Here is a 119,362-nt window from a genome sequence, read left to right as displayed (position 1 = left end):
CTGCATAATTAGTGGTGTGTGCGTGTGTGTGTGTGTGTGTGGGCGGGGTGTCTATAAGTTAGAAGTAGCAGAACTTTGACAAGAAGGTTGCTAAATGCATCAAAGAAAGTTAAAAATGTTGGCTTCAGTATGTAAATAAAAATAAGAGCAATGTCACAACATGTAATCACATTGGGAAGATAATGGGAAGTCTCCTTAATATAGTTAATACTTCGGCTTGTTTTTTTCTCATTTGGATAGAAGAATGAAAAAATGGCTGCTAAATAAATAAATGTAAATAAATGAGATCTTTTTAATATCATAACTGTGTCTCTAGACAGCCATAAGATTAAATGTAGAGCAAATGGAGCTTATGCTGAAGTATTTTGATCAAGTTCAATGGCTGGTTCATTCAAAAATGTACAACTTTTACTTCCATAAAGAAAAATAAATTAAACAACAAACAATGTAATTTGTTCTAAGTTTAACCCCTAACCCAAACCTAAACCTTTCCATAAAGTTTAACCCCTTAACTTTAAACCAAACTACAATTTTAATATGAAAAAAGGACTATGGAAAAAATAAAAATGTGTGGATTGGAACGAGATGAGGGGAGTGTGTAACAGGTTGATGACATTATTCAAGGTCAATTATTCATATAGAGTCTAGATGTCTGGAATTTTGTCTCAGCGGGATTTTCCTGATTGCCAAAAGAGTATTCAAATAGACATTTTCAAACACACTTAACAACGTTTGCAGACACACACAGCCGCAAAAACACAACTACAGCACATCTCAGTTAATGTAGTTTCTAATTTAATAAAGTTACCAATGATTAAAACATGCTAGTAATTTACTTTTGACCTGACAAAATGGTAGCATATTAGCCTTTGTGCGGGCAGATTGGGAGAGCACCGGCCCGTGACCTGCGTAATGCATGGGGTCAGAGGGCAGGCTGTTTGACAGCAATATGACTTGAGATCTGTATGCCCCGTCTGAGCCCGTGAAATAAATCTCTCAGGGCAGAAACAGGGCAGCAGACGTAACAGGAAAAAGCCCCACACATTGGACCGGCCCGCGACCCGTCTCTGTCTGTCTGGAACCAGGGAGGGACTGAAACCTGAAAAGAGAAATTATGGGAGTAATCACAGACTGAACAGAGAAGAAATGGTTTGTATTGAAGATTATTTTGGTGGAATGCAATCAAATATGGTTGAATCTCATGAAAGCTGTCAAAAACACGTACGTGACATATTTAACTTTAAAAAAATAAAAATTAAATAAGAAATTACATTCTGTATAAAGAAAATTCTTTATTTAGATTAAGATAAAGAATAAGATCACATTAAGATTTTTTACATTGTGACTTATTATCATACAATCATATTGCAAAAACAAACAAAAAAAATTATTCTCAATCTCATTACCGTAATGCAAAGAAAATGTATTCTCAATACTGTATTTTCATTACTTATTTGTCTGTGTATTTGTTGTACTGCCTTTAATTTATGCTGATTTAAATACAAAATAAATAATAGGCTTTCAGTAATGAGATTCAAATGATCAATATTCATTATAATATTGAAAATGCTATTTTAATTTTTAAATGTTATTTGCATTACTTAATTTTGTAAAGGAAATGTAGAGGAAATGGGAAACGAGGACCCCCCCCCCCCCCATTTGTAGAGGAAATGGGAAACGAGGCCCCCCCCCCCGCAGCCATTTTTAGGTTTCTTTTGGTAGACCATTGCGGGCCCCCTCTTACACACCCTATATGGTAAATAACAGTGTTATAAGTGGGAGTCAGTCACTCCTTAAAAATAAACCCGAGAGGGTGATCATTTTTCGATAAAGACCAGTTGTCCGTACATTATAGGCCTACTTATTTGATTTTGGTGTAAAATGTGACATGGACATGTTTTGTAATTGTAATGTAATTGGACAGGTGCTGTCAATACAGTCTATGCTTTCTCCAGATACACCCTTCAAAACACACACACACACACACACACACACTCAAGGCCGCTTATTTAACAGTGCAAGTGTTTAACCTGATGTGTTTCAGTGCTGTGGAGCTGTGAGCTTGATCACTGACAGCAGCTGCATCACACTTGCCTCATAAACATCATGGGGCTGTCAGCGATCAGAGACTAAGTGCTAGACATCTCAGATGCTCTGCGGTTTACCGTGCAGGGATCACAAGTAATGCAATCCTGTCTTTCTGATTGTGGTCTAGTTCAGCGTTATAGTAGAGTCTGAAGAGGTGGGCATACTGTGAATTTATGAAAGGAAAAAACATGCACCCGGTCTCTAAAATGTATATATGTATTTACATTTATATACAGTACATGTGTATAAGAAATATAATTTTTCCATTAAAAAATGTGTTTTAATTATAGTTCATCATGAACTTACAAAATGTTTATCAGGGTAAGTTGCTTGCTGGGATGGTGAACAGTACTACTATGGTATGGTAACTTGATGTTAAATATGTATTTAAATTAATAGGTCTCATTAATGTCACTTTCATTAGGCTTCTATGGAAATACTTTAAAATTACTCTAATTAATAAACTAATACATAATTTGCAATAAACTTTTAAGCATTGTATAGATAATATGAGTGTAGTAATGTTCACGTTAACACGTCATCTTATTTATAGTGTGAATAATTTACATGTGGGGGGAGGGGTTGTCATTACCTCATGATCCGTTATGTTAAAATTTTTTGTCATTGGAAAAAAGTTATCTGATACGTTCTATTATGTTGATATTAAAAGTTTTTATGTCTGTTTTTATGGGGGATCTGTGGACACTGTAAAGTATAATTTTTTTTAAGTGACAATATAAAGTTACAACCTTGGGGTAAGATGACCCCCGTCTGTACACAGAACTGCTGCTGGATGTTTTTTGTTTTTGGCACCGTTCGGAGTAAATTGTAGAGCAGGAGTCACCAACCTTTTTGACATGGAGTGCTATTTTTTATTTTCCTGGTCAATGGCTATGCGCAAGTTTTTATTTTAATCATTTATTTTTCATTGCAACTGATATTATCAGCATAGCAGTTTGAGTGAAACTTTTGTGCAAAACCCGATGATTATGATATAATCATTATCCTGCATTTGAATTTTCAAAGAGCATCTTAAGTGCTTTAATGAAAGAAAACCTGTCCTTTTGTACAAAATGAGTTAACAGTTAATGTCACAAATTTGCTTATTTGATTACTGAGTAAACATTTCCTCTATTGTGTCATTGTAATCATGTAATAACTATGTCAATGTCAATGTCACCTTTATTTATATAGCACTATTAAAACAACACAAGTTGACCAATGTGCTTCACATTCTCACTGAAAAATAGAAAGAGAAACATACTACAATAGTAATAGAATAAAAAATAAAAATATAAACATTTAAGACGAATAAGCCATGGAAAACAGATATGTCTTAAGTTGTACTTTAAAAACATGTACAGAGTCAGCATCCCTAACATATGATGGCAAACTATTCCAAAGTCTTGGCGCTACTACTGCAAAAACCCGATCACCTTTCTGGCTTAACTTAGTCCGTGGCATTTTCAGCAACTTTTGAGTTGATGATCTCAAGGTTCTTCCTGATTGATACTCTATTAACAGAGCTGATAAATAAGTTGGTGTAAGGTCATGGAGTGATTTATACACCAATAAAAGAAGTTTAAAATCAATTCTATATTGTACAGGAAGCCAATGTAGAGCGATCAAAGATGGAGTGATATGTTCTCGTTTTTTAATATTCAATAATAATCTCGCTGCCGCATTTTGGACCTTTTGCAGCCGTAGAATAGAAGCTTGACTAATACCCTTATATAAAGAGTTACAATAATCAAGTCTTGACGATATAAGCGCATGGATAGCAATTTCAAGGCTCTTATACGTCAAACACGATTTCATCTTAGCAAAGTTTCTTAAGTGAAAGAAACTTGTCTTCACCACATGATTTATCTGTGCATTTAGCTTCAGAGAGCAATCGATGTAAACACCCAAGTTTTTAACACGTTCTTTAACGTATTGAGAGTGGGCCGAAATTTAACTCCGCTGAGGTCCTTGTTCTTCTGGACCCGCATACTACAATCTCAGTCTTATTTTCATTAAGATATAGAAAGTTAGAGGCCAACCATGATTTAAGTTCAGACAGGCAGGACATTAGAGGCTCCAGGCTACTTCCGTTTCTTAATGGTAAGTATTTTTGCAAGTCGTCTGCATAGCAATGAAATGCAATGTCATACCTCCTAAAAATATCTCCCAACGGCAGCATGTAGAGTGAAAAAAGTGTTGGGGCCAGGATAGAGCCTTGTGGCACACCGCATATCAGTGGTGTAGAACTTGATGTATACTGGCCGAATTTCACTGCCATGCTTCTTTCAATCAGGTATGACCTAAACCAATTTAGGGCCTTCCCCTGAATCCCTACATATTCCTCTAGCCGCGACAGCAACACAGCGTGATCTATTGTATCAAAGGCTGCGGTTAAATCTAATAAAACTAACACTGCTGAATCACCAGAATCCACTGTCATCAATAAATCATTGTACACTTTTACAAGGGCAGTCTCTGTAGAATGAAGCCTCTTAAAACCAGACTGGTAAACTTCACCAATCTTATTCTGTTCTAAATAAACCTGTAATTGATTGAGCACCACTTTTTCTAAAATTTTTGACATAAATGAGAGATGCGAGACCGGTCTAAAATGATTCAAGTCAGTTGGATCTAAATTTGTTTTTTTTAGCACTGGTTGCACAAAAGCCTGTTTCAGCATGTTAGGAAAAATACCTGTATCTAAACTTTTATTCACAATCTGAATAATACTTGGTCCAACAGCCTCAATGTTTTCTTTCAGGAACCAAGGAGGAACCATGTCTATAGCTGACCCGGTAGGTTTCAGGTTACTTACAATTTCCCGTAGCCGCTGAAAAGTAATGAGTTCAAATTGATTAAAAACTGTAGTCTGTGTGAAAAGGTTTAAAACATCATTGTTCATTTGTGGGATAATTCCTCTAAGATTCTCAATCTTTCTTTTAAATGAACTAAGAAAATTCTCACATATCAATGGGGTCGGATTGAGATTTAATATGGGAGGGTTTAAAACTGTATTTATAATATTAAATAATGTCCTCGGATTGTTACCATTTTTTTCTATTATCTTAACAAAATATTTTGATTTGGCTAATTTTACAGTCCTCTGAAAAAATTTTAACGCTTCTTTAAAGATATCATAGTAAACTTGTAACTTATTTTTCTTCCATTTTCTCTCTGCTTGCCTACAATTTTGTCTAAGGCCTCTTATTTCATCATTTAACCACGGATCGGACCTAATTTTATGCTTTTTAATATTTTGAGGAGCCACTGCATCTAACACATCTTTACAGGTAGAATGCAGCCAATACAGGTGTTCATCGACACCCATATCCTGAAAACCAGAATCAGACACCTTGCAAACCTCATTGAACTTAGCAATGAATTCTGTACCAGTCTTTGATGAAAACCTGCGAAAACATTGCAGAGATTCCACAGGACTGACAAAACAGCATGCGATAGGAATATTAAACAAAATTGGTTTGTGGTCTGAAATAGCATGTTCATTTAATTCTAAGCCTTCAGTAGAGAGACCATGTGTTAATACCAGATCTAAAGTATGGCCGTACATATGAGTCGGACCATTAACTATTTGGGTTAGATCAAAAGAATCAATCAAGTTTAAAAAGTCCTTTGTCATCACATTTTCTGGGCAGCAGACATGTATATTAAAATCACCTAAAATAAGTAATCTATCAAATTTTGAAAACAAACCTCCAAGGAAGTCCCCAAATTCATTAATAAAATCTTTCTGTGCTTTTGGAGGCCTATAAATAATAGCAATAGCAACTGGATTTCCAATGTCCAGTATCAACAGTTGTCGTTCAAATGATCCGCATTCTTCCGTTGCTATTAATCTGCAATTAAATTTCTCTTTGAATATAGAGACCAGTCCTCCTCGACCCCATGAACGAGGGGTGTTGAAAAACTTACAGTCCCGTGGTATTAGTTCAGAGAAAGGACTCATGTCCCCGCTTGCAATCCACGTCTCCTTAATAAACATAAAATCTAGGCCATGCACAATAAGAAAGTCATTTAAAATAAATGTCTTGTTCATCACTGACCTCGCATTGATCAAGCCGATTTTCAGTTTTATGTTCTCCTCATCTGGTTGCGTTTTCCGACGTAGTGGTTTAATATTACACAATCTCACCCCGCCAAGTCGTAGACGCGGAGAACAACACCGTTGAAGCACTCCAGAAGAATCCAGTTGTATAGTGGTTCCAGGGAGCGCCATCTCACAAAATGAGAACAATCTATTCCGTCAACAACCAGATCACGATGAACACATCTCCTCTGGTTTCTTCCAAGGGCAAGTTTGAGCTTAACCGTGAAACCACTTCTCTTCCCTCTGCGCTTTCGTCGTTTCTTTCCCGGCGGCAAAAATTGTCCCCGACGGAGATACGGTGGTACAGACGCCAACAGTGGCGGGGGAATTCCATAGGGAGCCAACAAAGACTGGACTGTTTGTTCATCTACCAGAAGGCCAATATTCAGCAAAGTTTGCCGATCATAAAATAACACAGGTAATGCACTTTGACTTAAGACAACACTTGAATAAAAAATGCCATGATTTAAAAGGCTATTAAAAAGCCACAATATAACCAAACATAAAACTCTCAAAGAGTGACGGCCTGCCATAAACACCGGCGCCATCTTTACTCAAAAAGCTAGCATGCAAGCAACAGCGAGAGAGGAGCAGGTTATTTCTACATCTTGATGTAATCCTTCCTCATGATCACACAGTGTTCAACTGAATGGGAGGCTAAACACTATTAAAATGTGATGAGACTCACTCTGCACGTGCAAGACATTTGCGCATCACAAGCCAGTCAACTATTTAGCCCTTTTCGATGAACTGCACTAAAATCCTAAAACTTTATTTCCAGTTATAATTTATAATTTGAACAAACTTCAAATCATTTTGAACTACACAATGTGGGTTTATGTTTCCTCTTTTAATCGTATAATGTTATTTTGAGTGTGACTATGGTTTAAGGAGGGTGTACTGGGCTGGGTTGGAAATCTCAAGGATTAATAGTGGTGTTGTCCTTATTACATCACGTGTTCTGAAAACAAAAAGAAACACATGAAACATGGAATGTAAGCTGTCATCTCTGCAGACTGACTGAAGCAAAGTGGGCGAGTTTACTCCCGAGTGTTTAGCCTCCCATTCAGCTCATGAATACACGCTGCGTGATCATGAGGAAGGATTACATCAAGATGTAGATTGGAATGCTGGTGTGGAATTTATATAAATAAAATAGTCTACTACTCTCTGACTGTTGCTGGCATGCCAGTGATTACCCCTTCACATGCCAATACTGTCACGCATGCCATAGGTTGCCGACCCCTGTTCTAGACTGTTGTGTGAAAATCCCAGGATATCAGCAGTTACAGAAATACTGAAACCAGCCCATCTGGCACCAACAATCATGCCATGCTCCAAATCATTGAGATCACATTTTTCCCCATTCTGATGGTTGATGTGAACATTAACTGTAGCTCATGACCCATATCTGCATGATTTTTTGCACTGCTGACACATGATTAGATAATCACATGGATGATTATTGGTGCCAGACGGGCTGGTTTGAGTATTTCTGTAACTGCTGATCTCCTGGGATTTTCACACACAACAGTCTCTAGAATTTACTCAGAATGGTGCCAAAAACAAAAAACATCCAGTTAGCGGCAGTTCTGTGGACGTACTTCTGTGGAAATAACCGCTCTATACAATTGTGGTGAGAAGAATATCATGTCATAATGCTATTTTGAGATGTGGATTGGCGCTGTTTTGGCGGCACGAGGGGGACCTACACAATATTAGGCAGGTGGTTTTAATATTGTGGCTGATCGGTGTACCTAATAGACTAATTGAGTGACATCCAAACTAAATTCATAGTATTGCTATTATGCTTTCAATTAAAAATATGGGTGTCTTTTTATGTAGATATTCATAGGCCTGTACAATATATGATACATAGAATATGTTTACCTTTCAGATGAATCTCTTTGACTGGGATTTTGTTGTTTGGTTAGCCTGTTATTGTTCAGTTATTCAATTATTCATCAAAATTGTGAAAGTAAACAATTACATAAAACATTAATATTTTACTTTAAATTTCAAAAATACATGACTAAGAATGATATCAGATGGGTTTTATATATTCTGTAAAAATTGGATGACACCTGGGACAAGTTTACCCTGGGGGGCTTCTTGCCCTAGGTGGCAGGTCACCTTGCCCCAATAGTAGGGTAAGTCAAAATTCATAATATTTTATTTTGTGCTATGACAACAAAATTATCAAATAATTCTATATATTTCCCTTGATAATATGTTTGGATGATGCATCATCATCCTGCACATGCTATGTAAAAGTAAGTGAATATTGTTCTTAAAGGGGGGTGTCTTACCCCATTTTACCCTATATTTATGTTTAGTAGGGAAATAAATTTACAGTGCAAATTATGGTTACTCCAGGGCTGCTTGTGCATAAGCATTAGACGGAAATGTTCTGGCCCTTACTAAAATTGAAAATATAATTGGTTAGAAAAGTTCCAGTCACATCTGGAATGAAAGTTCTTATGGGTGGATCAGTTTAGTCAGATTGTCGTGCGAGCTACATTGAAAAACAGAGTTGCGACATTCTGAATGTGACTCGTTTCAAAGACTGCGTCCTCCAGAGGTCGCATTTGTCGGCCGCATATGTCATTTTCATTTCAGAAAAGCGAGTAGGACACTTCGAATGTAGCCTTCAAATGCTTATGTTATTTGGCTCCGTCCTTCAGCACATTGGATTTGAAATTAAACAATGATTAGGAATTTAAAATGTAGACATTCAGCTTTAATATGAGAGTATTGTTTGGTTATCAAATTCCAGAGTAAGTACTTTTAACTTTGGTACTTTAACCTGTTGATACTTTAACCGGTTGTGTTTTGAGCACAAGCCATGAAAATGACATACCTGAACTTAAATGGTTGTATTTACTGGACCCTTTGGAGTAAGGACACAGTTGTATCTTTTGAAAGAAGACACTTTGGGCTTTATTCCCAAGATTCAGACTTAATATATGTTGTTATTTTTTAAAGTTAAAGAAGCTGAAGTTTATAGTAATGGAAATATTTTGTGCGGAACATGTTTTTATAATCTAAAAAATCTATAATAAAAGTGCCAAGACAACCCAGAAATACAATATCTCAAAGCCACAAGTCTATTAGAAGTTATGTTTAAAATTTGAAGATGATCTAACAAAAAATGAGGTTCCTGCAAGCTTTTTTCTCTCTGTAAAATCGCTGGAAGCGTACAGAGTAAAATTAAGGCTCCACCTTTCAAGACGGCACAAAATCTGACTGCACTGCTTGGCTATTATGAATAAACCTACGCCACATTTTTAAAAATAGACTTTGGAGACAGGCTCATTTTGTTTACAGGACTCTAATATATAAGATAATATACAGCTTTATAACATGAATGCTGATCAGATTGCATAGTTTGTTGAAGAATGATAACGAAAGATAATTCTTTCAGGCAAGATCTCATGTAAACAATGGAGAATATATCAATATTTCTCATATTTATCACTTTTATGGACAAAATGTGCTATTGGATGTTTTTCAATGAACGCTTGCCATGATATTGCATGTTTTCATTTGTAATCCTGGCACAAATAACTAAATTGCTGTTTCTGGAGCATTGCTATCATGAAACAGAGGTCGGATATCAATGTTGAACCTTTAAACCTTTGAAAAGATGCATAATTTGTTAACATTAATTACATTTATAGACGGTAAATTATATATTAAACGTAAGCAGAGTGACGGCACCACCGTGTGTGGGGAATTGCATATCAACAAGTTAAGTATATTTAGCCTATAATACTTACATACTTTTACTTAAATAAGGTTTTGACTGTGGGACTTTTACTTGTAGTGGAGTATTTTCACAGTGTGGTATTAGTACTTTAGTGTTTAAGTAAAAGATCTGAATACATCTTAGTAACTGAAGCATTACTTGTTGCGTTGAGTTTGAATGTTTTTGCAATTTGGTTTGAAAATTTGTATGCCTTTCCTGACCTGCTTTCTGCCATCTTTCCCTGTAGGAGGTCAAATTAGTTTCTATGAAGACTGCCCATTCAAGGAAAAACATATCTACTTTCTCCCTGGATATATTATATAATAAAATGTTTTGTTGAATGCAATTGGTTGCCTTGTTTATTTTGCACTATTGACCAAACTTCTTCTTGGGTTAAATTGAACAGTTGCTTGCATTCATTGATTTTCACTTGTTGTGCATAATTATGTGAATGTCTTAACATAAAATAATATTAGGATTTAAGAAATTATGACCATAGAAGCATGAGAAAAATATTAATACATACTGTAAATATATTCTACATTATGGGAGCCCCTCCAAAATGATATGCAGAAAATCTGATTAATGCTGTCTCTCCATCACTCCCCAGAAAAATGCTACAATAAATGTAGTCAACGTAGTATCAATGCATATTATGTGTTAATATTTATCGAACATTGCTACAACATTTACATTTACATTTATTCATTTGGCAGACGCTTTTATCCAAAGCAACTTACAAAAGAGGAAAACATACGCGAATCATCTTAAGGAGACAGTGATACAAAAGTGCCATATTACAAAGTTTCACTAGCATCAGAATAGTATTCAAAACATATACAAGTGCATTTTTCTTTTTTGTTAGTGACTAGTTAAGTGTTCTTGGAAAATATGCGTTTTGAGTAGTTTTTTGAAGACAGAGAGTGAGTTTGCTTCACGGATGGAGTTGGGAAGGTCATTTCACCAACGTGGTATGATGAAGCTGGAAGTCAGAGAAAGTGTTTTGGTGCCTCTTTGTGTTGGTACAACAAGGCGACGTTCCTTAGAGGAACGTAGGCTTCTAGTGGGTGTGTAGCTCAGCAGAAATGATTTTAGGTATGTTGGCACAGACCCAGTGACTGTTCTGTATGCCAGCATCAGAGCCTTGAATTTGATACATGCATCAACCAGCAGCCAGTGGAGAGAGAGACAAGGAGTGGTGTAACATGTGCTCTCTTTGGTTCATTAAAGACTACAAAAAGCTACAAATATAGTCGCTGATGCTGTCTGTCCTGCTTCAACCCATTCAAACAGGTTGACAGCATGGATATGTTTGGAACTATTGAGAGCTACATGAATCACGTGACCACATGGCGGTGAGTTCAAAAAGTGTTGCAACTCTCTTTTTCAACAGCGCTTGCTCATGCCATCAGTTGTGCTCTTTCCTACCACAGCTCTGTGCACGTTTACAGAGAATCACTGTACACTTTTTTAAATAATAATAAAAAAACACAGTTCACGCCATGTCAAAAGACTACTCATTGTTCTGGCGGCCATACGTATCATCAATTATTTTAGGTGGGCATACGCAAAATCCTAAGAAAGATAGTTGGGCATCTGGCGTATGCCTGCATATGCTCTAAATACAGTAATGGCCTAGTAGTAACTGACAGGTATAGACACCATAGTCTCTTAGTTTGCAATTCAATACACTTCACTTGGCCACTGGTAATATTACGGATGAGTCAACTGGTTCAAATAACACCATTGAGTGTGGTTGTATTATAAGATCCAGTCCCAGAGGACAAATTTATTGCTCAGAGTTGCTCCTTCATAGCTCATGCAGAAAACTTTGAAAATAAATTACGTGAAGAGCAAAGCTACAGTACTTATATTAGTCAAAAACATAAAAATGCTATAAGACTGCAACAAAAATAGACTATTATAGTGACATTAAAAGAAGGGATTATTTAATTTTGCTATATTCATTACTGTAATATCTTGACTCACTCGTATTGTCACTCTCCTTGTCACATTGATGTTAAATAATGGTTTTACCTGGTCCTAGTTAGACCTGAGACCTCCACCTGAAGAGAGAGAGGCCTCAGCAAAAACATTTGGTAGGTGTAACATTCTTGGCCAAAATCAAGTAGTTTTTAACCAGCTCATGAGATGCTGGCTTCTTAAGACCCGTGTGAATGTGGCTGCCTTCAGCCTCCTCTATGTTTCAGTTTGATTTCCACTGGGCATAGAAATGCATCAATCCTTCAACTACAAACTCTTTTGTTCTCTGGTTTGCGTGCAGCTGTACTATGTTCTGTTGTCACTTACGCTGTGGTGGACCTGTTTTTAGATAAACAAAACAAGTTTTGTTTGAGTGGTGAAGGTGCTGCATGAACTGTTGCTCTCTTGCATTCTCATGAATGCACACATGAGATCAACGATTGGCCAACATTTTTACTAAATAATACATTTGATTTTGTTTTGTTTCACACCAAACCATATTGTATGCTTTCATAACAATCATGAGTCTCATGGAATAATTTATTAGACATCTGAATTATAATTTTGCATCGCAAGAGGTGGTCACCATAAACTGCCATTGTGTGACATCACTGAGCACGATTTTTTTTTTTTTTCACAATTTCTCCCTTTGTGTTAAGAAAAAGTAAGAAAGTCATATGGTGTTATAACAACACAGGGGTGAGTAAACAATGAATTAATTAACATTTTTGGGTGAACTATCCCTTTACATTTACGTAAAGTGTTACTAAGATTTGATTTGTGTTTTTTCATCCCTATGAAGTTTGAGAGCTTAGTTTATCTTGTGCTAAAACTCACACTTCTTTGTTATGGTAATCTGGAGTGAATGAGGAGTTTTGAATGACATGTGAGCTGATAGAGGTCATCAAGGTAATATTTGGATAGGCTGATTAGTGTTTATGCAGTCATTAACATGACAGCCCACGTTACTGCCACTGCTCAGCACTGACACACTGTTTTCTAAAGCTCCCACTCTTTTGTAATACAAACACTGGGCTTCACTCTGCCACAGACCAGGCCCCAAAACCTCAGCACAGAAGTTCCTGTAACACTGTATGCAATACGAAAACATTGTCCACTGTCTGCCCTTGTTATGACTGAAAGTAGAGTTGTGTGAACTCTGCAAATGTGTTATTTTTTATCTTATAAAGTTTTCACATGACTCAGGGTACAGATCTGTGTCATGGACTGAAATGTTTCAGTTTAAAGGGTTAGTTCACCCAAAAATATAAATTTAGTTAGAATTTTTTCATCCTCATGTCAATCCAAATGTGTTTTACTTCTTTTTCTTCTATGGCAGAATGTTCACACTTCTCTTTTCCATATACTTTACATATTGAGTAACACTTAAGTCATGTCGACTTTGTTTATAGTACTTTTTAATAGTAGTTTTGCACCCATGCCACCCCTACCAGGTTTTCCTTGTTCCCCCCAGAAACTTCTGATGCCCCCCACCCCAGTCAGATGGTGAAACAACCAAGCCCCACCCTTTCCTTGTCAGGGATGTTACATGAAAGCTTGACGTCTGCATACAGTCGAACATGAACCTGTCCAATAAATTATATTGGACCATTTCGCTTCAAGATAAAATTGATTTTTGACATTCAGTTACACAGTCGCACAAACACACCCACAGTGCTAGAGAAAGCAGTGTAGTCTGGGCCCCTCCTCCATGGCCCCCAGGACCCATGCCTGTCAGACAGCTTGCTTGAGTGGATCAGGTTGAGATTGGCCATAGACAGGCTGCAGTAACGGCTGCTTACCGCCAGCCCCGCAGCTGTCTGTGCACGATGACCCCATGTGTGAGACCCCCCTTCCGCTGCTTCCCAGGCCAGGAGATGAACAGAGGGAGGGGGTCAGGGATCACAACCGAGGACGTGTAGCCCCCACACTCCCATGCAAAACACATATACACAGCCCACCCCCAACGCCTGCCTTGAGTCAGCTCTGGTCAGAGCAGTATGTGATTGGAGTCTGTGTGTCATCAGTGTAAGTGACTGTGGTATGTGTGTGTGTGTGTGTGTGTGTGTGTGTGTGTGTGTGTGTGTGTGTCTTACAAGTGTGCATAAATGTGCTTACATGTGCATACAAGCTGTGTGTGTGAATATACTGCTTACATGCCCAATTAATTTGTGATATGTGCATTCAAATTTTTTTTTTGCAAGCACCATTATTGTTATTGTTGATACTTTAGGTAATGGATATTGACATAACCCTTACACTAAGCATTAAACTTTGGCACACAACTCATCCTGCATTTTTGTGCTATGGACATGAATTCACTCTTTGTGAATTCCTTTTGAAATCGGTCTATGCTTATCAAAATTCTAATTGCTGCCCCCAGTGGCCGCAGCTAGAAGTGTTGTTGAACGTATGGGTTGAGTAAGCTTCAGTTTCCGAGTTAGGTGTCTAGAGTTGTGAGTTTGTAGCTGCAAGCAGAAGTGCTAAGTTGCCTGAACAGGAAGTGGGCAATTGGTTCTGTGGTGCCTTCAATAAGCCTGAGAAACAGGGCAAAATATGAGCTGACTGGGCATTGGGACTGATAGAACTTCACCTTTTTTCTCTCCAAGGGATGTAAGCGCAAGTAAAAAAATGGGAAAGCAAACATATTTCTTTGGGAGATGTTATTTTCATGCCATTGTGTTGCTTATTTATGGAAGCTGGCTGCTGCTTAATGCCATGCGAAAACAGCTTACACAGTTCCTGAACATTCCCTGACTTTGTTTAACCTTTTTATTTATTTTCTTGAGCTGAAGAAAGGACAAGGAAGCACAGTTGTCTTTGCAGACTGAAACCTATGTTAACAGTGGTATGAAACCACTCAAATTCATTCATTGTTCGTTATAATTATTACAATAATTATAGTAATGATAAAACAATAAAATAACACAAATGGAACTATTGGGATTGTGGTCAAATATTTCAAAATAATCACCATACATTTAGAAATATTAATATTTTGCCAGTCATCCAGTTATTGCAAGTCATCCTTCCTACTTCTCATATCATCCTGCAATCTTTCCAAGTAAGCTAATAAAATAATTTGTAACTTAATTATTTCAATAAAATTAATATTTCATGTCCATTTATTCATTTATTTGGCAAGTACTTGTGTAATTATCGGGATAATGAGCAGTCAGATGGTAAGCATGTGATGGTATTTGGCAAAACGGTATATCATGTTAATTAGCATGCAAAAACATTGTTTTCGTGGGCCCTTGAAAATACCGTAAATTATTCTAGATAACCTTTTTGCTAAAATTTTGGGATTTTTCTAGCAACTAGCTTGGTACTTAGAAAAACATGCATACTATTGGTGTATTCTAGTATCTGGCTCGATCAAATTAGTCTACCCTTCCTTACTAAAATTAGCTTCAACAAAACAAGTTGTAGGTCTGTACTACTAAGTGGCCCTGTGGCATAATGACCATTTAAATATTAAGACATCAACTTAATGGCAATATATTTGGCAATGTAGCTGTTGTTGATGGTAGTTTTAAACATTCAGGGTTCTTTTCAAAGTTCTTTTTTATATGTTAATTTAAAAGGTCAGTATGTTGTTGAAAAACTTGTCATTAAGAGAACAACAATAAAGTTTATTGATCGATGCATTTTTGTTATGTAATTCAATACAGTGATAATACCGTACAGCATGATTATAAAAGCTTCAGCAATTATCTTGATGTGAAAATGTGATATCATCACATGCCAGATGGTTATTTTTGCTGTATAACCATCTCCAGAGGTGGAATTCACTGTTTCTGGAGACACTATGGTCTCTTTCTTGTCACATATTTACGTAATTTCAACTTAAATCTGTATTTAATATCCATTTAATTATTTATTTGGTGAATAGCCATGTAATACAGAGAAATGTACAGATAATCTACAACTGGCCATTAATGCTAAATAAACCACTTCAGGGTGATACTGAAAAATCTGAAGAGCTGACCAAAGGTTTTTAAGATCATGAGAAACGTTCTTTTACCATGGTATTTCCATAGTACTGCAAGGTGCCTCAAAGAATACCATGGATGTAGTATGGTACATGTCCAAAAACCTTGGTAATACCATACTTTAAAAAAACAAAAAACATAGTAGTAACATGGTACAGTTTAGTACTTTTTATTTGTGAAGCACAAGCTCATGAACCACACATGAAGGGACCATTCTCAACATTGACCAGTACTGAGAAGTCACACCAAAAAGAATTAACAATTGTAAAGCAGTGTGTTTGCCTTACAAATATACATTCAATACAAATTCTTTCTCCCACTCTCTGTCTCACACAAACACACACAGATAAACACATTTAGAGAAACACACACACTTCCTTTGTCCCTTGAGGAGCTAATTCCCAGGCAGTTTTGGGGCGGACTGGTTTCTGTCTCACCCAGCCGTACTGCACTGTAGGTAACGACGCATTGTTCTCCAGCTGGGTCCTGACTGGGGAAGGGTTACAGGAAAGAGGGTGGTGAGAGAGAGAGAAGCTGGCTTGGTAAGGAGCTGAATGGATTTTTGTCTAGGCTGTGTGCTGCAGCAATCCGATCTGGTGGGAAAACTTTGAGACGACCACAGAGTCACAAATAGAACAACAGGAACTAAGGACAATAACAGACTGCCCCATAAAAGAGGCACTATCTCCTTGTGAGACAGTCAGCTAGTTTCTGCCTTCCCCTCACACATCTACTTATCCTCGGACAAGTCCACTATAACATTATATATCCACAAGTAGTCCCAAAACTACTTGAACACTTAAGCCACATTTTAAAATATATGAATATTATTGCATTAGATAACAAGATATCAAACCAAGTGCCATTTATTTTAAATAAAGGTAGTTCAACAAACATTTTAGGCTAAATATTTCATAAATATTTAAGTTTCTTTGTTTTAAAATGATAAAAAAAAAAAAAAAATATATATATATATATATATATATATATATATATATATATATATATATATATATATATATATATATATATATATATATATCCTTTTTCAAAATTAAGATAAAAAGTATTTAGACACGCTTTGCAAATGTACTTAGAATGTGTAACACCCAATCGGATCATTTATTATGATTCAAATTTTTTAAATGTACTGAATTTATATTTATACATAAATCTAACAGTAAATTAGGTACATAATGAAAGTGGCATTTTAACTTTTTTGTCTGTGTAGTATTATTCTCAGTTACTTAAAAGCTGATGCTTCTTTGCTTTATTTTAGGGAAGTAAAACAAAATATAGCCGCAAGAGACTATTGTCGGGGCAAAAATGGCATGTGATGAGGAGGATGGCGGGGCCAGTGCGTGACTACGGAATGCCATGTGTGCATTTATGTTTTTGTGTATTTTTGATTATGTTAAATTATTAAATGTAATTATTTACCTATTAAAATATTACTTTGATTGTTCAGTCGGTTCCCGCCTCCTTTCCCATGTCAACTTTGTTACATTGGTGCCGAAGCCTGGGAAGGAGGAGGGATGCGCTGTCGTGGAGTCCTCGCCACTACCAGCCAACCAAGGAGCAGCCGCGACCATCCGCGGAGGATCTGAGGCACACTGCCATTTTCCCTACAGAAAAAAAGAAGAGGGAAAAGAGGGGGAGGAGTGTGACCATCTGCTCGGGGCTGTAGGACCCACTAACGTCCACCGGGGGAGGTGCGAGCTGTCGTCTGCCAGAGGATGGGGAATGGATAAGGGCCGGGTGACAGTGTATCTAGGCGCCTGTGAACTAGGTTATTCCTCTCTCTCTCGCTCTGCTTTGCCCTTTCCCTCTCCTCTTTTTTTTAATTGTTTTTCCCTCTCCTCGTCCACCTCCCCAGTCCAAAAGAGGCGGGGAAATACTTGCCGGCAGGCGGGGCCAGAAGAGTGGCTTTGGTGCACTGGTGGATTCAGAGAAGCTACAAATGTTTATTGTAGTCTATACGGTTCTGGAGATATAGCAAAAACACAAATTAGCTAATTACAGCCCCACTGTGTGGCCGATTTTTGCAAAATGTAATATGCTGCTTCGTGTAGATACCCTGCTTGTGTATAGTAATTTCCATGGCTATTCCCAACACGAGTTATAAGGTGCTGAAATTTAATTGGCCATTGGCAGCCATTTTTATTTATTTGGCAATTAAATTGGTTCACAAATATGTTAGCATTTTAACCAAAGAACATGCATATTTAATTTGAACTATGTCACTCAAACGGCTGCAAAGTTATCACAGTTTTTTTGTGTAGTGCCCCCTAATGGTGGAATTGCATGAAACTTTGCTGACATCTTCTAAACATACTGTTGACTATGTGTTTGGTTACATTTGGAGTTTGCGTTGAGTAGATATTGATTAATTACTAAAATCAAGTTAAACTGAAGGACTTGTATCATTAATATCTTTGGAACGATTTCATGTATCGAAATTCTTTTGAAAAATGTTTGTCAGGGTTTTTTTTAGATGATGTATACCAAATTATGTGCTGATCGGTCAAACAGTCTATGAGGAGCTCGAAAAAGTAGGTTTTTCAAAAAATTCTAAATGAAAAGAAATTATAGACACAAATTAAATCAGATATATACATTTTGTAGTGCTTTACTCAAGGAAACAAAGGAAATAGAATTTGGATTCTATCCCTTACAGCTGCAGAGATATGAGCTGAAACATAAAAGTGTTTAAGTGTTTATTATAGCACCACCTAGGGTCAGATGGGTGTGCATTTGTGCACATGAGTAGAGAGATTTGGGATTATCCTGCCAAGTTTTGTGTCTCCACGATTTAGTCTCTGATGCCCAGACACTTTTAAGGCAAAAAAAAATCATTACTATTACAATAGGCTTCGCTGCTTGGCCCCCTAAAAATCATAAGCATGTCTACTAACGTCATTCACAAATATTACACCAATCATATTTTCCAAATGCATACGTTCTTGGATTAATGACATCCTCTGAAGCTGCAAGTGCTGGGTGTGTTTGCAGTTCAGTCGAAAATTCCCTGCACTGATGTGTCCCACAAGTCGACTGCTGTGATTTTGGCTCCTTTATTATTGCCTTGGGCCGCTGATGTCACTTCCCCTGGCGTAATAAAGCAGAGCAGCTGTTGGCAACAGCAGCATCCAGCTGTCCCAGCACATGTCCGAGCTGAGTGATAATACTCAGAAGACATGCGCTCACCAACAGGAAAATCAAGCAAGAGATCTTTGGGTACACACACCCTGTCACTGTGTCAATGCTAAGGGTGTTTTACATCATGATAATCATGTTTCAGGTTCGGTTCAAGTTACTGGGATTGGGTAGGTTGTTTGAGAACCTTTAAAAAAGCAGTAGGCTAGTTTAAACTAAATCAGCTGACTTACACAATGTGATATGTCATAATAGTGCATTGCTATACGGTTGCTGAGGTGTTCTGTGTAGTTTTAGCGTATTGCTATGAAGTGGCTAAGGCATGCTGGCGGGGTTGCTATGGCATTGCTATATGGTTGAGTGTTTTTAGCACTTTGCAAGGCAGTTTGCTTGGTGCATTTGCCAGGATTTGCTGTAACATGAACACACAGGATGCTGTCGGCATGCTGATTCCGAAAGTTCCAGTACCCTAGGATCGGCGTCAGTATGGCGACCAGACATTTTTGCATCTGTTTCAGTGTGTTTACCTTCCCACGTGGCTCTCCTGGCAGTGCATTGTGTCAGCAGCTTGAGAGCCTCAGGTTCTTGTCCAAGTTTAAACCAGGAGGTAATCGTATTCACTTTATTGGTGACAAGCTGGCAGTGATGAGGGCAGGGAATTATGGGAAGTGTAGTCCGGGACAGATGACAAGGGAGAAACACAGGGCAGACAACAGGGAATCGTGACAGTGACAAGCATGATTCTGAGGTTTCATTTTCCCCCTACCATTTAATCTTTACTCCACTAATGGTTAGGTTTAGATTTGGGTTGGGTTGGGGGTCCATAAAATATGCATTCCTCTTCACTGTTTTACATCCTGTACAGCTGAAAAGAACTCACTTTACAAATAGCTTTTGGCGATCTCTCCTGGAAATAAATGGAGCTCATACATGCCTATATGCCCTAGAGCACTTATCGCTTTTCCAACTGAGGGCAGTGTTTTAAATTTCGTTAAGCATATACCGAATTTTGCTAAAAAAAAGTCAGCCTTATCTTTCCAATTTCACTGTGAGATCAGGCTGGTTGTTGATAGGTGACAAAATAATAGCACACCTCTCCTCAACAAGCCACAAGACTTGAGGTATCAAGTATGTTTGTAGCAAAATGGTTCCACATAAGATAAACAAAAAAATGTAATACTTAGGTTCAGGGGTTTGCATAAACTCCTAACCTGCATTAGGCACATTTACAACGAATATCAATGTTAAATTAAAGATCTTGAACGATTTCACCGTGACGCCATCTGACCAGCTGACCATTTGCTGACCAGGCAAATCTTTTCATCTTTAAAAACAGGATGATCCCGTACTTTAGAGAATGGGTGGCAACCTACTCACAGTTCACAATTGATTTCAGCAGAAATTGGCATTAGCATTTTTCTATATGTAGCATTTTTCTAATCTGCCATATTGGCCAAAAGTAGGTCTCAAAAAGCAGCTTGGTTATGCTGCGCATGGGAGCACCTATGATTCCTTAAAATAATGCCGACCTAGGCAGCTCACTAGGTATTAGGGCAGAGCTTGTGTCTCTAAGCAGTAATTCCACTGGTACTGTATGTGATGTCATTATATGATCTCAGTAACTCCACATGATGTGAATAAAGAGTATAGACAGAGAATGGGTAGAGGAGAGAAAGCGGCACTGAGGATAACTATGAAGCACTTCTATTTTAAATGAATGTTTTCCTGCCTTTCAATTTCAGATTGAAATTGTTGCATTGTTAAAACACTAGACAGATATTCCCTTGATACAGCACATGTTGCATATAGAACTCGGTAAAATCCAGAGAAGCTGCATTCATATTCATTTCAAATAACAGATCAGTTGTGCATCTACTGTTGCAAATAATTTCCATTCAGCATAGTCAGAGCTTTAGAATTGCATACCGCTTTATCGCCTCTCTTTTAGTTACAGAATTTTAAAGCCAGCCCAGGAATAACTATAATGTTATTGTTACGTTCCTGTGTTGTCTGCACTCTGTTCTCTGTTTCACTATCACGTTGATTTCACGTTTCCTTGTTGTCCGCTCCGTGTTTTCCTTTTCACCCGTCACCGATCCCGCTCCATGTTACGTTTTCCCTGTTGTCCGCCCTGAGTCTCACTGTCCGTGTGTTAAACTACATTTCCCACAATTCCCGGCCTCCCCCACTGCCTGCACTCATCATTGCTTTCACCTGTGTCTCGTTCAGTCGCCACTTTGGTTCTTTGTTTAGTCTCTGTCGATCGTTTTCGTTTCTTGCATGTAGTCCAGCCTGGTCCGTGTTCCCTACCCGAGTTCAGAGTTTGTTTCTTCGTGTTTATATCTGTTTCGTTGTGTATCAGTTTCCTGTTTTCCCCTCGTGGACTTTTCTTTGTGTTTACCCCTTTTATTTCTTATGTGTTAAATCCTAGTGTTGTTAGTACTTTGCTTCCTCGTGTTTATCTGTTCCATTGTGTTTCCGCTGCCTGTTTTCCCATCGTGGACTTTTCTTTGTGTTTACCCTTTTCTTTATTATGCATTGAATAAAACCGCGTTTGGATCCGCACCTCTTGTCCGTCTTGTCCTGTGTCAGCACTAGACGTAACAGTTATATCATAACATTAGGCCCCAAACATAGTCTATGCCAATGCTTGACCAACACATTGCAAGTGTGGTGTCCATTGTACATTCTTAACATTTGCTGCAAACTTGATGTGTAATTATTCAGGTAGCAAAGATAAAAACATGTTGACAGTCTAACTAACTTGCTTTGCAAGATTCTCTTCAAACTTTTGCTCCACCATAATTAATTAATTAGAAACATTACAATAATACAAATTATAAGATGCATCGCATTTGGCTCTATAAATTATTTGCATTGATGTGTTTGCATGGAGTAGCTTTTAGCATTTACATTTCTCAGCAATTAACAAGTTATAAAGGAGATCAATGCGGAGACCACTGTGTTTTTAATTGGGGCCCGTCTTTTACTGTTTCCCTGTGTGTGTGTGTGTGTGTGTGTGTGCGCGGTGTGGTTAAGGCCTGAGCACAACCAGAGAACAACAAAAATGTCCATGTTCTCTCTAATCAGCTTTTAATTATTTTTATTTAAAAATAAACACTGTTTTTTTTCCTCATTCTTGCTGGTGGATTGGATGTGGTCAGGAGGATTCTCAGAGCCCCGCTTTTCTGTCGCCTACCAGCACATCTGTGCCAGTGAGAAGAAGCATGGTTATCCTTTTTGTGACTTTGTCGTTTGGCCACAATTTCAAACCACTTTCAAATGGATAACTTTATTTGTTATCCGTTTTAACAGGAATGTTTTTAAAAACCTCAACCACATCAAACAGAACTGTACAGAAATCCACTTTTTGCTCAGCATGCCATTAATACAGCTGTAAGAGGGTTATTGTAGTCTTTAAACAAAGCCTGAATTCCTTTTAATAAGCAGAACTCTAATACTTTAATTCTTAAAGCAGTTATGTTAAAATGTTTTCTTCATTTGTTTGAGCATCCCAATCAGCCTGACATAGCAAAATCGGCACAAAAAGTGGTGTGAATTTAGGGCAGGGCTATCTGTTTGACCAAGAAGATGGGGAAGTGTTCAAAAAACACCAGTGAAGACACTAGTGGTGCAGAAGTTGCATGCTTCTCCTTTAAATTCCATTTTAAATTGTGAGGTATCAAGAAGGAATCAGTTACCAGGGTGACTGGAAGTTCTAGAGAAATACAGGTTGCCTTGACATTAATGTACCGTCCTTGGAGGAACTTTTGGTCATGCATTCTTCTCATTCAGAACTGCTTTACTGCACCAATGACTCAGAGGTTTATGTGTCAGGCATTACAGCCATTGTATAGAGTGAATGAGTCTGTTCCTAGTCTGGCGATCATGGAGCCTTATGCAATGGGAGAGGCAGGTTTTGTCAGGCAGGTCTGGTCCTCCCGGCGCCTGGCCTGTCAGACAGCCCAGGGGAACAGGGACAACTTGGCTTTGACCAAAAAAATGTGCTCCAAGGAGAAGGGAATCACAGTTTTGGATGCTATTGGCTTTTCTACTTTTCTGTTCAATTTGAACCCCAACCACAACTAAGGTGTTAGCTAAACCAAGCATCACTATTACTATTGCTCATACTGCGGGTAAGGGACAGTCTAAAAAGTCCATAGATTGTGCTAAAACATCCTAATACTGTCCTGGATGTGATAAGGGACCATCTGAAAAGTCCACACAAGTGACAACTGATCGTAACAACCCACCTGAATATATTATGTTACACCAACATAACAATTTTAAGCATTAGATTCTAATTGTACGGGTTAGATCAGCTAGAAATTTCTCCTTAAGGTAACAATTGCAGTTTCTACATTTTATAGTGTGGTAGACAGCAAGGCAGCTCACACAAAGCCACAGCATCATCCTTGAATCTCATTAATAATGCCTTCTTATGCGCCCTTTATCACATAAGTGTAACCGGTCCTGCTCGACCTGCTCCTATTGGGATTTGAACCGGCATCAGCCAGCATGGAAGGCGGGTGCACTAACGAGGAGGCTAAAGGCTACAGCCCCTAGCGTCAGTCGCTAGTGCACCTCTTGAGTCCTGGGGAGTAAGGTTTACACACACTGCACAGCTATCACGTACCAGCTGGCTCCCATTACATAAGCACAGTCAAGTGTTTATGACTGGGAGTCTCCACCGTGGAGCTGCACGAGTCGAAACATAGGCTTGCTTGCATGGCTTATTAACCTGCACTTGGTGACCAACCTTCCTTACATGACAAGGCCTGTCTCAGTGATAGGAAATTAACTTAGGATATGGGTGAGGGTATGAAGGTGAGAGTTTGATAAGAACCTGAGCTTTCTTACTGTAGGTGGTGAAGCGTATTATTAGACGAATGACAGATTGGGCTAATGTTGCATTCTGAAAATATGAACAAAAGAAGTACTCCTTGAGTCTGGGTTTATCTTTAATAAGCTTTGAACTAGCTTGCCAGAAGTGATGTCAGCTCAGGTATCAAAACCCTGGAGAAGAGTGGAGTTGATTCAGGTTGGAGCTAAATACTTTAGGAATATAATTGAATAGCCCTGCAATACACTTACACTAAAAAAAACAAATATAAATTCCAACAACCAGTCTGATAATGTAAACCAAAGGTGTAATTTTATAGAATCAAGGATCTCCCACCAGCCAGAACAGCTGGACAATATGGTGATCGCCAGGGCATAGTTCCCAATTTACCAGGCTTTGAGCATGTATACAGAATGGGAAAGTCTCTCTATACATAAGCAGCCTCCATCATTCTCTTTCTCTCTTTCGTTCTCTGTTTCTCACTCCCTCAGCATAGTTTGGCAGCCACAAACAGGCCTTGCTTGTGTGGACAAAGCAACTGCCGCACGGCCTGCGGGCCGATCCCATGACCCCTGACGACATGGGAAAATGTTGCTCTCAGCTGTCAGCCACCGCTTATCCCAGCCGCGAGACTCTCCTGAGAAACACGCTCTTCAGATCAACAACAAATCAGCTCCACTGTAAGTCACTAGCTATGTTCTGATTCACAGGGTCCCTACACAGTGTTCACATGTCCCTATACACTGAGTAGGTGATATCTGTAGAAGTTAACATCACTTGACACATTTTTTGTTTGTTTAAAAATGCCTTGCAGTATCATCAAACACAATACTTGAGTCGAGTCGTGCAGAATCAAAGTTTTGGGTATGAAGACATAACGTACTTTCATATACAGTATATATATATATATATATATATATATATATATATATGTATGCATATGTGTGTGTGTGTGTGTGTGTGTGTACTTCATCATACCCCTATATTTAGCGTAACCCATTTATTTTCTGGTAATTGGAATTTTTTACAAATATTTATATATATATATATATTCGTAATTTTAACTGATATGGAAAAAAAAATTATTTGGTTAATTTCTATATATATTTATACCGTAAACATGTACAATAAATGATATGTGACCCATGGTAATTATAATGTCATTAATCATATGCACTTTATATCTCATTTACTCATACTCATGTTGTTCTAAATCCACTTTCTGTCCTCCTTAGAACACAAATCAAGAGTGTGAAACCGGTGTTACATACCCTAGGGTTAGGACACAACAAAGTAAAGGGAGGTGTGTTCCCCGTACAACCGTCAGACCAAAAACCCAAGACAACAAGATCCAATATTCTCTAGATGTTGGTCTGCTGACCGGACTGAAGTCGCTACAGCTCGCATCTGAATGCCAGCACAGAGATTTTGTTAGCATTGCAATCAGGAACAGCCAATCGCCATCACACAGGTGGAACAAAGAATTGACAAATCAGCTGCTCCTGACACAGCCGCGGCCCGTGCATTTTAAGTCTAGGCCTTCAGTGCGATTCACGTCAATGAGAAAACACAGTTTCACAATGAATAAGATGCCATGTGCCGATCATACATTACGTAGCAGTCAACTAACAATAACAATTGACATTTTAAAAACACATGCATGAAAGCCAGAACCAAGGAGGTCTAATATGAAGAAAAGATCTCTAATCTCTAATAAGATTTACGAAAATCAGTCCTCCTTTCCTGTTTAATTAATCAATCGCACGATCATGCAAAATCTATTAGGTTTTTAAATCCATAAGGATCTCTTTCTCAACGACAATACCAGCAGTGATGACAGCCGACTCGTCAGCAAGATCTCGCGCTCTTCGCTTTCAAATTATGTACATCACTTAAAGTGTGATTGCGTCACTCAAGGCCAACTAGAAGGCCTCCACTGGGACATATCCTAAAGATCACACCCACCAAGAACAAATAAATCTGATTGACGGATGAATCTGACAATATGATTTTAGATGCCTATTCACTTACACTGTTGGGGATTCTGTGGAAATTCTGAAGTTCTGACGGGGTGGAGCTCAGACTCACGTGCCGCTTTGGTTAGGGATGGCTTCGGGCATGGAATAGATTCTGATTGGATAAATTTTACATGTTTTTTGCGATTACTTAGTAGTGGAAAGAGATTGAAAATGCAAAAAGGTCAATGAGAATGAAAGGATGAAAAAAAATGTATTTATTAGGCATGTTATGCCAGCAGAGAAGGCTTTGCTGGCCCTGAGAAATAGCCACTGCTCACACACACAGACAGAGAAGGAGCAAAGCAGAACAGCAACAATGCAAACATGGGACGTAACAACCAGTTCCACACTAGCAGACTGCAACGAACGTGATTTTGGTCGAGGGTGTCACACATACAGACTGTTTTGCTGCTCTTCAGTCGGAGGAATGACACACTTGTCATGGAAGGGCAGAGCCCCACCTAAATAGTTTTTGAAGCCATTAACTCAGCAGGGAGTCCCGACGGTCAAGTGATTAATGACATCCCGCTGGCAGATGCCAATGCGCTCTTCGTCTCCATCCACCTGACCAGTGATTATGTAAATTAAGCTCACACCTGAAAAATCCTGGAAAAACTGGTTAATGTGGCGTCGGCCTCAGCCTCATCCACTGTTCACTTTCTTTGGAGAAAAAATATGCAATGAAATGGTGACTGAGCATAACATTCTGCCTAACTTCTGTGTTCCACAGAAGAAAAAAAGTTGTACATGTTTGCAACAACATGGTTGTGAGTAAATGATGACAGAATTTTCATTTTGAGTACTTCGTAGGCCACTATAGGCCGATTAAAACACACCCATTATCTCTGTGATCGTGCATGAGAGCGACCACAATGATGCCACACAGAGGGTCATGCCGAAATGTCAGCACTATTGTGAGAACTCATTAGTAACTGATAAGTGTGTATGGGCCCTCTGTATGCCTGTGAAGGACTGACTGGACTGTATTCAGATGCCTGTATCATTGCGTCCTGTGCAATACTGGCTATTCTGGTCCTACTTTTTTTTTCATGTGGTTCTCACAGTGGCTGGGGATCAGGGATGGATTATAACTTGTAAAGGCCATGGGGATAAATATCTCCAAGGGCCCCCCTCCACCCAAAATTTGTTGAGTCGTTGTGCATGCCCAAAAGGGTTTTAGGCATGCATTAGTCACCATTATAGATTGTGTAGCCTTAAGCCCAGGTCACCCTCGGGCAGTCAAGGGCCCCCTGGTAGTCAAGGGCACTGGCCCCATTGGCCGGTCGGTAATCCGTCCCTGCTGGGGATGGTGGAATTCATGGTATCTGGGACCTCCGCAAGCAAAGGCAGTTTGAGACATGACTGAGCGCAGGCCTGGTGGATCCCATGTCACCAGGCTGACAGCAGTATGGGGAGTTTGTTACCGGCTGTGTGCCCTCTGCACCGTCTTGAGACCCGCTGTGGCACTGCACTCACAGATGAGGAGAAAGACTGGACTCTCAGCTGCTAGCTGAGACATACACACTTCTCACCTCACACACATGTACACAACACACATATATTTAAACACACGTGTAAAGTAATAGAAACCATCAGAACTATAATTCATGCATTATGTCTCATATTACTCTTTGGCCACTAACACTTTTTACAATTGCAGATACAATTTTTATTTGCAGTTTACACACACACACACACACACACACACACACACACACACACACACACACACACACACACACACACACACACACATGTTGTGTTTCCATGTTTTATGGGGACTTTCCATAGACATAATGGTTTTTATACTGTACAAACTTTATATTCTATCCCCTAAACCTAACCCTACCCCTAAACCTAACCCTCACAGAAAACTTTCTGCATTTTTACCTTTTCAAAAAACATAATTTAGTATGATTTATAAGCTGTTTTCCTCATGGGGACTGACAAAATGTCCCCACAAGGTCAAAAATTTCGGTTTTACTATCCTTATGGGGACATTTGGTCCCCACAAAGTGATAAATACACGCTCACACATACACACACACACACACACACACACACACACACACACACACACACACACACACATTTATATATATATGTACGTATGTGTGTATGTACAGGTCAGACCTGTTTTGTGCATTTGTATTGTTTGTATATATATATATATATATATATATATATATATATATATATATATATATGTTAAGAGATTAATGGAAAGGAGGAGGCGAGAACCAGCTTGAAGATATAAATAATTGTTTAATGAAGAACTAAACAAAAAGACAAACACACAAAGGTGTCGGACAGCTGCCCATAAATCTCTCTCTCTCCCACACACACACACACACACACACACACACTGCAGCTTCCAGTAGGCCTTTATACCTCTCTGAGGCTTGATTAGCCAGATTAGAGCCGGGTGTACAGAATCACGGCCCGGCCCCTCCCTCCGCCCTGTTACAATATAGATTTATATTAGATTATTAATATAACAATAATTGTGAATTATATGACAATGTTATCACAGATGTCCAGATCTTATTTCTCCATAAAATTACAAGAAAAAATTATAGATTATAATAATTATTTATAGTAAATAATTATTTAAAAAAAATATTATTTCAGATTTATACTTATTATTTCTAATAATATAATAATAATTAATTAATTAATAATACTACTAATAATAATTATATATATATATATATATATATATATATATATATATATATATATATATATATATATATATATATATTTTTTTTTATTTTATTATTTTGTTTTAATTTATTATTATTATTTTTTTATTAAGCCTATTTTAAGGTCATTGAGATAATTTTTTTTACATAAATTGTTTTGTTCCTGGTTGGTTGTAAATAAACACACAGGATACAAAAATAACTTTTGGGATTTTTTTTCTAACGGCTGTTTGAAAAAAGAGAAAAAACAGCAGTCGATGTATTGTAGTGTATATTTTTTTTTAAAAAAGAGAGAGAGTGCTTGCTTAAATCACTCAAAACATTCTATGCATTTAACCCACTTAAACACTATTTTATGCACTTTTAACCAGGCTTTAAGGACATGAATAACAGTTTAAAACCATAGAATTCTCAAATTTCCACATATTACACTTATTTGGAAAACACTCTGGGCTATAAACCATTAAATAAGATATGATTAATATTACATTTACATACCCAGTTCCTTGCATGTGCAGCAAATTGGTCAAACTCCACATTTGCAATCCATATGCATCTTTCAAAAATGATCCAAAACAAACACTCAATTTCAAAATACGACTCTTGTGAACACACATTTAATGCAATTTAACAACATTTTGTGTAGAATTTTAAATTTTTCTTGAGAATTATTAATCTATGAACAAAATCTGGAGCTCTCTCTGGAGCACAACCTTTGTTTACACATCTCTAACAGGAGAGAGCAGATGGTCTTGCAAAACTCTTAAAGGGCCACGTCCAATTTATGTCTAGAGTTAAATACATGAAATTTCTCCACTTGGCTACATTTAAGACATTGTTTTAAGGATAGTTATGCATATCCACTCCAAAAGATTACTGTAATGTAAACAATTTACAATAATGAAATACAATAACTATAAATTAAAATCTATTTCTCTTTGCTGTAAAATAGGTTACTGAAAATCTTCATGAAATTAATGTCCTAGTGCAAAAGATACTGTAGTAATGGTTCTAAAAATAGGCTGCATTTTTTGTTAACAAAATATTTAAAAAAAAATCATTTGATTTATGAATTCATGAATGATGTGCACAGCTGGACAAACAAATAAACAAACTATACCTAAATTCACAGTAAAATGTATAGAAACACCTTTAAAATGTTTCTGAAAAAGTGAACATTCTTAAAACCATTTGAGGCTGTTATGCACAAATTAGTCAAATTGAACGAGCATGGCAAGTGTTCAGGACAGGAATTAGCTGCTACCCCTTGACCCCTTCATCTCCCTCCTTCCTTACACTGCTCATTTGCTCTCCATTGATCAGACAGACACAGATGCACAAGCAGTGAGCTAGACATGAAGGAGCAGCAGAGAGACAGGAGACCTACTATTGTGCCCTAATTGGTAAAGGCAGGGACGTACCTTTCATCAGACATGTGGCATGGGAGTGCCGGGGCCCAGGAGGGGCCACCATCTCTCATGTGTGCAGCTGACTGCAGTTAATATTTCATAGCAAACAAATGGGGGCACATTCAAGCCTGATGTGGGGGAAGTGGTGCACATGGTTTAAATGGGTGTAATTACCCCAATTACACTGCTGTCAGCACTGGGTCAAACACACAGGCCTCGTTACAGATAAGAGCTCTCGCCTCCACTCCTTTCCTTTTCCTGAGTGAGACAGTGTGACCATAATCCTATCTATGTCTAAAGTTGGCTCGTGTAGATTTTAGTTTCAGAATACAGAATTGATTCAAAATGCAAATAATAAAATGCAACTTATCATATATTCATGCAAAATAAATAGGCTTTGCAACTTTTAAAAGGGATCCCATATCTATTGTAACTGACGTCAAAGGCCACGTATCACACTCAAACTCCACTGTATTTTGACACAAAGTCACTTGGTAGAAAATAGCCCAATTAGACAGGTGACAACATGGATGGGTTGTGTGAGTTTTGCTGCTGAAATCGGTTTGTGCTTACGGAAATTGTTTGCCACTGCCCCTAATGGCCGAAGCTGGAAGTGTGGTTGAACGTATGGGCACGTATGAGCTCCAGTTTCTGGGTGCAATGTCCACAGAGTGTGGTGTTGGTGGAATGTTGGTGTGACGTGCCCTCATCCTCAAAGACCATGAACAAAACTCTATAAGGTAAAAGAAAATATGACCCAGATCATAGTAAATACAAATTCACTTGCAACAAGGATAATCATATTTGTGACCACAATTTGTTTTGTGTTGTAAAATATTTTCTACGAAAAGCATGAAAGCACTTAAATTCAAAAGACATTATAAAACCTAAGTCATAAACTTTCTTAGTTCATGGTCATTTGAATACATTTCAGTTAAAGGATATTTTTGGTTTATGTTTGTGCAAAAAGTAAAATGGTTCTGTTTGCTTTTCATTGTAATGGCATTGCAATAGTTATCACACTTAGAGATGAAACTAAAACCGGGTCAGGATTCCCTAAACCGAACTTCACCAACTCCAAGAGCGCCGAGAGGAATGAAAATGTTAGGAATGAAAATAGCAAGCGGAAAGGCAGAAGAAGCAGGAGCATCACTCTTTTATGTAAATGAAATGTCGGAATGAGATGAATCTGGTGCTCTGTGGGGAATGACATCGGGTATACATTGACTGAATGGGAGCCAGACCCAACAGCGCGATTTGTAAGATAGTAAGATGTGGTGAGGAGGCAGATAAGCTTAGTGGGATGTGTGTCTGGGTGTATGTGTGTTTTTAAAGTATAGCTATACTTTGAAAGATGCTACAAAAAAAAAACCTTAGAAGTTAGCTAATTCTGACAAAAAATTTGTGGGGATGTCCTTAATGAGAAAAGTGTCTCATACATTTTCTAGCATTGTAAACATATATATAGTTATATATATATATATATATATATATATATATATATATATATATATATATATATATATAGTTCATAAGTGGTCTATAATATGACCCTATTTAAATTACTGGGCAAATGTACCTGCATATATTTGTTGGTATATCAGCAAGTGTCTAAGGAGGTCACTAGCTAGATATTAATAGTTTATGGCAGTGCAAGAGTGCTGATTGTGTGCACGTGTGTATATTTGATCCAATCCAATCTTGGATTTGAGTGTGCTGGGGACCGCAAGTGTTAACGACCGCGCGCGTGTGCGTGTGCGCGTGTGTGTGTGTGTGTGAGTGCATATACCCAGGGCTAGCATGAGCAGGCCTGCTGCATTTGAATTGGCTGAACATTGACAGTCAGGTGGCCAGGCCTGTAGACAGGTGGTGGTCTGTTTCACACACAGCCACTAATTGTGGTGAAGGTCAACTTTATGAGAGAGAGAGAGAGAGAGAGAGAGAGAGAGAGAGAGAGAGAGAGAGAGAGAGAGAGAGCGAGAGAGAGTCTAAAGAAAATAAGGCAGAAGATAGAGAGAGTTGGGGGGTGAGGGAGGGATAGGGGCTGCTCGCTTGCTCACAGGCTGTCTGTAGATTACTGCCCGCTTGACCGTGTTGTGCGCTAATGGAGCTGGCAGGGCGGAATCAATTATTGGCCAGTGTGGATTTTCCCACAGGCTAGAGCTTGGGAAAACTGGAGAACTCCTGGGCCAAGACAGCTGGCACCGAGCGGACACTGGGAAATGAGCCGGTGCCCCTGAAACAAGGACCATTCTCTTTGATACATTTGTGCCAGACCATTAGTTATGTTTCTTTTCTCCCACACCCAAATTAAACCAGCTAAACCATATCACCTTTGCTCTCTTTGTCTGTATGCCACTTTAAAATATTACATTTTTAATTTAGAGAATTATTGTGACTCATAGATGCATTTATTGTCACAATTCTACCATTTTCCCACATGTTGCCGACAATTTATTGCTGTTTTTGCACTGTGCTATCCTATTCTATTTCTTAAAAAAACCTCATGAAATGTCTTGCCAAGTGCAGTACTCTTTCCTGTCTTGACGTATTTCCAACCTGATCTCATGACAAGATGAAGGCCTAATAAAAGGGCCTTCATAACTTAGACTCAGCCATGCTTAATAATAGTACAAGATGGCAAAATCGCATAAGAAATCATGGGCTTGTAAAAACACATAAAACTTTTACTCCCGTAGAGAAAAATAAATGAACCAACGAACAATGTAAAACATTTTTTTTTTAAGTTTTACTCTAACCAAAACCTAATTATAACCATAAAGTCTAACCCCTTACCCCCAAAAAACAAGGTTTTGAACGAGACAAAGGAAGCATAATACAGGTTATTGACATATATTATCATTCATATTTATTGCATAAATGAATATGGAATTAGTAACCAAATTTGTCCATGGATGTTTCTTTTCTTGAAGTTAAGTGTTGGATAGGAAGCTAGCTATAATTGTAAACCAATTTTGAATTAATTTGAAATTCTGTTTGTTGATTGATTGGTCTCTAAGGGAATAAAAGTCATGCCTTTTTTGCAAGCCAAGTCGTATGATATATATTACGATTTTGCCATCTCTTTTGAATTATTCAAAGTTGTCATGAGAATATATTGCATATTTCCTGTTGAAACAGAAAATTTGGGCAGGAAAACCATCCCTTTAAAAAAACAGCCAAAAGGCTTTCCTTATATTACATGAACCATGATTTGATAGTTGCTAGAGTGTTGCAGGTGGTATTAGGAGATTAACATTCTCAATGTAGAGAGCATTTGATCAGACAAAAACTGTCGTAGAAGATGAGTCATCAATATTTTTTAAAAGCCTAATTTGTCAACTCTAGTACACTAGCATACCGATTCCCTCAAAGCTAACAGACATGAACTAAAAGCCACAAAACTCTTATAATGACAGGCTTATTGTCTCTCCTTATTTCATGGCAACTTACCAAGTAAATAAATGAATAGGCATGAAATATTAATTTGAGTTTAAACTATTTTCTTTTGTATGAAGACCCTTGCCTGAGACAACACGATCATTACAATTTCTTTAATTTAAAATATAATATTTTATCATGCCATGATTTTGTTTTTTTATTATAGAATACATAATGTCACAATTTACAATCATAATAAAGTTTTCCAGAGTGCATTATTATAATGTCACAGAACAAATTTATGAAACTCTCCCATCGACCTTCAAGCAATGAGAGAGGCCAGACGTTTTGATGCCTTTTAGACCTTTCTGCCCATTGAGACGCAATTTCAATGGTCTGGAGTCTGGAGAAAGCTAGTCTGGAGCTTATATGAGTCCCAGCATCAAACTGAGTGCTCTGAATGGCCCTGTGAGGGTTCAGGCCCCTGTGAGTGCTGTCATGTGTCACTCTGCACAAGAGGAGAGGGGACATGGCGAGCGCTGGGGCCATTGTGTGATTGAACCGGACCTTAGGGGAGCTTTCAGAAGCAACAGGCCAGTGACACAACCCCAGTCAAAATGGGTAACCGAGCATGTGTTTGTTTGAGTGGATGTTTGAGTAAACTAGACAGATTCAAAGAAAAGAGCACAAGGTTGGACAGACAGATGAGGAGAGAGATGTATCTGGCAGCGTGTGGAGGGTAAAAGCGGAACTGCGGGTTTGTTTTCACAACTCGTTTCAATTCAGCAAATACTCCCTCAAGACATGTGAATGATGTGACACTCAGCGATCTATCATCACACACACATGGTTCTCGATTCAATGCAAGTTAACTCCGCAGAGCTTCCATGCTTGACTGATTACTACAGAAAATTATTTTGAATTGTTTCTCAGTTTGTTAGAACAGAAAATTCCTGTTTATTGTGATGCACTTATACTGGAAATCTATGAGGCAAGACATTGCACTGGAATAAATGTTAAAGCCGAAACAGAACATTCTGGTTTGTTGGCCTTTTCTGCATATCGCGGCGCCGTTTTGTGGTCCGTTCTGCATAACACGTCAGCTCATTTTAGCATTTCGGCCTATTTCGTTGCCGACCCACCAGCCCACTCGGTTCTCCCGATGGCCAATCCGCCCCTGATTGGCTCCAAAGTGCCTCGGACCACTGGGAAAATGGCCGGTATGCCAGATTACCAGTTCAGCCCTGACGTGAATGCAGACATTCTAGCTACTCAAGCTGCATTTTTGGCTCATTTGCATTCCAAAATGTGACAAGATGAAATTCACAACCCAACGTTAGTACGCGTTGCATTCTCAACATTGCCTCAAGGGGCACTGAAGCAGACATTAATGTGAACTGTCCTATCCTATGATGACTTTTCTTTTTCAGTAGAGTAATACAGTCATCTCAATAGAATAATTACACATCCAGTTTAATTACAAAACTTTTAAAGGCAACTCTATCGCCCCCTTGAATACTGCCACAAGAGCGCAAGACTGCACGTTTAGCATGTTCAGCCGAACCTTGCGTTGGCCAAGCATTTGCATCTGTGTAAGCGTATTTGCGTAAAATGTGTTTCTGGCCTTAAAGGAGACCTATTATGCCCCTTTTTACAAGATGTAATATAAGTCTCAGGTGTACCCAGAATGGGTCTGTGATATTTCAGCTCAAATACCCCACGGATAATTTATTATATCATGTTGTAGATGCCTCTTTTTGGGTGGAATCAAAAACACTCTGAGTTTGTGTGTGTCTCTTTAAATGCAAATGAGCTGCTGCTCCCCTCCCCCTTTCCAGAAGAAAGCTGTGCCTTTACAGCTCATGCTTCAGATACTACAGCAACAACAAATCAGAACAAATATGACTGAAAGCATAAATACCGGAGTTCATATATGTTTGAATATGTATATCTGGTCTCCGTGAATACAATCAGAGACAATGGTACCTTGAGCTTCATTAGCCGTGGTATCAGCAAACAAGCACATTCGGAAAGGCGATTAGCAAACATTTACATAATATAAAGTGCGATACTTATATCTTCAGGATATAAAGCTGGAACATGAAAAGTTGGTACTGATCCATGCTTGAGAAGGATTTTTTTTAAATCCTGCTTTATATTGACACTCATTTTCAAAGCAGTCAGATGTAAAATTATTTGCACAAACATACACATATTTTGGTATGTTTTGGGGCACATTTCCTTCAAAAACAAAACTTGTCCACTGTGTCTTCAGTGGCTCTGATGCCGGAAGTACATGTAGACACATATGTTCACTTTTACAGCCAACAACAGAACATTTATGACGCTTACGAAGCTGAGACATTATTCTTCTCACTGTATCTGCTCCAGTGTGGACTGTGTGTAGATCACTCAGGGGAGGATCTATGATAATAGGGTGGAATCAGTCACCAGTCGTGGGTGAGGCCTGCTCTAATGTGATGTTACTTTAGAGCAGAAACGAAAACCGTTCATTTTGACACACTGTTTCTGATTAATAATAATACAAGAAAGAGGAGTGGGTGGACTTTTAACATTGTAGGGTGGTTGTGTACACACACTGCCGACTCACATTTATGTACAAACAACATGCAAAAGTGAATTTTGCATAATAGGTCCCCTTTAAACAGTTGTGTTTCTAGCCTAAAACTTGACAGTTTCAACGGTTTAAGACTTTATATGTGTTAACATGAGACTAGTGTGACGAAGTTGCATAGTAAAGGCGCAATCACATTTACCTTCCACAGGCGAAATATAGTCATCTCAATAGGAATTTGCGAGATACTGAATTCCTGAAAGGACTTCCTGTGGCGAACAATTTCCCCTCGTGGATTTCGTGTGGAGTTCAAGTTTGTTGAACTTTGACAGGCAAGTTCGCCATGTTGACCAATAAGAAGCTTGGTTTGGGGGGTGCGGGCGGTGCTTCGTGAACAGTGCCACGGAATATTCACAATGGACAAGGATAACATTTTCAACTGAACTCTCACAGTGTATAAAGTGCATTAAAAAGAGGCTGCCTGGCAATTAGTTATTTTTTTTATTTCATACTCGCTCAAGCAACACCTTCTTCGGCAATGGAATTTGTTAAATGTGACCGAGCCTTAACCCTGTTCATGAAAACTGATAAACAATCTTTCAGCTCCTGTCATGACCATGTAAAGCTAACATTTGTGCGATATGCACAAGGAACAGAATGGATAATAATAAAGAAAGCTATTTACTTACAGCATGTCATGTCACATCATTTGAATTTGTGAAAAGTAACTTAGATGTAACTTTTAAAGAGGAATAAATTACTTAAAGGACATTTAAATATTAATGTGCATCCACAAAGTGCAGCCTTTTGAATAGTTCATCTATTAGCTGATGTAGTCCTTACTCACCTGTGCAGAGTACATCAGAGCTCACATCCAGAAATATCAAAAGTGAGTTACACAAGCATGTACACACAAGCACACACTCAGAAGTTGGGAAATGAATTGGTGTTACAGCTTTACTATGCTGTAAATGCTTAACTTAAAAAATCCTTTATTCCCACATATTGTTTATGATTGCAGTCAGACGGCTGTGTAAATGTAAAGATGTTCTTGTACTTGTGTTAAAGACGGGGGTGGGTTGAGGACCGCGAGAGAAGGATATGAGATCTAAAAGTGTTTTGACATGGCTGAAGGTGAATACCTGATGTTTATTTTGAGAGGGCTGTGGGACGGGGGTTGAGGAGGACTGTGTGTGAGAGAATTCGTTTTTTCATGGGGAAGGGGAGCAAACTAGTGAGTTTTTGTGTTCATGTTAAAAGTTTAAGACAGAGTCATAAGACATTTGGCTGACAATAGGAGATGTGTTTGTGTGTGTGTGTGTGTCCTGAGGTAAATTTAAACAGACAAGCCCCGAAAGAAAACAGGATCCACAGATCTCTATGACTGACAGATCTGTGAGCGGTGTAACTGAACCTTTACTCTAGATGAGATGATGGCGATTCACGACAGAGCACTTTTTGTAACAGTTACTGGGCTGCAGCAATATACAATACCATCACTGGAAAGTTTTGAATATGTGCGCCCTAAGGCCATATATTAATGGAACAGTTCAATAATTTATTCAATGTCAGGTTCGCCAAACTCATATAACTTTCTGTCCTCTGTGGAGAATGCAGATTGTCCAGACTGCTCTTTTATAAGCAATGAAAGTGAATGGGGACTGATATTGTTGAGCTCCAAAAATGACCAAAATACAACATTAAAGTAGTCGTTATACAGTACATTGAAACCTTTTCCTCCTCTGAGCTTAAATCTTATTGTATAAATGAACATAAAACAAAAACAAACACAGACACACATGTTGCACAGCCACGTCAGTCTCTCTCTTTCTCTAACTGGCGCCTCCGGCTCCTCTTTATCTTGCTCTCCCGCTGATTCAGCGCCAGCCGGCCGTGCACCAGCAGCGAGCCCTCTGTCCCCAGGCAGATGGCCACGGCTACTCCCCTGGCGGATGGCAGCGGCAGGTACTCCATGACAGCAAATCCCTCCTCCCTCCCGGGTTTCGGCACCACTATAATGAACTTAAAACAACATAGAACATAAACAAACACAGACACACATGCAGCCCGGTCGCGTGTCTCTCTCTCTCGAACTGGCACCTCCGGCTCCCCTCTATCTCGCTTTCCAGCTGATCAGCTGATTCAGCACTGACCATGCACCATCACGGCCCGGCTGTTACACTCATACACAGAAAATATTACATTAATTACATATTCTAATCCAATGCATCATGATCAGTTACAAAACACTCATGAATTAATGACATTCGTCATCATTCTGTACATTTACAGGCACTTGAAATATTTGGTTTCAATTGTACTAAAACCATAATTTGAATTTTTAAAATGTTGTTCAAACTGTCAGCTTGTATGCACTATAATCGGAACACAATTGTCCTTGGCGTTGTGCACATAGTATGAAAGACAGAGGTGATGTGTGAAGTGTATTTAACAGTTCCTCAGCTGACATCCTTCCTTCAAATATTCAATTATGCAATATGTCTTTGTGACTGTAGCTCAACCAGGGGTTGGTAACAATATTGATATTCCAATGAATCGTGACCTTCATTTGAACGATCTTGATTCTTAAATATATGCACAACCCTCTACTACAATAAGAAGAAATCACTCGCATTTGCCACCAAATTTCGCGCTATGGGACTTAAATGTTTACATTTCACTCACCAGTAAATTTGTAGTTTAGTGGTGTAGTATTCAGCAGTGAAATCCTTTCACAGCATGTTGAGAGTAAAAGTTGTTCCGTGTCCAATGACGAGATCCACGCGACCCATTTATAATTGAATAATGTCTCTTTTTAATACCCTTCCTGTTATATACTTTCATTTGTTTTTGTTGGTAAGAAAATAAAACTAAAAATGTAATTCTAATCGTGTATAGCACAGAGGTAATGACATTCGGGTCTCTCGTTAACATGCGCTCATTTACAGTCACTCTTTACAGAAATTATGGTTTTCTTAAAGAGACAGTTCAGATTTTTAGCATGTTTAACAAATCAATGTAAATACTTGTAAATAGTACAAATTATGCATGCAAATGTTAAACATGAAACAAAATATAAAATAGTATCACATTTATTGATGGACCACATGGATTTGTTCATTTGTAAAAAAGCTCAAATGTGACCAAAATTATGAAAAATATATATTTATTAAAAACAATCATAATGTACCTAGTACCTATATCAATGCCCAGCACTAAGCTCAACTATGCAAAACTGCTGTAGCTCGATTACAAATGTGCATATAAAAGTACTTATTGACATAAAAATTCTGTAACGCTTCTTGAAGGGGCCACATTTGAATGATGCGATTGAGATTTGATAGCTACAGTGGACGGCAAGATTTCTGTGGATAAAAACTTACATTTTGGTCTGTTCCTCATAAAATTATGCAATTGTGTGGTATTCAGACAACTTGGAATATAGCGCACAAGTCATATGGACACTTTTACCTGCCCCATTCACTTTCATATTGTGGAAAAGTGTGTTTCACAGAAGAAAGAAAGTCATACAGGTATGTAATAACAGAAATTTTATTAGGGTGAACTCTTCCTTTAATATCAGAATGAATATGTAAAACTTTGTACGTGTTTTGGACTTGGGTTTTCGAGCTGCTGTGATAAAATCCTCAACAAGCAAACCAAAGCCATCCACACCACTAGCATCCACCCAAAGGCCCGGGGGTCCATTATAACCAGCATTCTTTCAAGGACTCCTGTTATTCAACTCAGTCAACTAAGCCTTTGTTCCACTCACACACGCTTGCACTCTATCGTCCCAAACACACACACATAGGAAGTTCTCTCACACTCCTCCACATCTGTTTTTATTTCTTCTCTGTCTGTGAACCCCCACTTCACCAATACACACACACATAAACACACACTCTCGTCTCCTCTCTCTTCCCAATGGTCCCGGCAGGCAAAATGTCATGAAACCTGATACCCCCACCTGCCGCACCTCCCTCCTTCTCTCCTCCCTTCTGCTGTTCCCTCATTCCTGCAGTTGCTGAATGTCAGGTATAAGGTGTCAGAATGGTGTGCACACAGGATGCACCAGGGCATGTGAGTGCGGCTGCTGCCACCCGCTCCCAAAGTTGACATAGTAAACCAATCCGGGCGAGCCGCTGTGCCGAGGGGCCTGGGGGACTGGCAGGGGAAGTGAGTGCCACACACACACAAACATAGTAGTGGTGGGAGGGAGAGCACTAGCCGAGCGGTGCTCACACGGAGATTGGGTTACAGCAGAATTAGATCAGAGCTGTGGGAACCAGCACCTCGTCAGGCACACACACACGTGTGCACACATGGTTAAGCGCTCGCATATGCAGTTGTGCTATGTACACAAACACGCTCTGACAGATCGTCACAAACATACACATATTTGCATGCATGGTTGTAGACATAAATACACCTATATGCAGGGTTGGGAGGGCTACATTTGAAATGTATTCCACTACAGATTACAGATTACATGCTGTAAAATTACATTTGTAACATATTCCATTAGATTACTCAAGGTCAGTTACATATTCTAAATATTTTGGATTACTTCTTCAGCACTGGTAGATTTATTCACTTGTTTCACAGTAAGACAAAATACACATGTTAAAAATGCATTCTCTGAAAAACCTAAATATCTTATGCAGTGTTGTTTCTAAAACAAGATCAGTCAAACTGATCTTGTTTTAAGGAATTTTTGATATTTTTACAGGAAAACAATACAAAAATGTGTTATCAAAAATGTGATTTTTTTCCCCCCCCCCTAATACTATAAAAAAGAAATTATGATCCAACATGAATTTTCTTGATACAAAAATATGCTCGTGTCTGGTAACATGTGCATGTAAAATGGCTAGAAATAGCATTTTAGCTTATTGTAAAGCTGACAATGTACACAAGGTTTATTTCTATTTCTTCTGCTCAAAACTTACTTCAGATTACTTCTCTGTCTGCTCGTATGAATGTAACACATCATAAGAAAGTGTTTCACTTGCACAAAAAAGTGTGTCAAATGCACTTTGGATCACATCATTTATATGTATACATTTGAAAGGACTAAATATTAAATTAAACAAATGACACTAAAATGCAAAGTAATCTCTTCAGTAATCAAAATACTTTTTGAATGTACCTGTATTTTAATTACCTATTTTAAATACGTAATCCCGTTACATGTATTTCGTTACTCCCCAACCCTGCCTGTATGGCATACATCTCCTAACTCCTTACACATTTACTAATATTGTGTACGTGTGTATACACAATCTAAATTCATGCACACTCTTACAACTTAGAGTCTCTTAAATTCTCACAAGTACTTCTTGCTTTCTCAGCACTGTGAGGGGGTGCTGGACTTGTTAACATAATTTGTGTTTACAGCACCAGTCAAAAAAAATTGGACACACCTACATATTCTTTATAATAATACATTTTTGTGCAATTTTGAATAATAGGGAGTTTCTTCAACTTCGGGCACTTTTAGCGCTATTCATTTCTAAAAAGTTAAAATATCTCAAATAAAACATTTTTCACATTCTCAATAGTTGAATTTGTCTACTATCAATATCCAACAGTGTACATGCATCACAGATTTATGTAATTTTAGGGAAATGAAGATTACATTTTTTTTTTTTAAAGGATGACTCCTATGTCTTGTTCAGGCTAATTTAATACACAACATGTTATGTATCCTGTTTTCACACTTTTGTGTAATTTTAATTACAGCTTGATTGGAAATGACTTTCCAATTGGTGTAGACTAACGCTTAAGAAAAATACAAATTAAGGCCATAATTGTTTGTGTGGTGAAATGACGCTAACAAATGTGGGACAGTCAGTAATAAATAAAAAATAAATTAAAAATAAAACAAAAAAAAGGCTTATGGAAACCATTTTTACACAATAAATATAGAAACGTAATCATTTATATTACACTCATGTTTTAATATTGAAAGCCTAGGAAAAGGCTAAAACAGTCAAATCTATGCATAAAAGGCATTTGAAAAGCTGCAAAAATAAATGAAGGCCTGGTAGAAATGTTCCAATTCAGTTTTAATAAGACCTTCATATAAAAATGTAAACAAAGTGAAAATCTGTTTGTTTTAAATAGAAAATCAACCCCAAAGACATGGAATTGCCTGAAGCTGAAGAAACACCCAATAATAAAATCACCAGAACTATGAATTAGCACAAAAGTGTAATGTTTGCAGGAACAAGACGAGAGAAAGAGGGTCTAAGTGCAGACGTTTAATATAAACTCAGAACAAACCACTACAGCCATGAACGTTTAAGAACTGACAAAGAACACAGGGATTAAATACAAGAAGGACTAATAGGGTTACCAAGACACACCTGGGAGTAATAAACACAAGAACCAATGAACAATAACAAGGAAAAGAACTACAAAACCCACAATCAAACCAAAAGAAAAGAAGTGTACAATAAACATACATAGCGACCCCTGGTGGTCACCAGGGTAATCCTTACAAAAAGGAAATACAGGAATTATGGACTGACCAAAAACTAAAAATAATAATAATAATCTAATGAAATCAAAACTATCTTACATTTTAGATTCTTCAAAGTATCCAAAGTAAATTTCATAAAATATCCACATGTGATGCTTTTAAACACCATTGAGTGAGTACATGGGCACATATCATCCATTTATTTTATTATTATTTTTTTTTATTAACCTTTTAGTTATCTAGAGAAATTCATGCATTAGTCCATCACAATTTTATGAATTAAAGCATAAGCCTTCAGATCAAAAGGTTTTCAAGATCATGAGAAATGCAAATTTTGTCAAGTGCCCAAAGTTTTGACTGGTAACACAAGAGTTTTTAGAAGTGTGTGTTTGAGGTGTTTGGCAACACTCCTTGACTTCATGTTCTGCAGGGAAAACAGAGTTGTAATAAAGAAGAGTAGGGGGAGGTAGATTGAGTGAACTTCACAACTTCATTTCCTCCTTTTTCACATGCTAATGCACCCAGTGTGCCAATGCAGGAGAGCAACAGGCTCTTCAAAAATCACCCTCATGATTCACAACCCAAGCGTGTGAACTGAACCAGCCTTTGTGACCCAGGCCAAGAGATGCCATAACAGACAGATTTCTCACATCTCTCTCTAGAGCAGCAAAGCCCATGATAAAGACATGAAGTCTGCAATGACTCCTCATATATCAAATATGGAAGTCTATATACATCTGTTGACCATAGTGAGATCACATGTTGTCATCAAACTTGGAATTTAACTAGATGCTTTGCAAGGTTGTAGTGCTGTACTATAATTTAATGTTACAACAGTTATACCATTGTTAGTTCAGTTCCTTTTATCTGATCGGACAAGCAACATTCCACGACAGCTGAAATTTAGTACAAAAAGGACATTTTCTTGTTTGTATCATCCAGCTTGTCTGATTTCGCAGCATTTCAGACAGATTGACATTCTGTGCATAACTTGGTGACATATTTGATTACTGTTTGGCTTGTTTGGGACTATTTTCATTAGTGGATCAAAATAGACAAAATAACTGGTCAGATTGTGTCTATAATGTAAGTTCCTCAATATTAACTTCTTGTACATAGAACTGTTATGTTAATGCAACACCACACACTCGCAGTTGTGCTGTTATTCAGACCTCGTTCCTAAAGCCGATTCCCAGCCGTGCTGACATAAACTTTATTAGCTACATGTTACATTAAAGTTCTAGTTAGAGTGTAATTACATAGTAAGTTCTGAGTAATAACCAGTGTTGAGTAAGTTACTCAAAGTAATCCACTACAACTAACTAATTACTTCTATAAATTGTAAAGAGATTACTTTACTGATTACTTAATCAAACAGTAAGCACATTACTAATTACTTTACTTTTACTAGTTACTTTCTAAAACACCAATGAAATGTCTTTGTTTTTTGTTCAATGAATTGAAAATAGTGCCTATTAGTCCTCCTTTTTCATACTGCATGCAAGTCAGGCACTACGTGTTTCTCCCTTACAATGACTTATTAGGGGTTTATTTATTGTACATAAATAATGCTATTTTAAACGTGTCCCACAAGTAATGAATTTATAATATAAATTAACTTCACTAAAGTCAGTAACTGTGATCTGATTACTCGGATTTAAAATGTAATGCACTACAGTACACAAAAGTGATTAGATTACAGTAACTAATTACTTTGTAATCAGAAAACTGGTAATAACATTTACTAAATATGTATATTTGTTCTGTGAATTTGCATGGATGTACACTGTTCTTGATATAACCATGGAATTAAATCATAAAAACATGTAATAAATGTAACACGGACACTTTTTTATAAAGATTTGCCAGTTTCACTATATGTAATTATATCTATAGTGTGAATAACAGAAAAATGTATGTGTTCTTTTTTTTGTTTTGTTTTTGGTAACACACTGAAGCAGTTTATGCATTGTGATGTTATAAGTACTTGTAAAAATAAGGAATAAGAAGTAGTGATGTAATTGTTAGTGAGATGTGTAAAGGATTTATACAATAATTAATCCGTATGCTTGAATCTCATTGCACTGTTGCAAAAACTGTGCAATTGTTACCTTAAAAGGATAGTTCACCCAAAAATTAAGATTTTCTCATGATTTATTCACCATCATGCCATCCCAGATGTGTATGACTTTCTTTCTTCTGCAGAACACAAATAAAGATTTTTTGAAGAATATTTCAGCTCTGTTGGTCCATTAAATGAAAGTGAATGGTGATCAGAACTTTGAAGCTCCAAACAGCACACGAAGGCAGCATAAAAGTAATCCATATGACTCCAGTGATGTAATCCATGTCTTCTGAAGTGATTCAATGTACAGAGTGCTAGATGGTGCTAGTAAGTGTAATTGAGCTTGAAATAATGATCACCAAGGAGACTGCTGATGTCAAGATTCATAGTGAATAAACCAGAAACAAAAACCTGCACACTGCTACCGCTTGAAAATAAACAATTCAATTAAAATGTTTCAGTCATGCAACCTTCATCGGGTATTTCATAGATTCATAGTGATAAAGGAGATATTTTGGTCTGTTCTCACCCAAAACAGATTAGACTGCTTCAGAAGACATGGATTAAACCACTGGAGTCATATGGATTACTTTTATGCTGAATTATGTGCTTTTTGGAGCTTCAGAGTTTTGGTCATCATTCACTTGCAATAGACATACAGAGCTGAGATATTCTTCTAAAACTCTTGGTGGAGTGGTGGTGGCATAGTGGCTAAAGCGCAGGGCTGTTAATCAGAAGGTCACAGGTTCTAACCCCACAGCCACCACCATTGTGTCCTTGAGCAAGGCACTTAACTCCAGGTTGTTCCAGTGGGATTGTCCCTGTAATAATTGCACTGTAAGTCGCTTTGGATAAAAGTGTCTGCCAAATGCATAAATGTAAAATGTAAATGTAACTATACCTTTAAGGATCTAAGTCTACCTTATCTGACTTTTAAAAATGACTTTTGTTTGTGTAACCTAATAAATCTGGCTGATTAATTCATATAAAATAAGATTTTGACTTGTCTAAAAACAGTTCATTTCAAAGTTACCACATTGGACAAATCTAAACAAAATTCTTCATATGTAATTTAAGAGTAACCCTACTAAATTAAGATTACTTTTACTATTTTTATTGATTACATGAAGAGAAAAGCATAGTGCTGAACTACTGAAGTCATAAAAATCACAGCACCAAGGAGTCAAATCAGTGTGATAATGCTGAGATTGTTCCGCAAGTTAACACTCGCAATCCACCCCACCTGCCTGTGACGGTATGGGTGGTCCCGAGCGATAATCTCCCTACATACCTTCAAAACTAACTCAATTTCAGTCCATCCGTCCTCTATCTGACCTCATCAGCTCTTGTGAAACTATGCCATCACAGAGAACATGACCACATGCAACAGGAGACATAAAGGAGAGTGAAACCAACAGCAAGCATTCACTGCTGCCCTCAATAAACGGCCGCCACAGGCCACTGTCAACAACAGCAGCTGTGACCACACCATTACCTGCTGTTCTTTAATTTGCCCAACCACAGTTCAGAATGAAACACGGCAGCAAACAATGACACCAGGACAGAGAGAGAGAGAGATAGAGGGAGTACAACCGGTACACTGCTCAAAGGATCCGGTTTCAGCCTCTGATGGGCCAAGCAAGAGGGTTGGAGCATGGGAACAGGCAAAGAGAAGGTCCTGTGTCAAAAGGGACAGTGGTCGGGTACAATGGGGCCAGCTCCACACAAAAAGAAAGGCAGCCATCCATTCTCACACAGCCAGCAGAATGAGCCAGTGTGTGGCTGCCCGGGGCATGTTTGAACAACACACACACACACACGCACACGCACATGCACGCACACACACACACACACACACACACACACACACACACACACACACACACACACACACACACACACACACACACACACACACATTCATACAGATGAATTAACTTGGCCAAATAAACACACTTACGAACACATACACAAATTTGTACTGTATTTTAATACAACACCAAATAACTGTCAATCATTCACGTGAGGAAAATATACAGGCCTAGTAATATATAGACAAATATATATATTTATTTAATTTTATGAATTTTTGCACGGTGATTATCAAAGTTACCCTGATGAAAATCTCTCTTTTATTTATTCATTTTACAATATGTAAATAAGTATAATTATTATCAAATCAAACCGCTAAGGAACATTTCTGTTTAATTCGTAGAAAAGATTACAAGTCAATGTACAGTAGCATAAACTTACATGAAGGATGAACAACATGTTTTGGGCGAGTTATTTGTCGTCTATCTGTTTTGGATATTTCAGTTCTACATAAAGAAAGTGTTTGGTGTTTACAATGTTTTGGTGTCGACCTTTGCAATAGTGAATAAAAACATGAAATTGCCTGCCATCTAGTGGTCAGAGGTGGGACTGTTTAAAATGAAAAGCACTAGACCTTTTTCCACACTGGGTTTTGGAACGCGGAAATAAACATTTGCAGGGTAAACTTCGACTGTGGTGAATGGGAGATCACAGCAAATATTATTTAAACTAATACGTTTGCTCCAAGAGCAAAAGAAAAAAATTCCAGATGAGTTAAAAAAAATAGATAGCGCTGGGTTGAGTCGGATGGTAGAAGATGCCAAATTTTGTGTCACTCTCTGAGCAGCTGTAATAGAAACCCCTCGCAACTGTGTTCATATTTTTTTTAAACCAGGGTAATATAACACAAAGCATAATGTTATAATTTTACACTGAATATTTAAAACATGTATAATATAAAAATGCAAGATTTACGCTGGTAAATAAGGCGGAAATTCGTAATCAGTGTCTGTGAAAAAAGGTATATTATCTGCCATCTAGTGATCAGAAGTGGAACTGTTTAAAATGAAGAAGAAAATAAAATTGTCTGCCATCTAGTGATCAGAAGTGGATCTGTTTAAAATGAAGAAGAAGAAAAAAATCGTCTGCCATCTAGTGATCAGAAGTGGAACTGTTTAAAATGAAGAAGAAGAAAAAAATCGTCTGCCATCTAGTGATCAGAAGTGGAACTGTTTAAAATGAAGATATGAAGTTGAACTGTTTAAAATAAAGAAAATAAAATTATCTGCCATCTAGTGATCAGAAGTGGAACTGTTTAAAATGAAGAAGAAAATAAAAGTCATACAGTGGTCTGAAGTGGGAGTGTAAATAGTCTCCCAGTATAAATATTTTGCCCCCACTGTGATTATCTTGAAATTTGGTTCCACTGTTAGTTTAGTCATCAGTGAGCGATACTAATATAAAATAAAGCCAATTAAATGATACAAAACAGTTCGGGACTGTATGTAATCAAACGCCTATCCCTTGCAGCCTCATTGTCATTCCCATTGATGCTTTAGAGGTAAAATGTTTAGATCTAAGCAGGCCATCAAATAAATGTTTTTATCGTTTTCAATCGTGAAGACTCAACCAAAATTTCAAGCTAGATTCTCTGTCACTTCTTTTCATATAGACTATTATATGCAAATACTTACTAAGTATTGGACAACTTTCAATATGATAAAGAACGATTTTGTGTGGTGTATTACTTAAAGGGTTAGTTTACCCCAAAATGAAAATTCTCTCATCATTTACTCACCCTCATGACATCCCAGATGTGTATGACTTTCTTTCTTCTGCAGAACACAAATGAAGATTTTTAGAAGAATATCTCAGCTCTGTAGGTCCAAACAATGCAAGTGAATGGTGATCAGACATATACCTCCAAAAATCACATAAAGGAAACATAAAAGTAATCTTTAAGACTCCAGTGGTTAAATCACTTTGTTCAGAAGTGATATGATGGGTGTTGGTGAGAAAAAGATAACAATTTAAGTCTTTCTCCACTTACATCTGAAAGTCACATGTGGTGCCTGTTAGTTTCACTTTCACATCTGAAAGTAAAAGTTAAAGTGGAGAGTTAGAGTACCGGTAAAAACTGACTTAAATATTGTTCTGTTTCTCACCCACATTGAAGTATTTAAAAGCATCATAACTTTAGACATTAAAATATTGCAAAATCAATAGGCATATATCTCAAAATTTCAAGCTTGATTTAAGATCTTTAGAGTTGCAATTGCCCCCATTCTCTCACACATCTGAAAAGCAAATTGGTTCTATTGCAAATACTGACAAAGCATTTCTACTATGTGCACTATAATACATGCATACAATACCAATATACTAGATTTTTGCTGTTTTGAGCTTCCTTCAATTTCACCTCAGGAATCAGTAGTATTTATAAAATCTATCTATAGCAAGGTTTGAGGAAGTAATTGCCAACAAAACAGTATTGAAGTTGCACATATCCACAGGCATGGGCTAACTTTGTAGGTCAACACTGACAAATCTGCATTAAAAGATCAAATAGCATTCAATGATATAATGATATCAGCCCCAGAGCACCCCCACAACTCGCTGGTGTAACAAGACAGTACAATAGAGAGAAATATCAAAGTTTTATTTTAAAAGTTATAATAGAGGAACAGTAGTACAATTGAAAGAGAAGGAAAATTTATTTCATTTAAAACCTTGAAGAAAAAAAAAACAACATTAAAAGAATAACCTGATTTGATTTGTGTTCGAGGTGAGCCCATGGCCCTGTTTGCATCACTGTAAGAGAGTTGAAAAATACATCTTTGAAACAGCTTTTACAAAATACAGCTGGAAAAAAACTTCATCTGTAGTGTTTTAATTTGTGTGTATGTGTGTGTGTGTGTGTGTGTGTGTGTGTTATGTCCATATACAGCATTAAGTCTAAAGAGTACATTGTTGTGAATTGAACAGATACACAGACAAAACAAGAAAAATTATAAACAACATGATGGTGAATGAGCACATGTGAACAGAATGAGAAAACGTCAGTGAAAATGAAAGCCAGGACAAGGTTTGAAACCAGTTAATTGCAGCGGTGTGCTATCATTTAAAACAACTATTTAAATGTCTATATATACAGTACTGTGCAAAAGTTTTAGGCACTTGTGAAAAATGTTGCATATTGAGGATATCTTAAAAATAATGACATAAATAGTTTTAAATTATCAATTAAAATCATACAAATCCAGTAAATATAAAAAAGCTAAATCAATATTTGTTGTGGCCACCTTTGTCTTTGTAACAGCACCAATTCTCCAAGGAACACCCAGATACAGTTTTTCTTGGCTGTTGGCAGATAGGATGTTCCAAACTTGGAGAATTCACAGTTCTTCTTTCTATTTAGGCTGTCTCAAATGCTTCTGTCTCTTTATGTAATCTCAGACTGATATGATGTTCAGTGGGGGATCTGTGGGGTGTCATGACATCTGTTGCAGGGCTCCCTGTTCTTCTATTCTAATCTTTTCTACTTGCAAAAGTAATATTTGGGAGACTAACATTTATATTTCCTATTGACACACTAAAGCTGAAGAAACATCTTATGTGCCTAAGACATTTGCACAGTACTGTACATATATATATATATATATACACGTAGAGTATATAATATCCCTCCCACAGTGATCTGAAGGTAACAAACAGGATCTTCTATACAGCTTTTAAAATACACTTTCATCTCAAGTAAAGGGAAAGATAGACAATTTCTGTATCAGTATAGCACTTCAATATATCCACCGCATAATAACAGCAACTCCTGTTCCTAGGGATTAACCAACAAACAATATTTCTTATAAAATATGTGCTTAAAATAAAATAAACACAACGAATGAACAAAAACAAAATAAAAGCTTAAAAGGAAGGACAATTAAAACAATATATGCATCTATGGGTAAAGTGAATGATTGATTTTAGAATAAAAACATTTAATTCTGACAACATACACAAGCAAGGATCTACACTAAATATTTTACCTGGTTTTCTTATACATTATTTTTTAACAATTAAACAATGATTTTGGTAGGACAAATAGAAATTAACAGTCTTGATTGCATTTTGGAGTCAGTATATTTATAGCATTAAATAATGAAATCTCAAAAAATAAAAAGAGGTTCCGCATGGAATAAAAACACAACAGTTTAAATCGATTTCCATCCAGACCAGCTTTGGGGAAATAAGAAATTATTGAATGCAGAGTAGTAAGTGCCCGTCTATGCGTTACCATAGACCTTCCGCTCTACATTAGCACGAGCAAAGTGTTTTCCACTCAGCAGACACACAAAAAGTCAAAATAATCTCTCAACTAAATAAAAACCGTCACAAATGTTATGGGGGGAATCTACTGCAAACAACCTCGTTCAATCTCGATCTGCATTCTTCAAAAACATTACACAGGTCGTTCAAGTGATTACAAGTACACTCAGTACCACTAACCAACTCAGGAGGGTCAAGGACATCAGGTCGTTCCACCTATACAAGTACTGCCAGTAGTTTTAACATCAAAAATGGTATGTATGTGTTTGTATGTGCATTTAATAGCAAAAGACGTTAAAAACGGAAAAAGCATACCTGATAGGCTCCTTAGCACAACAGTGTAAAGTACAAAGCTGATTAGCATAACTGAGTTGAGTAGGCTTTACAATTATTAACATCATATTCAGCTTGTAGGTCCAGGATTTAAAAATAATTAAAAAATAAAAGCGTTACAGCACCAAACGTTTCCATCATTTGGCAAAATTCAAGCTTTAAGTGAATGTCAAAATGCTTTATAAAGTGTTACTGTGATGCTGTGATTCAAATAAAGCTAGCAATAATATATTCCCCTTACATTTTATAATTTTCTCTTTTATGCAATTTTTTATTTTTATTTCTCTGCTTTATGTTCTCTCAGCATTTTCAGTAGTTTGTGTCCTGCAAAATCTTGGTGTGCGTTCTGCTTGGCACGGTCTAACAGCCCCGTATAACTTAATCATAAATATGGCTGTGGTGAATTAGAGTCACAAAACAGATTTTTGGTTCCAAGATTTGTGCAGGGAAAGGAAAATATATATTTATTTAATAAAATTTCATGACAATATTTAGCTAGAAAGGAAACACACAAAAAAAATCTTCCTGTTGGCTGAAATTTCTATAATGCTCCTTTGTCTAGATACTCCTCTTGAGCAATACATGTTGAAATCTTTCAGGAAGCGCAGTTATAAACTGAAACAAAATAAGCAGACATACAAAACAAATCTATTTCTATCATTTCATAAGACCATAATATCTTTCTTCATAAATTAAATAATTAATATTTTGTTTAATATGATTGGCCTATTGTAACTCAAAAACGCTGTACACCCTCAACCCCTACAAAAGAGAGAGAAAAAACCCCCCACAGAAAAACCTGATTTTTTGTTATATATCATTATACCTTTCTCTGACAGGCACAAGGCCCAGACTCTGACACATAAAACAATCTTTAAATATTGGTTTCCCTCTCTCTAACAAAGCTATTTATCTCTTTGACATAACTTCACGTGCAACAAAGAGGTTTGATAGCACTTTGGAATAGTTGATTGTTTCCCAGCTATTTTTTTCTTTGCATTTTGATTTGTTTTTCTACCAGGTTATGTTTAAATTAGTCCTCCTTGGGGGTGCCACCTGTGTCACCCTCGCAGTTGGATTGGTCAATCTCATTGTGCTCCTCCCCTTCTGCCTCCATGTCCTCGTCTCCATCTCCGGGTTCCTCGAAGTCTTCATCGCGGGCAAACTCCAGGTCCTGCATGCCCTCCAGACCCTCTTGCGTGCCCTGGTGGGAGTCGGCGCAATCCATGCACACGCCGTAGCGCCGAGAGCCGTGCCGTATGCCCACGCTGGCTGCCAGCATGAAGATCTTCTTACACACCATACACTTGTATTTCTTATCCTTTTTGTGCACCTACAAACAGATGACATGAACAGGGATATCAGAGAGTAAAGTCCATTCTGAGTGAAATCACTTCAAGACCATCTCTGAGTCATATTTCATCCTAAAATCAAAAGAAATTATTAAGTAATTATGTATTGCTTACTTTGTTTTTAACAACAATCCACTCCAACTCTCATTACAGTAATACCACACAAAAACTTATTCCTTATTACTGTAATGAAAAAATAGGTCAAAATAGTAACCCAATTCCAAAAAGTTGGGACAGTATGGAAAATGATAATTAAAAAAGAGTGATTCAGTAAACTACTGTTACCTTGTAAATTGAATTGTATTTTTGAAAATATACACTCATTTCAAATCACATGATTGAAACAAGCTCCAAAGTTGAGACAGTCGAGTGTTTACACTGTGAAACATCACAATTTCATCTAATAACACTTGTTAAACGTTTGGACACTGAAGACACAAGTTTGTTAAATTTAGCAAGCAGAATTTCCCCCATTCATCAATTATAAGGGCTTCAGCTGCACAATTGTATGGGGTCTTAGTTGCTGTATTGTGCGCTTCATAATGTACCACACATTCTCAACTGGAGATGGTCAGGACTACAGACAGGCCAATCTAGCACCCGCACTCTCTGCTACAAAAGCAGCCATGCATTTGTAATCCGGGCAGTATGTGGTTTGAAGTTATCCTAAAATATTGAACAAATGTGTTGTTGTAGTGCTTTCAATATTCACTCACCTAAAGGATTATTAGGAACACCATACTAATACTGTGTTTGACCCCCTTTCGCCTTCAGAACTGCCTTAATTCTACGTGGCATTGATTCAACAAGGTGCTGAAAGCATTCTTTAGAAATGGTTGCCCATATTGATAGGATAGCATCTTGCAGTTGATGGAGATTTGTGGGATGCACATCCAGGGCACGAAGCTCCCGTTCCACCACATCCCACAGATGCTCTATTGGGTTGAGATCTGGTGACTGTGGGGGCCATTTTAGTACAGTGAACTCATTGTCATGTTCAAGAAACCAATTTGAAATGATTCGAGCTTTGTGACATGGTGCATTATCCTGCTGGAAGTAGCCATCAGAGGATGGGTACATGGTGGCCATAAAGGGATGGACATGGTCAGAAACAATGCTCAGGTAGGCCGTGGCATTTAAACGATGCCCAATTGGCACTAAGGGGCCTAAAGTGTGCCAAGAAAACATCCCTCACACCATTACACCACCACCACCAGCCTGCACAGTGGTAACAAGGCATGATGGATCCATGTTCTCATTCTGTTTACGCCAAATTCTGACTCTACCATCTGAATGTCTCAACAGAAATCGAGACTCATCAGACCAGGCAACATTTTTCCAGTCTTCAACTGTCCAATTTTGGTGAGCTCTTGCAAATTGTAGCCTCTTTTTCCTATTTGTAGTGGAGATGAGTGGTACCCGGTGGGGTCTTCTGCTGTTGTAGCCCATCCGCCTCAAGGTTGTGTGTGTTGTGGCTTCACAAATGCTTTGCTGCATACCTCGGTTGTAACGAGTGGTTATTTCAGGCAAAGTTGCTCTTCTATCAGCTTGAATCAGTCGGCCCATTCTCCTCTGACCTCTAGCATCAACAAGGCATTTTCGCCCACAGGACTGCCGCGATACTGGATGTTTTTCCTTTTCATACCATTCTTTGTAAACCCTAGAAATGGTTGTGCGTGAAAATCCCAGTAACTGAGCAGATTGTGAAATACTCAGACCGGCCCGTCTGGCACCAACAACCATGCCACGCTCAAAATTGCTTAAATCACCTTTCTTTCCCATTCTGACATTCAGTTTGGAGTTCAGGAGATTGTCTTGACCAGGACCACACCCCTAAATGCATTGAAGCAACTGCCATGTGATTGGTTGATTAGATAATTGCATTAATGAGAAATTGAACAGGTGTTCCTAATAATCCTTTAGGTGTGTGTAGAACATGGTAAATATAATTTACAAATCACTTAGCATTTTTCATACTGTCATGACTTTTTCAGAATTGGGGTTGTAATATTATTACACTGTAAAGTGTCCACCTGTTTGAAAAACAATCATGATTTTGCAATTCCTTTTGGTGACTCTTTTAGTCTTGAAGCTGAATTATTCAATTTCTGCATCACTTCTGCTTTAGAATACGTTCCCCATATGCTGTTAGTCAAACAGAGATAGTCCCGTCCCCAACTCATGGCATTGGTTGAGTAACACTGTTTGGCAGGTCTAAGTGGGTTACTCAAAACAAACAGAGCTGTTTTCATAGCTCCACAGGAAGACTTAATTTACATATGAATGACTAACCAATAGTTGTCTTTGCGATTAAGCTAGGATAGGAGACAGTATTTTAACACAGAAAGTTACATACTTTAGCTTAAAGCTTTAAATTTAAAAAATAAAAAACTACATTATAGTCTTTTTTATTTTTACTGTACAACATATTACATGTAACGAGAATCACAATTGAGAGAAACAGAAATTACAACAAAAAAAAGCTCAATAGTAAAATTCGAAAAGCATCATGGAAATGAGAATAAGGGGGAAAATATGATTAATTCACAGTTCTTCTTTCTATTTAGGCTGTCTCAAATGCTTCTGTCTCTTTATGTAATCTCAGACTGATATGATGTTCATTGGGATCTGTGGGTGTCATGACATCTGTTGCAGGGCTCCCTGTTCTTCTATTCTAATCTTTTCTATTTGCAAAATTAATGTTTGGGAGTCAGACATTTATGTTTCCTATTAACACACTAAAGATGAAGATATAAATGACCACCTTAAGAGAAATACTTTAGTGAAACATCTTATGTGCCTAAGACTTTTGCACGGTACTGAATATATATATATATATACTCACCTAAAGGATTATTAGGAACACCATACTAATACTGTGTTTGACCCCCTTTCGCCTTCAGAACTGCCTTAATTCTACGTGGCATTGATTCAACAAGGTGCTGAAAGCATTCTTTAGAAATGTTGGCCCATATTGATAGGATAGCATCTTGCGGTTGATGGAGATTTGTGGGATGCACATCCAGGGCACAAAGCTCCCGTTCCACCACATCCCAAAGATGCTCTATTGGGTTGAGATCTGGTGACTGTGGGGGCCATTTTAGTACAGTGAACTCATTGTCATGTTCAAGAAAACAATTTGAAATGATTCAAGCTTTGTGACATGGTGCATTATCCTGCTGGAAGTAGCCATCAGAGGATGGGTACATGGTGGCCATAAAGGGATGGACATGGTCAGAAACAATGCTCAGGTAGGCCGTGGCATTTAAACGATGCCCAATTGGCACTAAGGGGCCTAAAGTGTGCCAAGAAAACATCCCCCACACCATTACACCACCACCACCAGCCTGCACAGTGGTAACAAGGCATGATGGATCCATATTCTCATTCTGTTTACGCCAAATTCTGACTCTACCATCTGAATGTCTCAACAGAAATCGAGACTCATCAGACCAGGCAACATTTTTCCAGTCTTCAACTGTCCAATTTTGGTGAGCTCTTGCAAATTGTAGCCTCTTTTTCCTATTTGTAGTGGAGATGAGTGGTACCCGGTGGGGTCTTCTCCTGTTGTAGCCCATCCGCCGCAAGGTTGTGCGTGTTGTGGCTTCACAAATGCTTTGCTGCATACCTCGGTTGTAACGAGTGGTTATTTCAGGCAAAGTTGCTCTTCTATCAGCTTGAATCAGTCGGCCCATTCTCCTCTGACCTCTAGCATCAACAAGGCATTTTCGCCCACAGGATTGCCGCATACTGGATGTTTTTCCCTATTCACACCATTCTTTGTAAACCCTAGAAATGGTTGTGCGTGAAAATCCCAGTAACTGAGCAGATTGTGAATTACTCAGACCGGCCCGTCTGGCACCAACAACCATGCCACGCTCAAAATTGCTTAAATCACCTTTCTTTCCCATTCTGACATTCAGTTTGGAGTTCAGGAGATTGTCTTGACCAGGACCACACCCCTAAATGCATTGAAGCAACTGCCATGTGATTGGTTGATTAGATAATTGCATTAATGAGAAATTGAACAGGTGTTCCTAATAATCCTTTAGGTGAGTGTATATATTAGGGCTGTCGATTTAACACATTAATAACGTGCGATTCATTTTACTAAAAATAATGGGCTAAAAAAATTTACGCATTTAATCGCAACGCTATCCTGAGAAATTCAAGCTTGCAGTACCACCTGTTTACTCCAGAGGGCAGTAAGTGAAATTTCAGCTGTGTGAGCAACACGCAGTTTATTACAGTGAACAAAACATTAACAAGTCTTCAGCGGACACGCACACACAAACGTGCGTTACGTTCTTGCGTTCAAAACACTTGAAGGAGTGCATATGCGAACTAAGGGATCTCAAGATGTGTTTAAAGATTGAGTATTAAACTATATTTAACTTGACACAGTGTCCTAAACATTTTACTTTTATGATGCAACACACCTGAGACGCGACACAAGCATGTCTGACGCAGGTCGTATGGTCTTTACCTCATACATATTTAATTACCAACAAGGTTAAGGAGGTGTCCTTTAAACTGTTACACTTTTTTTACCCAGTCAATCTTTATTTAAGAAACATGCTCCCTGAAATAGATCCACTTTGCTCCTTCTGTAATGCTGTAGATGAATCTGCCCCCTCACATGTTTTGGGAATGTGTCCACGCTGTAGTATTTTGGAGAAAATTTTGTTTGTTTGTATGTACCTCTATTTTAACTAGTTTTTCTTTGCTTTATAAAGACGTTTTATTTGGTTTTCACAGTTTTGATAACTTAAGTTAATATTTTATGATTAATCTGTTTATTTTTCTTGCCAAGTTTTTTATACATAAGTGTAAATTTATGTCAATAAAGACCCTATTTGCACTTTTTTGTAAAGACTTAAAATATTATTTAAATACTCTTTGTACCTCCAATAAATCCAAAGCATTGAAAACCATTACACTATGTAATGAATATAATGTCTTGGCATTATTGTAAAATATATCTGTAGTATTGTGTACTATACCCCTGGCTTGTTTAAAAAAAAATAATAATAATCTGACTGAGGTGTAAATTGGCGGGTCCTTAAACAAGCCCTCATAACAAATCTCCAATTTTTTAATATTTAAAGATAAATATGTATAATTATTTCATCATTATATATTGAATTATTGTTATATGAGGGGCTTTCTCAGCAAATATTTGTATATGCGATTAATTGCGATTAATTAATCGGGACACCATGTAATTATTTAGATTAAAAAATGTTATCGATTGACAGCCCTAATATATATATATATATATATATATATATATATATATATATATATATATATATATATATATATATATACACAGTACATGTATATACTGTATATATGTATATAAATATGTGTGTGTGTGTGTGTGTGTGTGTGTGTGTGTGTGTGTGTGTGTGTGAATATATATGTGAGTTTGTGTATTACCAGGGAATGTCTCTTGACGTGCTCTCTGCGAGTGAACAGCTTCCCGCAGATGTCGCAGCTGAAGGAACGCACGCCTGAGTGGATGATAAGGTGTCTCTTTAGTGTTCGTCGGTGCTTGGCAATGTAGTTACAGTGGGGACACTTGAGCTTATTTAGAGCATTTTCAGATGCTTCACCTGGGAGAAACCACAAAAACAAACAGGTTTTCACCATGCAAACGTTCTAACAGATAAAGCATAGCAAGTTATATTTATGTGCTTATGTATTGTATCTTTAAGAAAAAAGAGATACATTTTATCTCTAGTGGGCAGGTGTTTGTGTTACCAAAAAGTGCATTGGCCCTAAACTCAGTGTTGTTCTCGCAAAAGAAAAACTCCACACACTGTGAAAGTGTTTCAGTTGCCATGGAAACCTCATGCCAGAGGCCATAACTCTATTAGTCTAATGCAGTTTTTTCTACTGATAAACAAGCACTGTATAAAACTCCTGTTACCATTCTACTCATCAAAACTAACATATAAAAACAGCCTACAGTGGCTGATCCTTTATCAGGGAAAGAATACCTGAAACAGAATTCAAATCTCCGCTTTTTGCTTCTGAAAAGATTCATCCCAACCATCCAGTTCCTATGGGAGTAGTGACAATTAGACCAGGAGCTGTCTCTACTACAGCATGTGTGATGGGGTGGGGGTCCGCTTTCTTTGAGCCAAAATGGCCAAAACAAAAGGGTTGTCAAACATGTTGCCAAGGGGGTGATGAGAGCCAGATCACCTGGGATTTTGATTGAGGCTCTAAACACCACCTTGTGGGCTAAAGAAGCCCCGACAGCAGCTATGCTGAGACTTATATTTTGCTTGTGTTGACAGCCTCAAAAGTAAAGTTCAATCAGTTGCTGTAGACTTTTTGGGTACTTAAAATGGTTAGCGATTAACCTGGATTCTTATTGGCCAGGATTAATTCATGAGACTACTCAAGACCATGCAAATGTGATACAAAAAGCAAGATTCTCCTTGCAGGGGATCATACATTAAGCTGAATGTGACCTGCTTGGCCAGATCTGTGATGTCTCACAATTGCAGATGGTGATGGTAAATGGACTCAGGGTTTTAGCTGACCCCACCCTTTAAGTGCTCCCATGGTATACTGACTTCACTATCCCCAAGGAAAAACGTGTTTGAGACTAAATGGGCTCTCTTAGGCCCCTGAAACATACTCAAGGACAAGAACTGCAATACCTTTAGCTCTGCAATCCTTTTCCCAGGATGTATAGATAATGCACATTCTCAAGTTGGTTGACAGCATATGTCTGTATCTAAAAGGTGATTGGCTCTTTTTCCGGTGAGGCGGGAATTTTTTTCAACATCTGTTGACCGTTGGCTCCTGTTGAGCGTTCCAATTTCTCCCATTCATTTTAATAGAAGTGGCACGTCTCTGCTAAATAGTCTCTGGCATGTTTCTGGCCTTACTGCACCTTCTCACTGTAACCCACATGGGATTCTAAAATCCTTGATTTTACAGCACTATTCGTGACCATGTGTACAGAGAACTACTTTGTTTGATGCTGATTGCTTATCTGATCTACGCAAGGCAGCAACAGTAAATGTGTGTATTTATGGGTGTGTGAAGCAATTATGATGTGTAAATAAATGAGTGAGGCCCTAACAGTGGATCATCTTATACACTGTGGATTTACTAGCAGGCGGGCCAAAGCCGTTAGATCCCATTGTAAGTACCTCTGCAGTGGGTCCACTCTGCCTGGGTCAATATTTGGAATGGCAGGGATAGTTGGGCTGCATTAGCAGGATTAGGGTGGGACAGCCCCTGGCAGCACTGCACTTCAGAAGAGTGGCTCGGGGGTAGTTTGCGTATATGAGTGTGTCATTGCTGCAATTCAACTGCCCTGTTTGGAAAAGACTCAAGCATTTACGGAGACCGATCCTGCTGTGATCTTTAGGTTCGTTGACCTAAAGAACTGGCCAACATCAACAAGAATCCATCATGACTGATTTGAATGTCAGATTTGGTTTAACGTGGTAATCTGTAGTCTACACAAAACACACTGAAAGGAACGGTTCATGCAAAAATACAAATTTCATCGTCATTTACTCACTTTCTTCTGTGGAACACGAAAGGAGATGTTTAAAAGTATATACAGTGAGGAAAATAAGTATTTGAACACCCTGCTATTTTGCAAGTTCTCCCACTTGGAAATCATGGAGGGGTCTGAAATTGTCATCGTAGGTGCATGTCCACTGTGAGAGACATAATCTAAAAACAAAAATCCAGAAATCACAATGTATGATTTTTTAACTATTTATTTGTATGATACAGCTGCAAATAAGTATTTGAACACCTGTCTATCAGCTAGAATTCTGACCCTCAAAGACCTGTTAGTCTGCCTTTAAAATGTCCACCTCCACTCCATTTATTATACTAAATTAGATGCACCTGTTTGAGGTCGTTAGCTGCATAAAGACACCTGTCCACCCCATACAATCAGTAAGAATCCAACTACTAACATGGCCAAGACCAAAGAGCTGTCCAAAGACACTAGAGACAAAATTGTACACCCCACAAGGCTGGAAAGGGCTACGTGGAAATTGCCAAGCAGCTTGGTGAAAAAAGGTCCACTGTTGGAGCAATCATTAGAAAATGGAAGAAGCTAAACATGACTGTCAATCTCCCTCGGACTGGGGCTCCATGCAAGATCTCACCTCGTGGGGTCTCAATGATCCTAAGAAAGGTGAGAAATCAGCCCAGAACTACACGGGAGGAGCTGGTCAATGACCTGAAAAGAGCTGGGACCACCGCTTCCAAGGTTACTGTTGGTAATACACTAAGACGCCATGGTTTGAAATCATGCATGGCACGGAAGGTTCCCCTGCTTAAACCAGCACATGTCAAGGCCCGTCTTAAGTTTGCCAATGACCATTTGGATGATCCAGAGGAGTCATGGGAGAAAGTCATGTGGTCAGATGAGACCAAAATAGAACTTTTGGTCATAATTCCACTAACCGTGTTTGGAGGAAGAAGAATGATGAGTACCATCCCAAGAACACCATCCCTACTGTGAAGCATGGGGGTGGTAGCATCATGCTTTGGGGGTGTTTTTCTGCACATGGGACAGGGCGACTGCACTGTATTAAGGAGAGGATGACCGGGGCCATGTATTGCGAGATTTTGGGGAACAACCTCCTTCCCTCAGTTAGAGCATTGAAGATGGGTCGAGGCTGGGTCTTCCAACATGACAATGACCCGAAGCACACAGCCAGGATAACCAAGGAGTGGCTCTGTAAGAAGCATATCAAGGTTCTGGCGTGGCCTAGACAGTCTCCAGACCTAAACCCAATAGAGAATCTTTGGAGGGAGCTCAAACTCCGTGTTTCTCAGTGACAGCCCAGAAACCTCACTGATCTGGAGAAGATCTGGATGGAGGAGTGGGCCAAAATCCCTCCTGCAGTGTGTGCAAACCTGGTGAAAAACTACAGGAAACGTTTGACCTCTGTAATTGCAAACAAAGGCTACTGTACCAAATATTAACATTGATTTTCTCAGGTGTTCAAATACTTATTTGCAGCTGTATCATACAAATAAATAGTTAAAAAATCATACATTGTGATTTCTGGATTTTTTTTTTTTTTAGATTATGTCTCTCACAGTGGACATGCACCTACGATGACAATTTCAGACCCCTCCATGATTTCTAAGTGGGAGAACTTGCAAAATAGCAGGGTGTTCAAATACTTATTTTCCTCACTGTATGGAAAAGATAATCATGATCAATGAAAACAAACAGTTATCAGGGGCTGTCAAGCCCAAAAAAGTATTAAAAGTCCCATACAAAGTTATCGTATGGCTTGGAATATAGTGCACAAAATAGTCATATGGACTTCTTTTATAGTGCTTTATTTGAGCTTGACAGCCCCAGGTCACTGTATGCTTTTACTGTATGTAAAAGAGCAGCATCAACATTGTTAAATTTGCTTTTGTGCTCCATGGAAGTCTTAAGAGTTTAGAATGACATACGGGTGAGTAAACTGTGACAGATTTATTTATTACTGGAAGATATAACGCATTAGGCAACATGCCCTAGAAAAAGCACATATTGAGAAAGAAGGGAGTAGACTGTCAACTTGAACACAAATACACATGAGAAAATAAGCACATGTATGCATGTGCAGGCAAACACAGTCAGACACATGCCTTGCAGGTGTGATCTGGGCAGCTTGGCACATTTAAGTGCCCTCAGGAATATGAGCTAAGTGCATTTGAGAGCATTTAGGAAGCCTGTGGGTAGAATGTTTCCCCCGCTTTACTTCATTATCCTGCATTAGAGGAGCTGGCTACGGCGAGAGAAATCCTCTTCTCAGAACCGCTTCACTTAAGACATGATACTATTCCACGCTCCGCTCTACTTAATGGGGGCAGAGAGTTTGAAGCATGACAGCTCAGCTGGCTGGAGATTATGCAGGTTTTTTGTGGTATGAGGTAGAGGGAGGGCCGACTCCCTTAATAAGGGCAGAAGAGAATGGACTGGCCACTCTAATTAAAAAGGGAAGATGGTCTCGTGGCTCTGAGCAACACAGGAACTGAGGAAAAGCAAACATAAGGCGAGACTGTGGCTGGCTGAGGGCTTCAGCTGAAGGTCGAGGCATGTGTGTGTGTGTGTGTGTGTGTGTGTGTGTGTGTGTAAGAATGTGATTAAACATAACAGGAGATATTTCTGTTTGAAAACTGCCAACATATCAGCTATCATTATTTGATGGTGCATGGAGGCATGCAGCCTAGATTTTCCTAAACAAGCAGACAGTCCGTGATCACGGATTACGCCCGGTTGATCACATTGCCTTTCAAAGTACACTCTTCGGACCATGAACGAAAAAGAGCACATTCGACGCAAACACACTATAACTGCTTTTTGATACTTTATCGATATTGCACCGACAATGGACTGAGAAAATCTGGTCAGCGTTCGGACTGTGCTAATGACAAAATTTGCACCATGCATAATCACCAACACGGACAACCAAAATATAATTTGGCCTCAAGACATAAGCCATTTTTAACAAAGTTATGTCCAAGTTTGGAATCAGATATATGCCATAAGCATACTGGAAATTTGTACTAGTACTAGTAGTATGATATCATGCTATTTTTAACACAGCATGACCTCTTCCTCAAGGCTGTGTATTTGGACTCTGAAAAACACTGATTACACTATTTGTAACCAAGAGCTTATTGAATTCAGGTCTTTGTGTGTGTGCATGAATATGAGGTGTCAAAGACACTGCTGTTATCCATTCTCCTTCATAGATTTCATCAAATACATGTAAAGTTTAAAGACAGTAATGAAGCATGATCATGAGCCAGACTAGGGCATTGACATCATTCAAATATTCACACTACCACAACCTGAATGAGCTCAATCGTTAAAGACACCTTCAACACACATGAAAGCGAAAGCATTTTTCTTGAGTACCTGCTGGGTGTGTTAATGATCCTTAATAACAAATAAATTTGTTGAGACTGATGATCTAAATTGCATCTGGTTTGAAGAGCACCTTCAGGGTGTTTCCAGAGGAACCATTTTGTGTCACGGAAGAAGAGACAAGGGCATAATGGGTAACGTACCAGCATTTTCTGAGAAGTATGAGTAGTCCTCTCTCGTGTATGAAGCAGATGGTTGGATGAACATGCCCTCGTCAAACCCCTCCTCCGGCTCTGGCGGGATGTTGTACACAAAGCGCCTTACAGCCTGCTTTTTACGCCTTCCGCTACCTGGTTCTGGACGCACCTCCATTTTGACATTGGCCCCAGCACCATGATTCGGCTCGTTCCAGACGAACACCGTCCCCGGGCCCTGTGGCTCTGTCTCTGTGGACTCTGAGGAGTTCTCCCCTCCCCAGCCAGAGCTCCCTAACGCGCAGCCTTCTCCTCCAGACACCTCTATATCGCTCGGTTCATCCTTGACTTGCCCACTGGCCTTGAAGGACAGCTTAGACAGGATGCTGGTGGCCCAAAAGTTGCTGGGCTTCTTGTCCGCACCCTGGCAGTCTTTTGCCACTGTCCGCCGTTTGTTGTAGTCTACCACCACAGAGTCAGGGGCCTCCTGCTTGATGCTGATGTTAAGGGCATCTTTGATGAAGGTGCGACAGGACTGGACCACCTCGGTCATCTGGAGGTAACTCGCAACGGACATTACCTCAATAGCATTCTGGCTGGTAAGCAAGAGGTTGCCAGAGTAAAGGAAGTCCAGGATGACAGAGAAGCCCTGCACAGCCGCCACGTCCAGGTGCGTGATTGTAGTTTGGTCACAGCTCTCACTCTTCGTCAGGCAGTAGAGGGTCTTGAAGTAGCCGCTCCCGGCAACCAGGATGTTCTTGTGCGCCCTGAACACCTGGCCACTCACCACGATGTTGACGTCACAGAGTATTCCGCTCTTGCGCTGCTTGTCCAGCTCTTGCAGAAGCTGATAGCAGTAGGAGTTCTCATTGGGCTTGCTCCTGTAGTCCTCCACCTCCAGGCTCTCCACATCCTCTGGCCTTTCCATCTCCTGGTGGAGTGACAAAAAACAAAAATGAGAATCAGCATTAGTCTACAATGTAAACACAAGGTAGAGGGCAGGTGTACGGTGACAACTCTAACAAGAAAACTGGTTAGACAGGATCTAAAGCTGCAATATTGTGGGAACTACAGTGCAGTTAAACCCCACCACTCACAGGACACATGACCTGCACCCTTGTTAATGCTCTTTAAGATGAGAAATATTTGGCCATTATCCCATACCACAATCAGTGTGCATCATCTGCTCTCACAATTAAGAAAAAAGAACCGGCTGGTACCTACTAATGGGAGCAAATGTACACAATATATTTCTGGATTGCAAAGCAGATGTCCTAATCCATGCAGAAATTCATACTGCTCAGGTCCTGCATTTTTTTTCTCCTCCTACCGCACAGCTGTGTTGGAGTAATTCAGATTAAATCTATTTCTCAGGGCGGAGGCCTTCCCAGATCCCCTCCTCCACACTGCTGGCCTTGTCCTGGTAGATCGGGTTATTACTGTAGCCTGATCCAGCTACAGCAAGCCCAACCAGTAGTCAGAGAGAGAACGAGAGAGAGAGCAACCCCATTTCTCCACACAATACCAGCCCTTTACTCCAGGCTCATTGTTCAGTACTGCTTAATGCTACACTGGAGCTTTGTGAAGAAAGCACTTAGCCTACAACTTCCTATCACACTTACTTGTGATGGTTGGAACAGACTTACAAAGACAGTAGGTTTTACAGGACCGGTTCACTGGTTCAAAAATGAAAATTCTGTCATAATTTAATCACTTTCATGTCAATCCAAACCCCTACATTCTTTCTTACAAGAAACAAGAAATTAAAAACTTCAGAATTTTCAGGCCGCTGTTCTTTCCCATAGGAAAGCATACAGTGACAATGGGCTGTCGTGAACCAAAAAAATAATAATTAAAAAAACAAACACCATAAAGATAATCTATACGATTTGTGTGTTGTTTTCCAAGTCCTATGAAGTCCTACTATAATTTAATTTGAGGAAGAGAAAAAAAATAATGCTATTACTTGCTAATAACATTCCCTTAACTACCAAATTTCATTTTTGGACATGCATATTCAAACTTGCTGTGTCAAGATACTACGTAGCACCAGATTTCATTTCACTGATGGCACATCTATTTGGTTCTTGCATGCCTCTTATTAAAGAATCAGAGAATAATGACTTAAATCCTGGTCTATTCCTCACACAAAGTAATGGGTTAACAAGATTTGGAATATAGAACATAAGTCCTATGAATGACTTTTATTTTTTGTCCCGATCTTGGTCACTGCAAACATAATTACACAGGAAATTGACAAGTTGCTACCGAATGTTCATGTACCCAGAAATATACCCCATTCTGTTGAATTACTGACAAACGCAATCCCAATTAGAGATTTTTGCATCAATACAAATGTTTCCTGTGGTGCTACAGAAAGCGCAAGAAATCTCCAAGAAACAGGTTGTGGTCCCATGGAATCCATGAATTAAGCATGTTCACATAAATATAGTTAGCATAATTCAGAGTAGAGCCCGACCGATATGGGATTTTTCAGACCGATAACAATTTTAGAGGGGGATAATTCACAGATTACCAATATGGTGTCTGATATAGTTCATTTTTGAGCTGGAATAAAAACAGACCTTTTCTACGTGGATTGTTCACAGATTTTTCACCAATATGACTATGCAAAGGTACTCAGAAGGCTGCTTTCTTAAACAAATATTTTTATCAAAGAATATTTTACATTATTATTATACATTGTCAACAAATTCTAGAAATGAACTCTGAGAAAACAAAGAATAAATTAAAATACAATAAATAGCTAAATAAACATCAGTATTACTGTTTAGTATCAGTCAAATGTTGACTATTTTAATACAGTCAATTAGGGGCAGGTTGTAAAACAAGAAGCATTTACACCTCCCAAGTCAAGCTATAAACAGCGGCAGCGGTGTTACACCAGATTCTGCTATACAAGTTCAGGGGAAATTTTCATCGGTGAAAAAACAGACTTTTAAATATTACATTTTGTAAATGCAATGACTGGAATTGTTCGGTTGAAGGGGGTACCAAACTGTGAATCCTGAACAAAACAGTTTGGTGAATACATGTTTACTTTACACATTAACTTCCACTCAGCTGAAAAGGTATGGAAGTAGCTACATGATTAGCTAGTTAGCTATAAGCTTGTTGTCACAGAGAGTAAAAGATGGATGTTGTTTATTTAATTTCCAGCATTGCGTCTCACCAACTAGGTAACAACATCATGAAATCAACACTCAACAGACGCAATCCACAACCAGACCGCTGTCTGCTGAGCTGCAAAAAGATGCTCTGATGTTTACCTTTCAATCTGCTACATTACCAACTAGTATTGTCACGGTACCAAAATTTCAATTGTCGGTACCAATACCATTGAAATTTCATAGATCTCCATACCATTTTCGGTACCAAAGCAAAAACAGGTTACTAAACAACAGTCTTTTACTAACAAAGTTAACAAAACATTAGCAGCAGAACTAAGAACAGAAATATGCCATTGAGCAACACTTTAATTTAAATATATTATTTTTGAATTATAACAAAACTGTACAATGTATGCTTAAAGTATTTTTGAACACTTATATAAGATTTGCTTCAACTTTTGCAACTTTTACTTTAAGTTTTTACCAAGTACTAAAAAAAAACTAAATAAACAAGCATACAATAGAATGAACAGAAACTATTTCCAAACTAATGTGCAAAGTGCTCTCGTATTAATAAAGCTGTATATTGTCATTTTTCTTCACGATAAGAAATGTACAGTGACGTATATTATGATTAAATAAGTCGCAAACAATCGCGTTCTAATCTAGCTGCATTAAGCATCCGCGCTCGAGGGATGAGCGTCCCAGAGGCAGAGTCTCTCTCAGCCGGGTGCAGTTTCAATATCTCCCCTTAGATCGGGACATTCGCGCAGCTCATTGAAGAAACACTTACCACATAGAGAAATGCCAGTTTCTGAGTTTAAAGTTATTAACATGACCTGCTTCTGTATTATTTGAACTTTAATAAAGCTATAACTCATTCAATAAAACTGCATTTGTAATGCCGGGATATTTCCTTTAAAGAGCTCCACCTCCACTTATTCCAAAACGAGACTGCTTCTGAATTAACTTCTTTTTTTTTTATAATTCCCTAATACTTTGGAATCTACATAAGAAGTTGTGAAAGTTTAGAGTGCATCCGCACTGTGATCTGTGTAATTCTTCTCCTCCGTCAGGCATGAACTGCAGTGCTGCTCTTGCGAGTCATTAGTTTAATATGATTTCATTTTACGTTAAATGAGATCAAACGACTATTCGACAATGAAAATTTTTCTCGTCTTTTTTTCTTTTCGATGTTGCCGATAATGTCGATTAAACGTTTCAGCCCTAATGCAAATGATAATATGCTTTTAAACTAACCTGCTTTGGTTGCTTGAATTAATCCGGGTGTCTCGTCTTTCAGGTGCTTTATTAAGTTTGATGTCTTTCCTCCTTCTGTCAGAAAATTGCGAAAGCAGCGTTTACAAATAGGTTTTTGCTGATCTATGATGTTTCCCTTTTCATCAGCCTCAAATACAAAGAATTTCCAAACCTGGCTTTTTCCACTTTTCTTTTCGACAAGATTCAGCTGAGACTCCGCAGCAGCTTTGCTTGTCGTCATCTTTTGCTTGTTGTGAGAGTTAAAAAGTTCCCGACTCTGCATGGGTACCGGGTAGACCCAGTACTCGGTAGTCCAGTACCTTCAGAAATTCTGGTATCGTAAACATTTTTTTGTTTCAGTACTGACTTGGTACCGGAGTACCGGTATTTTTGACAACACTATTACCAACTGCACTGACAAACTATAGCTGGCTAACATAGCAAACAGATGTGATAAACTTGAGTGACATTGTTGTCAGGGACAGAGTTAACATTATATTAGTTATATTGAAATGGGAAAATGATGGGGTCATTGTTTATTAACTTTCCAGTATGTATTTCACAAACTAGTTAGCAACTTAACGCTTAACCATCATCAACTCAGCTCTATAAACAATGGAGTCAGAGCACGCTCTGCGGGACAATGTTATGACACCAATTCTAAATCAAACTTTAAGCATTGTTTTCTGCATTATATGTTCTGAAAAAAATATATAATCATTTCGGCTGATTAATTCAGAGGTTGCATTTTTGCTCTAATAACTTTTTTTTTAAGCCACTGACGGTTAGGTTAAGGGTTGGGGTTAGAGTTAATAAAATATGCATTCCTGTTGACTGTATTACATACAACTAAAATCAACTCTTTAAAACAGATTTTTGGTGCCACTCTGTGAACATTTCACCTAGAAACTCGAACTCACATGTTCCTACACTTTCAACAACACTTCCAGCTCCGGACACTGGGGGCAGTGGTTAAAATTTTGGTAAGCACAGACCGATTTCAGCCGCACAATGTTCGACCTACTGTCACCAAATTCACAGTGAGAGCAGTTATTTTATATTTTAGTTATACAGGTTTGAAACAACATGAGGGTGAGTAAATTAAAAATTTTATTTTGTGTAAAGTGTCCCTTTTAACTCAAATAAAACAACAGTCCATCACGGTGGAAACTGCCCCAGTAAATGCTTCCCTCTTTTCAAAATCTGATTCTAAACAGCAGAAATGCTGAGTCTAGAGAGGTCTGGAGGAGAACAGGTTTGAAGGAAAAGATTGAGTTGAAGCAGAGGGGTGTTAGTCCATATGTGGTGTCACAAAGTCTCCACTATTGTTCTATTCTGACTATCCAGAGAGAGCCTGACTATGTGCCAAGCCATGCTCTGGTAAGAGGACAGATGAGGTGGCAGCCAGTGGAGTAGAAAGAGGGTGTCAGGACATACAGTAGTAGTCTGGAAACAAAATTCTTTCTTTCTCTTTCTTTTTTCTTTCAATCAAACTGACATACTGCTCATTCTTTCTCCAGATGTGCCACGTGTAAACTTATTACTACAGAACAGATGCTTTATAAAGCTTCTCCTTGAATAAACTGTCAAAATAAGTCTGTGGAAACAGTTAACTTTAACTTATAAAAAATTGTTTCTGTCAACAGTTTAATTTTATTCTCAATGCATAAAATTAAATCCTGTTCTATTAAAAGTGTAAATAGAAGGAAAATGCAGTAGCTTTACAATGACAAAAAAATCATTAATTACACTAGACATAAAATAAAACAGGAAATAGTTTTTTTTCTTATAAAACGTCACATATGAAACTCGCTGTGGTTTCTCTCTCTGGTTTCCCACCCCAGACTTTCATTTTGATTCGAAACGGGAACATTGTTCAACCACCAATACCACTGGCCTTCTCTTGTGCTTCAGTTAAACAGACAGTGCCTCTAATGCTCTTCAGGCGATGAGTTGCCAACACCCTTCATCCTATTGTATACTTCCAACATGTTCCATTCACTGCAAACCAACAATGGCTCCCCAAAATTTAAACAGATAGCCTTCAGCAACACAGAGCCCTGCCTTTATCACCTATGAAAATACACTACACAAGTGGCATGTTAGGGGGACATTGTGCCTCCAACAACAGGGATGGCGGTTTTGTTTTCCTTGTGCATAGTCTTCCTGAGCCATCCCAGCCCCTGAGGCCAGCGCCTGGTCCCCTCATCCAGATGCATGAACAAAGCAGCAGTGTGCTTGACCCAAGGTGTGGGAGGGGAATGCCAGGATCTGGGCCTCCCAACAAAGACAAGGGCTCATCGATACAGAATTCTGCAGAATTCCCCACCCCCACACCCCCGTACCAACCACACAACAGCACTCCAAAACACACATATTTCACAAGCGGCAGACAGTAGGGGTGGGGACCCTCATCTTCATTGCAGCTCACTAACAAGGGGGTGAAGTCCAGACTTGAGAGTGAGGCAACCCAGATACCCTTCTCTAGGTAATTGAGTTACGGCCACTGAGAGACCAGGTTTGATATGGGCCAGTGAAGAAATGCATTAGCCCATTATGAAGGACAGTTGCAGCACAGAAGAACATAGATCACAATTATGAAATTGGCTGTTGGAGGATGTGCCTATGAGAGAGGCCTTTCTTTACCCAGACAGCAGATATCCCTATGTTTCTCTCAATTAGCTTACTTTAAGTTGACAGATACTGTTCTTCCATGATCTCATGATCTGCTACACTATCATATCCTTTTCCAAAAACACCACTGAAAAAAAAAAACAAGTAAATGACAAATGCCCTATATTTAACACATTAAATAATAAATTTAGCCTACAGGTCACAAATGTACATTTCTCTGACTCTACATATTACGTAGCATTTAATAAAAAACAATTGTGAAAATGTTCACTGACAGAGGTCACTTGATAGAAAGTGAACCAAAATCGTAACAGAGTTGAGAGCTTCTGTATAGCGTCTAAACCCCACTAGAAAGACGGTGGTAATCTCTCCTCCTCCACACCTTCCTAATTAGTGTGGGGTATAAATTGAGTTAATGGAACAATTTATGTCATCCTGATTAGAGTGATGGGACATTAGCATACCACACAATCCTACAGGATTTTACTGCCAAATCATAAATACTGTGGGCCTTCTGAACAGTATAAGATCATATTTAGTATAAAAATCTGTCATTTTGTGACTTGGGACAGGGAATTAAGAGATGATGAATTCTAATCAGTAATACTATGCATCCAGATGGCGACAGATTGCATTTAGCACACAAATTGTTCATTAAATGATTTGACAAGACATACTGAATAGAAATCACTGTAAAGTTTAAAGCATAAGCATTGAGTAAATGTCTGGATATGGGGCTACACCACAATTACAATGGTCTTACGACAGTGCTAATTTTCATTCACAGTAGGAAAAAAACTTCTTGATTCAAAACATTACAACTTTCATATTATTGTGTTAATTGTGGTTGACTGCACATATCAGGCATAGCGGTCACAGGCAGAGGCAACATAATTTACTTCAGCCCAATGTTGCAAGTGACATACTATCTATGGATCTTGGGGAGTCACCTAACACAATGCCTCTAATTTAGGTGCCCTAAAGGGGAGGGTGAGATGTGCCAGAGGTCACTTTTTACAGCGAGGCACCAAAGGAAGTGGGTTGGGAAGGGGTGCGGCTCCCCAAAGGTAGCAGGGTCAAGCCCTTGCCATTGTATGACCTTTGTGGCAATCGAGTTAGTTACCATGACAACCAGGGTTGATAATAACCCTGGCATGGGTTAAAGCACGAATTAAGCCAGTTGGGCAATATTCATTCTCAGATAGATACCTTTTATGCATTATTAAACAGACAGAACTATATAAATGTTTTACTCACTGCCAAAAATATAGAGTTCTTACTGACGAAGACAGCAGGTTGCCAATTTAAAGGACTAGTTCCTATATGTCCAAAATGCGTTAAAATTTGAACTCCTACACATTCTTGTATTAAAATCAATCAAAGCAGTGGTCTTTTAGCTCATCTCACAAACTGACAGGACTGACACAGTTAGCTCACATATGCTAAACTGCTATTCGCGACCTGGGTAGTCAGTAGCTAGCAGACCTGTTAGCTCACTAAACCGCCTCAAAAATGCCATCCTGTTCAAAAAGAGTGGGATAAACAGCACCGTTCGTTAACTAAAGACGAATAAACACACCCCAGCTCGGCTCTGTCGCCGATCAAACTGTCCCCGTCTACCGATGTGGCTGTATAAACGTACCTGTTTGGTCGGGTCATTCCTGCCGTGCTCCGAGGACAGGTGATGTCTCAGCAGCAAGGCCCGCTTGTAATTCCGACTGCCTTTCACAAAATCGTCGCTGTTGCTCGTGGCGATGTTATGGCACCAAGAGCAAGACATCAGCCCCGTCTCCTGGCAAAATTTTAGCCAGGGAAACTCCTGCAACCAGGAGGCTTGGAAGAGCGAGTGTTTCAGCAACTGCGTCTGCGGTCTCATCTCCACCAAGGGCTTCCTGGCACCCGCTTCCTCGTCCACTCCCGTGCTACCATCCTCCCGCTTCACGCCGTTGCCCGTCGCCCACCTACAAGCACCATCGGAGCGCTCGGTTTTAACCATGACGTTCTTTAAAGCGTCTTTATCGTTAAATAAATTGCCCTCTTCCGGGTCCTCGTCCTCCTCCGGCTCCGTGCTGTCGCTCACGGACCCCCCACCCTCGACTATCCCCAACGATGGTCCTTTCGCCCCCAAATCCCTATCGTCCTCTTGATCCGGCTTGTCCCCGTTCAAATGTCGCTCTTGACAGGCCGGGGCCTCCCTGCTGTTCCCGTTGCTGCCACCTCCGACTGCACTAGCACCCGTGACGGCTAATCCACCACCTCGGAAAGCCAGCGACCTGCGGTTTCGCTCTCCGGACATTTTCTTAAAATAAATGACAATCTATATACTTCCTCAACGAAAAAGATCCTAACCGGCTAAGCGTCCTCCGCTCTTTTCAAAAACGTATTCCGCATGAAATGACCTGATTTCCCCCCCCGCTTCGGCCTCCTGGTAAGAGTATGTAGGTTATGCGGAAATAAATAGGGGTTTAGAAGGCATAATGAATTTCAGGGTTCTGTCTGCGTCCGCGCAGGCCCTGCAGAGGTCGAATGGCAACGACTTCCCCCACAATGCATCTCGGTGAGAGTGAGGGGGGCTGCGGGTGGGGGCTCGTGCTAAAGGAAGATGGGGGTGATGCCGAGCAGCCAGGGGGCTTTTGTGTCGATGACTGCACCCATTTTCCGCATGCTTTTTCATCAATAGAGCTACACGTCTCGAGCCAATAAGTCATTGTATTCCTTTCATGCCCTCCCCTGTGCGTGTTAGCGGCGTTGACATTAAACACGTCGCTCCATGTTTGTCGCGCGAGTCGTGATGGGCAGGACAGGTGGGTTGGAGGTATCAGGAAAAGGTTCTCGATGAGCGAGTGCATATGTGTATTGTTCAGGTGATGACAAAGATGGATGCCCAGGGCTCATTTAGCAAATTTATTAGTCTATTTTAAACTTGTTGAAATAAGCAACACGTCTAACGTAATTAAAAAAATCCCAATGGAAAACATTTAGTATATTTTCCACTGTGTATTATGTAAAAAAATTACTCAAATTAAGTTCTAAAATAAATATATATTATCGGAATGGCCTTGAATTAAAGGTAAAATAATTTCACTGATTTACGTTCACTTTAAGTTTTCCTATACTCTAAACAACGCTTGTTTGCGTTGAATTAGTTTTTTCGCCTATGTTACCAATAGCCTACGTATTGAGGTTTAAGAAATGTCTGAAAGCAAACATTAGTGTAAGTATTTAGATTATATAGTCAAAAATATACTGTGTATGATTATTTTTGTATTGTCTCTTCAACACAGTACAGAGAAAAGATCACCATACAATTATCAAGTTTGCTGACGGAATAACATGGTAAATAGAATAAAGAACAAGGAATAACACGTTAAGCCAGAAAAGAAAGGAAAATAATAAAATAAAAGTTAACAAATGAATAAATGAAATGACACAAAAAAAGGTAAGAGGGCATTAAAGGAAACAATTATTTAAACTCAAATTAAGGTAAAGAGTTTAAGGGCAGGGTAAATTGTAAAAAGTGTTTTTTTGTTTTGTTAACAGAGTGATACAGCATTCAAATAATGTTTCATCTCTTAAGAATGAGAGAAAATAGTACACTGGATGATTATGAGATCCCCGTGGGTGGCGTATTGTCCCACAGTACTTAGGTGATTCATCATATAGGCCAGTTAAGAGTCACTGTCGCCTCTGGGGGTGTCTTGTTAACCAGGTCTCAACCTTTTTTTGGTGAACCATGTGACATAATTTGAAAGCAAAGACTTTGTTGTACCAAAAATATAAAGCACAAAACTAAATTTTAGTTTTATTTGCTCAATGCAGATTTGATGCATTGCATAATTTGTAAGTTTTGTTAATAAATTCAGCAGGTTTACACATCATGTATGTAAGATATATCTCACTATATCTGCCTATAAAATGAAAATGTGAAGACAGAAACTAATATTAAAAGTGATATTGTTAATTAAAAAAATAAGTGAAAAGACCAATAATATAGCATATTTTGTCCCAATGAAATGCTCATTCTACATTACAGCATTGATTTTGTGTTGGATGTAGAAGCAAATGTACTCGTATCAACAACACTAAGGTTATTATAAAAGAAAACCAGTTATTTTTTCTTACACAAACAAAATGTTTTAGCCTATTTACACATTTATATTTAATCTAATATATATATATATAAAAAATAAATAATATATATATATATATATATATATATATATATATATATATATATATATATATATATATATATATATATATATATATATATATATATATATATATTGTTTTTATTTTATTTATTTTTTTAACTGGTTGTAACAAGACCATAGTAAACACGAAGCATGGATCTTCTTCACTGGTTAGATGTAACATGATTTTTATCAAATAAAATACATTTTTTAAATGATAAACAGTAGACCTAAACATGTAGAAACAATTAATACAAAATATAAATATTTATAACAAATATTTATTATATTACCTAACTCTCCTAATGTAGCCTGTGGCAAATGTAATAGAGCTGAAGCAGTGATATTACAATATTTATTATCAATCTATGTCTGCCTCAAGTACAGTTAGTGTTACTATAGTAAATTCAAGGGTGGTGATGCAGAATTCTGTGCAGAACTCAAATGGTTTCCGCTTCTCGCACATTGCTTCTCACTGATTCTCGCAAAGCTGCGAGTTTACAAGCTCGAGCTTTAAGATCTTTGCGCTCGTGCTGCTCTGTCCATTGAGCCTTATCGATCTACAGAGCCATAGAGGTGCATTAGCTGAGGCTGCTTAACCAGATATTTAAAAAGTGTCGCTACACTTCAAAATCAGATGAACTTACAGTAAAAAAAAAAAAAAAAAAATGCGTATTTCTCGTATAATTGAGAACCAACGGATGTAGGCTACTCCAAGTCTAAACGTTTTAATGCAAAGAGGAACTTGACAATAGACTTTATTATTATGACTGATAAACGTCCCCCATTTGTAAACTAATGCCCCCTCTCTAAGTGCTCTCTGCGCCCCCTGGCATCCTTTGAACGCCCCCTTTGAGAACTTTCCCCTGACTTCTCCATGGGCGGCGCCATTGCGGCGAGAGACTTCCTCTCGGATGCTCCACACTTCCCCTTAGTTGTTATCAGCAAGACTAATGTTACTGGTCATGGCGAGCAGCTAAGTGTCTGGATGTCTGGATAATTATTCGCGGCGGCTTAAAAACTACTCTAAAATTAATGTCACAACAATAAGCCCCCACATGCCAATGCTAAAATATTTAGAGTCTAACCAGATAAGCAAAGATTGCAATAAACCTTGATGAAACATGATAATACATTTTCTGTCACTTTCCTATTTTTTTTTTAAAACATTGACATAATTCCAAATGATATCCGTCATTTTGTTTTATTAATGATCTTTACCAGGTTCATATCTTATGTTGCGCTGTGAGTGAATGAGGGAGAGACCAATTTGTTCATGGCAGAGTGCAGAAGGTGGAACTAATGCAGAAATTTCGCAAAGGTGTGCCTCAAATCTGTAGAATTTTAAATGGAACCTATTATGACCATATGTCCTCTTTTCACGGATGTTTCCTCTTTTTTTTTAAACCTTAAAAAGCGACTAGTAGCGATTTGGCTGTTTACATACTGAACTGCTCAACAAATAAAGGAATTAAATCTAGCGCATGTATGTGAATTCTCTCTCTCGGCGTGCTGTATGTCTGTTAGACCCTCTTTCACACATACATGTTGGTCTATCATTATGAGGACTTTCCTTAGACATTATACTGTACAAACTATAGATTATGTCCCCTAAACCTAACACAACCCCTAAACCTAACCCTCACAGAAAACGTTCTGCATTTGTACATTTTCAATAATACATCGTTTAATATGTTTTTTAAGCTATTTAAATTAAGGGGACACTAGAAATGTCTTAATAAACCACATTTATAAGCATAATACCCTTGTAATGACCAGTTTGTAACCTAAAAAAATATCCTCGTAAACCACATAAACATGCCCACACACGCACGCGCGCAACACTCATCTATTCGGCATTGTCATCTAATCCGAATCTCCACATGCATGCGGCCTTTATTAAGAAAGGGATTTACGTCAAGTAAATACAGACTGTTCTCTCCTTTTTTTATTACTGCTGTTATTGATGTTTAGTGCTTGGTATTGGGAATAGCCTAATCTGCGAAGCGGAAGTCTTGTAGCATCCGCATCGGGATGCATAATGGGTAATTTCGCTGCCCTGAAAAAGGTGGATAGACTTTATTCACGCTTTATTCATCTTTGATTTTTAACGGGAATCAGTGAGGCAGTGAGGGATGGACTTAACAGTCTCTTCAGTGGCACAGACGGTATAACGCTGCAAAGCTTCTAGTTCACATCTGATTTTTCTTTGTATACTGAATTCTTCTTGGACAGATATTTTATCAATGTTTTGTCCACAGAACGATCCAAAAACACTTTAAACTGCAGTACAGCCCATTGAAGAGACTGTAAGTCTATCCCTCACAGCCTTGTTGTCATTCCTATTAAAATTCAAAGATGGCGCAAGGGTGAATAACGTCTATAGGGACTTTGAGCCCACCGTGTGAACATGAATGATCTGGTCTAATCTCCTGTAATAGCACTGGTGATAATTCTCCTCATCATGCCAAAATTTAAAGAGTGAAAGTAAACGTGTCTCCCTACCCAGAAACACTGCAATATAGTAAAAATGTGTGGCATCCTCCTCAATATATGAATATATAACTTTCTTTTCAAGAAGAAAAGTTAACCAGCATAAGAGCATATTTAAAATCAGTAAAAACAACATAAACCCGACTAGAAATGAACCCACTCAATAAATCTGACTGTGTGAACTGTGGACAAAGTAAAGGTTACTTTTTAATTATAAAATTATATGAATTATTTATAAAAAATATACTCTGAGAACCTAGCAGTTCGATACTGCAGATATTAACAAATTTTGTGTGACAAATTGCTTATGTTCATTTGTAAGTCATTTTGGATAAAAGTGTCTGCTAAATGACTAAGTGTAAAATTAAATGATTTGTGCAGCTAAATTAATTATAATGGGAGCACTCTATAGTCACTTTTAAAAACTGCACATATCCAGCCATTTTGCTTCATTGCTATTCATTTGTGGTTGCTTTTTCAGAGGTCTAAACACATTAAGTAATCCAGCCACCGTACAACATGGTCCACATTTTTATAATGACATTTTATGACAATCCTTTTAACGTTAGTAACGTTAATTGTGGTAAAGTTGCTATGAATGAAGTGCCTCCCACTGTTGTTTTAAATTAGTTTGACAACTAGCCGGAAATGTTCGGAACAAAAATGTCACTTCCTTGAACCGATGAACAGTCCTTGACATTTTATATGTTTTCTTAAGTACAATAGAAATGTTTATTTTGTACTTGCTTGTTTTGATTAATGGGGATTTACCTCCCCCTGGAATCTACACCCTTGGAGGAACTTACAATGGAAGAGAATGGGGCCAATTCGTAAACATTAAAATACTCACTGTTGCAAAAGTTTGGCAACAATAAGTAAACAATATGTGTGTTAAAGGGTAACTAAACCCTAAACCAACTTTTTTTTTGTTAATGATCTGTAAGAATGGGGCTTTATTAGTACTGGTCATTGATTTAAGTAATTTTTTTGACATTTGTGTATAAAGTGTTTTAATTCTACAATATATGGTGTAAAAACGTCTGAGTGCTGCCCTCTTCAGGTTGAACGGTGGCTACTGCAGTTGAATTTTCCTATTGGCTGTTTGCGGTACTTCGTGAGGTAAGCGGTGACAGCTGACGTAAGCAGGTTCCAACTCACCACGCCCTTGGTACGAGCTACCACGCCCATGGCAGTATAAAAACCATCTCGTTTTGTCAAAACCACTGTAGCGAGTCAGCAGTTGGAATTGCGAGTATTGAAAACAATCAGGATAGAGTATTTTAGCATCTATTTAGCATAGCATTTATATAGTTGTTTCGTGTAGCCTAGGTAGTTAATTAGCATATTTGTTAGTGTAGTATTGTTAGAAGCATAGTTAGTTAGTAGCATAGTATTGCGTCAGTTAGGATAGCTTCAAGTTAGCAGATTATCTGTATTTAGTACAGTGGTCAGGATGGTACATAGGTGTAATGTTGCTGGTTGCAACAGCACTGCTGGACTGTATTGCTTTCCAGATAGACTTGGAAATTAGGCGCCAGGGGTTGCACGTCCTTGTTCTGGAAGACCGCGAGTTCCCGCCTAGAGCTGGAGGAGTGTGCAAACTGCATTTTACGCGGGATTGCTTCTCCAACGCAATGGAGGTGGAAATGGGCTTCTCCAAACAGCTCGCGCTGAAAAGCGACGCAGTGCCAAACGCTGCTCCTCCTGCATGGACTCCACCACCTCAGTGGCATCTTGAGGTGAGTGATCATATATATTTGAATCACAATTTATGGTTAGGCTAAAGTTAATCCTCTGGGGTAGACAAACGCACGTTCGCGATGCGGGAGTGTTAAACGTATTGCACCCTTATACATTGTATTACGGTATTGACTACCTGTATAGTTTTATTTGGAGGTATACGGTTTTGTACATGATGACGATAAGCTTTACGTCACATTCTTGTAAGTTGAGAGAACAGCTAACTGATGTTATGTTCAAGTGAAGCTTACTAAATAAAAATCCTGCTAAAAGGATAAACATCACTGAACAGCGTTTCGTTTGTTTTTCCTGTACGCGAGTGAAGGTGAATGCGCACTCGGATGCTCAACAGGGAGTTAAAACCGCAGTTTGAGCCAGCGGCTCGAATTGATATGGCTCCGGCCCTGTGTCCACAGACAATTCACCCTCCTCCACTTCAGGTGAAGGTGGGGAGAAAGGTCCTCGACTTCAAAAGACCGCTCCGTGGCAAAGCTACTTGCGTCACTCCAGTCACTCTCCATTTTAGAGTCTGACAGCAGCTGTCAATTAATCTGTCACTACGGGTCTCAGGTGCATGCCCCCCCCCCGCACAGCCCCGCCCTCGTTTCGTCCCCTCTATCCCCGCTGGGGTCTGCCCACTTTTCGAGCATTTTTCAAATCTTGCTAGTGGGTGGAGTCAGACTCTGAGCAGGGGTTTAGTTACCCTTTAACATGATTTGAATCTGATTAAATCGCTTACTAACATTTTCTGTGTAAAGTTACATTCAATTTCACAACTTTGTTACCATGACGATGTAATGATGCAAACACTAAAAGGACAGTAAAAAAATATGTTTCAAACAATTTTACAGCTCAAATGCTACATGAGTTTAAAAGAACAATTAATGTGAATTAAAGTGCTTTTATAAAATAAACATTTCTGCCATTAAACCCTCCAAAAAACCCTCCAAAAATTGTCCTTATTCACTTTCATTGTTAGTGCCTCACTGTAACCTCGATGTTGCTTTTTTATAAAGAAAAGTAGTAAACAAGTTCAATTTATTTGAATGGCACAAATGCTGTCGATTGGGCTTTACTCGTAGGCCTTTTGAACAGGAAATATTCCTTTAACCAATGTCAATAGAGGCGATTTAGGAAGCATGCACACATTTACATATAATCTATTCATATTTTGTGGCCGCAGTTTCGCCGTACTCGGTGGGCTTCATTCAACAGAACTATCACTCAAGACAAACGAGAGATCGCGTCAGGCGCGACCTCGTGCCAGTCTCTCTCTCTTTCTGTTTACATCTGGACGTGCTGTGCGTCGTGACGTCACAGATGACCCCACCCCACCTCGCGCAGCAGCCCAGTCGCAGTGGCAGCTTCAGCTCAAATTTGCAAGATTCACGCAAGGATCAGAATAACGTACAACAAAAAGAATCCGCAAACACAGGATGGAGGAACCCGATAAAGGTAGCTGAATTATTTTGAGAATTTGAGGTGACATGTCGGCGAGATTAGTAGTGCAACAAAACTCAACTTTCAGAAGTTAGCTAGCTCATTTGTTAGCACCAGCAGCAGCTGGTTACAGAAGAGTGGTTACGAGTTTGGTGGAAATGAATATTGTGCCAGTCGTCAGACTATATATATTTACGATATATGTATAGGTTTTTATTCCGTTCAGAGCAGTTTATCAAATTATGATGTTTTTATTGTCTAATAATTAAGGGTTTCTATAAACACTGAAAAAACTTATCAAGGAAATACCAGATCCTAACCAACATCTCCCAGAATTCAGCTGCAAGACATGTTTTTAAGGGTGTTTTCACGTAACAAGTGTTTTAAATAACTATTTAACATGTGTAGGCTTAGCTTTCTTGTTGAACCATATGCTGGTTTCAAACACCTGCTGCAAATGTGTGTTGTGAACGTGTCACTAATTAAATGACACTGTATCACTTTTTTTAAAACATACTGTAGGCTACATGTATTGATTACCATTTTTTGTGTTCTTGTGTTAACCCTTGTGTGACCTTCGCAACATTTTTGTCTTTTTTTCTTTTTTCGATAATTTTGTCTGTGTTAATGCCAACGGCATACATTTTAACAAAGGTGTGTATTTTTGGGGGAATTTTGATATTTCAACTTCAGTTCCTAAAATACATCTATAATACACTGTGTACACAATAGTTACATTCAGGACCTTCAGGACAAAAATGTCCCCATTGAAACCAATTAGAACTGCAATATGTGATCCCAGTGCCATTAAAGCATAACATTGTGAATTCTATGATATAATGCTTTCAACTCCAGAGCCCTGGCTTCAAATGTTTTTTATATATATATATATATATATATATATATATATATATTTTCCACCAGGTGGTGCCATTTTTCTCATGTTTAGCCTATGGAGCAAATATGTGCTTTTTTCCTATTTTCTGTTTGCTGTATTAGCACTGCAGGCCAACTGAATAAATGATGCAGCTAAATTGTGTGGGTGTGTTAGTATGGATGTCAGAGTCTGTTCAATGTATGTGTCCATTGAGAAGTGTGTGTGAGAAAAACAACATTGGCATTATGTAAATAAACTGGAATTTAAAGGGTTAAACTCCTGGTAGTTATGAGGACTGATGTTTGCTAAAATAATTAATTAATTGACAGTGGAAAATAATATTAATCTATAAAAAATTTTATGGCAGTTTTTTAGCACAGACATGTTTGTCCTCTAAGTAATTTCATTTTTAAATTGACGCCTAAGGGTAATTACATAAATAAATGTTTGTTACTTTTTGGACTTTATTTTAATATGGTAATGATAAACCATGTTTCTATAAATAAGAGGATGAATAGGAAGGTGATCTACACTGTTTATACACAGTACATCATCCATATGTAGAGTTTGGACAACATATATGATAACTATTGTTTTGATGATGGTCAGATTATTAACAGGAGCTCATGCATCGTATTTTTTCTTTATAAAGGTCAGAGTTGTCACTCTTGCTGTTTGGTCTGTCCTTCTGATGTGATTTGTTCAGTCTGGGTTGCTGTTTGGACACTGTATTATGCTTAAATAAAAGCTAACCCTTTTGGTGGGGGGGCTACATTCTACATTGGCCTACATTCTACTGATTTAGGAGCATAGCCTTCTCCTGCAATGGTTTAAATACAGCTTGTGCTCTGTAGTTGTGTTATATACGTAGGAAACAGTTTTTTTTTTATGATTCTGTTCTTTGATCAGCATTGGCATTTATTTGTTTAGATCAATCATAATGTGGCACTATCTTACTGTGGAATAGTACCTTGTTTAGTAAAACAAATGTTATTCTTTTGAATATATGCCAAGTCCCTATTTGGGCATAAATCAATTTGTTGAAGTTTATGTCTTGCGGTGCCATTAAATAATAAAGTCCCTACAAATTCAGTCTTTCTCTTGGCACACATTTACAGTCCTCTTGGAGAAATACCATTGACTTCACCACATCTCCGCCCTGCTCCCTGAATCTGAGCAGCCTGTTTTGTCTCATACCTCCTGGGCCGCAGTGAGTCTAGCAGTAGCCTCCCCTGGAGCCAGAGCCTTCCTGCCTGATTCTTCTTTTCCCCTCCCCTCAACTCTCTCACGCAGGGCTACCATCTGCTCATTCCTCTTTTCTGCATGCACATGTCTCTCTGCAGCTTGTGCCCACAGGCCATTTTGCGATATGACAAGTAGATTGCAGGACAAAGCCTGAGACACCTTTTGTTTGTTTTTTCTGAGATGGTATGGTGGTAGACTCTCCTTGCAGTGGCATTGTTTCTGGGCCCCACATTGACTGTGTTTGTACACATTTGTTGGAATCATTTGAAGAATCCTCAGTTGGTGATTTTGTATTGAGGTTTAGAGTGAGTCATATATGGGAGACCTTTCACCTAAAGCAGAGAGGGTGTAGCCTTATGTTCTTGTTTCTAGGAAACCTGCTCTAATGAAAGTGAATTTACTTTAATAAATAGGCTTGATTTGTCCCCAATTGCTTCTGTTGTGCTCCGGTAGTTTTGCGCATTGTTCTCTTGCTGTCTTGAAAAAAAAAAAAACCTTGAAACTACAGAGAGGAATGAGGAAGCTGTAATCAAATTCTTTTAGCCAGTATTGCTGAATTTGTTCTGTTATGAATGTTGTCATTGCACATTTTGCCTGTATCACTGAAATGGGCTTTTCAACATCTCAAGGTTGAAAGTTTGCACAACTGTTGCATCTTTTTACTATTGCCAAAAGCTTGTAGAGAAGTCTATTGATCTCAGTGGTGGAAATTTCCACTCCTGAAGTTTGTTGGTTCGGCTCAGTGTTATGCAATTTATGACCATCATACCTTTACCTCTCAGAGCTCCAGACTAAAAAAATGACATTTCTCCTAAACTGTAACATTAAAGGGCCAAATGGCGGTTTTTAGTCGCCAAATCACAATTTCTAGATTTAGATAGAAAGAAAAGGAAGTCAGCTGATAACCCATTCATCGAAGGTTTAATAAAGAGTATATATAGTTGAGAAGATAAGTTTGCATTCCCTTTTGTCTCACACCACTTTCACAATTTGTACAAATATAAGTGATGAAAGATTTTTTTTATTTAGAACTGCTCTTCAGAATCTACAAAAGGTCAGGTTTGTGCATTTAGACACAGTCTGGAGTAGGGTTGTGCCGATGGACGATATCATGTACGATGTCGAGCCACCATCGTGATGCCACGCCCCCTTTTGCGAGTCTTGCTAGTGTGACTCACTAATCCTAGTCTCTTCTATAGTTAACCTAAAAACTTTGCAGGGATTGCTCTGTAAATTAAATTGAGACTATAACTAATGCATATATGCTATTTTAAATACTGTAGTATATGCCAGAGACGTGACGTGTTAGTCTGTGAAAATACCGTGTCAGGCAGGCTACACAAATATTGATCTGGACATTGTTAGCTTCTTGTCTTTTTTTTACATGTCTTAAACTGTACATTTAGATTAAAATATTTTATGTTGTAGGCTACAAGAAAATAGCCTTTATTAATTAATTATTAGTAGTTGTAGTGTCTCAGAAAATCTTGCTCATTGTCACATAGCTCTTGTATACACTGAAGCGGCAGTTTAAGATAAACCCAGACCAGTGAACGTCAAATAACTTTTGTCTGGTTAATACTTTTAACTGAAAAATTTCCTTGGCCATAAATCCATAATGTCAAATCAAATGAAAGAAACAAGGTGAATATGAATAACACACATTTATTAAAACATAGAAGAACAACAAATAAAGAACAAGAAAACGGAACAACACTCAGACCGAAACTCGGCATTAACATTTCACTTATAATTAGCAGCACAATTAACTTAAGCACAGGCTACAAAATAAATTATGTTATGGAAATATTGTAAAGTGGTCATATGAACTACACAAATGAATGTTTAAAAAATAATAGGCCTATGCAAAATCGAATAGCTCCGCAACGGATGGCGAAAAATGCGTTTTTAAAATGCAATTTAAATATATAAATATATTGTCTGCAGGCAGCTTCACACTTTCACTTTGCAATGCGCAGTACTTGTATACTGTTTGTTTATTTCATTCAATTGTATCAATTAGCGGTTTAAAAATCATACTAGGACATATCACAATTTTCTTTTGATTAATTGAAGGCTCTGATTTGGGTAATCTTTTAGAATATCTGATGTCAAATCAGTTTCCTTATATCAAATATCATTAAATTAGAACATATCAGACATGATGTGTCTGAAATGTACATAATTTGATCAGTATTCTTCAATGTAAAAAAAGAATGGTTGAGCAAACTTAAATAAGGCAAAATGATGCTGTAAGATTTGAGTTCTCTCAGTAACTGTCTTAATAATTGTCTTTGGTAACATTGCTTTTAGTCAACATGAATTTGTTTGTTCATTAAATGCATCATTTTTTTTATTTTTTTATTAATTACCCTAAGAGATCTATGGGTTTGTATTCAGGATTTCAGGTTAGCAGTTTGAATCAGTGGATCAGTTGTCAGTGAGTTCACAACTGGGAGCGCAGACATTTCAAAATAAGAGTGGCAGGTGTATTTTGGGCTTCTTTGTATTTAAAATCCCGCATTTTGTACCAAATCTTGTTTTTTCCCCCTTCTGTTTATTATTTATTGGGATTGGAGCAGCACAATAAACTGCATCTGGGATTACATTCAATTTGCACTCATTTAGTCTCTGTATGTGGTCAGTAAAGAAAGACTAATAATATTTTTAAACATTTATATAGAGTGTGTGTGTGTGTGTGTGTGTGTGTGTGTGTGTGTGTGTGTGTGTGTGTGTGTGTGTGTGTGTGTGTGTGTGTGTGTGTGTGTGTGTGTGTGTGTGTAAACTGATCAGCCGCAACATTAAAACAACCTGCCTAATATTGTGTAGGTCCCCCTCATGCTGCCAAAACGGCGCCAACCCGCATTTAAGAATAAAATTCTGAGATGCTATTCTTCTCAACAAACTTTTACAGAGTGGTTACGGTAGACCAATTCCCTGTTGGCTTATCTCATCAACAAGGCATTTCCATCCACAGAACTGCCCCTCACTGGATGTTTTTTGTTTTTGGCACCATTCTGAGTAAATTCTAGAGTCTGTTGTGCGTGAAAATCCCAGGAGATCAACAGTTACAGAAATACTCAAACCAGCCTGTCTGTCACCAACAATCATGCCACGGTCCAAATCACTGATATCGCATTTTTCCCTATTCTGATGGTTGACATTAACTGAAACTCCTGACCTGTATCTGCTTGATTTTATGCACTTCACTGCTGACACATGATTGGCTGATTAGACAATCGCACGGATGATTGTTGGTGCCAGTTGGGCTGGTCTGAGTATTTCTGTAACTGCTGATCTCCTGGGATTTTTCCTGCACAACAGTCCCTAGAGTTTAGTAGAATAGTACCAAAAAACATCCAGTGTGGGGCAGTTCTGCAGACAGAAATAACTTGTTGATGACAGAGGTCAACGAAGAATGGCCAGACTAGTTCGAGCTGGCAGAAAGGCTACAGTAACTCAGATGACCCCTCAATACAATTGTTGTGAGCAGAATAGCATCTCACAATGCACAACACGTTGGCAGATGGTCTACAACAGTAGAAGACCATGTCGGGTTTCACTTCTGTCAGCCAATAGAAAGCTGAGGCTGCAGGGGGGCACAGGCTCACCATAACAGTTAAAGACTGGAAAAACATAGCCTGGTCTGATGAATCTCCATTTCTGCTGAGGTACACAGATGGTAGGCCCATTTCTGATTTGAAATCTACGTAAGAATTTCCTATTTTAAAGTGCTGTGGGAGGGATTCAACCATGTCAAACGTCAAGAGAGCCTCGACATTTTGAAAAGCACTTACGAGGGTAAGAGAAAACACCTGCCTTGCACCAACATCAATTAATAGACATTTCACATCTAAAAATCAACACTTTACTAACATTTATCACCGTAAACTACAACAAAAATTTTCAGTACAACTGTTTAAGTTGTAGCCAAGAATAAAAACACAGATAGCAGCACATGCTCCTCTGTCAGGAACAAGTCATGGGTATGTAAATATTTTTATTACAAAGACAATCTGAGTAAACGCATAATACAGTTTTTAAATGATAATTTTATTTATAGAAGCAAAACATTTATCCAATACCAACCGGGCCTGTGTGAAAAAGTATTTGCCCCCTTAGTTACTAAATCCCCAAATCTATGAAACTGCATTCATAATGTGGTTCAGCTGGACTAGATACAAAACCTCAATAGAACCTTTTGATGAGGAAAAAGGTGATTTAAAATACATCAGTGTGGGAAGGGTTACAAAGCAATTTCAATGGCTCTGGGACTCCAAAAAAACACTGTGAGAACCATTATCTCCAAATGGAGAAAACTTGGCACAGTAGTGAACCTTCTAAGAAGTGGTTGACCTTCAAAATTCCTCCAAGAGCACAGCGACGACTCATCCAGAAAGTAATAAAAAAGCAAAGGACAACATCCAAGGAACTACAGGCCCCTCTCGCATCACTGTTCATGACTCCACTATCAAAGATGCTGGCCAAAAATGCCATCCATGGAAGAGTGACATGGTGAAATCCACTGCTAATCCAGAAGAACATTAATGCTCTTCTGAATTTTGCCAAAACACATCTTGATGATCCTTAAACCTTTTGGGTGAATGTTCTGTGGACTGATGAGTCAAAAAGGTGTAACTTTTTGGAAGACTGGGGTCCCATCACATCTGGCATAAATGAAACATGACCAAAATCTTCTATCATGATATGAGAAATTTTGTATCACGATAACGGTATATATCATAATATAGTATATCTTTTTTCCCACTTGAAAATCAATAAAATGTGTTAATATGCCTATTTTTTGAAAATCTAGTCAGTGAATTAAATACTTATTTTAAATTAAATACTTATTTTAAATGAAAACTACTTCCTCTTATGTAATTTTCATTTTATTTGGAACTTGAAAAACAGTCAAAATAAAAAAATAAATAAACACTCGACTTTGAATTATGCTTACCATAATACTCAATTACACATTATCTCACATTTCAGTCATGTTGTTGACCAATATTATTCTAAACCTTCCACAAGAAACTCAATATCTTTTTAAACCAATGCAACAAAGTAAATATTACATCATTTTAGAAAAAAAGACCCAACGACAATAACACTTCTTGCAGAAAATAAATGTCAAATATATTTAGAAACACAATAATATTTTTTGTATTACCACGAGTGAGTGATTATCATCGCACGACTACAGTTCAATTTGTTTTGTTCCGTGTCAGCATTTGTGAATCCACACCACAGATACCGCACCAGTTTTAATAACAAGCTCCATTTAATTTTCTTGAAGTACAGATGTGTAGTGTAGTCAATCGCACTTCGACATGTTAAAGAGATGATCTAGGTTCACAGTGACTGTACAGCCAAGTGTGTCAGATCACGGTGGACTGCTGCACATGTATATTTACATAGTATGATATACATGATATTGCAAAATCTCTGTCGATTGACACTTGGACTGTTGCCACGATATATATCGTCATATCGCACAGCCCTACCAGGCCGCATTAATATATATTAATATATTAAAATAATATGCGTAAACATAGACATTAACTTAAGACTGTGTCTAACAATTTGTTTAACCAGCTTAAGAAGTCATAGAACTGCAAGCCCCAGGAGTCCGGTGTACCTTAATGCGGCCCTGGCCCTGAATACACGCAATAGACCTCAACTGTTAACACCCAAACCTTAATTACTGTGAAAATCAACAAACCTCATTAAGTTACAAGATAAGCTCTTAATACACAACAATTAACTAACAGTATAAAAAAAAAGAAACAACAATATCAGCATAAATTATGTCACCGAACAACAACAACAACAACAAAAATATGCCTATAAAACTAACCACATCATTTATTCATGATGCAATAGGGCTGGGCGATATGGCCAAAATTTGTATCACGATAATCTTTTTCATATTGTTCGATAGTTATCACGATATACATTTACACATTGCACTTTTTTTTTATTTCAAAGTTGACGGAAGAAGAAAAAATTTATTCTAAACGATCAAAATAGTCTCTACAAAACTGCACAGGGGGTCCAGAGACGGCCAGAGCAGTGGGGTCTGTGGGATCTTTTACCAAAATATTAAAATATTTTATAGTTTATCAATTGAAAATTAATGTTAAAAGATCATCTGTTTGTTCTGAAGCATAGTGACAGCAGACCAGTATTTGTTGGAATATTTTTACATTAAAATGAAATATTTTTTATATTTCTTTAGATTCAGATACCAAAGTATGGGGCATAGAAGCCCTTGTGACTGTGGAATGATGCTGAATGTGGGTTCAGGGGTGTCCCGAGAGAATTTTGAAAACATTTTTATATTTTCATTAAAGTGAGAGACTAGTCTAATAACTAGTAATTTTAGTCTTTCCTTATCCATTCCAGACATCTAATAAATTTTCACAAAATTAGAACAGAAATCGAATTGTTTATTCTATTCGTTTATAATTAAAGGCTCGTAACATGCTGATTAATAAAGATACATTTAGAAGGGAAGAAGGTTATGGTCTAAAAGGTGCGGCGCGTCATTCACACATGCAGGGAAAAGAGGCGATGTGTGCGGAGCGGGACAGTGTAGAAATGATGCATGTTTGGTGCTAGAGCACCAAGATTACTTAATTCAAGATTACAGCGGAGAAAGATCCGAGCTGTTGTCCACATCACTGTTGTTCTGTCGCGCTCTTCACTAGAGACGATGAGAGCAATCGTTGTCATGAAGTCTTGCGGTGCAGATTGAATCAATCCGGTGTCCGACGTAAACTAATCGTTTAGGCAGCTAGCATTAGCAAGTTCATCAAGTCTGACCCTACGTTACCACTGGCGCGTTGTGAGCGAGGCGGAGAGCGTTTTCATTTCATTCCTATGAAAGCCGAGCGTCATGCTCGCAAGGTGGCTCGTAGGATCGTAGGCTTGGCAGCGGTGTGGAGCAAATTCTCTCTTAGTGCCGTGAGCGCCTTTGAGCGGATTTTGTCAGCCCCAGTGCATGTAGCCTGAGAAAGCAGAACTGCTTGTGTTTTAGCGACATGCAGTATATATCGAAAATTCCTCAAAAGCTTATCGTGGATTTTCTTTATCGTGATAAATATCGATATCGTTTTATCGCCCAGCCCTATGATGCAATGCATGTTCGGGATCTCACGAATAAGCAACATTGTTCAATATTACATTTTGTTCACACAACTCTTTTAATCAAATTGGGAGAATATTTGTGGGAATATAGTTGGTCTAAAATGTTTTATGTAGATGCCAAGTCATTCCTATTTCGTAGTGTCTGTGACTCAAAATATCCCCATAATAAATATATATTAAAATATAATAAATAACCACAGATAAGAACATGGATGGCTTCTCATTACTTTGTTTTGGGCAATATAGCTAGTCTTTCTCAATAAAACAACAACAAAAAAAACAACAGATGATTGTATTTGTTTTTGTTATGAATAATAAAAGCCTAAACACATTTTAAAACTTTAACACAGTTGTAATCCTAAAAAGAATGTTGAGATATTATTTAGTATGTAACTATTCAATAACATTTCTAGAATAGTTTATCATGTAACATTTTGGTAAATGTTTTTTAACATTGTGATAATGTGTTTTAAAAGCCTTTCAATTTATGAAATTTATTGCCTTGCATTTTCACAGTTATTGAGGTTTAGGTGTTAACAGTTGAGGCCTATTTCATGAATGTAGGGCCAGGGCTGCATTAAGGTTTTCCGGAGCCCCAGGGCTTACAGTTCTACTGGGCTCAGCCAGTCATTGAACATAAAAAACATAGCTATTGAACAGCACAAATTAATACAAATGATTGTGCTCCCTTTCTTTCTGTTGGATCGGTTTGACCGTTAAAGTTAAACAGAAACTTGCTTGTGCTGAAGACAAACAGTTTTGCCTGATGGAATACACACCTTTTTTTTTTTTATTATAACATTTATACTTCATAAAATATAGAAAATTACAGTAAAATGTAAGTTATGCGCTGGAGAGTAACAACTCTCAAAAGCATCAAACAGCATAAACAACATAAATTGCTCCCATGTGCTGGACAACTGACCATGTTTTTTCCACTTCTCCACCATTAACTTGTCTAATTTTTCAAACAACTTTAATCATGCAATGCATTTTTCAAGTTCTCAAAGCATGGCGAACACATCCAACTGATTAAGAAATTAGTTGTCAATGATTTTCATTATCGATTATTAGTTGTTGCAGCACTAAATTGTATATTTTCAGTAGTGCTGATAAAAGACAATGCCCTTCTCAAACCGTCAAGTAATTTTCTCTAAGATTACCTTCTTTTCTCAATTTTTACACCCACTGAAGAAATAAAGTTGCTCTTTTCTACCACCCTGTGTTGGTTTGCTGCAAGAAATTCTCCATCCTGCCATCCTGTCACACTGCTAGAATTGCACTCTGTCTCATGATTCTCATTTTGACCCAATCATGGGATGCAGTGCGCTTGGAATAATCCAGTAATTGATTAGATGCTGTGGTTTATTAGGTGCTACAAATGCACTCTTTGTTCCTTTTATTGGGTTGTTAATGTCCTTGTGCTCGCCGAGTTTAAATGGAAGTCAAACTAGATCCAGTTCTGAAGGGAAAATGGTCACTAATGTTGAAGAGGGAAGCGGCCATTAAAATATTTGTCCCTGTCTGTTTTTGTGCTGGTCGGTCATTGATGGAAATCACAACACATTTCTATTTGAGGTAATGGGATTCCATGTCTATCCTGTTATTGGCATTGTGATGGTCCGAGCCAATTTGTATGGGTTCAGGGTAATGTTACTGGGATAGAGGCAGACATTACAATCAGTGATGATTAACAAGTTATCAAAACTAGGAATGGTCCTCCTGATGATCGACCAGTCGAATAGTTGTCCAATAACCTATCAATTCGTTTATTTAGATTCGTTTTTTTCCTCCTTAGATTTATTTTGGTTGATATTTTTAGCGTCCACTCTCTAATAATCATGCTGACAGTCTGCTGTGCTTTAACCTTCAGACAGTCTGCACAAGAAAACCCTTTCAGAAAAGTGTCTTGTGCTGTTTTTTGAGCATCCCGCTTTTAAGACTCCTAGACAAGTAAAAAATGAATAGTCCAACTTTTAAAAACCATGTCTCGACACTTTTTAAAAACATGTCAAATGCATCTGCGTTGTTTTATTTTCTGTTTTACTCCCTATAGCTGTTGAACACAAGAACACATCTTATGTAAATGCATTAGTTGCTTAAACAGCCGACCAACTCAACCTGGTCTCATTGAATCGCGTTGTTATTTGTACGGTACATTTTCTGCAAAATTTGTTTTTTGTAGCTCGTACATATCGTGGAAGTTTCCTGGTGAAATAAATACTAGAGGTGCTTAAACAACAATGCATAGTTGTTCATAAACTAACTTTTCACCCTGTTGCACACATAATACTATATGACATCAAAACACTTGAACTATTGTGCATGACTTGTAAGCTGATACATTTTAACATATGCTTAACATAACCAACTACATTCTCAAGCTTGTTTGAGCTCTAAAGTTTACGTCTAATCTGGTAAAATCTCAGTGTGTAAAGGGCAAGATGAAAACCACTTCTGAATGCTTGTGATCTCTAATCCATCAGACGTCACTGTCTTAAAAAACATAATTCATCTGTAATGGGTATCATGAACATGGTCTTGGGATTACTTTAGTAACCTTTGTTAGTCAACACCATTTGCCGGTGCTTCCACAGATGAAAGTTAAGACTTTACTCTGCAAAGCAGAAGCCCAGCATCAACACTGTCCAGAAGTGCTGCCGACTTCTCTTGGCTCGGTCTCATCTTAGATGGATGAGTCCACATTTCAAAAAAGTTTTTGAAAAACACAGCCGCCGTGTTCTCCGGGCCAAAGAGGAAAAGAAACATCCAAGCTGTTATCAGTGTCAGGTCCAAAAGCCAGTGTCTGTATGGGCCAGGGGTGTGTCAGTGCCCATGGCATGTGTAACTCGCACATCAGTGAGGGCACCATTAATGCAGACAGATATGTAAACATTTTCGAGCTGCATATACTGCCATCCATGTCATTAATTTGTTTATTTTGGCATTAAAATGTAACACAGGGTTAAAATAAATAATTATAGCAAAAAATAAATTGTTAGACAGAGATTGTACTCCCACCCCTCCCCAATGGACAATTTTGAAGCGATCGCCCCTAAAAAAGGTTTAGAGCCCCTGCCCCTCAAAATGTCTGTTTACACGTCCCTGCTGAAGAGCATGCAAGTCGACACGTGAGCCGATAGTGATATACAGGTTTTGTTGATTCCTTATCTCAAACACCATCTGTTTGGGACTCCTTTTTTGTGCCACACATTGAACATTTCACCATGAAACTGCCACGATACGTGTAATGAACCACGCAATATCATTTTGCAAAAATGTTTGCATGCCACATCATTTTCATGAGATCAGGCTGGACTAGTTGATTTTGAAAATATGTTGTTTTACACCTCTCTAGTCTAAACAAAAGTGTGATTATTGCTTATTTCCTCTTTTAAATACTTCTCTAGTAGTACAGAACTTCATTAAAAATGGGAAGTTGCACATCTTCCTTATGTGCACGGGATTGTTCTTTTTTCAAGGTTTGTTTTAATGTCACAAAGAGGCCCCAACAACCTAACACTCATGTTTGGTTTTGAGGGCCTCTCTTTGACATGTTAAAACAAACCTTCAAAAAAGAACAATTTATCTCAAGGGGGCTTGTGTTGTTGGGACAAGAAACACTCCCACAATGCACCAGGCCTTTGTAAAGGGCTTTAAAAAAAACATTGTCTGGACTTGCCAAAATGTGCTGATGTGTTAATGAAAATTCGTTGAGTTCTACGTGAAAACCAATTTGACCATCAAGGAACACGATTTAGACTTCAGCTGATGCTGTGCATAAGTCTCTATTTGAACATCTGCTTCTGCGCTTTTGTTGTGCAATTTGAAAGACTGAGTGATGCATCATCTGGCTAAAGGCCAACAAGGACTTTTGTGAAAAGCAAATATCCGGCTACTGGCAAACCTGCACATGGCTGACATTTAAAGGGGTAGTTGACCCAAAAATGTAAATTCTCTTATCATTTACTCACCCTCATGCCATCCCAGATGTTTGTCTTTTTTTCTTCAGCAGAACACAAACAAAGATTTTAAGAGCAATATCTCAGCTCTGTAGGTCCTTAAAATGCAAGTGAATGGTGATCAGACCTTTTGATGCTCCAAAAATCACAGACAGTGAATATTAACGTCATCCATACCATCCAGATTACCCTGGAAAGCAAATTTGCGCCACCTATGGGGGTCTCATTGATCTGAGATCTGAGCAGCATCGCAGTTAGATCAAATAATTGCAATCAGATGATGGTTATTTTGGCTAATAATCACATCAGGCGTAGGTTTTGCCCTCTTAGATTTGTGTCTAAAATTAATTTGGTTAGGGAGAGTGTTAATTGACAAACACACACATACACAAACATGTTTGTCACTTTTACATGCTTGACTCCTGTACGCCCATGTGAAAACATCTGAATAGAGTTTCTGTGACTCTGATTACAACCTGACTGTTCTCACAGCTCTCGCTGATATCTGTTGGCAAGACCAGACCCATCCCACGTTAGACAGCAACTGTAGTCTGCAGAGATGTGTGATTTCAGGTCTTGAGGTGCAAAGCTGAATAGAGGGTGTAATGGCTTGTGCCATGTGTGTTTTAAAACCTTGAGGCTTGCAACTGCATCTGGATTGGGAATAAACAGTGTGGTGCCCATGGCTGATTTAAAAGTTAACATTAAACAACATTCACAACCCATTTTACTTCTGTCATTTGGTGTTATTTAAAAAATGTATAGGGCGGGATCGCCCGTCTTAATACCAGGTGTAAACGGGGGCTAAGAAGGATTGGTGATGTCAGCCACAGATAAAATTTGTTTCAGAGGCAGAGCAAATTGTTACATTTTGTTTAAATTTCAAAATTTCCCAATTCTCTATGCCAATTTCAATACCAGTGGAAAAATGGGTAATATTCTATTAAACACACTCCTTTAGCCTATTTAAATGTTAAATGAAATGGTGTTTCTCAATTAAGTATACATTGCTTCATTTATTTTTAAGTTTGACCCTATGAAATCAGTTTTATTTTTTCTAAATTAAGTTTTTCACCTAAATTCCACAATTTCCATTTTTTTCTGATTTTCATGTTTTTTGAAGTTCAATTCAAATTCATTTTCAAAATTGTCTATTCAAATAAATACAAACCTTTATCAAAAGAAAATAGAACAATTATTTTAACATACCATTGCATTCTTTCTCTTTTTTTTTTTTTTTATCAAAGTAATGCTTTAGGAAAGAACCTCACAACATCAGTCTTATTTTTGTTAAATAAAGTGCTGCACAACAGAGCATCACATTATAAATGAACGATTGATGAAAACATTTATTCAGTACAACTGCACTTTTGCTTGTGAGATATTCATTAGGTTCAAAATAATTTATTCTTTTTACTAAACGCTGTTAATAAATTTGTCGCAATTTCTTAAATTTCATGAGTCAAGCTATAATTTTGAATCAAAATGTTTGATGTGTAGGCTTTTATGATTCTGTGTTTTAATGGTAGTTTCAAACCTCCGGATATGACGTTGGTTGTATGACCCAGTGTGATCATTGAAGCTATATAGTCTGCAGGTGCTGCAAGCATTACAGTGACTGAGCACTCTGTCTGTCATCTACTTCAATAAGCACACTGCTCAATGGTCCAAAAATGTGGTGTTTATTTTTCTATTTGATCGGCTTCACACATTCACTTTGCAGCACGCAGGTTATTTATTGAATTTAATGGCTTCCGTTTACGACATGTCACAATTTTAATTTGATAAATTGCCCATTTCACTGTAAAAGGAGTCCTAGAACACTCGCTCTAGTGAGCATTGTAGAAACATTGGTATTGTGGCATCTTTTTTTATTTTAGCATAGACTTGGTACTGATACACCGGTACTTTTGACGTCAGTAGTACACAATAAGACCAGGAGCATGTATTATGAAAGTAAATCGTGTCAGTTTTGATTTCATGCTGGCAGGGATAGATTTAGTCTACAGTATATTGGCATGTTTACATGCACTAATTTTAATCAATCCAAATAAATTAAATCCAATTGTAGAATTCGAATTTACTGTTTATATGTCTCCTAAACTTTGCAATCTGATACAAATATTAATTGACATGTATTTTGAACCAAACTTCTGCGCATGCGATGAACGTCTGTCTTTGCATTCTGAAGAAGCGGAGAAAGGCTGAGAAAGTGAGAATGGCATCAAAGTCATTGTTTTTGCTTCATTGAGATATCTAAAAATAAATATACTAGAAAAGATTTCTTCTTATGTTACTCGGCAAACAAAGAATTAGAAGCAGCATCTAATACACTGTCTGACTTAACCATGTATTTGCCTCATGCCCATTCTTCCTCCAATCTAACCACATCTCTGGATGGGAGTATGAAGTAAAGACATGTGGGTGAGAGTTGTGCTTAGAGGAGTTTACAGATGTGGAATGGAAACAAAATAATAGGGACTTTAAGCAACAGCTGCGGACACCCTACGTGAAAATCACTAAGCAATAATGATGGCGGAACAGAGCATTTAATTATTAAATAAAAAAGGGAGGCCATTTAAAACTGCAAGAGAAGTGTTGCTTGCAGTGTTGATCTACTTTTAAAAGAGTTTTACTGTTGTACTATACACTCACCTAAAGGATTATTAGGAACACCTGTTCAATTTCTCATTAATGCAATTATCTAATCAACCAATCACATGGCAGTTGCTTCAATGCATTTAGGGGTGTGGTCCTGGTCAAGACAATCTCCTGAACTCCAAACTGAATGTCAGAATGGGAAAGAAAGGTGATTTAAGCAATTTTGAGCGTGGCATGGTTGTTGGTGCCAGACGGGCCAGTCTGAGTATTTCACAATCTGCTCAGTTGCTGGGATTTTCATGCACAAACATTTCTAGGGTTTACAAAGAATGTTGTGAAAAGGGAAAAACATCCAGTATGCGGCAGTCCTGTGGGCGAAAATGCCTTGTTGATGCTAGAGGTCAGAGGAGAATGGGCCGACTGATTCAAGCTGATAGAAGAGCAACTTTGCCTGAAATAACCACTCGTTACAACCGAGGTATGCAGCAAAGCATTTGTGAAGCCACAACACGCACAACCTTGAGGCGGATGAGCTACAACAGCAGAAGATCCCACCGGGTACCACTCATCTCCACTACAAATAGGAAAAAGAGGCTACAATTTGCAAGAGCTCACCAAAATTGGACAGTTGAAGACTGGAAAAATGTTGCCTGGTCTGATGAGTCTCGATTTCTGTTGAGACATTTCAGATGGTAGAGTCAGAATTTGGCGTAAACAGAATGAGAACATGGATCCATCATGCCTTGTTACCACTGTGCAGGCTGGTGGTGGTGGTGTAATGGTGTGGGGGATGTTTTCTTGGCACACTTTAGGCCCTTTAGTGCCAATTAGGCATCGTTTAAATGCCACGGCCTACCTGAGCATTGTTTCTGACCATGTCCATCCCTTTATGGCCACCATGTACCCATCCTCTGATGGCTACTTCCAGCAGGATAATGCACCATGTCACAAAGCTTGAATCATTTCAAATTGGTTTCTTGAACATGACAATGAGTTCACTGTACTAAAATGGCCCCCACAGTCACCAGATCTCAACCCAATAGAGCATCTTTGGGATGTGGTGGAGCAGGAGCTTCGTGCCCTGGATGTGCATCCCACAAATCTCCATCAACTGCAAGATGCTATCCTATCAATATGGGCCAACATTTCTAAAGAATGCTTTCAGCACCTTGTTGAATCAATGCCACGTAGAATTAAGGCAGTTCTGAAGGCGAAAGGGGGTCAAACACAGTATTAGTATGGTGTTCCTAATAATCCTTTAGGTGAGTGTATAAATAGCCTACGTCTAAAACCTAGATATTATTATTAATTGTCTACCGATATTTTTGAGCCAATAATTTAATATGCGTTTTGAGGATTATGTTTAGGCTATTTATGGTGTTCATTTTGCATCATCTCTTGTAAAACATATTCTAACATTTATTGTCACATATGATTGTCCATCACTATGGCAAAGATGAAACGCTTTAGAAATTTTGGTTTTGACGTCAGAAAGTGATTGAAATTGCGTACATGTAATGGAACACAGAATGCCATAACCTGCTGCTTAAAGTCCCTATTAAGGACTTTATTTATTCTTTTTTGATTTGTGATGTCATGAAAGAAAATATGTGCCCTGCAGAATATGCAGCGCGAGCCCTCATACCTATAAAATGCGTTTTGTCATTGCTTTGTTGGTTCACGCTAAGAGTATCATGTATAAACATACATACGCACCACATCTCTGCACATGAGCTATCAGTCGTATTCTAAACTGACTATTTGGTTGCATGTAAACATAGCCATTGTGAGTATGACTTGATAGTACTTGGAATTTATTGGAGTTAAATTATAGTTGTATCATTTCAGGAGATTATTGAAAATGTTGACAGGGCAAGTACATATCTAAACTAGAAGAAAACATATTTATTGTTGAGCACTGATAGCTAAACATTCCAGTATATAATTTGGCAGGGATGGCCCATTAGTGTGTGTTGGCCTTTAGGTATCAGCAGTTCTCAATGTCTTGCGCTCGGCTGAGTCCATTTTAGTCTGCGTATAATGGTTTGTGCTTCTGGTGTGCATCTGATGCTGTGCAGAGGCCCTTTGTAATGGATTAGCGCTGTAATCTGGGCCATTGCAGATTACAGCTTCCTTTCGTGGGCTTGCCCATGTGTCATGTGACCAGGGCACATATGGATCTTCATTTCCCATGGATGTTAAGATGAAGAGAGGGGACAGAGCATGAGACAGCCCACCATAGCTGAAGAAGATGACACATGCTTTTTTACAAGCATTAAGGACACTGGATTGTTCAGATTACAGCTGGGAGTGTTGGCCCGTGACAGAAAGAGAAGGCTCCGGAGAAATAACACATTAATGCGCAGCCGTTTTTCCACGGGCTGGACGTCATGTGAGCAGGCAGTAGCCCTACTAGCTCTGTTAAATCCGCAATACACACTTTTGCATAACTGTTGCTAGAAGATAGGACAAACGGCGCAGTGAAAGCCTCACGATCAGTCACATGCGATCAATTAGTGTGCAGGGAGATTCCTGGTCATTGGCAGCATGGAGGAACCTGTAGAGGAGTACAAGTCTCCATTCAACTTTGATGAGGGAGTGAACACCAGCTACCTCTACCTGTCACCCAATGAGAATTTCACACCTTCGGGCTCTCCAGTACTGTCATTCAGAGGTAACATTGTTTGCTCAGCTGCTAGGTGTGTGTGTGTGTGTGTGTGTGTGTGTGTGTGTGTGTGTGTGTGTGTGTGTGTGTGTGTGTGTGTGGACTGGTGTTTGTCACAGTTTAACCCATGAGGGAGACAGAGAGTGTTGATAAAATAATGCGGGTGCATCGGAGAGCCCTCTACCTGTCAGGTGCTGATGCTTTGAAGAAGGGCAGCTGTCAGGATCAGATGCTTTTCAAGGGGTGTTCACACTGACAGCGATCTGCAGCAACAAAGCAAAGGCATACATTTTTTAAGAGAGTGGGTGATTTCTGCTGACATGAGTGACTATTTGTGATACGATGTGAGCGTGTCAAGCGATGCAGACAAAGTTGAGAAAAGCTTTACTTTATGCAAATGAGCAGTGACTCAATGCAGGGGACTACCAGTAGGAGTAAAGACACTAGAGATCACATGATCAGTCTCCTTGGAGTACGATAGTTAAGTCCAGGCAAGAAAGAAGATAGTTTTTAAGAAGTTATTTATGAGTGATTCTCTGCCGGTATACCTATAATAATAATAATAATAATAATAATAATAATAATAATATTATTATTATTATTATTATTATTATTAAGTACAACATAACACTGTAACAGTTGTCATTTAATTTAGAGTTGGACATGACTAAAGTCATAACTTGCGCACCAGTAATATATTTTCAGTAAACTCTTGATATAGAAGTGAGGGGGCGGAAAATTGCGTGTTCGGGACCATTAAAGAATCCGAAAGTCATTCAAATCATATGGTTCCGGTATTTGTTTTTAAAACTGCCTGGTTCTGAACAAGACGTCCCCAAGCCTAAATATTATGAATTATGCTCTGCTTCAATTTTGCTTTCCCTTGCCGAATGTTAGTTTTTAGTAGCTATAAAACACTCTAGCTACTAATTAAAATGACATCTTAATTTTACCGTCAATACATCTCATTTGTGGTCTGATTTTTAAAAGTAATGGCCAGTTGTGTTGCCGATAAATAAAAAGTAACCAGCTGGAATGCCTTCTAGCGACCAACAGTACAGAAGCCTCCATTGAAAAAATTGCTGTCAGTGTGAACATCAGGAGGGGACATTACTGAGTCTTTAAGGGTTGCACAGTAACCCACATGTACGAGTGCAGAAAACTCTGCAAGACCCTCACAGAAAGTACCACCTCAAACAAGCATTCATTTAACCAGTAAACAGCCAGAGCCACAATGGAGGACCCAGGAGATCCTTTAGCATACATTGATTTAATTAACACTGCTCTGGACTGGCATGTACCCAGATTACAAATTCTTAACAGTACTGTACAGTAAAACTGGATCTATAATAAATTCCACGACGATTAGTAGTATTACTGTTAAGATGTAAATCACTGAATGCAAGAGCAGCGAGCTCGGTTAACAAATTACAAGTGTTTACACAGTGCTTTCAGTCTGATTATACGGACAGAGGAGAGGTCATTGATTTAGCTTGTGTGCCAAAAAGAGGATAGATATGGACAATGAACCACAAACTTATAAACAAACTGTGACAATAAAGTCAGTGATGAAATCAGGGCTACAGATTAAGGGCATCTGATCTAATTACAAGTGTTTTCATCATAGCTCATTTTGGGTGTTTTCCAAAATGAAAGGAAATTAATCCTTCCTTTTTACTTTCTTTTTAACGTCCCCAGTGATTTTTACATTGCTTCATGATCTAGTTTTTCCAACCTTTTTAAGGTAGTAAGGATTTTGTGTAACAGATTGGAATTGTTTGCCTTTTGTATTATGACTAAAAGTAAATTGCAAGACTTTTATTATTGATTTTAAAATGAATTAATAAATGTATTATGGTACATTATATTTTGTACAATTATATAGTACATTATACGCAGTATCTGTTGAACTAACTTTAAACTGATAATAAAAATATACTGATTAAAATTAATTGTGTGAAATGTCACAATGCAAAAAAATTAATAAAAGAATAATGATAATAATAATCTTAATAGTATTAAAATAGGCTTCATTTTCTGTATGAAATATATATATATATAATTTTTTTTTTTTTTTTTTTTTTGTTTTTTTTGTTTTTTAAAAGTAATTTATGACTTGTTCTTTGTTAGTGTCACTCAAATGTATTAGTTTCAAAATTATTGTAAGCATATATGGGTCACGTGACTGAACAATTCTGAAAGATTTTTTTAGATTCCACTTTATATTCAGTATGTGAAACAAACAGAGCCATAATGTAGCATACAATCTTAAACAACTTGCTATGCAATGGCAATAAACCAGCTTTTTTTATTTTTTTCTTATTTTTTTAAGATTTCTGATGGAGGAATATGCCACCATTTGTTTTTTATCCTACAAATGCAGAATAATGTTACTCGCATCAAACCTGTTTGTTTATACTGTCATTGGGAGTGTCATTGGAGAGCGCTTCCCCAAGTAAAACGTTTAGAAAGCTCCCTTTTAAAAGACATTAGCTACTTTTCAATACTAAACTCCTCTCCATTCAGAGAGTTCAGGCATTGGTTATAGGTGTAATTATCATGTGAGCAGAGTCATGTGAGTGAGTATTGTAAACCATTCAACTTGACGGTTGGACTTGCATGACAGTGTCAATATTGATTTTTCTTGATAAATGAGCATGACAACCACTCCTAAAAAATGTGTAGTGTTTTACTTCAGTGTGCACGGAATAACATGGACAAAAGGGTGTAAAAGTGACCATAGAGCTAAAGCAGAAAAGGCATTCATAATTGAATGTTCACCCTCTTATTATGCCAATACTAGTACATTCTGTATGTATCTCATTGGTTTTATATTAGAAAGGTAACATGAATTAAAAATAATGATGTAACCAGTTCTTATGTTCAGATAAGTTTAATTATGACTCTAATAAATCATTGTATATGAAACGGGACTGGTCGTAGTAGAACACATTCCCTCTTCCTTCAAAGTATTTGGACATGTAAATGAATGTCATTTAAAATCTTTTGAAAAGACAGACAAACTATTCCATTGTAAATTTCAGTTGTCTTGCAGCTAGCTACAAAAGATCCACTTTTGTTCCTAATTACTTTTGTGGTAAGATGAAGTGGGAGGCAGAACTACCAGTTCTACCAGAAATGCCAAACAAGATGCTTAAAAATAAGATGCACGCCCTCCTCAACATGTGATGCAACATTAGAGTCAACATGTTTCTTCATCAAAACACGACCCTCCCTCATCCTAAGGGTCATAGCTGCAATGGATATTTTATCATTGGTAATTCAGCTTAAAGTTTACTTAAGGTAGAATAATTAAATCCATCAAATGAACATGAGCCTCAGATTTTTGCAAATAAACATGGAAAAAGCTGGAGCTACTGAAATACAGATTTAAGAGCTGACAACGATCTTATCAGGTTATTCCTGTAAATCCAGTAAGGCAGTAAGGCTTTTTGTATGCACAAAAACACAGACTTGTCTTATTGGGAAATGGACTTTAGCTGATATAGGGATAACATGGGGTATGTGAAGTACAGTGCAGGGCTATTTAGCTGCTGGCTTCCTAACCTGCAAAGTGATGCCATCCAGGAATTGTATTATTTATATTGTATTTCCATTGCGTGACACGACAGTGGACACATCAAAATATATTTTCTAGCATGTATGAACCCTTGGGTGGGTGTCAACCAACTTATAAAGTTCTTGAAGATCTGTGAAGCATGACTTTCCCTTTTGCCTCCTGGACTGACATCTGACACTCCACAATCTCTCAATTCCTTTCTTACCACACACCATTGGGGCTAACAGGGTTTATTCTCAGAAATAATTTATGGTCCATTCACGTCATGTATTAGTTACCGTAATTGCGAGATTCGGACTTCATGAAAATGTCCATGTCTTCATAGATCTCGCAATAAGTTTTAAAATCTGTATTTATGAAAGCTATGCATTAACTGACCTAACATCCTGTAAAGCCTAATTATACGATGTAAAAAGCTGATTTTTTTTTTTCTCCTTGACGAACTAAAGCATCCTATTTGAACAAAGCCGGCACTTATTATACTACATTCAACTTCGATTTAAAATTGGAATGTATAGGGTCATATCACCCACTTTAACCATTTAACCATCTGCTTCTTTGTCTGCTTAAACTTGTCAGGAAGCCCCTTCCAATTTTGCCGACAAGTTATCTGATTTGACTCCATAATAAATGCAATCTCTCTTCACGCATTTGTTGTAGCCATGCTGTCTTTGTGGCGGTTGTGTAGTGATTAATATATAAAAAAGTATACTTCTGCAAAATTTCTAAGAGACATTCTTCAAAGCTATCCATTTTTAATAAAAGTAACCTATAGGGGTGGGAGAAATTTTTTTTATGATCTGATGCGCATATACTAGTCGGTTCAAATTACATTTTATTTTAAAGAGCTCCTATTATGTTTTTCAAATATTACCTTTCATGTAGTGTGTTATATAGCTTTTTGTGAATGTAAAAAAAATTCTGCAAAGTTTCAAAAATCAAAGTGTATGACAAATGCAGTTAATGACTCCCAAAAGAAAGAACCGATTCTGAACACCTGAAACAAGTCGTTAGGTTATTACAGGAAATCTGTAAAATTGCTATGTAATTTGGTAACAAAAAATATGCCTCTGGTCTTCATTGGCTGCTCGCGAACAACTTTGACCCACCCTCAAACACTACACTAAGCGGTAGTCCAATCACTACAGACTGGGACATCTGACCAATCAGAGCAGAGTATGCTCTCTGAAAGGAGTTTAGAATGAATCCTTTAGAACGGATCATTGAACGAGTTGTTTTTGACACTGGGAAATAAAGGTAATGCTGCAATTAAAATTATAAGCAGATTAAAGTGTTTTTTTTTATTATTTTTTTTACCTTGACGCATGTAAATCTATTGGATGAGATCACCTGGTGGGTAGATTAGATGGTAAGCGAACAATCAGTTCTCGTAGTCAAGGTGAAAATGGGCAGGAGTACAGACCTGAGCGACTTTGACATGGGCCAAATTGTAATGGCCAGATGACTGGGTCAGAGCACCTCTGAAACGACAAGGCTCGTGGGGTGCTCCCGGTCAGCAGTGGTGAGTACCTACCAACAGTGGTTCGAGGCGGGACAAACCACAATCCGGTGACAGGGTGTTGGGCACCCAAGGCTTATCGATTCTTGAGGGCAATGAAGGCTGTCCCATCTGGTCCGAATCAATAGAAGGTCTACTGTACCACAATTCACAGAATATATTAATGATGGTTATGGGAGGAATGTGTTAGAACACACAGTGCATCGCACCCTGCTGCGTATGGGGCTGAGTAGCCGCAGACTGGTCAAGAGTGCCCACGATGACCCCTGTCCACCGTCGAAAGTGCCTACAATGGGTATGCGAGCGCACGAACTTGGCCTTGGGGCAGTGGAAGATGGTCGCCTGAAGAGTTCAAGGTGTTGCCCTGGCCTCCAAATTCCCCAGATCTCAATTTCTCTTCAGATCTCGATTGAGCATCTGTGGGATGTGCTGGACTAACAAGTCCGACCAACAGCATATTAGGCAGGTGGTCATACTGTTTTGGCTCATAAGTGTATATTGGCAATATTTTATTCTTCTTAACCTTTTATTAGAGTGTAATAATTTGACCCTCTTCTAAACTTTCCTTTTCAGCTTATGTCATGAATTTAATTCTAGAACAGAACACCCACTTTCCATGATTTAATCAGATCCCGATGGATAAAATAAATTCCCGTCTCCTTTTATTTTATCCCATTTCACTAGGAAATATGTCAGTTTATGGAAGTAAAATGGTTTGCAAATGTGAAAACCATAGCATGTTGTCTTAATAATAAAGTTAGTACTCTTCCAGATTGAGCATAATCATTATTTTGTACTGTAATATTAGTTTGCACAACTCCTGATGTCACTAATTTTGTTTACATAAGTTATGGGGATCCTGCCTGAATAGTGAAAGCTTAAGGATCACCCCTCACAGGCTTGAACGTTCAAATGTTTGTTAAACAGCCTAGTAGGCTATACCACTTCCATTTGTTTCATAACAGTATATGCGTTTTGTTTGTCTCTGTAGGCACCCAGAGGCCAGACTCCATCCCAGAGGTGGGTGAGGATGCAGTGAATACAGTAGGACCCTCTGCATCCACCATGGCCCTTACTGAGGAAGAGCAAGCAGAACTCCACAGTGAACTAGCAAAGGTGAACATCCTCCAGTCCTGAATTTTCAGAGATTCCACTGCTCATTGTGCACACAGATAAAGCCATGTACAAAAGCATCTGGTCAACTTATTGAACATGAAGAGTATTGTGAGAATGGCAGCGTGACTCAACCACTGTCTCTACAAGACCCCAGTTGAAAGGAAATTATGGCATACCATAATGCTATTGAATGCTCAAGTTTCTTTTGGGGAAGTGTGGTTATTTCTAAAGGCAAAACTAATTTCGCAATGCCTACTTTCTGCTCTATTTTGCCATGTGAAAATCTGTATGCCATTATAATAACATAAACTACCAGTAAAAGTTTGTCTAATTTCCAACATATAACATATTTTCCATCTAACATCCAGTATATGTCAGGTAACTTCTTGTTTCCTGTTTCCCTACAGGTTGAAGATGAGATCCAGACACTTTCTCAGGTGCTGGTGGCCAAGGAGAGGCAGATGGCGGAGATCAAGCGGAAGCTGGGCATCACTCCACTCAACGAGCTCAAACAGAACCTGAGCAAGAGCTGGCAAGAAGTCACCACCTCCACTGCGTATGTACCCTCACCTGCTTCAGGCATCTGTGTGCCTCCCACTGCCTCATCATACTGCTGCAGAGGAGCGACTCCATCTGTTACTGATTCTGCTGTGAATTTACACAAGTTTAACTACTTGGTGTTTGGCTGAATCACATGAAAAATATACGGTTGTGAATATTCTTGCTTTTACTTGCTCACTCTATTCTTTCCAGCTGAAAGAAAGTAACTAACTTGTGTTTTATGTTAAAACGTATCCAAATCAGACATGGTGCGATTAAGATTCCAGTGACAAGTAATTTGTCGACCCAGTCATCGCTGGGTCGAATAATGTTTGATATTTAATATACAGTACATTTGTATTTGGATTTGGGACCAGTAAGGTTGGAGTTAGCGCAACACCACAGGAACACAAACAAAGTGATTGACAAAATGTCCTGTCACAAATAGCATCATATCTGGTTAAGACATTCTTTTAAGGTGTGATGCTGGAGAGTGCTTTCTATAAATCTTCATCTTGTTTTTGCTGGACAGGTATAAAATGACCTCAGAGACCCTGTCCCAAGTGGGTCAGAAAGCGACAACGGCGTTCTCCAGTGTGGGCTCAGCTATTAGTAGAAAATTGGAGGACGTTAGGTGAGATTACTTATCCAAACTATACTTTTTTTGTTTGAACTACCCCTTTCATTTACTTCAGTTTCAACACCAGTATCACATGGATGAAAACTTAATAACACTAACTAATAATGCAACACTTAGTTTCAAATGACTTAATCTTAAACATTTATAAACAGTGGTGTCAAAAATTCTGAGATCACAACAATCTGGGATTTTTGTAAATTCTTTCCATTTAAACATGGAAATTAAATTAGTTTTAAGTATTTAAAAAAATGTAGACAGCAAATTTATGACAAAATAAAGAAAAAAAAGATACTTTTCCAATGTTAGCAAATTTGCGACATTGACCAGGTTATCTCCTTTGTACAAAAGGTGAAACTCTGCTTCATTTCTCAGATCATGTTGGGATAACATGGATCATCATGTTAAATTAAGGAATGCTTGCTGTCATTAATGCAAATATTTAGACATTTAGAAATTCATGTACATTGCTCAGTTTTACTTTCCACTGAAATTTAATTTTTTTTTATTTAATTAAGAACAAATGGAAAATAGAACAATTTTTGACCAATGTTTGTAAGAATTTTGGATCCCACTGTTCAGTATGTGTGCTTTTTAATATAACACTTCTGGACCGCATAATGAAGGGCTGAGTTGCCTCCTCCCCAAACACAAGGGGAATGATAGAAAATGAGAAACTGAAACACAATGAAACCATTAAGCATAAACACTAAACACCCACATCTTACACTGAAGTCAAAGGAAACTGACATGTGCTTGATTTCAGCATCTTACGACACACTGATGCAACACCAGCAACATCATTTACTGTTTTTGCTAATGAAACCTCTGCCATTTACAGATTACAGTCATTGTCTAATTCTTTTGGGTAAGACTGTCTGCAATGGCTTCAAACCAAAGCCACTTATTTTGGATGCTCTATCACTCGGTAGTGTGAATAGTTAGTATAGCATGTGCTCAGAGCTTTGTCTCCCATTTATCTGTCTTTCGTTGTCTCCATGCATGCATGCTTTGTTTGAGTTCCCTTTTTGCTCTGATGTCTTAATGTGCATGTTGAATGGATGTGTATTATTCAGACTTCAGTTGTTGACCATTTTACTTGAATAGTTTAAATGTATTTATTTATAAAATGTATACACTTTGCATTATGTGCTCGATACTATCATCAACAAATGATTGGCAGTCAATAAAATAATTTCCCATCAGTTCCATTTAAATCAAATTTGGAGTTTTGTGGATATATGTCCATGTTTGTTAGCTTTGAGGCAAACAACTTTGAGACAAAAATACTGACCGCATATCTTGCACTCTGCACACAGCCCATTTACAGTACCAAATTCGAATGAATGAACTATCTTCATATCATCGCTGCTTTACAGGAAATAGAATATATAATAGGATGCAGATGGTGCAATCTTCTGGAGAAAAACTTTGGAATTAAATTGCACTTGACTCAACCCATTAGCGATTTACGTGCAAGGTTCCACCAGGCCTAGGCTTAGCACATGCTTTCATGAAAATGGCCCACTGACTTTGTGCATATGATGTATCATATAGTGCTGCGCTTAAGGCAAATGCATTCTTAAAATAGGGCCCTAAATCTCCTCTCATTGTTTCTCCGTACTCTATATAGTGTGTAATGATGTGCATAAATGGCAGTGATTCAGACACGTGGTCTTGCACCAAAGTATCTGTCTGAACTGATCAAGCAGTATGCGCCGCCAAGAGCGCTTAGGTCTGCTGACCATTTGCTTTTAGTTGTCCCTCGGGTTAAGCTGAAGAGCAGGGGCGAACGAGCATTTGCAGTAGCTGGACCAAAGCTTTGGAACAAGTTGCCCTTGTACATCAGGCAGGCTCAGACACTTGCTGCTTTTAAATCTAGTCTTAAAACCTATTATTATAGTTTGGCATTTGACGCTATGTGAGAGTTGTTTTATTGCTTTTGTTTAATTGTTTTTATTTTTTGTGTCATTGACCGTTTGTAGCAGTAATATGGGTTTTAAGTGTACAGCACTTTGTCAAACACTGGCTGTTTTTAAAAGCGCTTTATAAATAAACTTTGACTTTGACTTTGAAACCCTGTTTATTCCATGTTAATTCTCTCACACACTCTTTATCCAAACTGACCATCCCAGCTGTTGTGTGAATCCGTGTCAGTGATACCGGTAATAAAGTCTTAAAGCCCTGATGGATTAAAGCCTTACACTCTTTTTCAGTTTCACAGAGCATGAAGGGCTGAGGTGTTTCTTTCTTCGCAAATTGTAAAATCAGACGTGTGTCTTAGCATGGCTTTATTCTCCTCTTGTAATGCTTTTGACACTCACGGCTTTGGCTAACTCCTGTCTGCTCTTCTTTACTGCTGACGGATAGTATACGTTCCATACAGCATTCTGCTAGCATGCCCGTGATGAGGTAAGGAACAGTTCACAAAATGTAATATCTTGATTCTGATTGTTCAGTCGCAGCATTCTGTGGTCAGATGTTTTTGGATAATGACCACTAAACTGTATAATTGACCTTTGCCCCTTGCAACCGATTTCCTACATAGCTGTGCTAGTTTCAAGTCTCACATAGCACTCTGTGGTCTCTTCTCACATATTAAAATAATTTAAACTTAAATCAATTATCTATCCATTTATGTATGTGTCCATTTACAGTCAGGTCCATAAATATTGGGACATCTTTAACTGCAGAATTTCAGCTTTAATTTGAGGGTATTTACATCCAAATCAGGTGAACGGTGTAGGAATTACAACAGTTTGTATATGTGCCTCCCACTTTTTAAGGGACCAAAAGTAATGGGACAGATTAACAATCATAAATCAAACTTTCACTTTTTAATACTTGGTTGCAAATCCTTTGCAGTCAATTACAGCCTGAAGTCTGGAACGCATAGACATCACCAGATGCTGGGTTTCATTTCATCCCTGGTGATGCTCTGCCAGGCCTCTGCTGCAACTGTCTTCAGTTCCTGCTTGTTCTTGGTGCATTTTCCCTTCAGTTTTGTCTTCAGCAAGTGAAATGCATGCTCAGTCGGATTCAGGTGATTGACTTGCATAACATTCCACTTCTTTCCCTTAAAAAAACTCTTTGGTTGCTTTCGCAGTATGCTTCGGGTCATTGTCCATCAGTACAGTGAAGCGCCGTCCAATGAGTTCTGAAACATTTGGCTGAATATGAGCAGATAATATTGCCCGAAACACTTCAGAATTCATCCTGCTGCTTTTGTCAGCAGTCACATCATCAATAAATACAAGAGAACCAGTTCCATTGGCAGCCATACATGCCCACGCCATGACACTACCACCACCATGCTTCACTGATGAGGTGGTATGCTTTGGATCATGAGCAGTTCCTTTCCTTCTCCATACTCTTCTCTTCCCATCACTCTGGTACAAGTTGATCTTTATCTCATCTGTCCATAGGATGTTGTTCCAGAACTGTGAAGGCTTTTTTAGATGTTGTTTGGCAAACTCTAATCTGGCCTTCCTGTTTTTGAGGCTCACCAATGGTTTACATCTTGTGGTGAACCCTCTGTATTCACTCTGGTGAAGTCTTCTCTTGATTGTTGACTTTGACACACATACACCTACCTCCTGGAGAGTGTTCTTGATCTGGCCAACTGTTGTGAAGGGTGTTTTCTTCACCAGGGAAAGAATTCTTCGGTTATTCTTCATCCACCACAGTTGTTTTCCGTGGTCTTCCGGGTCTTTTGTTGTTGCTGAGCTCACCGGTGCGTTCTTTCTTTTTAAGAATGTTCCAAACAGTTTATTTGGCCACACCTAATGTTTTTGCTATCTCTCTGATGGGTTTGTTTTGATTTTTCAGCCTAATGATGGCTTGCTTCACTGATAGTGACAGCTCTTTGGATCTCATATTGAGAGTTGACAGCAACAGATTCCAAATGCAAATAGCACACTTGAAATGAACTCTGGACCTTTTATCTGCTCCTTATAAATGGGATAATGAGGGAATAACACACACCTGGCCATGGAACAGCTGAGCAGCCAATTGTCCCATTACTTTTGGTCCCTTAAAAAGTGGGAGGCACATATACAAACTGTTGTAATTCCTACACCGTTCACCTGATTTGGATGTAAATACCCTCAAATTAAAGCTGAAAGTCTGCAGTTAAAGCACATCTTGTTCGTTTCATTTCAAATCCATTGTGGTGGTGTATAGAGCCAAAAAGATTAGAATTCTGTCGATGTCCCAATATTTATAGACCTGACTGTATGCTGGATAATCAGCATAGGTCAATCAGTACAATCAGCTGGTCATTATCAAAAACAAACACATTCAAGGTGATACTGACACCCGAAAATTATACTGACACCCGAAAACCCTGTCAGGGTTTTGCACTAATGACCAGATGGCTGTACATTTTCCTTTGCTTATGCCCCCCCCCTACTCAAACCACTTCCTGAGGTATGGTGTGTGTTAGGGCTGTCAATTGGGCAGAGAAACTAAATTCAAATTTTTACCTTAAAATGTTCTAAATTCGAAATAAATTTGAATTTTCAAATCAGATTATTTTTTAAAATTGATATTATTTCCTTAGTCCACTAGAGGGCGCATTCCAGACATATAACCATTATAGCACTGTGTTATTTTATAGCAAAGAACATTCCTGGCTGTTAAAAAAAACCATTCAATTTTAAACTAAAGAGCATAAAGTAAAAAAAAAAAAAGTTTAAGTTCGTTCATATTCTCAAAGTTTAAGTCAAAAGTAAAACGAGGGGGAAACGCTTCAATAGGCAGTTCTGTGTTATCATGGTGTTACACTTTTATATCCAAATAATACCAAAGACTGAAACTTCATAATAACAGTGATATACAGTTTTTTCATTAATTACAGCTGTATGTAGGGTAGAATTATTCCCACTGGTATTTGGCTGAACTCGGTGGTATAGCGGCTCATTATCCCTGTTGAGGGGCTGTTCTAACAGACGGAACACAGCAGAAAGGAACAGAACGCAAGGAATTTGAGACACACATTTCCAACTTGAACTCCTTTACAGACGAATCCATTGCTTTATCTGAGAAATGCTGATAAGAGAGCAAGACGCAACAGCCAAAGATCTCCACCTACTTTAAGGGGGTGTTCACACCGAACGCTCCAGTTTAAAGGGTTAGTTCACCCAAAAATGAAAATTATCCCATAATTTACTCACCCTCAAGCCATCCTAGGTGTATATGACTTTCTTCTTTCAGCCAAACACAATCAGAGTTATATTAAAAAATATCCTGGTTCTTCTAAGCTTTATAATGGGAGTGAATGGTACCTTAGATTTTAAAGCCCAAAAAAGCACATCCATCCATCCATCCATCCATCCATCAAAAAAGTAATCCATATAGCTCCAGGGGGTTAATTAAGGCCTTCTGAAGTGAAGCGATGCGTTTTTGTAAGAAAAATATCCATATTTATAACTTTATAAACCATAATCACTGGCTTCCGGTAACAGCCGTCCTCACGTTCACAAGAGAGTCGATGACGATGTATGATGAAGGCGTAGCGTAAGCTCCGGTGAGAAGTGGATGGATGCACTTTTTTGGGTAAGGTACTATTCAAGCTTGGAAGAGCCAGGATGTTTTTTATTTTTTTTATATATATAACTCTGATTGTGTATGGCATGAAAGAGAGGAGAAAAGGCAACATTGTTACAGTTTTATCCCCTGTTTTGGAACCAATCAAATGAGCTACAGGTCTGAAAATGCCCTAAAACTCGATAAAGCATTAACCTTCAAAACCTCATCTGTTTTTCATCTCACATTTGTTTTATGACACTGTTGGTTAAGTTGGGAAGGTTGGTTTTGTTGTTTTTTAATCTCAATAATGCCGTAACTTTAAAAACTCCATCTGTTGAGGAGAACATTTAACTCACTTTAAGTGCCACACAGTGGACATAATCGACGTAATTTAATTTAGCAAACATGATGGCAAAGCCACATAATTTTAACGAGATCAGGCTAAAATTTTCAGAGAACTTGCTACAATGTATTCTGGAATGATGTACGAGCTTGCGATGCTGCAGCCATAAAGGCTGTTCCAAACATTAAGAAGCAATATTCTGCTGCCTTATTAGATAACTTGTTTTGGCAAAAATCATTAGAATGCCTATGATTCCTAAAAATATTGCCTAGATCAGAAGCTTGTGAGGTTTTGGAGCAAATCCATAGTAAATAAAATAACAGGGTAGCAGTTTTGCTGAAAATGATCAGTTTCTCATCACATCTCTTGCAGGAACAAGCCCACCTTCAAATCGTTTGAGGAAAAAGTGGAAACTTTAAAGGTATAGGAATAATGATGATAATATAAACTCTGTGTGTCGTGATTTTAAAAACATTCAACAGCTGGTGTCCTTTTTGCCCTTGCAGACCAAAATGAGCCCCACGCCATCGATGGGAGATAATGAAGCAGATTCATACTCCACACCTGACACAGAGCCAGTGGTGAAACAGCCAGAGAGAACAATTACACCAGATCAAGAACCCCACTGAAGATCCATCTGACACCCTTCCAAACCCATCAAACCATCCTCTCCTACTCCTCTCCCCTCTTTCTTTATCTCATGCGCTCCTCCTGCCACTTCACAGTTGTTTGCCATGACAGACAGTCAGTGGAACAATTTAAAAGGAGATAGTGCTCTGCCTCAGTCACATACATTCAGAACATGTGATTGAAATACCTGGCATGCACAATATGTCTTGTGCATTCTTGTACATGCACAGGCGATGTGCTTATGGCATATCGAAAATATTTAGTTATTTTTTTAATGCTACTATCCTCTACATGTCTCCATAATTACAATTGAGCATTTACATTCTGTTAGCTACCTCTTTTGTGTACTGGTGACTGAGGCATCTCCAAACAGGACATGATGTAGGCATACACTGGAGTGAGTGTGTGCTCACATAAGAATGTAAGATGTATGTTTCCTCAAGCACTATTAGAGCTGTACATCACTCATTCCACTGCAGCATTGACCTCTGACCCCTGCCCTTTAACCCCTAACTTTAGTTTAGTGCAGCTCGCTTTGCTTACATGACAGGCACAGGCAATCCTTTAACAAATGGGGTCTCTTTTTACACTCACACTTTTGATAGATATATCCTGGAGTGGTTTATATAAAGTTCAAATTAGATTAGGTTTGTGTTATGATAGAAATTGTTTACAATGACACTCACAACCCACAAAATAAACCAAAATTCTACTACCACGAATCAGTTACCTTTAGGGGTGCTTTGTGTTTGTCTACGTATATAGAAGTACAGTATATAAAGTGGTTGGGTTTTTGTCTTATATTTTTAAAACAAATGCCAAAAATGCAGTTCTGTGTAGTTTAGCATAATCAAAAGGTTTTGCATACAAGTGTGTATTGTTAGCATTAATTACCAAAATACCAAATATGATCAAACAATAGTACTGTTAAAGCATTGTATCATCACTTTCACTTTCTGTGCTTTGGATTCATGTTCATGGTTTAGATGTGCTTGAGAGCTTGTGTCATAAAGTGAGGAAACGCGAGTGGTACAGCGTACTTCATGTGACTTCATTTCTCTTTATTTATGTAATGCTTTTGTTCTTGATGACACTGCTGTTGCTTTTTTGAGACAGGGACTGACGACATATAATCTAGAAACTGTCCAGTTTAAGATTGTCTTTAACACACCAAAAAATTAGTGTTAATCTGAAATTATTAGCTTGCATTTCAGCACATTAATAACATTTTTAAGCACTAGTTACAGTATTTGTGTTTCATTGAGCTGATTAGAGTATGTGGTGTTGTGCCATCTTTAAGATCTTAGCTAAACCTGGCAAAATTAAGTTTGTGTTATGATAGTTTATATCAAATATATAATTTTTCGGTATTGTTGGCAAAGTTTCTTACATACAGAAAAATATTTAGTAATGCGTTTATGGTTGTGGTATCCTAAATTGATTACTAAACACTTTGGTGAGCAGAGGGGCTTTCTCCTTTTTGCATGTGCACATTTCTATGTTTTAGGATTTAGCACACAAATTGTTTGTCCCCTTCAAAGCAGACCTATTCTTGTAATATTTCATTCTCGGCTATATGAATGGGCAAATGTTAAATGTACTCTTGACAAATTAATTTGGGTGGTGTAGCATTACATTCATTAACTTTTTATATTTTGCTTTGATATGCAGAGACGGAGAGAGTTTGTTGCAAATGCGTGCTGCTGCAATAAATGTTCTTATAGAGGAGGAATATTGCTTTTTATATATATATATATATAATTTTTTTTTTTTTTAAGTTTGTGAGTTCAAAATGATAGATCTACTCAGTAATATTATTTTGGAAATCACTTCTATCAAAAAGCATTGAATATGGTCAGCAGCAAATGTTATTGGTGACACAACTGTTTATGACGATAGATGGATTGTTAAAAAATATCTAGGGGATCAAATAATTTATGTAACCCTTTTCAGAGGTCTGCCTCACTGTTTTCATAGCTCGGGATGTGTATGTTTCCTTTTCCTCAACATCATCTTTACAATATGAATGTTGCTTTACACTGAATGTCTCGTATGGGCTTTTGTATTGGGTATCAGTAGTAGTGGTTAATCCTGCTGTTAGGGTCGTCCTAAAAGACTAGAACTACTTTGCGCACATAAATAAAATGTGTTAATTTGTATGTCCGATGCTAATAAAGCACATTACACACTGCCTTTGTCTAGCCTTCATTCTTTGAAATGTCTTCAATGCAGCTGTTTCACAGTGCTGCAGTACCGCTACAGTACACGCGATGGCGCTTTAATGTTGATTTGACCATGGACGAAATAGTATAAGTGACTGTTTAATGTAACAAAGGGCTTTACAGTATTGTGTAGTTTAAATCTTGATATTAATAGCTAGGTTGGATAAATACTGAAAGGGGAGAGTGAAATCGCTGTTAAAAAGTTTTTATGTCTCTATAAGAAATCTATTTAGCTAATAAAACTGCTTGTGAGCTTGCCATACAGTATTTACAAAGTTACATTTCATACATAACATAGGCCTGATATCCTAGAGGTATTTTAATAAGGCTTTGAAAAAATGAGGAAACACACTGTAGGGTCTGTCAGCACATTTGTTGGGAGTTTCTCTATTAAGTTACAAAATACCGTATGGACTAAGGCTCCTAATTAGGTCTAACGTTTCTGTTTGCAAACCATTATAATCAAGCCCAGTTTCTGAACATGACATATTACACAGTTATATTCAGATTAATAAATACACACAGTAGGCATCGTATAGTAAACAGCTGCCGAATGTTTTTATTTTATTTTTCTATAACCATTAAACAGGAGCTCATAACATAGAAAGGTGTTTTACATAAAAGAAAACAACAGCGGCACTAATCACCAGAACATTGTCACTGTAGCACAATTACAATGGCAGGTTCTATTTACACACAGCTCAGAGTGAAAACTAGTACAGCCAGAAAGTGAGTTGATAATAACGGTCACCAAGTGTTTTCTCCCTCAGGAAAGTAAAGTCTTTTAAACTTTGGGAAAAAGGAGAAACAAAATGAAACAGAGCCGTTAGATAAACATTGTAAGACATAAAGCATGTGCTTTCAGTGAATGAATTGCAATATATTTGATCAAATCCATATAATGAAATGTCTTCTCTGACAAAAATCATCTCTCTCTCTATGGTTCTATCCACAGACAATAATAAAATGTCTTTGACTACAGATTTATACAGGCCTATTTGTTGGGTGTAGTTGTGTGAACCAGTGCATCAAAGCATACAATTGCATATTTGTTTTGGAGTGAACACAGACTAGACACTCACAATGACAAATATAGTTGCATGAAGGCTTAAAGGAATAGTTCACCCAAAATGGAAAATTCTCATAATTTATTTACCCTCATGCTATCCCAGATGTGTATGCCTTTTTTCCCCCTTCTGCTGAACACAAATAAAGATTATTAGAAGAATGTTTCAGCTCTGAAGGTCCATTCAATGCAAGTGAATGGTGGCCACAACATTGAAGCTCCAAAAAGCACATAAATGCAGCATAAAAATAATCAATACAACTCCAGTGGTTAAATCCATGACTTCTGAAGAGATTTGATAGGTGTGGATGAGAAACAGCTTAATATTTAAGTCTTTTTTTTTTCTTTTTTTTTTTACAATAAACCTCCATCTTTGACCAGCTCCGACCAGTAGGGTATGATATGCATGTAGAATGCGAATCAATAAAAAACTAAAGAAGAATGTGGAAGTGGAGATTTATAGTAAAAAAAAAAAAAAAAGGACTTAATTATTTTTATCTGTTTCTCACCCACACCTATCATATCGCTTCATAAAACATGGTGTCGAATGGATTACTTTATGCTGCCTTTATGTCACTTTTGGACCTTAAAAGTTCTGGTAACCATTCACTTGCATTGTATGGACCTACAGAGCTGAAATATAATAAAAAAATTTTTTTTTGCAGCACAAAGTCACACATCTGCGATGACACGTGGGTGAATAAATTATAAGACAATTTTCATTTTTGGATGAAAAATGTCTTTATAAATATCCTCTAAGACCCTGCTGATATTTGACACTGATTAACATTTGGCTACATTTGTTTTCATTTGATTCCAATTACTTTTTGCCGGCTAACAGGCTTCAGCAACAACTGTCATCATTAAGAATTACCCTTGAACCTCAGAAACCTGCACCTCAAATCTTTCTGCACTCTTCTGTAAAGGGCTCACAAAGAAGAAAGGCTAGAGGGAATAATGTAAGAGAGCTAAATCCCACTGGGATTAGACATGTGAGCCTACAAATGAGCAAATATGTTATTGTACCGCACTCAAACTTGACTTGGCATGTGGCATCTGCAACTGAGTATGGGAGTTTAAAAAGGGCCACTCATATACAGTAGCTCATCATCTCCAATACACATCAGTGAGTTTCTGGTGGCATCTATATCCCAAATAGACAGTTTCATTAATTTAGAAACATCTAAGATTATACAAGTTGAATATTTCATAAGTTGTTGTTGCAACATTGTTAGGGCTAGGCAGCGATACAAATTTGATTATATTCCCATACGGTTTCTAATTTGTTTTGGGTATATATATATATTTTGGTTTTACGTACTGTATATTATATACATTTGGATGTATTTTTAATAATATCCATTTTATATATTACAAATGAAAGAAATTCTGTTCTTCTGAGCAACCACTAGCAGAGCAATGATGATTCTAATTGCCACTGTACTGTTTCCAGGTTTCACTCTTCATATGAAGCAATGTAAAACTACCAAAACTAACAAACCAGATGGAGAGCAACAAATATGTAGAGCGGAGGAGGGCGGGGCCAGGCTGGAATGATGCACGCCTGGTCCCCAATCAGCCTGATGGGGCGTGTGAGGGATAAAGGCGGCCGGTGACGACAGCTCGAGAGAGAGAGAGAGAATTACGGGCAACTGCCCTGTATGTGTTTGTGTGTGTCTTTTTATTAATTAAATATTATTTATATTATTAAGCCTGTTCTCACCGCCTCCTATCCCTTGTACCCCCCTTTACACTGGTGCCGAAACCCAGGAAGGAGCAGGGATGCCTGTCGCAGAGTCCTTGACACTACCATCCATCCAGGGGAGCACTGCTGCCATCCGCCGTTAATGACAACATCATTAACAATAAAAAATAGTTGACAAACCTTTTCTTTGTTGAATAGTCGTTTGATCTAATTTAATGCAACATGAGACAATTTGAAATGCTAATGACGACGTGGGAGAGCAGCACTTCAGCTCACGCTTGATTGAGGAGAGGAAGAAAACACAGCACACAGTCCAGAAGCACTCCAAACTTTCCAAACAGCTTCATGTGATGTAGATAGCAAAGTATGAGGGAATTATACAAAAATGAAAAACACAGCAAGTAAATACAGAAGCAGTGTCATTGTGATGTGAAATAAAGTGGATGATGGCCCGCTTGAGCAAAACTTGCCTGTCAGAGCTTCTAAAAAGGAAACACACCAGCGGTAAGCCAATCATCTAGGTACGGCAGCACTCTCATGCCATTCCTTTGTAGTGGTTTCAGTGCAGCCTGGATGCACTTTGAAAACACCCTTGGTGCCAGGGAGAGGCCAAATAGTAGAACCCTGAACTGAAATATTTGACTCATAAATGAAAATCGAAGGAATCGCCTGTGTTCCGGAACATGAAAGGAGGCGTCCCTTAAATCTATCACATCTTGAGACACAACGGCATGTAAAACATCTGCCCTGCACAACATTCAGAATGGTAGGAAGTTTAGAAAACAATTAAAATTCCTTAAATCTAAGATTGGCTAAAACCAACCGTCTTTCTTTGTGACCAGAAAATAAGTGGAAAAGAATCCCCCGGGATGAACTTAGGGAGCAGCAACACCTGAACTTCAAGCGCAAGGGTGTCTACCTGGCATTGATCGTGAACTACTGTGGATCTGATGCCAGTGTGTACAGGGGGTCGACGGTGAAACTGTATATGATAGCATCTGGAGAGTGTAGTCAGCAGCCACTGGTTTGTTGTTATTGATCCCCAATGAGTCAGCTGACTCTCCGTAAAACAGCCCTCAGTCGACCTTACCAAGTCAGCGCTCCAGTCTCCGCTTGCCTTCAGAGATTTGGGGAGATGCTAGGGGCCTTGGTGTCGCATGCAAGTCTGATGCCCCTGTAGTACGGTTCCAGCACTTCTGGCAGGAAGAGGGAGGTTGGGGGCTCAGACAACGAAACTAATGAGGAGGCTTGAATATAGGTTTTGCACCAAAATTCTGATAGCGAGCATCAGGGGTCACTGTAGGTGCCCTGGGGCCTAAAGCTGTTCCTACATGACGGGAACGAGTCTCTGAGACCAAAACACGACGATTCAGAGCTTCCTGTGCCACAGGTCTGAAGATTCTACCAGGTAATAGCGGCAGCCATATCAAGTTGTTTCAATAGACCTCTGTCAAAGGGGATTGGGCCCAAAACTATGCCACAGTGGTTGGCAATGACACCCATCACCTGTAATGCAAGTTCAGTTAGATCCATCACTAAAGGGTCAGATAATGTTGCACTCAGGGAGGAGTGCAACGCAACAAGCATGTGTGCCAAAGAATTAGAAACATGACCAAGACATGCTGTAGAGTTGAACG

General features: G+C 38.2%; 2 protein-coding genes across 5 annotated transcripts; one reads left to right on the top strand and one right to left on the bottom strand.

The window, feature by feature from the left end:
• Positions 1 to 48,978: 48,978 nt before the first annotated feature.
• On the bottom strand, positions 48,979 to 73,201 carry LOC127650031 (zinc finger and BTB domain-containing protein 10-like). The gene is made up of 4 exons (XM_052135150.1): positions 72,113 to 73,201; positions 63,455 to 64,376; positions 57,824 to 57,999; positions 48,979 to 52,362 (listed from the first exon to the last, which is right to left on the bottom strand). Exons 1-4 carry the CDS (start codon positions 72,764 to 72,766, stop codon positions 52,063 to 52,065), a joined length of 2,052 nt encoding a protein of 683 aa, XP_051991110.1. The 5' UTR covers positions 72,767 to 73,201; the 3' UTR covers positions 48,979 to 52,062.
• Positions 73,202 to 80,209: 7,008 nt separating this feature from the next.
• tpd52 (tumor protein D52) lies at positions 80,210 to 114,921 on the top strand. 4 transcript variants are annotated; one of them, XM_052135156.1, is made up of 8 exons: positions 80,210 to 80,351; positions 104,929 to 105,053; positions 105,461 to 105,609; positions 106,126 to 106,227; positions 107,072 to 107,098; positions 108,601 to 108,642; positions 112,475 to 112,523; positions 112,609 to 114,921. In XM_052135156.1, exons 1-8 carry the CDS (start codon positions 80,333 to 80,335, stop codon positions 112,729 to 112,731), a joined length of 636 nt encoding a protein of 211 aa, XP_051991116.1. In that variant the 5' UTR covers positions 80,210 to 80,332; the 3' UTR covers positions 112,732 to 114,921. The 4 variants fall into 4 exon arrangements, with proteins under 4 accessions (XP_051991116.1, XP_051991117.1, XP_051991119.1 ...); XM_052135157.1 differs by lacking the exon at positions 108,601 to 108,642; XM_052135159.1 differs by lacking the exons at positions 107,072 to 107,098; positions 108,601 to 108,642.
• The last annotated feature ends 4,441 nt before the right edge of the window (positions 114,922 to 119,362 follow it).

The sequence above is a fragment of the Xyrauchen texanus genome, chromosome 10, assembly GCF_025860055.1.
Source record: "Xyrauchen texanus isolate HMW12.3.18 chromosome 10, RBS_HiC_50CHRs, whole genome shotgun sequence".
Taxonomy (NCBI): domain Eukaryota; kingdom Metazoa; phylum Chordata; class Actinopteri; order Cypriniformes; family Catostomidae; genus Xyrauchen; species Xyrauchen texanus.
The sequence above is the reverse complement of the archived record's forward strand: the minus strand, read 5'-3'. Positions and strand labels throughout refer to the sequence as shown.

Excerpts from the sequence above, each read along its gene's own strand:
- tpd52 (XM_052135156.1), top strand. Across the intron at positions 105,610-106,125 it reads GAAGTCACCACCTCCACTGC|GTATAAAATGACCTCAGAGA; the intron begins GTATGTACCCTC and ends TTTGCTGGACAG. Across the intron at positions 108,643-112,474 it reads GCTAGCATGCCCGTGATGAG|GAACAAGCCCACCTTCAAAT; the intron begins GTAAGGAACAGT and ends CATCTCTTGCAG.
- LOC127650031 (XM_052135150.1), bottom strand. The coding sequence starts at position 72,766 with ATGTCCGGAGAGCGAAACCGCAGGTCGCTGGCTTTCCGAGGTGGTGGA. Across the intron at positions 64,377-72,112 it reads GGAATGACCCGACCAAACAG|GAGATGGAAAGGCCAGAGGA; the intron begins GTACGTTTATAC and ends TCACTCCACCAG. Across the intron at positions 52,363-57,823 it reads ACGTCAAGAGACATTCCCTG|GTGCACAAAAAGGATAAGAA; the intron begins GTAATACACAAA and ends ATCTGTTTGTAG.